The following is a 131,430-nucleotide window of genomic DNA, read 5'->3' on the forward strand; positions in this document are numbered from 1 at the left end:
GAAAATGAAGTGTAACTTAGTGAATACTAATCACAAAAAAATTAGACTTATGTCTAAAGAAACGTTGAAATGTCAGGTTTTAAATCGTGTCAAATCAAAAACAAAAACAAAAGCACCTGTATATCGTATTACCGAATATTGGCACGTCTACTCTACTCAGAAAATAGGCTTTGTCATAAACCGTTCTAAAAACCAAACTGACTTAAACACGTATCTGACTATGTAGCTTTATTTATATTCCTCTTCAGAATGTTTATTCTGTTAATATAAACTGATTCTGTGGCTTCTTGGAGGATTTTTATTAACTAATGCACTTTGCATGGTTAGAGAGAATGAAATTTACATGATCCTAGTGTTTGTTTGTTTTTGTTTTTTTAGTACACAACAGGGAATTGTAATGCACAAGTATAAATAAATATGATTAATACATGAAATGTTGTTGCATGAATATGTTTAAACTGTCTTTTATCTCAGGTTTGAAATCTCTGCAGCATGGCGTGTGCACAGCAATCTGCTATTGAATACCTCAAAAATGCCAGGAGAAACCTGGTGACTGATATGAAAAACATTCAACTGATCATTGAGAATCTTTATCAGCAGAATGTTTTCAATGACCATGATATTGATTCTCTCAAAGCCGAGAGGACAGAGTTTGATAAAGCCAGATGTATATTGGATTGGGTCACTAAAAAAGGGGATGAGGCCAGTTATGAATTACTCAGAATTTTGGATGTCACTAAGAAGAGAACATTAGATCCTGATTTACACTCCTGGGTCAGCTGTTTTCCCTTCAGATGGGAAGATACAGAGGTCAGCTATTCAGTTGGTGAGTAGATAAATGAAAGTTTTTGGCCAACAAATCAACAAATTTCCGATACAAATTGTTATGCTTTTGTTGCTATTTTAGGTACAAAGCCCTGTCAAAACTACCAGACAGCGCTCAAGAAAAAAGCAAAAAGTATGCTGAAGGACCAAAGGGAATGTTGCTGTAAAAATCTGGATGACAAGGCACAAGTAAACTTCCATTTTATACCTCTTGTTTTAGAGACAGACTCTGTGGTGAAAACTCCTCAATGCAAAATAAAATGGAAAAACAAAAAATACAAAAAGCTACGGCCCAAAAAGCTGAGAGCTTACATTCCTAATGAGGAACAAGCACTTTCACCTGATGATCTCCTGAGATGCCAAGATAAGAACATCCTCCTCATAGGAAAACCTGGAATAGGAAAGACTACAGTTGTCCGGGAAATAATGCGTCTGTGGGCAGAGAAAGATGACAGAGAGCTGGACTACATGTTTTACTTTGATGAAAGTGTTTTGGCCAGTTCTAGCAATGAAGATTTGGAATCTATTTTGTTTAAAGTGTATTTGAAACCAATGGATAAAGACAGGAAAGAAGTATTTCAAGATATTGAGGAAAACTCTGAGAATGTTGTTCTTGTATTGGATGGTGTGACATATTTGGAAAAAAAATCCACCTTATGGAAGATCATGAACCACGAGCTCCTGCCTGATGCCAAAATTATAATAACATGCAGATCAGAGGTGGAATATGATCCACTTTTCTCCAGCTGGCCGACACGGAAAGTGTATGTCCAAGGATTCAGTGAAGAGTCTATCAACACTTACTACCAGAGTATGTTGGGTCACGATCCTGTTCTTCTAGATGTTGTTTTAAAGAATCAAGAGCTGTTCAGTCTCAGCCATGTGCCAATGTATGCTTTCATGATTGTAGACTTGATTCAGTTTAAAAATGACAACATTTTCAACCATCCACTCACAGTCACAGAAATGTACATCCACATTTTCCGTGTTGCTGTGAAGAAAGAAATTGAGCAAATAGATAAATACTTGAACGACATCAAAGATCAGGTTTATTTCTTGATGGAAAATGCATTCAATGCAACTAAACAAAAAACTTTAAACCTTAGCTGTGAGAAGACAGATATTTTTTGTTGTGCTTTTCTTAAGATGATCACAATAAGAGACTCGCCTACATCTGCAACAACGTACTGCTCTTTTCTCCACAACACAATGCAGGAATTCTTCTCAGCTTTGTGGCTTCTTGGACATCCAGATGAAATTGAGAAAGTCCTCCAACTCTGTCAGACTGAAGAGAATAAACACATGAGACATGTTCTTCCTTTCTTATGTGGACTTCTGGGAGAACACAACATTTACCTCATCAAGTGTCTCTTCCCAGAGGATCAGATCAAGAAAACCTCTGATTGGTTCATTGAGAAGCTTTTGGACACTTTCCTTCAGCCTCAGAGTGAAAGTGAAGGGTTTGATCTTCACTATGTGTGTCAGTGCTTGTATGAGCTCCAGTCTCCTAAAGCATGTTTAATGTTCCTGGAGAAGATGGACCATCAGCTTGAGCCTGAAGGAGATCTTGACCCTCATCAGTGTTGTGCTTTGGCTTATGTGATCAGTCAGTCCAGAGATAAAGAGGTTTATCTGAATCTGGAGGACTGCTCCATGACTGACGTGGGAATGAGAATGATGCTCAGATGCTCACCAAAGATCAGGTACTAAGGGGGGTAAAATTATGTATCGTGCTATGATTTATCACAATATAAAAATGTGACAACATGTATCGTGGTGAACAATATAGTTAGTTTTCTTCAAAACTCAGCTTACTGTATTTATAAGTTATAGTTCACCCCAAAATTAAAATTCTTTCATCATGTACTCGCCCTCATGTCAATTCAGACCCATAAGATTTTTATTCACCATATTTTTTATGAAACCTGAGAGATTTCTGTCTCTCCATTTAAAGTCCATTCCCCTAAAACTTAAAAGATCCAAAAAGGTCATGAATGCATTGTAAAAAATAATCAATTGCGCAATTTAATACTGGTCTTCTGAAGAGACACAATCTCTTAAAGGGGTGGTTCATTGCGATTTCACTTTTTTAACTTTAGTTAGTGTGTAATGTTGCTGCTTGAGTATAAACAGTATCTGCAAAGTTACAGTGCTGAAAGTTCAATACAGAGATATTGGGTCTCATTCATGAAACACGAGCGGAACAAATTTTTGTGTAAATCGTGTGTAAAGTGGTTCTGGCGTAAATTTTTGGATTCATTAAAATATTAGTATTTTCCAAATGTTAGTTGGTACGAAAGAAATCTACACCTGCTCCCAGCCACGCGTAAATAGTGCGTTTAACATCCGAACGTTTTACTCATTAACAAGGCTGCATTTTAATTCACCTTAATAAGGTACATATTTACACAGCATTTTGAAAAAATATTATATATAGTAATTACATACGTTTTTTCTTTTTACTTTTATTGTGAGAGCCAGTAATAGCATCTGCAAACGGAGCACTTTAATCAAATAATTAATTGATTTCAATAGGGCTGGGCAAACTAATGGCCCCTTAATTGTTATGGAAATTGTTTCCTATAACATGGCCAAAATCCTTCGTTTGGTGTCATAATATGATGCACATATATAGTTGTCAGTCGGATTTAATGGGCGGGATTTATGGTAATTGAGAATGAGCGTGCACGCGCGTCCCATTTACGACTGGAATTCATTAACACACACACACACATTTCACTATCACTTCTGACGTTTACAAAGTATTTGTGAATCAGGAGAAGAGTTTTCGGGAAGGTCTCTGTTGAGTGCCTCGAAATAAAATCTTATCAAGCTCAGTGACTGGAACTCAGTATCTTTTATTATTCACTCACATCACATGCACTACTACGTCACTTCTTTTTTGAGTCCTTCTCGCTCTCACACAAGAGCTCCCTCTAGTGGCTTACTCAAGAACACCACATATCCCTCTCTCTTAAGAGCAAACATACCATATCAGTAAAAGGTAAAATTTTTAACATTTTCCTTTTTAGCCTTTTGATAATAGTACTCCCAACAGTACGATTTGGAATCAAAACCTTGTTGAGCAAATGTTAATGTTAATAATGCAATTATTAAACCCCCAATATAACCCCTCACAGACAATACTCACAGAATATTCACTGTTATGTTATTTTCCTTTAACTGCAGAAACACAAATGATGTATTATTAATGCGTTAAATCACATTTTACATCACATAATCCCGGGTCCATGCAGGCGCACGCCTACTCCGAACAGACCGTGCAACTGCAGCAGGTTGTTCACCCCCTGCCGATTCAGTGTTCCCAGAGTCAAACAATGACAAATCACTGGACTCCTCTGTTCCGCTTGGAGCAGGTGCCAGGTGAGATGCATTCCAGCATCGTCCATCTGACAGTTTATATGTGTACAGTCCTTTCTGACCCACAACCTTTAGGGGTTTCCCAAATTTAGACTGGGTCTTTGGCACAATTCCTGGTCTCTTTACACAGACATAGGATCCACACTGAAATGAGACATGCTTTGCGCTGTGTTTTCTGTCACTGTACTGTTTACTTTTTGCTTGTTTCTCTCTTACATGTGAAGCAAGCTGTTGAGGTGAGAGCGGTTTACCTGCAGATGGTAAGTGAAGACCCGAAATGTTAAGTTTGGTTAACATGGGTCTACCATGCAAGAGCTCAGCTGGTGTGCAATGTGTTGTGGCATGTGGCGTTGAACGGTATGCCTGCAGAAAGTCTTTAGTAAACTCCTTCCACCCTCTTCCTTCCAGTGATGCAGTATGTAAGCTATCCTTTAAGCTGCGATTGAAACGTTCGACTTCCCTGTTTGCTCTTGGGTAATAGACAGATGATGTCCTGTGTACGATTCCTCTGTTTTGCAAGAACAGCTTGAAGTCGTATGAAGTGAATTGTACTCCATTGTCAGAAATCAGCTCTTTCGGATTCCCCTCTCTACTAAACACAGTAGACAGGAACTGTATCACGGACTGGGTGGTAGGATGTGAGACAAACGCCATTTCAGGCCACTTACTGTAATAGTCCACCAGAGTGACTACAAAGCGACAGTCCACGGGTGCTGCATCAAAAGGACCCATGATGTCTATGGCTACTTTTTCCCAGGCGTCAGTAGGATATGGCACAGGTTGGAGTGGTGTTATGTGTGTGACAGCCGATTTGTCATGTAACTGACACGTGACACAAGATTTGACAGCTGTTTCCACTTGTGCGTCCATGCCAGGCCACCAGTAGAGTTCTCTCAGCCTCCTTTTCGTCCTCACAATGCCCTGATGTGTGTCGTGTGCCAGCGCAATGAACTTGGGCTGGAGACATTCTGGAACTAGGAGGCGGCTGGTCCCACGCACCACACAACTATCCTGGAGTGAAAGTTCATGGCGTACTTGAAAATATGTCTGTAAAGCACGATCCAGTGCTTTTGCACACTTTGGCCATTTTGAAGTGAGTAGTCTGCGTAGCTCGGCTTGAATACGACAAGAATCGCATGCTGCTTTGAACTCAGAGCTGGTTATTGCAGTGAGCGTAGAAGTGAGTGCTACAACTTCAACATCATGTTCTAGACTAGGTTCAGTACTAGGCAGTGGTAAGCGAGATAAACAGTCTGCAGTCACATTCTCACGCCCTGGCTTATACTGAATGTCGTACGTGAATGCCATCAGCCTAGCTGACCATCTGGCTATGCGCATACCGGCTCTGCCTTGACCCTTAGATGTCAAAAGAGTGGTCAGTGGGCTGTGATCTGTCTGCAGTATGAAGTGTCGTCCCCACAGGTAGGTCCTCCATCTCTCTGTGGCCCAAACACATGCTAGTGCTTCCTTTTCTACGGTGGAGTACTTCCTTTCTGCTGCTGTAAGGGTGCGTGAGGCAAATGCCACTGTTTTCTCTGTGTTGTCTGCATGCAGCTGGGTAAGAACACCTCCAATTCCATAGTCTGAGGCGTCTGTGGTCACGATAGTGGTTAGTTCTGGATTGAAAAGTGTGAGGGCAGCACTATTCACAATCAGTCTCTTTACTGTCTCAAAGCTCTCCTGAGCCTCAGGTGACCACATGAATGGAACAGAGCCCCGTAAAAGCATGCGCATTGGTTCCACCACGGTAGCATAGTTTGGTATGAACTTAGAATACCATGACGTAAGCCCCAGAAATGAACGAAGACTAACCTTGTCAGCTGGGGGCGGAGCATCTGCCACTGCAGAGACATGCGAAGCATCAGGCCGCAGTCCCTTCCCAGACAGCGTGTGGCCCAGAAATGACAGTTCTGGCTGTCTGAAGTGACACTTTGCTATGGTCATTTTCAGTCCTGCCTTGTCAATTCGCTACAGCACGGATTGCAGGTTTTCATCATGTTCCTCGAGTGTTGCTCCTGCGACCATGATGTCGTCTAAGTAGCAATGAACTCCAGACTGACCTTTAAGGATTTCAGACATCATTCTCTAGAAGCAGCTTGGAGCTGAGGCCAGTCCATACGGAACTCTTTAAAATGAAATAACCCATCATGCGTAATAAACGCAGTAATGTTTCGACTGTCCTCATGCAACACAACCTGATGGTGAGCACTTTGGAGGCCTAATGTGGAAAACATTCTAGCTCCACACAGGTTTGCGAACATCTCCTCCATATGCGGAAGAGGAAAACCATCCACTACGATAGCTTTGTTAGGCTCACATAAGTCGACACAGAGCCGAATCCCCCCGTCTTTTTTTCTGGTGACCACTATCGGGGAGACCCACTCAGAAGCATCCACAGGCTCGATTACATCCTGTTGTACAAGCTTCTTTAATTCCTTGGACACCTCCTCATGGATTGAGAAAGGTAAGTGCCTGAGTTTTTGTTGAATGGGCTGAACCTCAGGCCGAATCTTGACACGATGTACAAATCCTCTTGCACACCCCAGTCTGTTTTCAGAGTTTGCAGCTACAGATGAGACAGGATTCTATATCAGGGCATCCAGGAAAATTAGCTGCATGCTGCTCGGATCCACAGCGGTAGCAGGTAAGTGCACGGGTGGATTTGGGAGGTCCGCGCATCGTGCTGACTTTATTTTTGCTCCGTCGGGGCCTGTTGTGTTGTTGAACTGCTTGTACTGAGTTGTCTGATGACGTTATCATCGCTTTGGCCTCCGCTGTTGCAGTTTCTATTTGCCGCGCGACAGTCGCAGCTTTCTTAACACTCTGAGGTCTGAGGGTATCGCCGGTGATACCACCGCGGTTTTTTTCTTACCAGTGTGAAAGAGACTCAAAATACTCCGATAATGTTGCACATACAATTAAGAGTTATACACCATTTTAATCTGTGGAATGTCTTCTTTTATTTGTGTACACTCAGAGTAAAAACAAAATGTTGTGCTTTTTGTAAAATAAAGAAAACTAACATGATGCGTGATCTCTCGTCTCCCTCTGAACGAAGTCCAATCTGATAGTTCTCAGAAAATGAACTGTAACTTAGTGAATACTAATCACAAAAAAATTAGACTTATGTCTAAAAAACGTTGAAATGTCAGGTTTTAAATCGTGTAAGTCAAATCGAAAACAAACATTCTGTGTTTATGTAATCTGTATGAAAAGAGAGCCATGTCAGAAATCCGTGATTCAGCTCATTATCCGCTAATGCGCCCACGCCCACGGAGGGAGCGCTATTCAGACGCAAATTCTGAGTCAATACATGCATTCATTGTCTCAACTGTGTATTTATTGTCTTGAAAAGTGTTTTGAATAGCCATAGTTAGCGATCTCTGTCCTCTGTTAGTTCGGTTAGTTCCTGGATTGCCTATTCTTCTTTAGTGCTCAGGCATTTGTGGACTAAAGGTGTACAGAGCGCCCTCCGGCTGCAAGTATGAATTGACAGTATCCAGCACTCATAGTAATGACAATAAATCCTGAATAAATATTACTCTTCTGTATAGAAAATTGATAAACATATGAGAATCCATCAATATTTCTCCAAATGTGCATGCTTTTAAGCTAAAAGCCTATATGAAATGCCATAGAGGTAACATAATTGTTCAGACACTTTGCATCACAGAAATACATTATATTTTAAAGTATATAATAGAATACCATTATTTTATATTGTAATAATATTTCACAGTATTGCTGTTTTTTCTGTATGTTTGATTTACACCATGATGAGATTTGAATCATGATCACAGGGTTTTTTCACAGCCTACCTGACTGAAAGGCCTCATTAATATGCAAGTCATTTCAGGTCATTATTATGTGATTCTTTTGTCTTCTCAGGTGAGAATCACCCATTATACATGAGGATTCATGCCTCCACGCATACTGTGTTTCTTGACCAAATATGTTTTAGAAAATTTAAATCTCTCTATTGTTTTATATGAACAAGCAGGCAGCATAATTTTTTACCTCATTTTGAAGCAAAAACTCTAGTCTACAACCTCAAATACCCAGAAGTCTTGTGAACAAAGATTTAATATATATTTTTTGGCTTTATTTCAGTGACTTAAGTTTTTTGTTTTTTCAATAATCACGCATAAACTTTATTCCTTCAAAAACACAAACATGTACATACATGTTCCTCACATATTATTGTAGCCTAGTTTGTGCTGAATACAGTGTAATGACACTTTTTCCATTAATATGTTTATGAACAACTGAAAAAAGCACAAATGTCAGGGCATGTCAAAACTTCTCCAGGGTCCCAAAAATCCTCAGACCCCTGAGGGTAAAGGTCGAGTGGTACTTCCAGCAGCAGCCGTTCTCTGATGCGAGCTGAATTAGTCTTTTCAACCAGCTGGTCGCGGATCATCTCGTCCTCCATAGCGCCGCATTCGCAGGTGGCAGCGAGTTCACGCAGAGCAGCGACATATTGGTCTGTGGTCTAGCCCGCGCGTTGGCTTCGTTGGCGGAAGCGGTAACGTTCAGCAACCACATTCACTTTAGGGACAAAAAAGTCCTGGATTGCACTCAATGCAGAAGCGTACGTATCATCTCCCTGTTGACTCACATTCAGGGTGTAGAACAGTCTTTGCCCCTCGGCTCCGAGGCAGTGTATCAAAAGAGCATGCTTCCTAGCAGTAGATAGCTCCTCTCCCAGGGCCAGCAAGAAATTATCGAAAGTTTTAATCCATGCTTTGAATAGAATCGGCGGTTCTCCCGGTGTTTGCAGAAACGGGGTGGGTTGGCTCAAACTAAAAGCCATCCTCGTCGCCAATATGTTGAGTGCCTCAAAATAAAATCTTATCAAGCTCAGTGACTGGAACTCAGTATCTTTTATTATTCACTCACATCACATGCACTACTACTTCACTTCTTTTTTGCGTCCTTCTCGCTCTCACACAAGAGCTCCCTCTAGTGGCTTACTCAAGAACACCACAGTCTCTTTACGCGCAAATCACTCACATATTTACTCGTATATTTACCAATGTTTCATGAATGAGACCCAATGTCTTTTAAAGTTATGGCAGTTTAATTCCTACAATTACGACCGGTTTGGACTACAACAAGCTTCTTCCTGGGTTGCTGACATCATAAACCCTGCAATTAACATAAACACTGCCCCCGGGAACACGCAACAAAGTGGGCGAGGCCATGTCCCATGCATACAAGTCTTATGTGTTTGGGCTTCCTAGGGATGCTGGACTTCGAGAACAATGTTTAAAATTTATGTTTAAAGGATTAATCCAATTTTAATAAACTTTTCCTGATAATTTACTCACCCCCATGTCATCCAAGATGTTCATGTCTTTCTTTTGTCAGTCGAAAAGAAATTAAGGTTTTTGATGAAAACATTCCAGGATTATTCTCATTATAGTGGACTTCAATGGCCTCCAAACAGTTGAAGGTCAAAATTACAGTTTCATTGCAGCTTCAAAGGGCTTTAAACGATACCAGATGAGGAATAAGGGTCTTATCTAGCGAAACGATCAGTCATTTTCGAAAAAAATACAACTGTGTATATGCTTTATAAACACAAAATATAGTCTGGAACGTACTTCTGGTTTCTGCATTCTTCAAAACGCTTACACTGTATGTTCTACGCCTTCCCTATTCAACTTATGGAAAAAAACAAAACTGGCACTGCGTTCGTTCCATAAGTAGAATAGGAGTAGAATAGGCTATGGACTCTGGTGATGTGACTCTACTTCTGCTGTTAGATCTTAGTGGCGTTTGATACAATTGACCATCATATTTTGATCTCACGCTTGTGTAGGTATTCAAGGAAATGCCTTGAATTGGATTAAGTTTCTCTGTTCAGCACCTTTATCTTGTGGTATTCCACAAGGATCTATTTTAGCACCAGTCTTTTTTAACTTTATATTCTTCCGTTAGGTCAGATCATGAGTAAATATGGTGTGTCTTTTCACTGTTATGCAGATGACACCCAGTTGTATCTACCTTTGAAGCCAACTGCCTCTTTCGCTATAGAAAGACTGGTAGAATGCTTTGGGGAGATTAAGATGTGGATGTCTGTAATTTTCTGTGTCTAAATGCATCAAAGACTGAACTGATTTTATTTGGCCCTTCTGAGTCTGTTGACACATCCATAATTGATCTGGGTGTACTATCCCCTTTTTGGACACATCAAGTAAAAAGTCTAGGTATAGTATGTGATAGTGCACTGTAGGGGTGACCCTGAATAGTCGACAATTCGAATCTTCGATAGGAGGAGCCTGATTCGACTACCAATCTCACAGTCGAATCATCGCAGAGGTGTTATGAGAAGAGATATGGGGGCGCTCAATATCTTATTTTACATAGACATACCGGTTCTTTCCCAATAGGTTAATATACAGCCTATTATGTTAATACTATAAATAAAAATGTGAAAAGAAAGAAGCTTTTAATAAATATTTTTTAATGTGCGTGAATAAATCCAACCTGTGACTGATTTAAGTTTCACTTCCATGATCCGTGACCGGCAGATGAGCATCTTTATGGCAGGGATTAAATCTTCAACAATGTCTGGGATAAAGTGTACAATTGGATGCACTTTGAAATGGTAAAAGATGATCAAAAAACGTATGATGCAAGTTGTGCCAACAGCTCATGTCCTATACAACTCAACGACAAACACTGCGGCGCGCTTCTGCCGGCCTGTCATGGAGCTGACTATAACGCGCTATTTGAAAAGACTCAAACGGACTCAGGCAGATCGCGTGAAAGACTGGATTTTTGTCTCTCAATCAGGTAGGGTAGCTACAAGTGATTTCAAACTATTTCAGCCGGATGTAATTTGATTTTTGGATGCTGTTAATGTTTAGCTAAAAAGACTGCCACTCCAGTTTAGCGTTTATTGTCTCTGCAGTTAAAAAGACAAGTTGACAATTCTAGCTATACTTTCGTTGTTTTAATAATTTCTTGAATTTTAATTTATTTATTGATCACTCTGGGTTATTTAATTGAACTATTTCTGGCTTGTGTTTTGAATATATGTTTCCCTGCATTTTGCAGTTTGACTTGATCATATTTCATTTTTTTAATTAGGCTATTTTCATTTATTTGAACAGTATATTCTGTTCTAATTCAATTCTGTAAATTAATGTTTGATAAAAAAAAAATTTATAGGCTAATTTTTTTAAATTAATTTTTTTTTTTTTTTTGGTTTTTGGTGCATCAATGTTGCGCTGTAGATTAGTTAAAGCTTGCTCGCACAGACAATTTAGCCGATGTAATTTGATTTGCCGACATATGAAATGTATATCTATCTGCAGTGTGGCCTTTCTGCAGTTATTAATATATATATATAATATATATTTTAAAGTTTATTTATCCAAAATGTTTTTATTCCTTTTCTTCTCTATCTTTGAGAGTGTTCAGTACATCGTGGCTGTGAATGTTTATCCAGATTGCCTTTCATTTGTTTAAAAAATATAAAATCATTGTCAGTTTCACTTGACAGGCAGTTTGTTTGGTTTATAAGATGTTTCTCTGTGCTGTGTGTAAAAGAAAATAAAAGTTGTCTTAAGCCGCGGGAAGACTATAGCCAGGCCTACTTCATTTTCCGTGTCCCGCTCCATCTCGTGCACAGTTCAGCGCGCGAACATTTCAAAGTCCGTGCGCACACTCTAGCGGACTGCTGTTTTTCAAGACGCCGCCCCCAATATAGGCAATCTGATTCAAATCGGATTCGACTATTTAAATCCGTAGTCGAGGACACCCCTAGTGCACTGAAATTTGATAAACAGATAAATTAAGTCGTCAAAATTATTTTTTTCCAGTTGAGACTAATCTCTAAAATTAAGCCTTTTGTATCACTGAAGGATCTAGAAAAGGTTATTCATGCTTTAATTTTCTTAAGATTAGACTATGGTAATGCACTGTATTATGGTGTTCAACATAAAAGCTTAGTTAGCTTATAGCTGGTCCAAAATGGAGCCGCAAGACATCTGACAGGCACTCGGAAAAATGAGCATATTACCCACCCATTAGACACCCAGCCTAACACAGGTTCCACACTGCATATGAGTGTAGGCCTGGCGTCAGACGCTCCGCCTTGTCTGACTGCCAGGGGGTGATGGAGGAACTCACAGGGTTAGCCATTTCTGGGGAACTCTACCGGAAAATAGACGCATGTATCTGGCCCAGCGGGCGGGAGTGCCGCTGCAAGCCTACACTTAGAATGGGTCCTTCGCACTACTGGCCACTGGGGGCAAGTACACAGGAAGATACCTGGTCAACACGAAGGCTATAGAACCTAGTGAACGTGTTAGGTGTCGCCCAGCCCGCAGCTCTACAAATAGGGCTGGCTCATGGGCTTGAATTGATGTGTGTGCAGCCCACACACACCAAATGGATGTGGCCATAATGGCCAGTACTGCAGTCTCTGAGGGCTCAGGCGTGGCAGCCATCTCGGTTGAGGGCTCAGGCGTGGCAGCCATCTCGGCTGAGGAATCTGGAATAGACTCACTGGCTGAAGAGGCCTCTAGAGCGGCCTCAAGGGCTGGAGCAGGTTCTGGAGTGGACTCACGGGCTGGACTCATTGGCTAGAGTGGGCTCTGAAGTGGAATTTTGGACAGAAGCAGACTTGGTTAGAGTGGACTCTGGAGCGGACTCAAGGGCTGGAGCAGGCTCACGGGTTGGAGCGGACTTGTGGGCTGGATCGGGCGCTGGAGGTATCCAAACCTTCCCATTCTTGCGGAGGTACGGGTAGTTGGAGAAATTCCAGAAATTTAAAGTCCTTACCCACTCCATCTCTCACTGCGGCAGAGGGTCATCTAAACAATGATTGATAATGTCTGGCTTTCCTGAGCACCAGCAGATGGCTGGATTCTCCTGCTGCTGGATCTAAACATGATCAAGGTTTTTGTCACGGTGCTCTGAGACTTGAAAGTAAGATCCAATTGCGGCTTTTATTTAGGGATAACCAAAGAGTAGTACAATGCCAGGCAAAGGGTCAAACTCCATGAAAAACAGTTCACAAGAAACAAGAAAACAAACCAGAGAAAGTGCTCAGACGTGCAGGTAACATTAACCAAAACCTTGATAACAGACAGAAACAAACCAGGTATAGATAGGCAGAAACTAATGATATAAATCAAAACAGCTGTGTGCAATGAACAGAGATGATGAGTCCAGGACAAAGGCATCATGGGAAATTATGTTCTATAAATGTAACCATGGTACGGGGTAGAGTGCCCTCACGGTGACATGACAAAGAACGCTGATCCTGATTGGTTCTCGTGTGTGCATTCGAAGTGCTGATTGGCTCACACAGATAGAACCTTATAGAACCAAGTTAGAATGCGACTTTGTAGATAGAACCTTTTTGTTTTCTAAAAAAAAGTATCACATTATCACATAATGTAAATAAGTTGTCACAGAATATGAATATGTGAATAACTCAATGTAATATGTAACGATGTAGCGGTTCGTACAGTTATTACTCAATTTATGGATGAAATATGAATATAATAATTCATAAGGTTTTATGAATAAATTATGATTCATATATCAACCCAACGGGGAATTAAACATATATTGTGAATCAATTACAACGAATTATAATCAATTACATATATGATTAGTTCTGGTTTAATAATTATTTAGAGAAACTGTTCGTTTGTCCAGCAAACTAAGCCCCTCACAGAATATTATAAACGGAGTTATTCTCTGGCCAAGAGAATATTCCTATTATAGCATCAAAGCATAAAGCGATCGAAAAAACGTTAAAGTGACTTGGTCTTCAGTTGAAAGAACAAACAGAACAATCGAGCATGAATTAAGTGTTTAATATGTGCAGCTACGACTACAGAGATTATACGTCTAAAATATATACAGAAGTATACACATATATATACACAAGAGTGAAAATGAAGAAAAGACAGGAAAAGAAAGATGATCAAAGAATGGCAAATTACACAGTTAAACCTTTTTGAGAGAGCCAGCACAGAAATCAGTTTGAACAAATTTCAGATAAATCATAATACTTGCTATTAAATATTGGTTCAAGTCCGTGTGTAGCAGTTTCAATGCACCTGGCTGGGTTGGTCCTTTCCAAGAGGGTTTCTCCGGCGGGGTTTTCAAAAGAGGTTTAAACTTAAGTAACTTAACCGAAGAGAGAGAGAGAGCGAGAGAGTCCAAAGAAGTGGTCCCGAAGATGAGCGCGATGGCAGCGCGTGGTCACCGGCGGCGTCCAGGAGAGACGAGGTGCTCGTGAGACAATCGGGAGACAAAGGAGAAGGTGTGTGTGGTTGTTTTTATGGAAACCCAAGCTAACACACCTCCTGAATTGTAGCGGCCAATAGATGCGCAGCACTATTTGGCGGGCAAAGTTCCTTTGTTTGGTCTCCTAGATGAATTTGCATACTTAATGACTATCAGATCGGATTTCGAGATCGAATGCTTTTCTTCACAGTATCATTAAACACATAGAAAAATGCATATGTCAACTATGTGACATACCTCAGTGAATAGCTCGAGTCCGGAGCTTTACGGAGAGATCAAACTCGACAGATCAGAAAGGCATAGAAAAGAAGTTATGGTTTACAGACAGAATTCCACTATTAAAATGCACACTAGCACAAATACACTCATTTAAAAACTAGGAAACATGCATAGGCCCTAAAATACATGATGGATATATTTCAGCATAGTTGTAGTTTACATATACAGTTAAAAATGTATGTTTGTGTGTTTCTGTATGTGTCTGTGTGTGTGTTTTTGTGTGTGCTTGTGTGTGTGGGTGTTGGAATGTGGATCTGATCAGTCTCTGGGGGGGGTGCTCCTTTTGAAGTCACCAAAGTGAGGAAGTTGGAGTTTTCTGTTTACCCTCACAGGTCCACAAACCTGCCGAAAGTCACAGTCGTCCGGAGCCAAGTTAGTGATTAACAAACAAAGTTCATCAGGTTAAAAGTGTTCTGAAAACTCCAAAGTTTATTGACTCTGAACGGATCCATCCAGACGTTACAGTCCCCCTTTCGGCCAACGAAGTTCCTGTGCGGACTTCGTTGGACGTTAACCAAGTTTGATGGCACATGGATCCGGATGGTCACGCAGCAGGTGGTTCCTACTGGTCCTTGAGGAAGGGCGGATGGGCACTTGTCTGTGGACTCTTGCATCCCTTTGGTCCCTTTGGATAGGATGAAGGCCAGGCCCAGGGCGAGTGCGTACTTGATTGCCATGGAGAGGCAACGGATTGTGTTGGCAGCAGTCCAAGCTTGGGCTTTAGGTGAGCTGGTCAGGACAGGCAGTCGTGAGAGTGCTTGGAGGGCTGCATCGATGGGAGTACTGTCACTTAGCTGGGACCCCCCTTTGTCAATCCTCAGTTCCAGTCCTGGATCTAAGGTGTGATGGTGATTCCTGGAGGAGGATGGGATTTCCAGTTCTGACTGGTCCTCTTTGCTTGATTATTAATCATGTTTATTCTATCAAAAGAGTAATGAAACTATGGCTATTTTGCAAATTCTTTACCAACCTACACTTCACCCAAAAGGCCTGTAGGTGGCACAAAGACTTTAAAATTTAACCAACTATGATAACTTCGTTAGATGGTAAATCAATACAAAACATGGTTTTGGTGAGCGCTTTGTAATATGTATTCACATTAGATTTTAAAGCAACACAATTCGTTTGCAATAAGACAAACCAGATTCAAATTGCCCGGCAAGAAAAATCATTTCTAGCTGATCAACATTATGAAAACTGGTAAAACCTTTAGGAACTTCAAAAGATAAAACAGCGAAATTCCTAATATTACTTCCAATATTTCCAAATTATGTTCATTTTCATAGAGCGGGCCAATATCGTGACGATTATTTAAAATCAATCGAGAGAAGCAGATATCGTTATCGTGATAAAATACGATTAATCGTGCAGCCCTAATTTAATTTAATTTGACTTGACATTTGATATTCAACAGTATCCCTGACATTTATTCAACAGTGCTTTTGATCTGCCTGCATTGACACTATTCTTTAAAAGGAAAAATTATATACCAATTATCAATGTAAAGCTGCTTTGACACAATCTGCATTGTAAAAAGCGCTATATAAATAAGGGTGACTTGACTTGACTTGACTTGAGAGACAGTGCACTGCCAGATGGCTGCGGTGAAGGATGGAACCCAGGGGTACCTGGATCCACTTACTTGGATTGGGCAGGCTGACACGAGTGGCGGTGTTGTGCTGATTGTAGGTTAGGGTGGCAGCATGAGTGGGGGTGTGGACGAGCAGTCGATCACCCACAATCTCGGCTTGTGTTCCGATGACTGGGGTGTGAGGCTTGGCCGGGCAGCGTGTGTCGCTGGTCATGGGCTGCAGCCGGCCCATTCCTTCAGTGTGGTTTCTGAGGAAGAGCTGGTTTGGGCAGAAGTACTGAAAGTCTTTGGTGAAACTACACCTGCAAAAGTGGGGAGCCAGGCACAGCCGTGGGTTGCTGTTGTGGTAGGCTACCACAACTGAGGTGTGTTTCTTGGCATGGGTGTTACATTGCCACCACCTGACATTGACCTTGTCTTTGGGTCTGGAGATGTTATCTGGTTCACCGCTGGGTAGATTGAGAAGGACAGCCACCTCATTCTGCTCGGGGTCGACGTGCAGTAGGATGGCAGCACCCAGGGAGTCAGTGAGGTGGGCTGGAACAGTCTTGGTGGGTCTGCCAGTAGCAAAGTTCAGCACAGTTTGTGTAGGATACTGAGGGATCCTATTCATAGCCACTCTGTCCATAGAGAAGCTAACTTCTCGCAGCAGGTCTGTCAGCAGAGCTATAACCAGCTGATTTTGGGCAAAGTCATTCTGGAGGACTGTAAACAGTTGCTTCCTTGAGTTCGCCGTTTGGATCAGCAGGAAACTGTGAGTACAGAGAACCACCACAATACCTTTCCGGGATTTGCAGGTGGTTTGCAGGGTTTGGCTCTGTGTTGCGAGTGGTTCTCTCAGTTGTAGGCGGAGCTTGTTGCGATGCTGATGAGGGGAGCAGGCTGTGATGAGACTCAAGTCTCCTGGTTGGTACAGGTGCAACGGCAGTGGCACCTGCCGTGCCATCAGTAGTTCTGTGGGGAACACCTGAGTTGACTCCTGTATGGTGTCTGTGATGGCCATGAGCATCAGATGAGGTTTTACAGTCCAGTCTTTCTGGTCGACTGACCGTGGAAACGTGACTACTCTGTTTTGCAGTGGGGCTTGATGCTTTGCGTTTGCAGTCCGGACGTGACGGCAAACTTGACATCCTCTGGCATGCTCTGCCACATCTTGCTGCATGCTGGGCCAGTACGCCACTTGTTTTAATGTCTCATGAGTGATTCTGGTGCCATGGTGTTTGGCACATGGTGTGTTGTGGGCGTACATCAGTTCACCCCCCTTTTGGCCTTGTGGCAGTACAAGCTTTGGCGCTGTGAGGACATCAGGGACATATTTTAGAAAGTTCACTCCCACACGCAGCATGTGGTTGGTCTCATGTAGTCGTTTGTGGCCAGGGGCTGTCATGGGACCAGATGCCATGAACGGGAGGTTGGAGGGGTATGAGTGGTGGTGCAAAACCTTTCGCATGGAAGTGTTGGCAAGTTTGGTTGTCAGTGGCAGTGGCAGTAAGGCGGGAAATGTTGCAGGAACAGTCCGCTGGCTGCGGGTTGTTGTTGCCACACTAAGGGTGGGTGAATGGGGTGGGTGTGACCATAGCTTGTTATGCAGGGTGCCAGTCTTGGTAAGGGCATTAGTTTGGTCGTTCACGCCTTTGTCACGCCCTGGTTGCTTTAAGCGTCTTTTCACCTTTTCCCCGTAAGCGATCGTGTCGTGTGCTTGGGTGAGGTGATCACGTGTCTGGAACAGGTGTTGATGTTTCACCTGCTTGTTGCATTCAGTCTTGAAACCAGTTTGTTTCCAGCCCAGAAGATGGCATGTGAAACAAGGTCTGGCATAGTGTGAGTCTGTGCACCTGAGTTCTCTGATGTTATGGACAGAGGAGACTTGAAGATTTATGAGGGTAGCTGCTGCTTCACCATACTGACATGATTGGGGACCCCACCTGCCGTTCTGTGATTGGCAGGGTTGGTCGTTTAACCATCGTACCCCTGCACTTGCCTGTAGGATGCCCTCATGGATGTAGGAACGTCCATCGACGTAGGCAGTGGGCATTCCTTGGCACGCATTCTCTTTGAGGTACCTGTGACAGGTTGGTCGCTGTTGTTGGGGTACCATTATCTCAAGTGTTAATGCTGGTGGGCTGTTATAGCCGTTTTGGCAGGCAGCTGAATCTCCGCTCCGTGCAGACTTGTGCTTTCTGGCACGTCGTGGCAGTGGCACTTGCTGGTTCAGCTTCCTGAAGTCGCTGGTGGGTCGCCACTTGCTGTCTGGTTTGACAATGGGCCAGGTAGGGACTGAATAGGTGCTGTTGCATGGGCAGATAACACCTTTTCCTTCTGTTGAATGAACAAACTCCTGCACTGGTTCATGTGGGGCGATGTGACCTTCGTACTGCCTGATGAAGGTGGGAGGAGCATTTGGGTGTGTTGCACTATGCACTGTGTGAAGTTTAGTGAGACCACAGCATAAAAGGTCTTTGTCAAATGTCACTTTGAATTTGTGCAAGACGTTTCTGAGTCTTTGACAGTCTGCGTCATTCTTTAGGGCACTTGCATCTTTCTGGATCTGTTGGCCTTTAGGCTCAAACCTTGGGACCTCAAACCTCTGTTGTGGTGTTAGCTGTCAGATTGGCTATCAGAGGTGCAGCGCTTTCCTGAGTTTCCCAGGCAGGCTGTTTAGAGACTGTGGGTACTGCAAGGTGTTTGTCCTCCATCAGCTCCGTTCTGCGCACCTGTTCTGTGGGTATCAGTTTGACGGGAGTGATGGAGATGCTCTTGAAGGATGCTGTGAAACTTGTGTTGCTTAAGCTTTCTTCTGGGACCATGGCAGCTGGTATTAAGTTAATGACTGTTAACCTGAGTTCAAAGTCATAGGGGCCGTGGTCCATTATCCATTCTAGATGGTAGGCTTTGGGAATGCCGTTGTCTGTGACCATGCATTTGTTGAGCCAACTGTGAACTGCATAGGGTGGCACTTCAGTTAGGGGTGTGGCTTTTAGAGTGAGTCCAAGTTCCACGCCTTCAGGTGAAAGTGTGAAGGGGCCCAGCATGTGGCTTAGGGTTTGACCACATTGCTTGTTGAGCCAAACAGCACCCCCTTTGGTGTAAGGTGGTACTACAATTTCCTGTATGTTGATCCAAACAGCACCCCCTTTGGTGTAAGGTGGTACTACAGGTTCCTGTATGTTGATCAGGATGCAGACCTGTTGGATAGTCTGGCAGGAACAACAGGAAGCTGTACAGTCATCGGGGCCCACAACAACTCATTTGCACTGTCCGTATGAGCATTAGAGTGCATCAGGAGGTCTGGAAGGACCAGGAAGTGATGGGTTAAATGCCGGTTGTTCCATTTGAAATTCAAAACGCAGATGTCCTTGACAGTCATCATGGTTGGCAGACGAAAGTCTAGTGGAAAGTGTGTTTGCTTGTTGACAAATGGGAGGTCCGGTGTTCCTTCACTGAGAGCACTTAACAGCGTGTGGCTGAAGGCTGAGTTGTCTGCCCACAGTGTGAGAATAATGTCTGTTGTAGTTACATCATTCAGCTGTGAGTCTGTCGTGACCTTGGAGCAGAGGGAGTTACAGTCTATGGTGAGTTGAAGTACGCCGGGTAGCGAACTTGAACTGTGCTCTGAGACGGGGTTCCCGCGGTTAGCTGGGAGATTTCCCGCGACCTCTGTGACCTGACCGTCTGGCTCAGGGGGTCTGGGTGACTGGGAAGGCAGAAGTTCACACACTTGAGCCCAGATTTTCAGCGGTCTGGCGTTCAATAAGGGCTCAAAACAGTCTAGCAGGTCTTTGTGGATGAAACAGGGAAACGTGTCCATTTGCGCTACACACACCGGAGGTACCAGGCTCACTCGCCCAATGGTGTGGTGCATGGGAGCTGTGTGTTCAAGGTGGACCTCATTTGGACTGTGCGACTGCACATTCAGCACACATCTTTGTGACTTGAGAGTCTGATTTTGTCTTTCAGCTTCATTTCTCAGTCTTTCAAAAAGGTAAGGACAGGTTTCTGGGCAGTGATCGGAGACTGTGTAACTGGTTTGATTTTCTACAGTCTTTTCAGGAGCAGTGTTCTGCTTGGAGTGAGCTTCGTCGACCAAGTTTTGCAGCTGCTGAGTAGACATACTGCGTGAGCAGGCCAAGGCTGCCAGGTGATCACTCACCGCAGGGTGCAGCTCTCGGAGAAGCAGAGTGTTGAAGATGAAATCTTCCTCCATTGCTGGCTGACCACGTGCTCTGAAGTAGGCCATTTGCAGTCGGCTGTAGCAAGTGTATGGGTTTTTCAGTCTGCCCCGTTTTAGGTCCATGGCAGCAGGGAGCCCTTGATCTGATGCAGGGTCAGAAAGCTTTTGGATCAGAGCCTGTCGCAGGTGCTGGCAGTTGGATGTGACAGCTGCTGGTGAAGGTTCTTGGCCGCTGGACATTTTGGGCAGTGGACTTTTAACCCCATTTGGAATTAGGGCTTCTTGACTGGTTAGGGGAAACTCTGTGATGTGCGTTTCCCCTCCCATGCCACTTTTCAGTACTCTGTAACCAGTGTCAAGTTCATTCACATAGTCTCTTTGTTGTTTCGGAGCCATAACTCCTTTCTGGGCCTGTTTGAGATGATTTTCACAGGCCATGGCTTTAGTGTGTCTGTCTTTCGGCTTAGTCTCTGCTTTGGCTAGGGGAGCTTCGCTGTGTTGGAGTTTTTCAGTCAGTTCTCTACGCTCCACCTCCAGGTGGAGCTCTGCAAGGGCTTTTTGAAGTCTTTGCAGCTCCTCCTGCAGCTCGGGTTTGGATTCGTCCGCTGTCCAACGCTGGTCCTGGGTCTCGACGAGTCGCTGATCGTGGTGACGATGAATCTGGGCCTGATTCCTCCGGGCATCCTCCGCCTGGAGCTTGAGGTTGTGGGCGATGGCTCGGATGACTTTCGCCCATTCTTTGTAGCTCGGCGTCGGATCGTGGGCCATTAGTCGATTCAGGTTGTCGTCCAGCTGCTCATTGCTTAGGTGCTGGGGATCCACAGCGTCGTTGGGCAGGATCGTGCTGGTCAGGGAGCCCAACCCGGTCTTGAGTCCGTCCCCATGGGTGCTGGGGCTGGCTGCTCTGAACACGTTAGCTTGCTGTTGGCGAGAGAAAGACAGCACAAACAGAACCAATGCAAGCACGTGCAGGGCTAACGACTTATAATAATGCATGATTATATAATTCTTTGGTTTGGTTCCAGTTAACTGGTGCAGACAGTTAGTGGAATGTAGGCTGGACACTTAATTGTCGATAGCCAAAAGGACCACGCGGGTCAATTTGTGTGGGTGAGTGCCGGATTTGAATAAAGATTTCGACAGGCGGTAGCCCTAAGAGTCCTTTGATGACTCTCGCTGCTCGGTCGTCTATCTATTACTCAGTTTTCCGTGATGGCTCTCACAGGCTCTGCTTTTACATGAACTGAAAGAAACAAACACAGTAGAAAAGCAAAACAGAACAGGGTGGATGCAATTAAATGAGAAATAGAGCAGTAAACAAATAGAAAGGAATAAAAATAGAATAGCAGTAAACTAAAACAGAAGGGCTAGAGGGGAGAAGTGAAACTTAAACTTCCTATTCCAGCTGGGTTTATGACGGTGTCAGGCGAGTGCACTGTTGCGTCATAAAACCTAGAGGGATGGTATGGATCGAGAGCATAAGGGTTGGCCCGCACCTGAATAATCAAAGAATATGTAATATTCTGTGGCTTTCAATTAGGTGAAGTGACTGTATGTCACTAATTTAGGCCTGGGTGAATCGTGGGTGCTCAGATAAGAACTCAGTGGCAGGCAAGCTTTCCTAGACGTTTGGCAAGGTATTTGCGCCAACGGCCAGGGTGACCGGTCAAAATTGAGTTTTCCCTAAACTCAGAGTCTGTCCCCTTTACGGGCAGTTACTCCAAACGGGCGGTTCTGTCGTGCAGAAGCCTGAGCAGGGAAATTAAACAAAATTGCTGTTTGTTGTCAATCTGGGCTCGTTGCCTCCCTGTACCTGATACACAACTCGCTGATGTCCTTGCGTGTTGCCCGTGATGCGAGGTCAGAATGTCCCCGATTCACACACAGTTAGTGCAAGAACCGCCAGGCCAGGCAGCTCCACTCACTGGAACTCACTGGGGCGACCGTCAACTCACCACCAGGCGGTGAAGGGCCTTATCTGCAGATACACAAGTGGTCACACAAACACAGCTTAATTGTAAATTTAAATCTCAGTTTAAATCTTATTTAAACCAAATTTAAATAATTAAGTGTGTATGACAAAAGAAAATGAGCCTACAATGACAGTCAGAATGAATTAGTTAAACTAGAACTGAAATGAGCAAAAGGGGGTAAAGAAAACAAAATAGTTCAGATGCACTTGATTCAAATTTGCATTAAACGAGTGCGCAGAATAGCAGAATGGGAAAAGAGAGGAGAAAGCCTTCCCTATTTGTGAGTTTCCTTGAAGAGAATTGCTTCTTTATGAGCAAAATGCCAACCGATTGACACTACTTAATTTTAAATATTAAATGTTATTTAATTAAATTTAAAATAAGTGTATGAAATAAGGGAGGCTTGGGTGTGCGTGAATGTTATTGCCAGCCAATAACAAACAGGACCCAGTACTAAGAGTGAATAAAATAAAACATTAAGTAATAAAAAGGAATGAATTTCCAAAGTAAAAATAAAGAAATAACTGGAGAGAAAGAGAGAGAAAAGACAAAAAGGGAATAGATGAAATAAAACAAAGTAGAATAAAAATAAAATAAATAAAATAGACTAGAGTACCTCTGTGAATACAGGAAAAGAATACAAGGGAAAAGAGAATTGACTTATCTGGCAGTGTCCACCAGGGGGCGCACTCTCAGAAAGTGAATTCTATGGTTGGAAGGGAAACTTAATTTAAATTAAAAATTTAAACGTGTTTTAAATTAAATTTTAAATCAGTAAACCACATTCCAAAAACGATTGGGAAGCATTACCACCATAAGCAAATTACTTTTACAACTCCCCGCAGTATAGAGAAGCAACAAGATAATTTGGAGATAATTTCAGTTCAAAGCATGGAGAGCGGCTTTACCTCAGAACGTCCACACGGTGGCGTCAATGAGTCCACACAACCAATAAGTAGGGAGGGGTGCCCCACCTGGACAGACTGCCCTCTGGCGTCTGGTCAGAGTTACTGCATCCCCCTTCCTTAATTCGTGATCTAAAACGAGCGCGCTTGTGGGATTCTACGGCTGTTTTAACTGCGCGATCACGATTGCAACTATAGAACCTCAGCGGATTCTTTCATAAATATATATGTACCGTTTTACTCACGGGTACACAACTCTGGGAATCAGTCCCTTTGGTGCAAACTTTAATGCACGCGAATATGTAACTTTTGCGGGGTTCGCCGCTGTTACAGTTCACGCTGGATCAGGGCGTAAATGGCTCCAAATTCTCACACATCAATCGATAAAACAGATATAGACTGCTTTTCTGATTAGATCTGTAACAGTCACGTGGGTTGGGTAGCTAAACCAACGGAGTCACCAAGGAGCGAGACGCTATTTTTGAATTATTGGACGACACAAGTAATTCAATTAAAATAGCGGCAGATAAGGCCTTTTGCAGAGATTAAATAGGAAACTCGCTACAAAATCTCGTTTCAGAACACGCTTAATGACGATCAATTCGTTTCATTCAAGCGGAAATTAATATTAAAACTGTATTGCAAAAGACTGTCGCCCTTTTGCATACGAGTCTGAATATTAATGAACTGCAGTTATTTCACGGTCAACCAAGGCTAGGCCTGCAGTGTTTTTAGACACAAACAGCAGCTTGTTAACGGTGCGTAGAGTGAGGACCCGTGCGTCTTCTCACTGAATAAAGCGCGCATGTACATTAAATCACACACAAATTATTCTACATTGCTCTTTTACCAAAAACCAAGTTTAAAACGTTGCTCGTGAATTCTCCACCAAATACTGTAATAATGTAGCGATGTAGCGGTTCGTACAGTTATTACTCAATTTATGGATGAAATATGAATATAATAATTCATAAGGTTTAAATTATAAATTAATTATAAATAATTTATAATTTATAAATAAATTATGATTCATATATCGACCCAACGGGGAATTAAACATATATTGTGAATCAATTACAACGAATTATAATCAATTACATATATGATTAGTTCTGGTTTAATAATTATTTAGAGAAACTGTTCGTTTGTCCAGCAAACTAAGCCCCTCACAGAATATTATAAACGGAGTTATTCTCTGGCCAAGAGAATATTCCTATTATAGCATCAAAGCATAAAGCGATCGAAAAAACGTTAAAGTGACTTGGTCTTCAGTTGAAAGAACAAACAGAACAATCGAGCATGAATTAAGTGTTTAATATGTGCAGCTACGACTACAGAGATTATACGTCTAAAATATATACAGAAGTATACACATATATATACACAAGAGTGAAAATGAAGAAAAGACAGGAAAAGAAAGATGATCAAAGAATGGCAAATTACACAGTTAAACCTTTTTGAGAGAGCCAGCACAGAAATCAGTTTGAACAAATTTCAGATAAAACATAATACTTGCTTATTGGTTCAAGTCCGTGTGTAGCAGTTTCAATGCGCCTGGCTGGGTTGGTCCTTTCCGAGAGGGCTTCTCCGGCGGGGTTTTCAAAAGAGGTTTAAACTTAAGTAACTTAACCGAAGAGAGAGAGAGAGCGAGAGAGTCCAAAGAAGTGGTCCCGAAGATGAGCGCGATGGCAGCGTGTGGTCACCAGCGGCGTCCAGGAGAGACGTGCACGAGGTGCTCGTGAGACAATCGGGAGACAAAGGAGAAGGTGTGTGTCGTTGTTTTTATGGAAACCCAAGCTAACACACCTCCTGAATTGTAGCGGCCAATAGATGCGCAGCACTATTTGGCGGGCAAAGTTCCTTTGTTTGGTCTCCTAGATGAATTTGCATACTTAATGACTATCAGATCGGATTTCGAGATCGAGTGCTTTTCTTCACAGTATCATTAAACACATAGAAAAATGCATATGTCAACTATGTGACATACCTCAGTGAATAGCTCGAGTCCGGAGCTTTACGGAGAGATCAAACTCGACAGATCAGAAAGGCATAGAAAAGAAGTTATGGTTTACAGACAGAATTCCACTATTAAAATGCACACTAGCACAAATACACTCATTTAAAAACTAGGAAACATGCATAGGCCCTAAAATACATGATGGATATATTTCAGCATAGTTGTAGTTTACATATACAGTTAAAAATGTATGTTTGTGTGTTTCTGTATGTGTCTGTGTGTGTGTTTTTGTGTGTGCTTGTGTGTGTGGGTGTTGGAATGTGGATCTGATCAGTCTCTGGGGGGGGTGCTCCTTTTGAAGTCACCAAAGTGAGGAAGTTGGAGTTTTCTGTTTACCCTCACAGGTCCACAAACCTGCCGAAAGTCACAGTCGTCCGGAGCCGAGTTAGTGATTAACAAACAAAGTTCATCAGGTTAAAAGCGTTCTGAAAACTCCAAAGTTTATTGACTCTGAACGGATCCATCCAGACGATACATCAATTTTGACAAAAATGTCAGATAGAACCTTATAATTCCAAGGGGATGATTTGTTGTATTAATATGTGCTTTATAAATAAATTGAACCTTGAACATACACAAGTTCAATGCTGGATTTGCATAAAGGCTATTACTGAAAGATGAAGCAGTTCCCACTTTAAAAGCAGAAGCTGCTGTTTATGGGCCCCAACCTGTATGTTTTATTGTTTATAAAGTTATATAGTTTCTGGGACATAAACAAAGACCAACGCGGTTTGGCTTCGCTAGCCAGTTAGCTAAATTCTATTTCATACTTCTCCAACAAACACCAACAAACTTCTATGTAATCACACCAGCAAACTTCTGTTGGTGTCTGTTGACATTTCTGTTATCAGTGAACAGCATTGTTTCATTACGGCTTTTATGTTGTGTTTACCTACATGCTCATTCATGTTATAAATTAAACAATACCTCTACAAAATTGCTACTACTCAGTCATGTATTCAGCTACAGTAAAGCTTTAATCAGGCTAACACCGTATATCGAAAGCTAACATAAACAGCAATAACATTTACAAGGGACAGCATATCTAAACACTTTGACACATATACAAACAAAAATACTTACCATTCAGAAACGTCCTTTAAAAGCCTTGCTTGCAGAGGCTCTGCTTGACCCTCTTTATTACTGTTAACTGGATCTGATTCAGGCTCAAATTGATACAGCAATATTGACGCCATTATTTACTTTCCACCGAAGCACATGCAAATTTTGCCCATAATGGTTAGGGGTGTGGCGTTTCCAGACAATGTGAATCTTGACAATGTGTTTTAGGTGGTTTATTCGTATAATGTAAGTGTGTTTATAGAGGAAGAGACCGTAGGGATGTAGGGTAAAGCAGATCTTGCTTTACCTAGTAACAGAAGGGTTTGACATATGAAGAACCAATCATATTGTAGAATGCTTTACCATGCTCCTATCCTATATAAACTGTTGTATTCTTTTTGCTGGTGGGATTCTCTGTGATTGATACGAGGTATTCTGGCCGTGATTAAAGCATATTCTAGAACAACAACTGGAGTCTCTGGTTATTGTGCAGCGCTGCAACTTAGACACTTGAAATCTATATCCCAGGTTTAGTGTCGTAGGGGACGAGACGTCGTTCGACTCAGAGTGAGACTCTTAGGCGGGGTTCTGATTGCGGTCAGTTAACTATAACTCTTAGCCATCATATACAGTCAGAGCAGTTACACTTAGGCATCAACCTTTGCGAGCAGAGTGGGATTCACCTGAGGATAATTCTTGTAGCCGTCAGGGACACCAGGTTAATTTAGCTCAGGTGTGTAGGGGAAATCTACCACACTGCATATGAATTGGATTTTAATTATATTAACACAGACTGTTTAATGCAGTTTAGAAATGCTTTTTAATAATGCACTCATGGCAAAACCCCTATTGTTGTGAAAATATTTTACATTATTTTAAGAATAATAAAACAAATGTTCGGAAAGTGCATGTAGGGTTTTTCTATTGCATGCAGATTCCAAACATGAGGTAAATAATAGCGTTTCAGTCCACACTACAGCAGATTCATGGTTTATTATGGGCCTCTCGATTTAATATTCGATTTAATTTATAAACCATTTGTGTGCATTGGACAATTAAAAATTTGAATTTCCATGGGTCTAGTCTTTACACCTGTTTGTTTCAGGTTTGAATCGGGTCTTCTGTGAAATCAAACATAGTATTAGTTCTGGCAGGTGACATCAGTCAAGCTCACATCAGCTGACTCTCAGCTGATCCACGTCTACCTATAGGAATATGACACCTATAACAGCGTCCTGGTATAAAGACACCATTCAGTATTATCTTTTTTAATGGGGAAATATACTTTTGTTTCATGTAGTTACAGGTTAAGTATGACATTATGGGCCATAAATTAAAGTGGTGCTTATTACATTCTTGTTTCATGTAGTTACAGGGAAAGTAATTAAAAAAACGCAAATAATCTGTTATCATTGAAAAACTTGGTCCCACTTTATATTAAGTGGCCTTAACTACTATGTACTTACATCAAAAAATAAGTACAATGTACTTGTTGGGTTCATATTGAATTGCAAAACACTTTTGCTGCTATTGAGGTGGAATACGGGTAAGGTTAGGGAAAGCTTTGGTGGTATGGGTAGGTTTAAGGGTAGGGTAAGGTGTAAGAGATTGGTCAACTGTGTAATTATAAATGTAATTACAGAAAATAATTACAGATGTAATTACATGCAGGTGTTTTTAATATATAAGTACAATGTAAAAACATGTATGTACACAATAAGTGCATTGTATCAAATGATTAATTTAAATGTAAGTACATAGTAGTTAAGGCCACTTAATGTAAAGTGGGACCAAAAACTTTATTTGCAAAACAACTTATTTCTGAACAGATTTAAAGTTACAACACTTCTTATTCATTTCTCTTGCTTGGCTTTCTCCTCCTTGTTCCTCTTCTTTTTTTTCTTTCTTTCCACTGATGAATCTTAAGAGAGAAACCCATGTCATTTGCTATTCTGTATTAAAAGAAAGTACACCCGGAAATGTGCTCACCGTTTACTCATCTTTTACCCTCATGCCATCTGAGATGTATACGACTTTCCTTCTTAAGATGAACACAAACAAAGGTTTTTAAAAAAATAAATAATATCTGGGAAAGCTTTATAATGCAAGCTCATGCGTTCCTAAAAGTCGAAGCATCAAACAGCACATACAGCAATAACTACAGTAATCCATACGACCCCAATGGATGAATCAATGTCTTCTGAAGTGAAACGATACGTATTTGTAAGAAAAATACCAAATATTTTAAAAATTTAAACTTTCAACCAACTGTCACCTGCGTGTGCATGAGAGGGTTGAGAGTTCATGCCTGATGTAACCTGAAGCATGATGTAAGCGTGCCGAGAAACTCATGCGAAAAGTCATGCGGATGTCAGATGCCGTCAGTTTTTTTGGTAACACTTTACTTGAAGGGGTGTGCATAAGATTGACATGACACCTTCATAATCATGACATGACACGTCATGAATATGAAGGCGGTTTTATGCATGTTTATGACAACTGTCATTAAAGTCCCTGTAAAGTCAATTCTGAGAATTCTTTCTAAACGCTTTATAAATGTTACAAATGTATTGCTGAAACACATTACAAAGACTGTGAATTGTGTAATGCTTAATTGTGAAGTTAAAGTCAATTCTGAGAATTCTTTCTAAACGCTTTATAAATGTTACAAATGTATTGCTGAAACACATTACAAAGACTGTGAATTGTGTAATGCTTAATTGTGAAGTTAGAGCGTTAAACAGTTTTTCACCAAGTCTCTGCTCAGGATTTTTTGGGCGGAGCTAAAACGGGGGTCTGATGACGCACTTGGACCCCCGAGCATAGCCCCTCCCCTAACACTATATAACTGTCGATGACGCACCGAGCGTGGCGCCGCCTCTAACTCTACAGCGGTTCACTCGCTCAATCTTGAGTGTCATTACAGTCCACATTTAGCTAGTAATGCCTTCGTCACGCAAATGCATATTACATGGTTGTTATAATATACAATATGCTCGGTCTCCTTATTTAAATTTCCTAAAACGATGATATGAAGGATTCTAAAGTGATCGTTCTACACCGGATAGTTTTACAAACTTTAATCAGACAGCTGGGATTCACAGATAATCCGCAATTTTTGGTGAATTTGACTGAACAGACCTCGGCCCCCCCTCCCGCCTCGGCCTTCTTACCGTCCCGACGATAACCGATGATATATGGGGCCGTACAGAGTCTCTCCCGTCCCGGCCTTCATCCTCCCGTCTCGCGGCACCGTCATTTGTCGACTCGAAAACAGTCCGGCAGTACGTGCCCAATGAGTGTAAGTTGTCGTGTGTGCTTATGTTATAATTAGTAGGTAGTCCACAGTAACTCTACTAAAAAGTGCAACCCTCTAACGTGATTCTTTTGTTTATATGCATTAGTATGTTTGACTCATTGGACAAGTAAGTTGAGACTGCAGCTCTCGCGAGTGGGTGTGGTTTCAGCGCCAACAGCGGACACGCCCCCAGCGTTTGAGAGCAGAGAGCGCTGCCTATTTTTTCGAGATTTTGATAACTTATTTCATTTACTTGCAGATTTTTTTAATCATTCAAATTTGGCTGGGTGGTTAATAACACATTTTTCTGTGGTGTGACAAACTCAGAACACATACTTTAAAATGACTTTACAGGGACTTTAAGTGTCATTCGCTCAGTTTTGTCATTTTTAATGCAAAGATGACATTGTTTGAGATGTCATTGTTATGACAACTTGACATTACCAAGACAGCATAACTGGTCATAAACATGACATTGTAGTGAATGTGACAGACATAATTCACCTTTGTTATTAAGTGTAGTTTTGTACACTGTGTTTCTGCATAACTGTTCAGGGATTGCGGTCCCTTTAAATGTTCGGAATGCGTGATGACATAAAACGCTGGTCAGTGCCATCTTTCTGTTTTTGTTTTTCCTTGAAAAATAAACGACCCACGCATTTGTGTGCTCAAAGTGAGACATTGAGAAGTTGTCCCTTGCAAATTGCTGCAGTTTCCACACTGGTGACCCCAACATTAGTCTGCTGGACGTATTCAGAGACACGACGTGATCATGACCTCGAACGCTGTCACCCTCAAACTCCCCGAATTCGGGGAATCGTCAGCATCGACATGGTTCGCGCTTTTCACATTGCGTGAGATCACCGCGGATACAACAAAATATTACTACGTTGTGTCTGCCCTCGGAAATTAAACAGCATCCAGAGTGGTGAGCCTTCTTACAAATCCTCCCGAAAATGAGAAGTATACAGCACTTAAAGCCCACCTGTTGAAAACGTTTGAACTGTTGGACGCTGAGAGAGCCAGCAGGCTTTTCTCACTTCAAGGACTGGGTGACAGCAAACCGTCCGTTTTTAATGCCATCCATGGTCTCTCCCACCCAGGTGCGAAAGCTTCACAGAGGCTTGTTTCAGCAAAGTTTGTGTGGCACGGCCTCAAGAAGGACATTAGGGACTGGGCTAACACCTGTGTTGAGTGCCAACGGGCCAAAGTACACCGCCACACTAAAGCCCCATTAGAATCGTTCTTGCAAATTGCTGCACTTTCCACACTGGTGACCCCCACATTAGTCTGCTGGACGTATTCAGAGACACGACGTGATCATGACCGCGAACGCTGTCACCCTCAAACTCCCCAAATTCGGGGAATCGTCAGCATCGACATGGTTCGCGCTTTTCACATTGCGTGAGATCACCGTGGATACAACAAAATATTACTACGTTGTGTCTGCCCTCGGAAATTCAACAGCATCCAGAGTGGTGAGCCTTCTTACAAATCCTCCCGAAAATGAGAAGTATACAGCACTTAAAGCCCACCTGTTGAAAACGTTTGAACTGTCCAACACTGAGAGAGCCAGCAGGCTTTTCTCACTTCAAGGACTGGGTGACAGCAAACCGTCCGAGCTCATGGACTGTATGCTGGATCTTTTGGGCGAACACAGACCAGATTTTCTTTTCATCCAGCTTTTCCTGTGTCAGCTGCCTTCCCAAGTGAGAGCTGCATTAGCCAACAACGCAATCACTGACTGTCATAGACTAGCTGAAGAGGCTGATAATTTTTTCCTGGCGGGTCAGGGTCAGGGCCACGCTTTTTCCCACGCACATCTCTTCGGTGACGCGGGACGATCTGGAGCACCATCTTGCCACTACTGGTCCACCCATCTACGCCCGCGCTCGGCGCCTCGACCCGACCAAGCTTGATGTTGCAAAGGCTGAGTTTGCAAACATGGAACGCCTGGGCATAGTACGCCGATCTGACAGCCCGTGGGCATCACCCCTCCACATCGTCTCCAAACCTGGCGGTAGCTGGCACCCGTGTGGCGACTACCGGCGGCTTAATGAGGCAACGGCACCTGACCGATACCCAGTCCCGAACATAAAGGATTTTTCAGCACACCTGGCTGGCAAAGTGATTTTTTTCCAAGGTGGACCTCGTCCGGGGATATCATCAGGTGCCAGTACACCCACTGGACATTCCCAAAACGGCAGTGATCACGCCGTTTGGTCTGTTTAAGTTCCTGTGTATGCCATTCGACCTTAAAAATGCCACCCATTCTTTCCAGTGCCTCATGGACTCTGTTTTGCGGGACCTGCCTTTCCTTTTTGTGTACTTGGATGACATCCTGGTAGCGAGCACGTCCAAGTCTCAGCACCTGGCGCACCTCCGAACCCTTTTTGAGCGGCTTAGCCACCATGGACTAATTGTCAACCCCACCAAGTGCCAGTTCGGTCTCTCCACCATCGACTTCCTAGGACACAGAGTCACTAAGTATGGGGCAGTTCCTCTCCTATCAAAGGTGCAGGCAGTCATCCAGTTCCCACGCCCACTCACTGTCAAATCCCTGCAGGAGTTCCTCAGCATGGTGAATTTTTATCACTGCTTCATCCCTCGAGCCGCTCAGCTCATGGGGCCCTTGCACGAGGCCTTGAAAGGTAAACCCAAATACGCTGTGGACTGGACTGAGAGCAGAGTCAAGGCTTTTGATGCCACTAAAGCAGCATTAGCGAACGCCACCATGCTGGCGCATCCTTCTCCTACAGCCCCCATCGCCATCACCTTGGACAACTCTGATTATGCTGTTGGTGCTGTTTACAAGCAGTGGGTAGGTGGGGCCTGGCAGCCGCTGGCTTTCTTTAGCCGTCAGCTGCGCCCTTGTGAGCGGAAGTACAACACTTTCGACCGGGAGCTGCTGGGTCTCTACCTCGCCATTAGACACTTTCGTTCCCTGCTGGAAGGCCGACACTTCACTGCGTTTGTGGACCACAAGCCGCTGACTTTTGCCACGGCCAAGGTGGATGAGCCGTGGTCCGCCCGCCAGCAACGGCATCTGTCTTACATTTCAGAGTTCACCACAGACTTGTAGCACGTTGCCAGTAAGAGCAACCACGTGGTGGATTGCCTGTCACGGGCTGTGGCAGGGGCAGTCCATCTTGGTTTGGATTACAACCGCATGGCCGCAACTCAAATCACAGACCCAGACGTGCAACATCTGAAAACCTCGACTACAGGGCTGCAGATCGAGGACATGGTTTTTGGCAATGCCGGCACAACGCTCCTGTGTGACATCTCCATAGGTAGTCCTCGGCCTATTGTTCCCTCGGGGTGGAGGCGTCAAGTTTTTAATGCCATCCATGGTCTCTCCCACCCAGGTGCGAAAGCTTCACAGAAGTTTGTGTGGCACGGCTTCAAGAAGGACGTTAGGGACTGGGCTAACACCTGTGTTGAGTGCCAACGGGCCAAAGTACACCGCCACACTAAAGCCCCATTAGAATTGTTCCCAGTTCCAGAGAGGCGTTTTAACCAGGTTAACATGGACCTGGTTGGTCCTCTGCCCTCCTCTCAAGGTTTCACATATCTGTTAATCATGGTTGACAGGACCACCCACTGGCCTGAGGCTGTGCCACTGACATCGGTGGCATCTGTCGAGATGACACAGGCATTTATTGGCACCTGGATTGCCCGTTTCGGCACCCCTTCGGACATTTCCTCTGTCCAAGGCGCGCAGTTCACGTCCGAGCTTTGGGACGCTGTCGCACAGAGCCTCGTAGTGAGACTCCACCGCACGACTGCATATCACCTGCAGGCTAACAGACTATGTGAACGTTTTCATAGATCGACGAAGGCTGCCCTGCGTGCCAGCCTCAAAGACAGCAACTGGGTCAACAAGCTCCCGTGGGTGATGCTGGGTATCAGGACTGCACCAAAGGAGGACCTTCAGTCCTTGTCCGCGGACCTTGTTTACGGACAGTCGCTGCGAGTACCAGGGGATTTTGTCCCTAGCACCACGATTCCCTGGTCTGCTACTCTCCAGCGGTCTACTCTACTGGATAATGCAAGGCTTTTTGCACCTGTCCCTACGTCCTGTCATGGCCTCCCCCAGTTGCACATCCCCGCTGGACTTCAAACAGCCGACTATGTTTTCATTCGCCACGATGCCCACAGGGGACCGCTATGCCCGCCCTACGAGGGCCCATTCCGGGTTCTGGAGACAGGGGACAAACACTTTGTGGTGGACAGGGGTGGTAAACCGGAGCGAGACTCCATTGACCACCTTTAACCAGCTCATTTGGACGTGGCCAGGCACATTGACCTGGCCCAGCCCCCACGACGCGGACGGCCTCCTGCTCTGCCCCCACCCCGTGCTCCCATCCCACCCAAGCCTCCCACACCCTATGTCCCTCACTCGTGTACACGGTACACCGGCTGCAGTGGGGTCTCCTCGACCTCCGGTACAGCGCTGTATATAAATATAGTTAATTGTTAAGTTTAGGTATTGGGTAGGATTAAGAATCTAGAATAAGGTCATGCAGAATAAGGCATTAATATGTGCTTAATAAGTACTAATAAATAGCCAATATTCTAGTAATATGCATGCCAATAGTAATAAGCAACTAGTTAAAAGACACTAAAATAAAATGTTAGCATTATTTTATAGCAGTGTCATCTTTTTTAAGAAATTTGAAATTGTCTATTATCTGACCTTAAGGAAACTTAAAAAATTAAAAAAACAACAACAACAACCGTGTAACGAAGCGGGACTCAGGCAGAGATCCATTTTCAAGCTTTATTAAATAAGAGCGTGGTCGTACAGGCAGGGTCAAAGCAGGGGCAAACAGGAACAGCAAGGGATAGGCAGAATCGTGGTCAGGATACAGGCAATGGTCAGGACAGGCAGATATCACTCACAGGTCAGGAAACAATACACAGTCCAAAGGCAGGCAGCAGAGGGTCGTAAACGAAAGGCAAACAGGATCAGAAACAGGCAGACAATCAACACAGGGAAACGCTCAGAAATGCAACACAAGGGTAAACAAGACTTGCAATCAGGTGGTGTGTGAGTGAGTCTTAAATAGTCCAGATAATGTGCTTCAGCTGTATGTGGTAATTGATGATTTGGTGTGGAATGTGTGCATGTGACTGGCAGGGAGGATTATGGGAATTGACGTCCAGGAACTGACAGGAATCGTAACAACATGAAATGAAAAATATTCATGACACCTTTATAAAATTATTTGACAGAGTATTATCACTTAATGACATTTTAATGACAAGTTCAATTTGTTCCACTGTAGCTGAGGTCAAGAAAAATATTCATGACGCTGTTATAAAATTATTTGACAGAGTATTAACACTTACTGACATTTTAATGACAAGTTCAATTTGTACCACTGAAAAAAAGTGGTCAGAAAAATATTCATGACACTATTATAATGGCCTCATGACAGACAATGTCAAAACCAACCACATGACAGTTTAATGTAATGTTAACCCATAAAGCTAAATTATGTCAAGTTGTCATGACAAAGACACTGACAGGTTATGATATATTGGTTTATGTCAAGTTGTCATAACAAAGACATCTCAAACAATGTCATCTTTGCATTCAAAATGACATAATTGAGCGAATGACACTTAATGCATAAAACCTTCTTCATATTCATGAAATGTGTCATGTCATGATTATAAAGGTGTCATGTCATGAAAGCTTCATGTTACTCAAACCAGGTAGCTGCTGGAAGAGGTGTTAGTGAGGCCAGCAGGGGGTGCTCACCCTGTGGTCTGTGTGGGTCCTAACGCCCCAGTATAGTGACGGGGACACTGTACTGTAACAAGCACCGTCTTTCGGATGAGACGTTAAACCGAGGTCCTGACTCTCTGTGGTTGTTAAAAATCCCATGGCACTTCTCGTAAAGAGTAGGGGTGTAACCCCGGTGTCCTGGCCAAATTCCCTCCATAGGCCCTTACCAATCACGGCCTCCTAATAATCCCCATCCATTGAATTGGCTCTTTCACTCTCTCTCCTCTCCACCTACAGCTGGTGTGTGGTGAGCGTACTGGCGCCGTTGTACTGTGGCTGCCGTCGCATCATCCAAGTGGATGCTGCACACTGGTGGTGGATGAGGAGAGACCCCTGATATGATGGTGTAAAGCACTTTGGGTGTACAGTTGTACATAGGAAAGCGCTATATAAATGCCTCATTCATTCATTCATTCATTCATTCATTCAACCTTCTGCAATGAGAATCGTTTGTCAACTAAAGAGAAGCTTTAATGTCTCTCCACCAAAATGAAAGCTCTAGTTTAACATTTAAAAAGTAAAGAAATTTAGACAGTCATAAATAGTCATATTAAAATTTTACTCATGATCTGTAAAATAAAATGTTATTATTATTATTAAATACTTTTTTTATTCACTAAAGTTTAGTTGTCACATGTATGCTCGGTTTTGTTTAGTTTCTGTGTTTGCCTTAGTTCCCTTGTTAGTGTCCTTGGTTCTTAATTAGTTAACACCTGTTCTGTTTTTACCTTGATTACTCTCTCTGTGTATTTAAGCTCTTAGTTTCCTAATTTCTTTGTTTGGTCTCGTTTAGGTCTGTTATCTCCTGTTCCTTATTGTTGGATTCTTTGTTTGAGTTCTTCGTTGTGCGCTTTATTATTATAGCCACATGTTAAAATAGTAATGTATTTCTGGTAATTGATTTGTTTAATTGTTATAATTTAAATATGATTTTATTATTATTATTATTATTATTATTATTGTATAATCATACTGAATAGGAAAAACATCACTCTAAACTGACCATGTTTTAAATAGGTATTTAAAAGCATCATTAAAAAACAGATAAATGCATTTTTGTAATTTGACAGTTGACTGAAATCCTTTTAACTGCCTCAGATATTGTGACAACTAGCCCCTGTCTCCCCTAAACTAGACATCCTCAGACCTAAGTCAAAAGCTTGTCAGCAACCACAGGAAAACTGAGGCTCTAAATTCATCCTCTTGAATCTTTGCTGCTACAGCCATCAATCTACAGTCCATTTAAGATTTTTTTTTAACAGATAGATTATAATTCTAAACATGTAAAAGTCTGTGATTTTAATATTGTGTTTGATTTCTGTGTTGCAGATTAAAGATTTGTAAAGAACCACTGAAGCAAATCAAATTCTTTCTAGAATTCTTCCATAAAGTGTCTCAGTGCAGTTGCTCCTTTTTTGATCTGAGACCCAGAAACAACCCAGAACTGTGTGACACACTGCTGGATCTTTACTTACATGTGAAGAACTATGAGACTCAAACAGGCAGGAGCTTCCTTCCAGCATTACAGTCACTTTTCCAGTCACCTGATGTCTGGATCATAGATCTCTCACAGAGAAAGACCTCCGTCCTCCTGGAAGTGCTGAAACTCCAAACAGAGAAGAAACCATTAGATCTGAGAGGATGTTCAGAGGAAGAGAGTGAAATGAAGAGTTTCCTTCAGTGTCTGCCCTACATCTCACAGCTGAGGTAAGATATTGGACAACTTGTTGCACAATATGTTTAAAAAAGCTAGGTCTCTGTGTATTAAATGGATCATAAATTAAAAAATAATTTTTAAAAAGAATATACAATATAACTGAATAAATAAATGAAAACAGGAAGAGAAGGATTGTCATTAGTCAGTGTGTCACAGTTAGTGTCTCTGACCAACATTATCATCTGCGTTGTGTCATCTTGGAGTCATGAATATGTAGTGAAAACACCCTAGGAAGTAAAATTAGCTCAAATGAAATATTTATAGGGAATTATAAAGAGTTGTTTAGATTACGACCGAGCAACTGAGTCGTCCAGCGTTCATTTGCTCGAACCGTAATAAGCTCTTGTAGCGGATATAAATATCCAACAATTGTGAAAACACTGATTAAAGCCCGGTAACTTGATCACAGTTTAAGACATTAAATTTTAGAATCACATAATACAAGACACTTTCTTTTTAAATCTACAAGAGATTTATTTATTCTAACACAAACTAATCTAACACAAACACACGCCCATACACACATACATTCATACGCGTTGCAGTAAGAAGGAAAAGAGAGAGAAAGAGTTTTGAAAGAGAGAGAGAGAGAGAGAGAGAGATATGATTAACAGAATTCCTATCAATGCATTTCAAAGACCCGAACGAACCATGAATCATTAATTTAAATGCACCAGTTCAGTTTTCATCTGGAGGTACTTGCTTGCGTTGACTTAAAGGTGAATTTCCCTCGTCGTGCAGAGAAGGGTTTCCCAAGTCGATGATTGGTCCAGGTCAGGTCCGTGTGGAACAATGAAAGGAAGTCTCTGTGGAGTTGAAGCGGCAAAAGTCGTTGGTTGAACTTTGCGGCGAAACTTAGGACACAAGACTTTCAGCGGTAAAGGAAAATTAAGTAAAAGAAAAGAAAAGTGAGTGAAGGTTGGATGGCTTGAATGAGCGGCTTGTCTGTTCTTCTTGTTACTCCATTGTTCTTGGTACTTGTCTTGGCTTCTTTTCCCAGAACAGAACCAACTCCCTCCTCATTTACTAACCAACTTCCCGTTCACTATCTTGCAATATGATCACTTAAACTTAGTTGTTTGTCACACCTCAGAGGAGTTCTGGCCAATCAGACATTGACCTGTTTCAAGAGGGCCTTCCTCTGCCCCCAATAAAACATAAGTGTTACATCCCGGTCTGTCTCTGCTTTAGCAGAGTGCCATTTTAACATAATTTCTATTAACTGGAATATGATACATTTTAAACGGATTTCATTCAAGCCATAATTTAAGAAAGATGAAAAGAAATAGATCAAGTCCAAATAAGGCATACTTTCAGTCATTCAGTCAAGAGTTAACACATTTACATGAATTGTGAGTGTTCTAAAGCATAACTTTTTACAGGAAGTACTTGTGGACACATAATGCAAAATGTATGTAGTTAAAAGATGTTTGATAAGTCCATTAAAATTGTTGGAACAATTTTGATGCAGTTTTATTTGTTCAACAGTCTCTTTGGCTTTCCTGTGAAGTAAGGAAACAAAAGGGTCTGCATTGTCTCTCTGTTTCTTTGCTCTGATGATCAAAGAAACTTTGTCTTCTTGGGTGACCCTTTGGTATGTCGCTTCTCCTGCTATCAGGAAGCATGTGTCGTAAAAGTAATCAGCCTGGCTTTATCTGCAGACGGGCCAGAGCCGGAACCTTGATTCTAAATTAGAAATATGTTTTGAAAGAATCATCTGAATGATTCATTTGTCTGGTTCGTCCACAGTTCCTACAAATATAATAAGGCTGTAAACTTCCTCATCCTTTTCTACAAGAAGTTAATATAATTTGCATTTAATTTGCAATATTTTTTAACATTCAGAAATTTCATGAAAAGCACACAGGATAAAAAAATCTTCATTGTGGAACTTGATAAGTGTGTTGTTGTTTTTTTGTTTGTTGTTTTTTTTTTCATCCTAATACTTGTGTGTCTATAGCTGAGTTATGAAATCAACAGTGAAAATTTCAATACTTTTGAGGTCAGAATGTGCTCTTAATGAATGTGAAGTTTAACTACTTAAAATACTAGTTGTTTAACTACTTCACATAATATAAATATAAAACAAAAATAGGCATTTTTGCCCCATATCTTCAATTTTACAACATTGCAAAGTGGGCGATGTTGTGAATTAGCTCAAAGGAGAAATATTAATAATTATTCATAACTCATTATGATTATTAATTGATTAATTATTGATATTTGAATCAATTAATCAGATTAACTTGATGTAGCTTTACTATAATTAATTAATTAATTAATTACTATTACTATTAATTAATTAGCCAGTCTACAAACTACACCTAACATGCAGAAAATGTTAGGTGCTATGCAAAATTTAATAATTATTTGGAATTGATCAACCGGGACCCCTCTGCCCCAGAGTGCGATTTCACCCCTGCCCCAGCGGAGGTTTGTGCACACCACTGTCAAGATTAATAAAAATGTGACATGAAATACAGCGTTCAATTAACAGCCTTTTTTTTTTTTTAAGTTATATTTATGGGCTTTTTGTGCCTTTATTCAGATAGGACAGTAGAGAGCAGACAGGGGGCAGGATCGGCAAAGGACCTCAAGACGGGAATCAAACTCAGGTCGCTGTGAACTTAATTGCGCCATGGGTCAGCGCACTAACCACTAGGCTATCGGCGCCGACAATTAACAGTCTTTTTAAGATACTTTTTTCTGTGAGACTTCAAATTACCAGCATAATCCTAAATCTGTAAAAAATGTCTGTAACATTGTGTCTGACTTTTGTGTTGCAGATCAAATCTATGTGAAAAACCACTGAAACAAATCACATTCTTTCTAGACTTCTTCCATAAAGCAACACAGTGCTGTTGCAACCTTTTTGATCTGAGACCCAATAACAACCCAGAACTGTGTGATGTACTGCTGGATCTTTGCTCACATGTGAAGAACTATGAGACTCAAACAGGCAGGAGTTTCCTTCCAGCATTACAGTCAGTTTTCCAGTCACCTGATGTCTGGATCATAGATCTCTCACAGAGAAAGAGCTCTGTCCTCCTGGAAGTGCTAAAACTCCAAACGGTGAAGAAACCAGTAGATCTGAGAGGATGTTCAGAGGAAGAGAGTGAAATGATGAGTTTCCTTCAGTGTCTGCCCTACATCTCACAGCTGAGGTACCTGAACTTTGGGATATTCAATCAGAATCATTTTACAGTATTTTTGAATCGGTTTAGCTAATTTTTGTTATATTCAAATGGAATTTTTTTTTTATATTGATCAGTTTTATGTTGATCTTTATTCTTTCATGTGATGCACAAACTCTTGATAACAAAGGAAGATGCAATTCGCATACAAGCACACAAGAGGAATTTTTCTCTTTGTCAGAATTCTGTGATACTGTTCCCTTTCAAGTCTTTGACATTGTGGGAACACCTCTGCGTGATTGCGTCGTGAAGCACGTGTAAAATCAGTCCAATGACGTGACAGAACGTCATAGGCGGGTGACGTCATTGACCAGGAAACTGAAAAGCATACCCAGACCAAACAGTGTTAGCTTCTGTGTCTTCAGCAAGCGATCTGTGTGACTGTCAGTCTTATATTTATTGTTGTCTGTCTCATTGCAAAGCACTTATATAATGACGAGCAAGCAATTTAAATTTATATTATAAAAGATTTATGTGTTGTTTGTCCCACCGGTCACTTTTTGAGGGAAGTGACCTGGCAAGCGTTCCTCGCGGTTCTTGTCCCGCTGTCGCCGAGGCACAGCGGTGGCTACAATCGTGCGGATCGCAAATGGATCTAGTGGAGGGGTTAGAGACGGGTCCTGCCCTATCTCTGCCCTCACCCACTAGATCCAGTGCTTTTTCTTAGGATCTGGAGGCCCGCGCTGCAGTTTCTTCCATCCCATGGGTGCTTCTCCCGTCTGGGGAACTGGATGTGGTGAGCATGGATCCTGGGGATGTTGAGGATTCACCACCTCACACCCCAGCTTATGAGGAGCTCATGGAGTTTATAACTCACACTGTTGCCAAGTTAAAAATTGAATGGCCAGCCGACACACATGAAGTGCATTAGAGAAGCCTGCTCAATGAAAGATTTCTCCCTTCTCATGCACAACCTCAGTGCCGAGGCTTACCATTTTTTGGAATAAACCTGTCTCATACAGAGTATTTTCTCCTGCTACATCTATCTACTCCAGTATATTAGGAGGCAAGATTTATGGTTATGGGGTGATTCCCAAGGTTGAAGAGATGCTAGCCAGCTATCTCTCCCCTGAAACAGCATCGTCCCTTATAGCCCCAACGCTGCCCACCAAGCCACAGGAGCCACATCAGCGCTGGTGGGCAAGGCTTATTCGGCAGCAGGTCAGGCTGTGTCATGCTTGCATATGATGTCAGTGTTGCAAGCATAACAGGCTGACCTGCTCAGAGACATTGCTGAGGGTGGGGGAGTGGGCGCAGATGTAATTAAAGAGCTGCGCCGAGCCACTGATTTATACAGGGAGTGCAGAATTATTAGGCAAGTTGATTTTCTGATCATATTTTTTTCCCAAGCACATTTTACCAATTCCAATCCACATCAATCTTAATAACTACTATTAATATTGTTTTTAATCATTTATAAGTGATATATAATTGTTCATGAAGGCTGGAAATGAAAAATGCCTTATATTCAGGTGTGCAGAATTATTAGGCAAGTTTTCTTTTACAGGCAAAATGAGCCAAAAAAGAGATTTAACTCAGACTGAAAAGTCAAAAATTATTAAATACTCATGAGAAGGACGCAATACTAATGCAATACTAGAAATTGCAAAGTTAAAGCATGACCAAGGGACAGCAAAATGCTCATTGGGTCAGCGGGGTCAGACAAAAACAGGTGGAAAAGAAAAGACACGTTAACTGCAAAATAATTAAGAATTATGTATGAAACCATCAGGAACCCTTTAGTCTCCAGCGCCACCATTTTCCAGAACTGCAACCTACCTGGAGTCTCCAGAAGTGCAAGGTCTCAGGATCTCAGAGACTTAGGTTAGCTAAAGAATCCTAAAAAATGACCCGCACTTGATAAGAATCACAAGCTGAAGTGTTATAAAATACATGAAGACTGGGTTTTTATAGGCCTTATAAACAGACAGCTTGAGAGTGACTCCTGAAGGACCAGCACCACATCCTCTTGTACCACTGTTTGAAGAATTTATCTTCCAGAATCTGGCAGTAAGTTTTGGAAGATCATTTTTAGTCCATCTCTGCAAGACAGACATTTCAGGATAAGAGATGGACTAAAAGTGAACTCAAACACCTTACTGCCAGATTCTGGATAAATTCTTCAAACAGTGGTACAAGAGGATGTGGTGCTGGTCCATCAGGAGTCACTCTCAAGCTGTCTGTCTATAAGCCCTATTAAAACCCAGTCTTCATGTATTTTATAACACTTCAGCTTGTGATTCTTATCAAGTGCAGGTCATTTTTTAGGATTTTTTAGCTAACCTAAGTCTCTGAGATCCTAACACCTTGCACTTCTGGAGACTCCAGGTAGGTTGCAGCTCTGGAAAATGGTGGCGCTGGAGACTAAAGGGTTCCTGATGGTTTCACACTTAATTCTTCACCTTAATTCTTAATTATTTTGCAGTTAACATGTGTCTTTTCTTTTCCACCTGTTTTTGTCTGACCCCGCTGACCCAATGAGCATTTTGCTGTCCCTTGGTCATGCTTTAACTTTGCAATTTCTAGTATTGCATTAGTATTGCGTCCTTCTCATGAGTATTTAATAATTTTTGACTTTTCAGTCTGAGTTAAATCTCTTTTTTGGCTCATTTTGCCTGTAAAAGAAAACTTGCCTAATAATTCTGCACACCTGAATATAAGGCATTTTTCATTTCCAGCCTTCATGAACAATTATATATCACTTATAAATGATTAAAAACAATATTAATAGTAGTTATTAAGATTGATGTGGATTGGAATTGGTAAAATGTGCTTGGGAAAAAAATATGATCAGAAAATCAACTTGCCTAATAATTCTGCACTCCCTGTATCTCCGGGCCACCAAGGAGATGGCCAAATCCATCGGCCAGTTTATGGCAGCCCTGCTGGCCACAGAGAGGCATTTGTGGCTTAATCTGTCTGGCATCAAGGAGCGTTGTTAAGAGTTTTCTCCTTGATGCCCCCGTCTCACCCACGGGCCTCTTCGGCAACTCTGTAAGAACAGTCGTTGAGAGGTTTCAAGAGTCGAGGAAGCAAGCTGCAGTCTTATCAAAGTTTCTTCCGTTAAAAACCTCACATGTCTCTGCTGCTGCTGCTGGGTGGTGTTGTGGCCAGTCTGCAGTGTCCTAAGATGATTCTGTGTTCTTCTCAAAAAATCTCTCAGAGTCAGAAGTACCAGGTCTCCAAAAGATATTCTTTATTGCCAGGCAACAAAGCGAGATGTCAGCTTCTCATCAGGCATCACATCTGATCTAAACAGCATTAAACAGCCCGTTTTATATGTTTTTCTTATCGCTAGAGATCCAATAAGGATTCCTCTAGCTATCTTTTTTTTTAGCTCCACCCTGGCGTTTTGCCACCATTATCTATGAGTACCCCTCAGTTTTGGTTTTAATGGTGGCGGATCGTCAGCCGCTATATTTTTAAAAAAAGCATGTTTTAATGGTTTCTTTGGTACTTTCCACAACTTGCTATTGTAATTTGCATTGAATACACTTATATTTCATTTATGCTTGATGCTCTCTGTGCAGAAAACCCGGTGCTTTCCAGTGTTGTTCATACAAGCTATTCTCTACTGGTAATACGTTAATAATCAATGAATTTTCCCAACACATCCCCCCTTTGGGGCTCTCTTAGCCCCACCTCTATGCCCTTATCCCAGAGCATGTCCTCATAGGTCAGCCTGATTCCTTCTTCTTTCTTAGTGACCAAGAATAGTCACCCATCTTTCTCTATCAAGTGACCTTCCCATGGGGACACACTCCAGAGGAGAATGAGACCAAACATCTCCCCCCTTTGTTTGGCTAGAGAGGAGTAAAAGATCTCATCTCCCTACCTAAAACCTTCTTTTAGGGGGATACTTCTTCACATTTTACTTGATTCACAAGCTTTGGTTATATCAGTAGATTAATGCACTTCAGTGATTACATCATACAGTAATAGAATAATGGCAGTAGTAGAATGCACATATATATGTATATATAGTTCCACGATGCCAGAGGAACTCTCAGGCGCTTCCGGCGGCCTGGAGCGCTATCTGGGCTGCTCCACCGTTGCCAGAGGTACCTGGACCTGCCTAGGGTACTATCTGGAGTTGGGACAGACAGCGGGTTTTTAAACCACCAGTAGAGTCAGCCCTTGTTGCTAAGCACTGAGGTGCTCGCCGATCTTTCCTCTTTTCACCCGTGGAACGTGAGTGCACATTACATTCAACAGTGAATTTTCAATGATTAAATGAGAATAATAAAAATAGTAAAAATAATAAAACCCTCGTATTCTTTCCCTTTAATCGGGTTGCATCATCCCTCGGTGAAGTGCCGGATGATGGCCTGCTTCTGACCCTCATTCGTCCCCTCTCATTCTTAAAGTGATATTTAATAATGTGCAGGTATTTTATAATAATGGAAAAAACAAAAATGAAAATAAAAATCGGAAGTGGGTTTATGCCAAAATAACAAACAAAACATCCACTTACTAACTGCCTACTCTACCCATTGTCTGAAATGCTTACTTGAGTTTTTGCCCCAAAAGAAAATACATGTTCTTGACTACCTCCCTCTCTATAAAAAACAGCATTAAATTCAGGGTCAAAAATAAAAAATGGCACCCCTTCCATTTTTCCCAGTTAAGGGTTTCTTTATGGGAATTCGTCCAGTTCATCCAGACCTGGACCTATTGGATACACTCCAGTTGTTGTGGTGCATCCAATGTCAACCCCAGATTGTTTTACAGACACATTCACCATCTGCTTGGCTGCTGCACCTGCCATCATTGATCTAAGAAAAGGTAACACACAACAGAACAACAGCACAAAGATTCCAACAGCAATTGCTACTATTACTCCCACCTTTACCAGCCATTCTTTCCATGAGCCAAAAAGAGAGTCAAACCATTCTCCAATTTTTCTGTCTCTTCCAGCATTTTCAGTGACTTCTGTTCTCAGACTTTTTAGCTTCTTCATGGCTCTGGTAAAGGATCCATCAGGTGCTGTATTGTTTGGGATAAAGGTACAACAGTCAATTCCAAACATCACGCAAACCCCGCCTTTTTCCGCGAGTAACCAATTCAGCGCTTGTCTGTTCTGCCAGGTCATTTTACTGGTATATTTCAATTGTTCTCCCAGAGCCATCAGAGCATCATCTGTATAATTAATAAATCTTTGCTGATTATAGTAAATGTAGTTAATCCATTCAGCATTCTTATTTGGGGTTATCCAAACAAATATAGACTCAAATCCTGATTTCACTTCATCTCTTGCCTTGAATTCATGTGGTATGCCTCTAGGTTGGCCTATCGCATCTATTATCACATTAGGATCTGGTTTGTATGCTCTTTTGGCTCTATGTCTGGGAGTTACATGCTGGCTTGGTGTTTCATCATCTGGGTCCCAATCAATCATTGTTACTTCTTGAGCTAGTCTTACTCTAGCACATATCCCTTTCCACCCTTTTGGTAAGGTGGCTCTTAGTCGTTTGCCTCCACATATCCAAAAATGATCAGCAATTGCTTCATCTATTTCCTCAAATTGATCTATCAATGGAAAGGCCAGTGTGGCATTTTCACAAGCTTCCATAGTTGTGACTACTGGCATATCAATATTTACAGTAGCTGTAGCGTATATTACACTATATGTTTTATGTACACCTGATTTATAATACATGTCCCTATCCAAATGCCAAATTATTCCACACTGTCCTTGAAAGGTTCCATAATCTACGTCCCCTTTTGACTTGTTGAAGCATTCATATATCAAAGTTCGATCAAAAACATAGTTCTTGGGAGTTTCTCTTCGTCTTAGATCAATTCTTACATCTAATTTTTTACATTCATCTCCCCAATATTCTTGCTCATAGTACCTGTGATAGTATTTACTTCCTAGTAATGCCAGACACTCTGCAGGGCAATAAGGAGCGACTCGCCCTGATATATTTACACAGTGATTCGAGTAAAATCTGGCACAATGAGCAAAGCTATATTCATCAGGCACCACTGTTAATTTTTTCAAGGGAGATGGCGAGCACAACAAACAAGTCTGTCTCTTTGATTGTTTGGCAGTATATTCTGCCCACTTATACCATTCATTGTGACAGCTCGTTTCCTTATAGATCTATTTACAACAGTACCTTGAGTTGAGTTAATCATTTTGAGTTGGATCACTTCCGATGATGTCCTCAAGGTCTTGAAGATTGAGGGTGGGAAAGTCTCCTGCGAGGCTGAGACCTGGGAGGTCACTGGCTGGGGATCCGCTGTCTGCAGTGGGTAGGTCAATACCTTGGAGTTCGGTGAGGAATCCATTTGGCTGAGGTTGTTCACTGGTGGAAGGTCCTGCCTCAGGAGATTGGTCACCTGACGGCTCTGGATCAGTGGCAGCTGATTCAGCAGGTACATCAGCAGCAGGATCAATGTCAAGACCCTCCTCCCCAGCTTCACCTGCTTGTGGGGCGTCATCCTGTCCCCGCATCTCATATCGTGTCTCAGTTTGCTCAGCTTCCCTAGAAGAAGGTTCAGCAACAACATTACTAGGTCCCTCACCTGGATCCCCTGGCCCCTCCCCTTCTTGGGCATCTTGGTCTGCATCGTCTTCTGCATCCTCTGCCTCTTCTTCTCTCCGTCTCAGTCTTGGCACCCTAGTACAATGATTCAAATGATACCAAGTCGTTCTTCCTTCTACTTGGACTGCAGTTGGGGTTGCTCTTACTACAGTATAAGGTCCTTCTCGCCTTGGCTCATTCCATCTTCTCCTAAAAACTCTCAAATAGACCTGATCTCCAGGAAGCACTGGACAGGGTGCCTCTTCCTCCTCTCTTGGCCCCCTGTTTTGCTCCTGAGTATGTATGGCTTCATGTATGGAAGTCAATTGTCTCATATAGGCCCTTATTTCAGTCTCAAGCTGTTCTAGGGGTGGTCCTTCATACGGGCCTCTCAAATGGGGCGCAGGCATGAGTCTCCCTGTCAACATCTCATGGGGAGTCAGATTTGTCACTCTGTTAGTTTGCATGCGGTAACTCATAAGGGCAAGGGGTAACGCATCTACCCAGTTAAGTTTTGTATCTGCACAAATCTTGTTGAGTTTGGCCTTGAGGGTGCCATTGGCACGCTCAACAATACCCTGGGAGGAAGGGTGGTATATGCAGCCTAATCTCTGCTTGATTCGTAGCTGTTGTATTACTGTCTTTACTGTTCTTTGAATGAAGGCTGAGCCATTGTCAGAACTAATCTAGGATGGTATGCCAAATCTTGGGATAACCTCTCTGGTCAAGAATCTGATTACTGTCTTAGCTCCTTGATCTGCTGAGGGTTCTGCTTCCACCCATCTACTAAATCGATCTATTATCACTAGCATGTATCTTTTCCCCCTTACAGATTTAATCATGTCCACATAATCTAGTACTAGGTGTTTGAAGGGTCCCTCTGGAACTGGTATTGAGCCTAGTGGTGTTGCTGTTCCTCTTCTAACATTGTTTTGTGCACAGACTTCACATTCACTTAAGTACTCATCTACTCTTTGTTGCATATAGGGTGACCAGAATCCCTGTCTTTTTATTTTCTTTAAGATCTCCCCCCTTGCGCAATGGGCAAACCCATGCGCATCTGTAATTAAAATGTTCAACAGTGGGTTTGGAGCTATCATGAATCCTTCATGAGAGCGCCAAAGTCCATTAGCATCTCTTGTTGCCCCTCGTTGTTGCCATATTGCTACTTCATAAGGGGGTGCTCTGTTTTGCATTTCACTTATGTGCTCAAGAGTTGGAACCGGTTGAATTAAGACTGATGGTGCCATCACAGCCAGCTGACACCCTGAGGCCTGTTTTGCAAAAGAGTCTGCAGCATTATTTCCTTTTACAAAATCATTGCCTTTCTTATGTGCTTGGCACTTAATAATAGCCAATCTAGTTGGATACATCATAGCTGAGATTAATTTAGTAATTTGGTCTCCATGCTGGATTGGTGTTCCATCACTCTTTTTGAACCCTCTTTGTTTCCATACTGCTCCAAATAAATGGCATACACCATGTGCATATGCAGAGTCAGTATAGATGTTTGCTACTTGATCCTTTACCAATAGACATGCCTCAGTGAGTGCCCATCATTTTGGATAAACCTATTTTCTTCAATTTGTAAGGCTGCTCCCTTTGATCCCACTACTAAATACTCAGAGTTTAAGGGTATTTCCAGTTCTTTGGTCTGTTCTAACCACTGTTTTTCTAGCTCAGGGTTTCTGGTAGGGTCATATCTCATTGTGCAATGAAATTCAGTTTCAGGCATGACTGGATTCTTAAGTTGTTCTTTTATATATTTTCCCCATTTGTTAATAGTTTCTCCTACTTCTTTTTTTTTCAGATTTCCTAGCCAATATATATTTGCCTGTGGTTCTTGTGAGTTTTGTTCTTCTGTTACTACCATCTGTCTGATTCCCTTGTCATCTATGTATATCCCTTCTAGAGAGCACCATATTTGTAGTTTCAGTTTACATATTGCATCTCTTCCTAACAAGTTAACTGGTGTCTGTTCTGATATTAGGACTGGAATCTTTACTTCAGAGTCTTTGACTTTTATGGTGACAGGGGCCGTCATTTGGATTAGCTGCGTTTGTCCCGAGAATCCTACTGTCTTGACATACTTGCCAGACTTGGGGAGATGAGAGGCATATTTTGGGCTTAGGCAAGAAAACGTGGCCCCCGTATCAAGCATCATTGGCGTTATTCTGTCCTCTACTTTAACCTGCAGCATAGGTTCTTGATCAGCATCAGAAGATATCATTGGAAGCTGACTTCTCCCCGTAGGATTCTCTGGGCATCCCTAATAACCTTGATTCGGGCCTCGCCATGGATTGACAGGGCCTGACGTGGGGTTCTGAGGATTGTATTGCCATGGTTGCTGCATTTGTCCTGTAGGTGGCATATTCAATGGCCATGGGTTGGTTGGGCAATCCTTCTTGTTATGTCCGAATTGGTTGCATCCCCAGCACATTCCTGGAGGACCATTCTTCTGTTGACTGTTGAATTGTCTCCCTCTCCCTCTTCCTCTTTGCTGTTGTTCAGCTGGGTTCCTGTTGTTCTGCTGTTCAGGTAAGTAGATCACAATTGGTGCATGTGGTTGCTGTACGCCTCCTGCAGGTGCAGGCGTGTTCTGAGGGACTGGTGTTGGCACTGATGCTGGTGCTGCTGCCATTACTGGAGCCTGTGTTGGTGTCACAACTGAAGCTTGCATGGGTGGGCTTGACATGTTCACTGTGGCCATTACTGCAGTTTGATCTTCACCACTCTTCAGGGTAGCTTGAACTTTTTTCTTCTTGCTGGCCAGGTCTTCTAGCTGTAGTTGAGTCAATTTTCTTTGCAGTTCTCTTTCTTGGTTCTTCAGTTTTTGTTCATTCTTCCTATATTGTTCCACTGCATGGGCCACATGGTCACAGAACTCCTTTGTTGTCTTTGAGTTCAAGCCCAATACATCTTCCAATCTTGCTTTCACTGCTGAGGGCATGGCTTCCACTATGGCAGTTCTGAAGAGTGTTGTCATCACTATGTCTCCTTCTGGATCTTTTTCTAGTTCTTCTTTCCATCTTCTTAATTGTTTCTGGATGTAGGAGGTAGGGTTCTCCATTTCTCCCAGCTGTTCTCCTTTCAGTAGCTTGGGATCCATTTGTGTCGGGTAGTGTTTCCTCAGTACTCTCCATATCATGGATCGGTACTGATTAAAGGTGGTGGCATCCTTCCTTGTTCCTCCTACTGCAGACTTTAAACCTGCATCCTCAAGGATCTCGTTGGTCTTGGCTCCTCCCACACTCTTTGCCAGTAGGGCCTTAATGTCTCCAATGGCCAGTATCTTTCCCATTGTTTCTGCTTCCAATAGTCGAATCCATTTTCCAGCTCCTTCATGTATGTCTGGTAGACAAGCCACGAGTCCTTCTAAGTCTTGTCCCGCCCAGGGCACGTATTGCGCTTGTTCCCCCTTCAGAATGGGGAGCTGCTTGTTCTTCTTTTGTAGCATAGGTGCTTGGGATACGGAGGTCGTCAAGTCATGTGTGACCTCCGGTTGCAGCATTGAGTTGTATCCTCCTGGAGAGTATCTCCCTTGTGCTTGAAAGGGGTTTAGATCACCCCAATTCTCTGCCAGGTTTCCTGTTTGGTATGGTGTTAGGATTGGCATGGACTCTGCAGGGGATATGAGTTGTCTCTCTTCCCTGTTTCCCCACATTGGATCTTCTGGAGGTATTTTCTCAAGTCGAAGGGTTCCTGTGACCCTTCTATATCCCTCCTGTGAGCTATTTCTTCTGTGCCTTCCTAAAGGGCTGGCTGAGCGTGCTCTTCTTCTTTGCCAATGTTCATCCTCATCTTCCTCAAGGTTCCTTCTCAGGTGTCGAGCCCTTCTAGTCAGGCATCTTTGTTGTTTTTCCAGACTTAGCCTTTCAGCAGTTTCCCGAAGCTTGTTCAGCTCATGATCCAATGAATTCACACTGCTGCTTTCTTCCTGTTCTTGTGCCATGGGTTCATTGTCACCATCTCTTCCGGCTCTGTTTAGCTCCTGTATGGCTTTTCCCGTGTGGAGATAGGGATTGCTCAATAATGGATTTCTTTTTCCTCCTCCTTTTTGTTCTTCTTCTTGTCTTTTTTGTTTTACATAGGAGCAGTCCATCAGTGGGTTCCTTTGTTCTTCTTCCCTTTGTTCTTGTTGTTGTGTCTTTGTACTCGCTTTTAGCCTTTTCTTCATTGGTACAGGCTTGTCAGTTTTTTTCTGTCCATTGTTCTCTTGATAGCTTCCTTGCCCGTCATCTTCTTGGTGGGCGTACTCCTCTTCTCTTGTTCTTATTTGTTGTTCTTCATCATCCTCTTCATCAGTTTCATCAATACTTAAATGTCCATCCACCTCTAATGTACCTCTTACCATAGGCATTTGCTTTTTTATTTCCTGGTAGGGAGGTGCATAGGGAGGTGGGCGCTCCACCTTTTCTTCCATTTTCTTTTTCTATTCTTCCATTTGCTTCTTCTTGTGATCTTTTATTGCTTGCTGGATGAAGAGATCTAAAACCTCCTGCTCTTTTTGTCTCTTTTGTTCTCTTTTCTTAGTCTTGTCATGTGGTTTATGGTTCTTTATTAATGCTTTCATTTCTCTACACATTGCTACATCAAATGTTCCCTCTGCTGGCCATTTTTTTTTTGGTCCTTTTTTCCCACTTTTTTGATAATTTCTTAATAATATCTCTACATATGGGGTATTGTGTTATTATTCATTCTACTGGTATGTCTGTTTCTGGTGACTTCGAAGCCATTGTGTCTTGTGACCAATCTTTTACCTCTTTAACACCAGTTAAATCATTTTCCAATTTTATTTTAATTCTTCACCGGATTAGTCAGACGAGGACCACTAAAAGCATCCGACCCCTGACCTTCACCGGACTTGCACTGGGTTGAGGACTTTAAAACAATAGTTTGATGATCTTTCTCTTTCTCATGTATTTTAAAATTGCTCTTATTTGTACCTCAGTCAATGGCTTCGGAGTCACGTCTTCCAGATCCAGCCAACTGTAATTGTTGCGTTTCCAAATAATGTCTTCCCCCAAGCAGATCAATTCAAAACTCCAGAGCTCGTTCTCCTCAACTCTCCGCCCAATTGCTGTTATTCCTCCTGCCCAATATGAATAAGTGAGACATGGGGTTAAATTTGCATTAAATCCTCCTACTACTGTTATTGAAATTTGCAATTGTGTTTTGGGAAAGTTAATAAAATCCAATGGCTCAAACACTTAAATCAAACTTTCTCTCTCTCTAGTATTCAAAATCCTCCTCCCCTTCTTCCCCCTCTTTCGCTTCTGCTTCTCTGCTTGAAGGTCTGTCATCTTCCACAGTGACTGGCTGCTCCTCCACTTCTCTTTTGCCCCTCCTTATCTCCACCCACAAGTGATGTATGTGCTCTGGGTTGTTCCTCAGCACCACTGACACTGTCAGTTTTCCCAGCGTCCAATTAGTGGTTGTGACACTTTTAACTCCTTTTTTCCCTAATTTAAAAATCTTGTCACTTTCCCACTGTACTGGCCTTGTGCATGTACTTACAATGATGTAAATATTTTTCAGTATAGTTGCTCCTCCCAAATCCTGAGGCCAACGATACCCAACATTTCTTTTCAAATAGGGAATGAGAATTGGGTCTAATTCTATTTCTGCTGTTGTCAGCAATGTTTCCAGAAGTGTTGTTCTGGGACGGCAGAATTGAGCTAAGTATGGCCTTAGCTTTTCAAGTGTTATTTGTTTTTTAATTTCTTCACTCCAATTCACTAAAGGCCATTCTTTTTCAATCAATTTTGCATTGGTGACTTTTACCAAATCTCTCAGCAACTGTTCTTTTTTCTGCTCAGTGAGTTCCCCTCTCTGCCCATTAATATCTATATATTCAGTTTCAAGCCAAAAATGATTTCGTATCCCTTGGGACTCTTTTAATGCTTGTCTAAATTTGGTTTCTTCTCTATCCAGCCTCAAACACTCCCTCATTCTATCTTTCTCATACTCTGAGACAAATAATTCAAACATGGATCCTGGCCAACTGTTGCTTCTTAGAAAGGAATCTCCCTGTTTCTGCTCCACTACACACTCACACACGCACACACCTCTCTCCCCTCCTCAAGCTTACGGACACTTCAATGCACACTCACACACCCGGGATTTCACTCACACTTCATATACAATATACTTACAATACATTAACTTTTTTCTGATTTTTGTGACAGTGGGAAAACAATTCAGTCTTGTTTAATTATTTTATTTATCAATGGCTGTGTTTCTTTATTTGGATCACAGCGTCTGCAATCTGGAAAATGTCCAAATAATCTGCAACACAAAGTCTTTGGAGTGTTTTTTGTTCTCACATAAATTTTCTCACATTTTACATTTCCATTTTTATTTTGATTCTCATTATCCATTAATAAGCTTGTTCTCCCAATTCACAAAAACACCTTTAAATATTTTCATTAATCCTTAGCATGCTGTGTTCCTCAATGCAAATTATACAAAGCCAAAGAATTCTTTTATCAACCTTATTTCACTTTTTCCTTATTCTACACTTTATACACTATTATACAACACAATTACAGGGCTGCCCACTCTTCACAGGCTTTCCCTGACACACATCAAACAACAAGCGCACTTCTGCGTACACACATTCCTCTGTGCCTCCTTCAGGCAGACAGAGATGCACTTCTGCATAAAACACTTCTTGTATAGCCAACTTCTGGCAAAACGCACTTCTGCGTATCAAATACTTCTAAAGCCAACTTCTGGCACAACGCACTTCTGCGTGTTAAATACTACCAATCTACGCATGCGCTATCTTCAAAGACCTGGAAATTGTTCCTCATTTAATTATTCAAAATAAGTCATTTTAATCTTAATTATTTCATTTATTATTTCAATTTAAATTTAGGTTCGTTTGGCTGAGGTCTTATAGTTACCACCCAGGCATCAGCTCACAAGGGGCCATACAAAACAAATATAAGCAAAAGTGCTTACCTCTTTGTTTGGCGCCTTTTTGTTTTGTAGGGCCTCCTGCAGCAGTCCCGCCGTGGGGGTCCCCTCTGACCTCTCGCTGCTCCTGGCTGGGGCTCGCCAATTATGTTGTGGCCAGTCTGCAGTGTCCTAAGATGATTCTGTGTTCTTCTCAAAAAATCTCTCAGAGTCAGAAGTTCCAGGTCTCCAAAAGATATTCTTTATTGCCAGGCAACAAAGCGAGATGTCAGCTTCTCATCAGGCATCACATCTGATCTAAACAGCATTAAACAGCCCGTTTTATATGTTTTTCTTATCGCTAGAGATCCAATAAGGATTCCTCTAGCTATCTTTTCTTTTAGCTCCACCCTGGCGTTTTGCCACCATTATCTATGAGTACCCCTCAGCTTTGGTTTTAATGGTGGCGGATCGCCAGCCGCTATATTTTTAAAAAAAGCATGTTTTAATGGTTTCTTTAGTACTTTCCACAACTTGCTATTGTAATTTGCATTGAATACACTTATATTTCATTTACGCTTGATGCTCTCTGTGCAGAAAACCCGGTGCTTTCCAGTGTTGTTCATACAAGCTATTCTCTACTGGTAATACGTTATTAATCAATGAATTTTCCCAACAGTGGGAGCAGCAAAAGCTGTCAGCCAGCTCCTCATACAGGGGTCAACAGAAACAATGTGTCACCACCCGGGTGAGTGTCTTCAGGTACAGGGGATCTGACGACTGTTATTATCTCGAGAATTCTGGGGGCAGTCCCCTCCAGGGGGAAATGGATTACACCTCATTATATGTGCCCGTCTCCTTTTGGTGACCTCAGGAGGCCGTTCTGCCAACCCTGCCATCTCATGTGTTTTGGGGGGACAGAGGTTTCCAGCAAGCGCATGATCCTGTCATTGACGCTACGGGGTCATTCCCTCAATGCTGCGGCATCGGGGAGCTTGCATCCTCTCATGAGGAGTTCTCAGCAGTCAGCTCGTCTGTTCCCTGCCAGTTCACCACTTCAGGGCACAGAGTTGATTGCACAAATAAATCCAGAGGCCAGCCTCGAGTGGCTGGTTCCCTTAGTAGATTTTCTGGTAGCATGGAAACTTCTGGCAAATGTCTCTCAATGGGTCCTGCAGACTATAGAAAAGGGTTACAGAATTCAGTTTGGTTCTTGTCCACCCAGTTTCAATGGGGTCCTGCTTATAATAGTGGGCCCTGAGCAGGCTCTGGTAATGGAACAAGAAGTGAAAGCTTTGTTAGAGAAGGAGGACATAGAAGATGTTCCTCTTCCAAACAGAGAATCAAGGATTTACAGCCGGTATCCAAAGAAGGATGGGGGGTTTCGTTAGATTTTAGATCTATGTCCTCTAAATCATTCAGTGAGCAAACTAAAGTTCAAGATGCTGACACTCAAAAAAATCGTGTCTCATTTCAGGTCAGAGGACTGGTTTGTCATGATAGATCTGAAGGACGTAAGCGTACCAGTATCTGTTTTTTTTTTTGTATAACACTTTTCACAATGCATATTTAGGGCTGGGCGATATATCGCATGCGATTCTCACGCGCATTTCGTCAGTAAAGCCGGTTCCCTGATTACCGCTAAATCGCCATCACCTGCTTTCAAATGGAGCGCCATTTAACAGACAGAGCCGTAGTTCACTGATAAGCCATGCAATATCACGTTCATATCGCAGATGAATCGCCTTCGATAATGAACACGATATTTGCGTGGCTTATCAGTGAACTACGGCTCTGTCTGTTAAATGGCGCACCATTTGAAAGCAGGTGATGGCGATTTAGCGGTAATCAGGGAACCGGCTTCACTGACGAAATGCGCGTGAGAATCGCATGCGATATATCGCCCAGCCCTATGCATATTGTTTCAAAGCAGTTTTACAGGGAGTGCATGTCACCATTACAATTTAGAGTAAATTGTTCTTCCATTTGGCCTCGCATTGCCACCCCGCACATTCACAAAATGCGTGGATGCAGCTCTGGCTCAATTGCAACTCCAGGGCATTCGCTTGTTGAACTATATAAACGACTGGCTCATTCTGGCTCAGTCCGAACAGATGGTGGCTCGACATCGAGATTTTTTTAGGAGTAGTTTGGGACTCACAAGCAACATTTTCCCCTGATCATATCGAGTCGATACTAGTAGCCATAAACAAGCTAAAGCTAGGCCAATCCATCACTGTGAAACAGTTTCAGAGACTGTTAGGCCTCATGGCAGCAGTGTCCAACGTGATACCTTTTGTCCTGTTGTACATGAGACCTTTGCAGTGGTGGCTCAGGACCAGAGGGTTTTCCCTGAGGGGCAACCCATTTCGCATGATCAAGGTCACCCAGCGATGCCTTCGTGCCTTGAACATGTGGATGAATCATTGGTTCCTGTCCCAAAGCCTAGTGTTGGGGACTCCTTGTCGTTACCTAGTGCTAACGATGAATGCCTCTCTCACGGGTTTGGGAGCGATCCTGGATGGACGCTCAGTATGAGGTCTGTGGAGGGACCATCATCACACTTGGCATATAAATTGTTTAGAGATGATGGCAGTGGTTCTAGCACTGAAACACTTCCTCCTAGACCTCAGGGGCCACCATGTTCTAGTTCGGTCAGACAATACATCGGTGGTTGCCTATATAAATCATCAAGGGGGTCTGCGGTCATGCCCACTTTGCAAACTGGTACATCAGATCATCTTGTGGGCCCAGGGGAAGCTTCTATCATTTATGGCTATGTATATCCTGGGGTCAATGAATCAGGGGGCAGAAATCCTGTCGAGGCAGGGGCTGAGGCCCGGGGAATGGAGGCTTTGTCCCGAGGTGGTGAAGTCTCTATGGAAGAAGTTTGGTCAGGCGGAAGTGAGAGACTCGAGAGACTCACTGTTCGCTCTGGTTTTCCCTGACACAGCCAGCAGAGGCTAAGTCTATACGCTTTTTCTCCGATTGCACTGCTCCAAGGAGTTCTGGAAATAGTTCACAGGGATGGGGTCTTTTGCTAATATCCCCATTCTGGCCAGGCCGAGTTTAGTGTGTTACTCATTACACAGTATTCTTAAGTGTTACTGGTGTGTAGAGCAGGGCTCTGAACCGGTTCAAGGAATGAAAACGAAAACTGGAAACAAACTAAATTTTGACCGGAACGTAACCAGAAATCGAAACATAATCAAATGTAATTGTTCTGAACAGAAACGCTAATCTGAAATGGCCATTAACCAGTTAATAACGTTATTTTATCGTTCCGTTTAATATTTTGATTTGGCAGTTAACCAATCACGAATTCAAATAGTACAGCCCATGCAAATGTGATGCTGACGCATCCAACATGAGTGAAATGCCCACGCTCAGGCTCTACAGTGAGATGCCCGCGCTGATGCGCTCAGCCCAGCTGTCAAGTCATCATAGGTTAGGTAAGTCACAACGGCAATGCCCTAGCATTAGTTTTCCCGATGATATATGTCACCAACCGTCAAGCATTAGGCCTACATTTAAGTGAAAATGAATGTCAAGTAATATGCAGCTTGTTGTGCGTTTTGAAACCAACAAAAATGGCAGGATATCAATTTTCAACGTCACATCACGCATCTGCAGCGCTTCTGTGAACGGAGAAGACTATAGGCATAACACATCTAAAATAAAAGGGAATATTTAGGCCTATAGACTACGCAAAATATTTCACTTAAATAATTAGGTCTACAGATTAACAAAACGAAAGTGGTTTTTGTGGCACACTCCAAAGATCTAGAAAAGGAAACAGACATTCTGCTTGTTTTCTTTATTTGAGTGTCTTTTGTAAATGTATGAATTATGTCTTGCTTTTACCTGTATGACCATAAATTACAGAGACAGTACTGTCTTATAGAAGGAAAACAAATCCAGTGGTCATGCCGGCGCCTCACGCGTGCACACACAAATTCTTGCATTGCTTACTTGATATTGCAGCCTGTTAAATGTTAAAATAAAATACAATCAACCAAACGTTACACTGCTCACTGTGCTGTTATATGTAAAGGATGATGTTTCACGTTGATGATGCGAGTGAAGTACAAAGCTCATAATAAATAATAGTTTAGCATTCGTCTCGAGAATGAAAACAGTTGGATTCGTGCCGAATGAGAAAGGTAGGCTATAGATTCACTTTAAATTAATTCGTTTTGCATCTTATTTAATTTTATTTCCAATAAATAAACCTGTTTCTCACCTTGAATATAACAATAGAAGCTGGAATGGCGTTAAAAAAGAAAAGAGATTTTTTTATTCGTTTTGACTTGACGTTTATATAGCCTGAATAGTCCAACTGTTAATTTTAGAGGTTTTGTTGTGGAGTAGCTACATAAGTGGATAGGTAAAATAATATAGGGCAGTTTTGTTCATAATTTATGTTTACAAACATTATAAACAAAGCTATGTAGACTAGGCTACTTTTACATTTTACTTTATTTACCGATAACTTTATTATCTTTATTTCTGAATGTAGGCCTAATAATAAAATGCGACGTATATGCCTATGCGACTTATCTTTTTTCCTCTCAGGAATTGCATCAGTATTTTTAACCATGCAGCAAACATTAAAATATCTTGAAAAAATACTTTAATTTATAAACCATTGTTTTTCCTTTTGTTTAATAGGTTTACATTTGGACAGAATCTTGTTATAAAAGATAAGGCCTATTGGCTAAGATGGCAAATACACTCTTTGTTATTTAATAAATAAAATGCTGTACGTATTATTATTATTATTATTATTATTATTATTAAGTAGGCTACATGCAAAAAAATAAATAAAATAAAAATAACATTATTAACCGTTATTTTTTCTAATCAAGCTGGTTTCGGAACGTTTATAATACAGAAGGAATGCTGGAACAGAAATGTTAAAATAGAGATTCTGCTCGGAGTGGAAAAATTGATTTTTTTTTTTTTTTTTTAATTTTTAAGCTCTGGTGTAGAGTAGTCACATGCTCAGTCCAACGTAGAGTCTTTGTTGTTAGATTTAGCAACATTTCAGACCTCTTTAACGACTTTTTTTTTTTTTTTTTTTTTTTCAAAATGTGCATATCGACAAATTTAGCAACTTTTTGGTCAAACATGATCTATGTTCAAGAGTGTTGTTCTGTGTTCCCAGCGCAGGCACACCTCTCTCTGCATCTGTTCTGTTCAGTGAGTGTCAGAGAGGAGCAGCACTTTCAGTAACGGCTTTGCGCTGTATAAGAAAAAAAGTGAAAGGCATTCTGTTGCTTCTAACTTCCTCTCAAAGTGATCATTCAGATGTTCTAGACTTGTCCTGGTATCTCTCCTCAACAGCCCTCCACTGGAAATTCCGATCAGGAGGGACCTTCTGTCTCAGGCAATGGGATCAATCTTTCATCCACGCCCAGAACTATGGAAACTGTGGGCCTGGCCTCTGAGGGGGCCCAGCTCATAGATGCAGGTCTCTCAACTGAGGTTGTGGAGACCATCCTTCAATCCACAGCTCCTTCCACAAGGAAACTCTATGCTTTGAAATGGAAACTTTTCACTTCATGGTGTGGAAACCGTCAGCAAGACCCAGTTAACTACCCAGTTGGTACAATGCTGGAGTTTTTGCAGGAGCGGTTCTCTGCAGGGTTATCTCCGTCCACTTTAAAGATGTATGTGGCGACCATATCTGCCTACCATACTCCTTTGGGTGGGATGTCAGTTGGTAGAGACCCCTTAGTAGTTTGTTTCCTGTGTGGCACTTTGAAGCTGAGGCCTGCAGTTCATATGAGAGTACCATCATGGGAACTGGCTATTGTACTGGAAGGCCTTTTTATGGCTCCCTTTGAGCCCATTGAAGAGGTATCTGAGAAATATCTAACTCTGAAAGTTCTCATCCTCCTTGCTATTATGTCTCTCAAGAGAATTGGAGGCCCTCAAGACCTTTTCGGTTTCTCCTTCATGTTTAGACTTTGCTCCAGGAATGGTCAAACCCTTTCTTCACCCTAGACTGGGGTATATTCCTAAGGTTCCCACTAATGCGGCTAGAACTATCACACTGCAGGCCTTCTGTCCTCCCCCTTTCAGTACTCCAGACCAGAAAAAAATTAATCTGCTTTGCACTGTTAGGGCCCTAGATGCATACGTCCACAGAGCTGCTCTGTGGCGAAAGTCGGATCAACTCTTTGTCTGTTTTGGATCACCTAGAAAAGGGTGCCCTGCATCTAAGCAGAGGATGAGCAATTGGATAGTTGAGGCCATCTCTCTTGCATATGAGTCCGCCGGCCATCCTTCACCTTTGATGGTCCGAGCCCATTCAACCAGAAGTATGGCTGCTTCAAAAGCATTATTGTCAGGAGCAGAGGTGAGGGACTCGAGTCATATGACTTGACTCAAATCTGACTTAAGGTGCGCATTTTAGGACTTGAGACTTGCTTGACAAATATTAACAAAAGACTTGACTTGACATTCATGACTTGAGACTTGACTCGGACTTGAGCTAAATGACTCGAAATAACTTGTCTTTTGTTTAATAAATATCTGTTTTTGAACGCACCGCAACCTAACCATGTGATGCAGCAGGCAAGCAGGGAGAGCTATCATGAGCTTTCTCATGGACAGAGCATGCAGTCGTGACTGAACATGGAGGCGCTATGCCAAGAATAATTAAGTTAAAAAAAAAAAAAAAATGTTTTGGACATGTTAAGAGTTGACTTTGAATTGGTTTTGTGTTCATTAAACAGAAAATTGGGTTAAAATCAGTGCTGTCAACGTTTTCCAGTTTAACATCAAAAATATTTAACGCAAACGCAACATCCGTTTTTTCTGTCATCCTTTGGCTAGCATTACAAATATGATCTCACTCTTATTCCTGCAAATGCTTTTAAACCATTTAAGTGTGACAAAAGAGAAAAAGAGGACGCGCTGTCTGTGAATGTCCTGTCACACACAGGACGCACAGAAAGACGCGCGCCTGAATGTCACGCTTGAACGAACAATAACACATAATGCCAAAAATGTCCGTTTTGTTGAGGATCCTCATTAGAGCAGCCTTGAATTAGTTAAATAAAGTCTTAAACGAAAGTAAATAGTTGTGAGAAAGTGGGACGCGCGTGAGATCCGTGTCATGTGCGACAGATCTTAAAGTGACAGCAACCAATGCTGTCTGTCATTGAAGAACAAAGGTAACAGAGAAAATTATCACATTTGTTTTTTTTTGCAAGTGCAATGCATTGAAAATGGTTAGTCACTGTTTATAAGAAAATGTCAGCTTTTTTGCAATAGCACAGTATGTGTACAGTCTAATAATTGATCTTCAGCGTTAGACTTTGAGTAAAAAGCCTATGTTTATGAGGATGCACATAAATATATTGTACACACAAACACACACACACACACAGAAAAAAAAAAAATCATACAGGCTTGCGAACCCAACCATGCACATGCAAACAATACACTTTTCACTCACGCACACACATTCATTTATTCATTTTTATTTTAAAGGGGTGGTTCAGTGTTTTTTTTTCTAGGCTTGATTGCATTTTTGGGGCACAGTTTAACATGTCTTAATGCTTCGTTTTTTAAAAAAAAGCCGTATTTTTCATATATTTTACCTTTTATTCTACACCTCTGTTTCCATTGTCATTTGAACGGCTCGTTTTACTTTTTTTATTTATTTATTTAACCTTTATTTAACCAGGTGAGTCAGTTGAGAACCAGTTCTCATTTACAATGACGACCTGGCCAAGAGGCAGCATAAAAAGCCAGTACAATACGAAAAACATAAGAGATACAAATAACACAGCTATAAACAGTGACATATAAAATCAAACAAAAAACTAAAAACAAGTAAAATGATCCTGAATTATTGACTGAACTGAGTTTTTAAAGGAGGAAAGCGAAATAAATGAGCTAAGCTTTAGAGTATTACCACTCTAAAGAGTCCAGAAAACTGGAAAGAGCAACGACCAAAGGAGGTGCGGACTTTGGGTATGCAGAGAGTAAAGAAACTGCTAGAGCGCAGATTAGGACCTGTATTATAAACAGTTAAAAGGGACTGTAAGTATAATGGAGTTTTACCAATAAGAGTTTTATAAATATACAGAAGCCAGTGAATTTGTCTACGCAAATGGACAGAAGACCAATTCAGTAAAGAATACAGATGGCAATGGTGAGTGTTAAATGAGGCTTCAGTCACAAAGCGGATTGCAGCATGGTAAATAACATCTAATTTATGAAGGAGAGTTTTTGAAGCAGACCTGTAAACTATATCACCATAATCCGGAAGCACTGTCGTTTTAACCAAGAGCTGTTTAGAAGAATGTGTAAAAGAAGATTTATTACGATAAAGAAAACCAAAGCGAGATTTAACATTGCCAAGCAGTACATAATGTGCATTTCAAATGATAACTTACTGTCAAGCCAGATACCAAGGTATTTGTAGCAATCAACGTAATCAATTTCAGAACCATCCAATGAAAGGATTTTAGGCAGGTGTTCAACATTTGGTAAGTTTCTATGAAAAACCATACATTTTGTTTTATTTGTATTTAAGACTAGATGAAGACTAGAGAAAGCATGTTGGATGCGAGTAAAACTGGCCTGCAGTAAAGACAGTGCGATAGTCAAGGAAGAATTAAATAAATAAATAATAGTGTCATCAGCATATAAATGTACGTGACTTCCTGCTTCTATGAAGCCACTCCCTGCGAAATATGCAATGTGCTCAGATTGGGTAGCTGGCCCAGTGTATTGTGATTCGCTGAAGCATCCGGAAACACCATGCCCCTTACCATTAGTTATATGTGCTTTGGCGGAAATGTAAATAATGGCGTCTATATTGCTGTATCAAATTGAGCCAGAATCAGACCCAGATGAAGAGTGTCAAGCAGAAATTTCTTTTCTTTTTTTTGTGTCAAAGTGTTTTGATATGCCGTCACTGCTGTTTGTTAGCTTTCAATATCCAGTTTTAACCTGATAAAAGCTTTACTGTAGCCAAATAACTTACACGACTGAGTAGTAGCATTTTTGTAAAGGTAGCGTTTAATTTATAGCATGAACAACTGTTTGTCTATGAACATAGAAGTTTTGGTGTTTGTTGGAGAAGTATGCAATAGAATTTAGCTAACTGGCTAGCAAAGCAAAAACGCATTGGTCTTTGTTTACGTCCTTGATGCAACCAAAAAATAGCAACAACTATATATTTAAAAGACATGTACAAACAATAAAACATACTTACAGTTTAGGGCCGATAAACAGCTGCTTCTGCTTTTAAAGAACTGCTTCATCTTTCAGTAAAAGCCTTTGTGCAAACCCAGCATTGAACTTGTGTAGATTCTGGAAGTTGTCTTCCGCGGCGCATCCAGTGTAGAAAATATCACTGATTATTATTATAATGGGTTCTATTATCTTTTAACGCTCGCGTCAGGTGTACACAACTCTTCCGCTTCCACATGCTGCGCCACATGGCCTCGCCCACTTTGTTGCGTGTTCCCGGGGGCAGTGTTTTGCAGGGTTTATGATGTCACCAACCCGGGAAGAAGCTTGTTGTAGTCCAAACCGGTCGTTTTTATAGGCATTAAACTGCCATAACTTTAAAAGACAATATCTCCGTTTGCATTTAACTTTCAGCACTGTAATTTTGCAGATGTTGTTTATGCTCAAGCAGCAACATTACACACTAACTAAAGTTAAAAAAGTGAAATCGCAATGAACCACCCCTTTAAGATTTTTAATGTATTGACAGCTCAGCTGTGTGTGGACACATTTTGAGTAGAAATGCATATTGCTTTTTTTTGTTGCAAATAAAACTCCCATAGTCCATAAATACTATAGATTTACTTATTTTAATATAAATTCAGTTAAATCACCAAACATTTGTATGACTTGCCAGTGACTTGTTTGACCCAAGCTACGACTTGACTTGAATTGCTTGATATAAAGCAGTGACTTGACTTGAATTGACTTGACTTGATTTGACTTAATTCTCACAAAAATTGACTTGGACTTGCTTGAGACTTGAAGGTTAAGATTTGAGACTTACTTGTGACTTGCACATGTGTGACTTACTCCCACCTCTGGTCAGGAGTCTCTCTCCAAGAGGTATGTGCATCAAAGACTCTGACGCAGCACAAGTTCCCTTGAAAGGGAATGTCTCAGGTTACGCATGTAACCGTGGTTCCCTGAGAAAGGAACAAGACGCTGCGTCGCATTGCCATACTTCCTGCATGCCTGTGATCATCTTGCTTCAGCCTTTTTAGAAGCTAACACTGTTTGGTCTGGGTATTTATAATTTCCTGGTCAATGACGTCAATGGACTGATTTTACATGTGCTTCACGACGCAATCACGCAGAGGCGTTCCCACAGTGTCAAAGACTCTGACGCAGCAACTCGTTCCTTTCTCAGGGAACCATGGTTACATGTGTAACCTGATATGTTTGTCTGTTTATACTATTTTTTTCCCCCTTTGGGAAACAGGTTTGACTATTGGAATAGTAGTCATGCAGTGCAGTTTCTTCTGATACTCTTCATTAAAGCAGCAGAGACTGAGAAACAGACAGGAGAGGAGATGCTGAAACTGTTATCACCAGTCTGCAACTACAGATCTTTTCCTTATTGGTGGACTGACAGAAATAAACAGAGTGATTTCCTGCTGGATCTTTGCTCACATGTGAAGAACTATGAGACTCAAACAGGCAGAAGTTTTCTTCCAGCATTACAGTCAGTTTTCCAGTCACCTGATGTCTGGATCATAGATCTCTCACAGAGAAAGACCGCCGTCCTCCTGGAAGTGCTGAAACTCCAAACAGTGAAGAAACAAGTAGAGCTGAGAGGATGTTCAGAGGAAGAGAGTGAAATGATGAGTTTCCTTCAGTGTCTGCCCTACATCTCACAGCTGAGGTAAGATATTTTACAGCCTCTTGCTCAATATGTATTAAAAGCTGGAGTAGGTTTCTGTGTTTATGTCAAAGGAGTTTGATATATACAGTATAACTTATCAAAAAGCAGGAGGATTGTCATTAGTCAGCGTGTCACAGTCAGTGTCTCTATTCAACATCATCATCTGTGTTGTGTCATCTATATCTATAGTATGTTGTGAAATTACTAGAGAACATTTCAATACTTTTGAGGTCAGTATGTACTCTTAGTTAATGTGAAATCAAACTATTTATCTAATTTAATTTTTTTTTTTTTTTTCATTTATTTATTTGACCTTTGAAAAATTTGTAAAATAAGTTGAGAAAGCCTATAATTCTAAGGGTCATAAGAAGCTAGAAAATAGTCATGAAATTTGGACTGACTTTTATGTTTCAAGAAACGTCAACTAACATTATATGTGACTTCTGGTTATATGGTGTGCAGGTAAGAGTTTAGAATACCGTCATTAATTAATAACTACACAGGGTCAAATGAGTAACGCAATATTAACATTCAACTATTATTATCTAACAAGAAACTTGAATTAATGAATTAGTACGTAATAGTGATCAGTTGAATGTGGTAGTTCACTATTAGCATTTTTTTCATACCTCCCAGAGGACTACTGAGAACTATTATATACAGATTCATAATTAATGTGAATATTGCATAATGTATAATTAATTCTAAAGTAAAGGTAATGGTAACCCACTAGTAATGACACAATTATTACTAAATCCTTCAGAAGGAATTACATAATTGAGTGTGAAAATCTGGATAAACTCCATAATATTTACTGAAGTCATTGTAAAGTTTTAAGGTTTTTGTAAGGTTTTGGATAGTAATGGCTCAAGTGTTACTAAACATTCGGGGCTTAGCCCAAATCTATATTTGTCCAAAGACAATTTAATTTTCTATTAACAGCTTTACTGGCATGCGCCCCCGGAAGAAAATTGTGTACATTTTAAGGTTAAATGCATCAATCTGGTGCACTCTGGAAACTCAAAATTAAGAGCTTCAACCCATGTACAGTGTGCAAATTGAACAAAGAAACAGCATTGACTTGTACCTGGACATTAAAAAGGGTTCAAACATCTTTTTTTACAAAACTTTTGTACTTATTTCTTTATAAAAGATAAATCCTTTTTATTTTGATCACCAGCTGATCGTGTGCGCAAATGTGCGCACTTCTCTTTAAACACGCAGCACAGACGGACTGTATATATACTTAATCACTGTCTTTTGCTGTTTTATAAAGGCACAAAGCCATATCACGGTTTCGATTTTAGTTCGTTGACAAACGTAGTAAAAACGTAGTATGTTTTAAATTTTCAGTTCATTATGAAACAGTGGCGGCAGTAGAGGGTCATTAATGGGAAACACTGAATGAATGTATAGCTGATAAATGTGCTAAAGTTGTCATATCGGTTGTCATATAACAAAAACCCTTCTCTGTCATGCACAATTTTTTTTACAGTCTATGGTCATGCAGCAGTCATCATCAGAGAAAACACCCTCTCCACGAAGAGGAGTTTTTTGTTTGTTTTCCCGCTCTAGTTAGCCTAGAACCAATTATAACGGCTGCGCTGCGCATGTTCAGTGTTTTATTAAATTTTTTTAGAATTGTAATTTAAAGGACGATTAAATAAAATGATGCAGACAAAATTAAAATGCGGCACACTGCTTATGACTTGCGTGACGCGAGACAACAAAGCTTCATATTTCAAATCAAAAGCTTCAAATTTTAAAGCTTCCCGCAAAATGCGGGACAGGTCACAGGTGGTCCCCCTTTGGTAATATTAAGCAGGTTTTTGATTTACACACTGTTTAATGTTTGATGATGATCACGTTATTTTATATTTGAGTGAGTGAGCAATCTTCTATCACTTGTTTCAGCTTCTTCTCCTGTGTTTTTATCCGGAGGAGATTCGGTACTAGAAGATACATTTAAACAAATATGCCTACAGTGAAAGCCAGCCAGTCAACTTGTGATTTTGGGGGTTTACATAGGCTATTGTCCAGTTTCATATTTGCTCAGTGACAGTCATTACATTCGGGGCTTGACTCAAAACATTCGGGGCTGAAGCCCCGGCAAAATCGGCTGGCGCCGCCCCTGGTAACCCACTAGTAATAACTGAAGTGTTACTAAATCCTTCAGAAGGAATTACTGTCCAAAACCTTACAAAAACCTCAAAACTTTACAATGACTTCAGTTATTACTAGAGACTTATCATGATGTTCACTTTAGATTATTGATCCAAATATAGTAGCTCCTTCTGAAGAATTTGGTAATACTGGAGTCATTACTAGTGGGTTACCATGACCTTCACTTTAGAATTAATTATACATTATGCATTATTCACTTTAATTATGAACCTGTAGTTCTCTGGGAGGTATGAAAAAAAAAAAAAAATTATCGATTATCTAATAGTGAACCTCATGCAATAAGCACTATTACTTACTAATTTGTGAATTAGAGTTTATTGTTAGTTAATAGTATTTACTAGAGTGGTAATAGTGTGTTACTCGTTACACAGTATTTTTAAGTGTTACCAGTGTGTAGAGTAGTCACATGCTCAGTCCAACTTAGAGACTTTGTTGTTAGATTTAGCAACATTTAAGACTTCTTTAACGACTTTTTTAGTTTTTTCAAAATGTGCATATCGACAAATTTAGCAACTTTTTGGTCAAACCTGATCTATGTTCAGAGATTCTCTATCATTGCCCCATGAGGGTCTTGTTTTCCCAGCGCAGGCACACCTCTCTCTGTGTCTGTTCTGTTCAGTGAGAGTCAGAGAGGAGCAGCACTTTCAGTTACGGCTTTGAGCTTTGTTAGAAAAAAGGGGAAAGGCATTGTGTTGCTTCTAACTTCCTCTCAGAGTGATCACTCAGATGTTCTGGACTTGTCCTGCTCTGCATGTCTCTTTTCTGGGAGTCTGTTTTTAACTCACTTTTAGCTAACATGTCTGTTACTATCGATTCTTCTCCACTAGTCGACTTGTTTGGAGTCCTGCCTCCTGAATTCACGTTGCCGTCTCATTTTGTTGAGTTGGTTGCTTATCTCACACTACTAGCTGGAAGGGTCCTCACACTCACACTCAAACTTAGTGGATCAAAGAAGCCCTTGTTAAATTGTAAGAAGCTTAACACTGCCTTCGTGTTTTCATGGTTACATTATCAAGAATTTGGTTACTGTTTTTAGAGCTTGTTAAATCTCAGCGGCTGGATGCAGTCTCCATTGACTGATTGATTGTCTACTGCACAATTTTTGTTTTTCCCAACTGAACGCTTGTCTTGTCTTGTCATGTTAGTAGCACACTGTCACGGTTCATGAATCCGCTGTCTCATTCTGGTGTCTGTGTGTTCTGTAGTGTGTCACCTGATTGTTGGTGTGGGCGTCGCCGCTGATTATCTGATCAGCGGCAGCTGTTTGCAATTACACCTGCCTATATAACGCCTTGTCTTTCGTCTCATGTTTGTCAGATCGTTGTTTGGAGTCCTGGTGTTGTTGTCTCGTGTTTGCTCGTGTTGTTTGTTCCTTGGACTGGATTTCTCGTCATTGTTTCCTGTTTCCTGTTTCCCCGTTTGGATTGTTCTCTGGATTTCACCCACGGATTACACGGCACTGTTTCACGGACGCACTTCACCAGTCACCATTCATCTGGACTCTCATCGCCCATCGAGGTCCCTGCGTCACCACTCTCCTGCTGTGTTCGTTGTGTTATCTGTGACTGACCATCTGTGTGTGAAGCTCTTAATAAAAGAGATTAACTTGCTATTGCATCCGTCATTATTTACGTGACAGAACAATCTGACCAACTATGGATGCAGCAAGCTCAGCAGCTTTGACGGAGTTCATCAACCACAGCATTTCCCGCATGGACCAACAGCAGGAGAGTATCTCTTCCACCGGACGCGCTGTTCAAGCGCTGGTGACGCAGGTGTCTGAGCTCTCCCAGCAATTTCAACAGCTTCGAGCTCCCACTGCGCCACCCCCACCGCCGATTCCCCCCACGCCGCTGGAGCGGTGGGATCAGCCAGAACCACGCCTTCCTGTTCCTCAAACTTATGCCAGTGAGCCGAACTTTTGTAGAGCGTTCTTGAACAAGTGTTCCTTGCATTTCTCGTTGCAGCCACGCACCTTCGAGAGGGAGGAATCCAGTCCAAGGAACAAACAACACGAGCAAACACGAGACAACAACACCAGGACTCCAAACAACGATCTGACAAACATGAGACGAAAGACAAGGCGTTATATAGGCAGGTGTAATTGCAAACAGCTGCCGCTGATCAGATAATCAGCGGCGACGCCCACACCAACAATCAGGTGACACACTACAGAACACACAGACACCAGAATGAGACAGCGGATTCATGAACCGTGACACACACATTATTTACTACTCGTATAACTTTATTTATACGGTTCTGTTATAATATATTGTATACTAAACCTGTGTGGTGTTTTTTTTGTTGATGTGGATTTTTTATGTTTGTTTTTGTTGATTGTTTGTCTCTCTGTTTTGATGAAAATTAAGTAAATAAATCTTAAAAAAAAAACTAACATTATATGTGAATATATAAATATGTCATTAGATGCTCTCCTATAAAAATGTTATGTTATTATCAGAAACATTGTTTCTGTGTGCTGTATGTTTTCACAAATGAATTAGCTGTTTGGTTTTCTATATTTTTCAGGTTTTGGTCTGGTGTTGATGAAGAAATGAAGATTGCAGTAAAACTCCTGCTGAATCTCAGTGTTGCTGCAGTTGAAAATGACACAGTTACAGGAACAAGATTCTCTACATTGCTGTCATCTGTGTGCAGTTACAAAACCTTCCCTTTTGATCAAGAGTGGGATGATAATGACAATGTTTATCAGAGTGATTTCCTGCTAGATCTTTACTCACATGTGAAGAACTATGAGACTCAAACAGGCAGGAGTTTCCTTCCAGCATTACAGTCAGTTTTCCAGTCACCTGATGTCTGGATCATAGATCTCTCACAGAGAAAGACCTCCATCCTCCTGGAAGTGCTGAAACTCCAAACAGAGAAGAAACCAGTAGATCTGAGAGGATGTTCAGAGGAAGAGAGTGAAATGAAGAGTTTCCTTCAGTGTCTGCCCTACATCTCACAGCTGAGGTACCTGAAACTTTGGATATTAACTTACATACTTCTTGATTAGTATCACTCCACTGTATCTGAATCGGTTTATTGGGAAAAAAAAAACTTTTTTTATAATGATCAGAGTTTTAAATTGATCTTTATGCTTTCATTAGATGTTATAAAATGTTTATAACAAAGAAAGCTGAAAATTGCATTCTAGCACAGATAAAGAGTTTCTGAGTTTTTGTCTTTGTCAGAGTTCTGGGATAATATATGCCCTACATCTCACAGCTGAGGTACCTGAACTTTCATGCCTTTGACTGTTGATTTAATCCTCAGAGACCCAAGCATTGATATTCATGATGTATTATTTTTTCACCATTAAACATGTTTCTAGGAAGCCATTGATGCTAAAAATGATTTTGTTCACTTATCTTTTGATTGTGGTTTTGCTAATTTTGCTAATTGAAAAAAAAAAAAGCAAAACACAATTCAAAGCACGCATGTACAGCACGTGAAAAATAGTATATTACAGCCAGTATGTATTAATTTATAAAAAGTTAAGAAATTGGACTATTTCAGTCAGGACCACTTAAGTAAAAAATGACCATAGACAAACTTTTTTAGTCAATTTTTATTGAAATATTTTGCTGAAGTTACATTTGGCAGGATGGCTCTGTTCTAAATTCCCTGTGCTTTTCATGAGCTTCCTGAAAAGCTAAGACAGGGAACAGCAGCAGCTTCTGGGGACAACCTCCCATTTTTTAACTGAGAGAGCAGCAAAAAATCCCCCTATTGAGAACAGAGCATGCATCAATGACAACAGAATGACACTTATTAAGTTAAACACAAGTTTAAGGAGGAGCTGGGGGAGGAGGTGGGTTGCAAGCAGCATGCAGTGGAAGCAGGCAGACAGACGGAAGCTGCGTTTAAGTAATGAGCCCTATTTAAGAGTTGCCAATTGAGTCCATAGGAATCGAATCGGCTGATATGGGTGGGGTTGGAATTTGCCAATCAGCTGATAGCAAAGCTTGACTACGAGGCCTGCCTGAACTATCGCAGAATACTTGATTTCAGTCAGGACCACTTAAGTCAAAAAATTACCATAGAAAAACTTTTTAGTCAATTTTTATTTTCATAAGCAGCTGAAGACCATCGCCCCATGGCCTTCAATGTAAAGACAGGAGTAGAGGAAGCTGCAGTTGTAGCAGCACTTAGCACAGTGAATGGGATAAGCCACACACACAAGGAATACACTTATTCTCCACCAATAAGTTGGTGTGTGGTGGGCGTTCTGGTGCAATATGGCAATATGGCCATTGCATCATCCAGGTAGATGCTGTACATTGGTGGTGGTTGAGGAGATTCCCCTTTCCATATGTAAAGTGCTTTGAGTATCGATAAAAGCACTATATAAATGTAACAAATTATGGAATGAAGGAGCTTCCAGGCGAAAAGTCTGTATTCCACTCGTTTAATGGCAGGTACACAGGAACGCACTCCTCTCATACATGAGAGGTTGACTCTTTCTTACAGTTACAATTAAAAATAAAGCAAAATTATAACAAAATGGGAGAGCACATTTATCATCTACCATGGTTCTCATCACACAGTCACGTAGTTCTTCTACGTCATCACCGCATAGCATGCGTTGAGTGAAGTGATCATTCTCTTAAAGGGCACAACGCACCATAATGTGATGCATGTAAACACATAGTTTTGGCTGTTACAGATTCCACACCAGAAAGAAAAAGGCTGTCCCCAGCCGTACACAACATAAGGACAACATTTAAATCCAGCCCCATACATGGGAACTTGGAAATCCATCAACCCATATTATGTTTCACATACGGCATATGTTTCACATAAGGCAATAACTGGCATACATGTCAGTACAAGCTACACATTACAGTACGCTCTTCAAAGACACATCACATAGAAAACAAAAGCTTGTGTAACCAACCATACGTGTAAAATAACAATTTTCTTTTTGTTTTTCAACAGGATAACATGAAAACACTTGAACTTAGACCATACTTTACAGGTCCTATTCATATGCCAGAAAAGAACATCTCAGTAGTAACATTTAAACACATAAGACAGTCCTTTAAACACATTACTACTTCAGGTCCAATCAGTCAGTATGATTCTCGTTAGTCCATTTCTTATCTGACCACCCTGAGGTGATTCTAGGGACCAATCTAGGTCTGAGATTGAAGTGATGGCCCTGTAGGTCAATGTCAAAGTCAGGAAGTTGTGTATGTTGTGTAGATTTGTTAACGTTAGTGTCAGTGATGTGAGAACAACAACTTGTGTCATCCCTGGTCACGTCATGAGCATTGTCAGTGAAGTCTTTAGAATTAACAACAGCCTCATTAGGTGGAGAAACGCATGGGTCTTGAGGTTTATCCCCACTCATCTGTGGCCCTAGCTGACAGTCCTCCCACGCCTCATAGGGTGTTTCAGTCTCATACTGATGCACACTTTGCACACGGCTGCTCACAAGTTCCAAATGTGGAAAGGCTGCATATTCACCACATGAAAGACTCCAGCATCCTCTCCAGAGTCTAACTTTGCAAGTCTATAGTTTACACCAGACAAAACTTCAGTGACACGGTATGGGCCAGAGTATAGGGGTGCCAGTTTAGCTGTAAAATTGGCCAGAGCATCTGATTTAGGGTGGGGTTTCACTCTGACAAGGTCACCAATGGCATAAGAAACAGAGCGGCATCTTTTGTCATAGTGCAGCTTCCGTCTCTCATGACTAGTGTCCAGGGCTGCCCTTGCGTGATCATCCGCTTCTCGCAGTGACAACCTTAAGTGCTCAGAGTAGGGGACTTCAGGCTCCTCTATCCCTCTATCCCCCAGTAGGGGACTTCAGGCTTCTCTATCCATGTCACTCAGACAGGCTGAGTGACCAGGTCCAATGAAGTTTCCAACTCTCTCTCATACAACATCATGGATGGGGTTTGACCCGTGCTCTCATGTGGCGCTGTTCTTAGTGCAAAGCAGATTTGTGGGATATATCGGTCCCAGGTGGTGTGTTTATCATCCACATATCAGAGTCAGGTTCACCCTTCTGTGGCATTAGTCTGTGGGTGATATGCAGTTGTGAGGTGATGTTCAGTACCCAGGGCAGAGAGCACCCGTTCAAATAGGTCACTGACAAAAGGGGAACCCCTGTCTGAAATGAGGTAAGTGGGGGCCCCGTGACGGGAAAACTTTTCACTTAGCAGTTTGAGCTGAGACTTGAGCTGTAGCTTCTCTCACCGCCACGATCTCAACCCACTTTGAAAAATAATCGACAAATACTAAGATGTAAGCATTTCCACTGGAGGTACGTGGTAGAGGGCCAACGAAATCAACACCAACATACTCCCAAGGTTTCTGGGGCCGTATTGGGACCATTAGACAAGCAGGCTTTCTTTGACTTAGTTTTGTCAGTTGGCAAACTGTGCAAGAGATTACATATTTCTTCACCTCAGATGCCATTTTAGGCCAAAAAAACCTAAGTTTTAGTCAGGCCAAGGTCTTGGTTATCCCCAGGTGATAGTGATCGACTTGAGTGATCATGGTACTATCTTAGCAAGGTACTTCTGAGAGACGCAGGAGCATACAGCTTTAAAGATTTCAAGGGGTGGATGCCGCAAGCAGCCTTGGGATCTTGGAAGTACAACAGGCCATCCTGAATGGAACACTGAGAGCAATCATCAATTTCACTGTCCTGTTGGAATGCAGCCTCCATTTTACGGAGTAGATCACCTGTGATCGGATCAACAAGCTATAATTGTCTGACATGAGAGCGATCCGTAAGAGTCACTGAAGGTAGTGTACGGAGATCAAGACCACCAATCACAGCATAGTCAGGAAGGAGGTCCATTGGCGACTCATTGTCTGTTAGGGGATTTCTTGACAAAGGGCACTTTGTTTCGAGATCCAGGCTTGTGGACAATGTTAAAATCGAAGTCCTGAAGGCGGAGAGACTACCGAGCAAGGTGGCCTGTAGGGTTGGGACAGGACATCAACCACTTCAGCCCACTGTGGTCAGTGAATATAGTGACATGGAGACCCTCCATGTACGGCCGAATGTGCTCAAGGGCCCAGATGATGGCCAGACACTCTTTCTCGGGCATGGAATAAGGCTTCTCCGATTTATGCAGGGCCCGACTAGTGTATGCCACAGCTACATCTCTGCCATGCTGATCTCTCTGCATCGACGCAGCTAAAAGCCCTATTTCGCAGGAATCGCAATGAATAAAGAGAGGGAGAGTAAAGTCAGGAAAGCTTAGTACAGGTGCCGAAGTTAATTTTCCTTTCAAAAGGTCCATGGCATCCTGGCAGGCACTGTCCCAGACAAAAGGAACATAATTTTTTGTCAGCGCGAAGAGTGGTTCAGCATGGCGGGCGTAGTCCTGTATAAATCGGTGATAATAGCCTGTTAGGCCCAGGAACTGCCTCACTTGCTTCACATTGACATTGGGGTTTTAAAGTCTGTGACGACTTTTATTTTGTCATGTTCCGGCAGGATGCCACTTGGACAAACGTGGTACCTCAAGAAGCTAAGCTCACTACGACAAAACTGGCATTTGGCGAGTTTAATGGTCAAACCAGCAGACTTGAGCCTTGAAAGTACTTCCCTGAGGTCATCGAGATGTTGCTTGAAAGTGGGCGAAGCCACAACGATGTCATCCAGATAGAATGCACAGGACCTATTGATGAGACCTGCCAAGATACTGTTCATAAGTCTTTGAAAGTTCGCTGGTGCATTGCACAGACCAAATGGAAGCACACAAAACTGAAACAGCCCACAATGTGAGACAAAAGCGTCTTTGGTCTTAAGTCCTCTGCCATGGAGACTTGCCAGTCTCCTTGAGCAAGGTCGATTGTGGTCAGGAATTTTCCCCGGGAAAGGAAGTCAAGGGACTCATCGACTCTTGGTAATGGATAAGAGTCCTTTACGGTGAGCTGGTTTAGCTCACGATAGTCCACACAAAATCGTGGATCTCCACATGGTTTCTGAACTATCACATTGGGGGCAGCCCGTGGCTGGTTCATTGATGCCTTGGTTTAACATTTTCCCTATTCCCTATTTCAATTGCTTTTTAGTTCGGGAGACTTGATAAGGGGGAAGGTGGACTGGCTTGGCATTCAACGTGTCTATGGAGTGCTCTATTAGCGATGTGCGACCCAGGTGACCGTCGAAAAGGTCAGAAAAACTGTCAAGTAGCCCAGTTAGCTGCTCCTTTTCAGCATTACTCAGACATGCTTCCTCAGACATACAACTTTTTCTTGAAGTGCCGAAGATGGGACTTCCATACACAACAAACTGCCTTCCGACTCTTGCACTTCTCTCCCTTCCATCTCCTCCATGACTAAAGGATCATTGCCTATGACAACAGTTCTGGATGGGATGAACAGGAATGGTAAAGGAAGCACACAACATGAAGTCCATTCCCAAGACCAAGGTGGAGGGTAGGCATGGGACAACAGCAAAACGGTAATAAAAATGCTGTCCCATAAAGCCAAAAGTCAACCATGTAAGCCCTAAGGGTTGGCATGACCAACCGTCTGGTAGTTGGATTGGAGGAGCAGTCCATGGTTTAACATTAGCCTTTATTTTGGCTTGATTTTGAATGATGTCTGCTTGCACTGCAGAAAGTGATGCGCCAGTGTCAAGTGTAGCATCCAATACCTGGCCATGCAAGTTAATCTTGACTCTAAATGGAGTGTTCCAAAAGGATGGTGAAGTGGGATCTTCCACATGATGAAGAACAGGTGGTTCTGGAACAGCAGCATTAGTTGGTTGAGGCAAATTCATCTTCTGGAGGGAGGATTGCCTCTGTGAATCATCCTCCCCCCCTTGAAGTTTCCCTTCTGCCTGGCAAATGGATTTCTTTCCACTCCATTACTGCTTTCAGGTTTGTTTGTATCCCTGACATCAATAGTAGGCCCCAAATGTGCATCAGAGGACAGAGGACTGAGTTGCAATCTGGCCATGTACGAGAAGTAAAGCCAGGCCGTGAGCACCTGTAACAGTAGGTTTCTTTGCTAAGTTTAGCCTTACTCTGCACTGAAGATGGGAAACAGTTACTTGGTCCAAGAACCACATGGAGCTTGTGAGCCCTCAGAAGAAGATCTCTGACAGAGGAAACAGAAGTTCCATTGAGTGCAACTCTGTACTTTTCAAGAGCATGTTTAGAAATAAGGTTGATTTGTTCTTGCTCTGGTCGGAGAGTTTTCAGCTTCCTGAACTCACTTAACATGTGGGCCACAAAAGTAGGGAAGGGCTCTTCAGGGCTTTGTATATGGTCCAAGATACCTCTCATTATTTGTTCCTGGCTGTCAGAAGGAAGAAAGACTTTCCTGAAGAAATCACAGAATTGGGCCCATGTAACAACATGTGTATCAAGGATGGTGAACCATTTCTTTGGTTCCTTTGCCAAAAACCGTGGCAGCTCAAGAAGAATTTGGGCATCGGTCAAGTCAAGGGATGCTCTGTAAACATTGACCGATTGGAGCCAATCCTCAGGGCTTACATGTCCATCTCCCGCAAACACAGGTGACTCAAGCCTTCACTTGTACAGTACAGATGCAAGGATTACTCACTCAGATTAGTATTACTCACATCAGCAGAATTGGCCTGTGGTGAGCAAGTCACGTTTCTAAGGGAAACATTATCAGTGGTCATACCTTGTAATGGCACCTGGTCTGGTGGAACACAGCTGTATGGCGTCGAGCTGGCCATAGGAGGTAGCTGTGTATGTGGTGCTGCAGGGATGTCATCACCAGGGGGTCCAAAGCATCTTAGGATGCTTTGCTGCAACTTGAGAGAATCACTGAGGCACAGTTACAGCACTGATACTTCAGCTTGTAGAATTTCAACCTCCAGACTCACAGCAGCATGCTGTGATAACTTCTGTCTCTGTCTGGGAGCAGAATCTGCTCCCAGTCAGGTCACTCTTAAAGTCTGGGTGAGAATCCATCACAGTAAATGTGCATTAACATAGACAGCAGTATAGCAATTTAAAAAAAAAAAAAAATTCTGAATGTAACCAGAAATGTATAAAATGCTAATAACATCAATAAAATATTTAGCAAAATTCAATAATCTCACATCAACAACCCAAAACTTTGAATTTGTAATGGTATTAAAACCACACACCTTTTCACTCTCTTTGTGAGCTTATTATTATTATTATTTTCTCAATAGTCCCAGAGCAAGAGAACACATTAAATTGAATTTAAATTGAATAAAATGTTCTTGCAGACCATGTAAATGTGTCCAGATAGTAGAAATTACCCTTCAGTTCAACATATGCAAGTTCAGTTCATGATAGGAAAAAAAAACAGGATAAAGAAAATTGTTCTAACAGGTGTATCGTTAATTCAAAGTACTTGAAATACAGTTCAGATGCAAAAAAGAAAAAAGAAAAAGAAATACACGAATTGTCTTCGCTGTCCGCTTGAGTACACATAGAGTCAAGTTCAAAGCAAACACACAAAAAGTCTGTGTTGGAATATCCAAAAGAGTCTACAAACAAAATGTCACCAGTCCACGCTTGAAATACAGGTAGAAAAGTTAGTAGTTGGAATGCTACCGAAAAAAAAAAAAAAAAAAACTATTTAATAATTCTCCGTTCACGATAGAAAAAAAAAACGCCATCGATGACTTGCAATCAATATCAAAATGTCCGATGAAGCACAAAGAATAAAGGTTTAAGATTAATCCGTTGTCCTCGTCACATCAAAGAAAAATATTAGGTTGAATAATCCGCTCACACAGCAATACGTGCGGTCTTTGATCATGTGTGACCCAGAGTTAGCAAGCTAATCTCACCAGTCTCAGCAATGCAGGTTGAACACACTCACAATTCTCCTCAGCCTCATAATTTTTTTGGAGTTTTAATAAGTGCAGATTCCACGTAGATGACAGATCCAGCTTCAAGTTGTTCAGGTGCCAATTGTCACGCTTTGGCCCAGTTAAAGCTAGTTAAATCAATGGAAAGAGCTTGCAGGTGAAAAGTTTGTATTCCACCCGTTTAATGGCAGGTACACAGGAGGTTGACTACATGAGACACATGAGAGGTTGACTCTTTCTTAGCATTACAAATAAAAATAAAGCAAAATTATAACAAAATGGGAGAGCACATTTATCATCTACCGTGGTTCTCATCACACAGTCACGTAGTTCTTCTATGTCATCACCGCATAGCACGTGTTGAGTGAAGTGATCATTCTCTTAAAGGGCACAACGCACCATAATGTGATGCATGTAAACACATAGTTTTGGCTGTTACAAGGCGTAGATGGGAGGCAATCCAGGTCCTGGACATGAGCTTTCCCTCCTCCGTGGCAAATAATGTGTCCTGCTGACCAGCTTGTGGAGGGCTCCTCAGGTAGCCCAACATGGATGACAGAGGGATAAAAGCAGAGATTCAGAGATAAAAACGACTATTTCTTTGTTGTTCCTATTAGTTTTAGAGTGCTTTAGAAATATGGTGAAGTGGTGAGAATAAATTGATACATCAGAAATTGTCATGTGACAGATTAAAAGAATCTGTGCATGTGGAAAACTCGCCACATCTGAGAAAACCTTAGAAAGTTGTGAGCAATGCTCCCACGGACCCGCGGCACTCCGATGTCACCCGCCGATCGGTCCACGCTGCTCCGATGCATCTCGAACAAGCCTTTTATCAACAATGGTGAACGTTTCGCTACTATTGATGATCATGGCTTTGCAAACCTACATCGGCATCCAAACACGGCTTGCCATAATATGTATATAGGCGGAGATTACAGTCAAGCTGCTATTAGCTCGATTAGCTGCTATTTCAAAAATGCTGGTCACAAGTTTCTTGTTGGTCACGGTAACCCCGCCCCCAGCCCTTGATGCAAGCGGTTCTTACTTCTAGACCAGCAATGATTTGGTGCTACTTATGAACCACTTTTCCTGGTTCTGAGCTGGTGCTTTTGGTGTCGAAAGGCAAAGAACCGATTTGAAACTAGGCTCTGGCTCTGAACCAGCACTCAAACTGCCTTGGTGGAAAAGGGGTAAATAAGGCCCAAAGCAGCTGATCATTGACTTGAGGTTTCTCTCTTTAAAGGCCGTTAAGCAGGAAACGTATAGATGGATTTTCTAGTATGTTGATGGTGGATGGATCCAGGCAGCGCAGGTAGAATTGGATACCGGTGGCCATACTTTTGATGGTTGAAGGCATTACAGCTATGGAGAAGGTGGCACAGAAGAACTGAAGTGAGACCAAGCAGTCGTACATTTTTTGAATGTAGATTTGGCTAGACCACTACGCATGTAGTGAGCTGCAGAGTGCAAATAATATTGAAGGGTCATATCTAGTCTAGTATGGTTTGGCTGAAAGGGGGGCAGACCAGGCTGATGGCGCTACCTCTAGACACAGGAGGCGACAGAATGTAGGCATGTCAAGCAACGGGAGACACGCAACAAAAGTTCAGAAATTTCAGCTTTATACAAATGAGAAGCGAATACCGAGTGACAACCAATAGGAGTGAAGGCTCTCTGGGCACAAGAACTTTCAAACTGTCAACTCAATGCAAACAAACAAATGTGTTCTTTGACAAAGATTGGTTTAGTCACTCAGTATGTACTTTAAATAATGTTTAAATGGTGTAATATTTATGATTTTACTATGTACTTGCCCATTTCATTGTGTCTGTTGTCCTCTTGCCAAGAGAGCCCACCCACACTCTCTTCTGATTGGCTGTGGTTTTTTTATTGATTTATCACTTCTCATTGTCATGTCGCGTCTAGTGTGGAGTCAAATTGCTCGTCGCTAGAATCTTATCGCATCGCGTCTGGTTAGGACATGGTGTAACACCAGCCTGAAACACATATATGTATATATGGGTAAATGAAAATTTCAGCCCCTTGGTAAAAGGCGTTGAAAGTTGAGCAAGTGCCCTGGTTAAATGTCTATACATAAAAAAGCCAATCACCAGACATCTCTCATGTCCACTTTGCTTTGTCACAGTAATTTTCCGTAAATGGCTTGCTGCTGATACGTAGCACTACTGTTATATGCTTAGATTTTACTCCTACATCTATGCAAAACTGTAAACACCCTTCTTAAAACAAACAAGGCTAGTTTGATGATTCATAGATTAAAAGAAAAGTGTTAGACATGAATGCGAAGCCCGGTTCCAGAATCCAGAATTTTCCCCAAATTTAGTGAGGGTGCTCTATACTATTTAGCAAGCAACAGCTTCTGAAACTATAGTTTTAACGTGCCAAGTTCAACGGCTCATAAAAAAAAGAATTCTAGAGTAAAAAATGCTGAAAGAGTGGATTTCGTTAGAGGAGTAGCTCTACTATAATGTGCTAATGTCCACTTTAACGCACCCTGCTGAGAAATAGCACCGTGAAATGGGCAGAACATGCAGTAGGCGGCTGTGTGTGCACTATGTGCAAAGTTCAATGGTTTATAAAAAAGGAATTTTACAGTAAGAAATGCTGATAATTTGGATTTCAATATAGAAGTAGCTCTACTATAACGTGGTAATGTCCTCTTTAATGCACCCTCTGGGTCGGAGCATAAACAGCGCTGCGAAATTGGCAGAAATATAGGCGGCTCAGTGCATTGTGTCATGTTCAAGGGTTAAAAAAAAGAAAATTCCATAGTAAAAAGTGCTTAAAATTTGTATTTTAACGCACCCTCAGTGGCGGCCGAGAAATAGCATCGCGAAATGGGCAGAAAATGTAACTGGCGGCTCTATGAGCATTGTGTAGCTAATGTGTCAATTAAGTTCAACGGTTCATAAAAAAAAAAAAAAAAATTCTACAGTTAAAAATGTGGAGAATATGTATTTCGTTAGAGGAGTAGCTTAACTATAAGGGGTAATGTCCACTTTAACGCACCCTCTGTGGTGGCCGAGAAATAGCATGGCAAAAATGGATGATGGTGCAATAGGTGGCTCTGTATGTATTGTCCCATTTAAAATTTTAATGGTCAAATAAAAAAAAATATCATTACAGTAAAATGTTCCAAAATTTCATTTTGCACTAGATCAATACACACTCTAATAATCCACATAGTCGGATTTAACGCACCCTTAAATGTGACGGAGAAATCCTGAATTTCTCCATTAATTTCCAACAGTGCTCATTGTGAATAGCCATGCACGTAGTGTGCTTAAGGAAACATTACGTTATTTTATTTTTTTTATGTTTTTTTTTTATTATTATTCAGTTGATTCATTAATGCATTCCAAGGATGGCGTGCAATAATTAAAGAATGATGTAATTGTATTTTATATACCTTTGTAATTTTACAGTAATTTTCACTGATATTTAGTGTATTAGTGTATTTAGTGTGTTTAGACACAATAGTAACAGGGTCCCTAAAAAGTGTGAATAAGATAAAAACCACTAGGTCCCTTAAGTTGAGCTGATGACATGTTAAATAAACAAAGAATACTGTAATTATAATTTATGTGCCTTTATATTTTTGCATTCTATTTTCGCTGATATATCAGTGTTATTAGCATTTCAAATCAGTTTATTTCCTTCAATTATGAAAATAGACACAAAAAGCAACACAATCCCTTAAAAAAAGCATGAAAATGAGAAAAACCGCGGTCCCTAAGTTGAGCGTGAATAAGAAGCTAAAAACCCAGAAACGTCGTGTCTTTTAAGGTGGACAGTGTTGTGTAATATTCGGTTCCTGTGAAAAACAGTGAAAAACAGTTCCAGTGAGTGGAGTGTACGTGAATATTCATGAAATTTCCCCGGTTGTGGGCGTGGCCTTGAGACAATGCGCAGACGATTGGAACTGAAAATATTAGTGCTCAAATCGCAACTCACTTAATGGATTATTTCAAAACAACAATGCCTGATACAAACTTCTATGTATCTGTGCCCTTATAAAATGTATATAAGCTAGCCTGGTGTGAGTATTTGTGTAATTCTTAATTTATTTTATAGCCGGTGTTTCCCAGCCTCCACAGCTACGTCAGTAAGGCTCAAACTTCCTTTATCAACACCAAACTACACATTTTTCCTGTTTTCTCACATTATACTCGATATTATGTAAAATTGTAATTAAAGTAACACAATTGCACATTTACTTGTATCGGTCACGATTTTTATTTATTTGTTTATTTATTTATTTTTTAAACTTTCACAAAGCAACATCAAAATCTTTCCACACCTATTTGGAAATCACTCTACAAGTACTAATCGATTATAATAGATTAAAGGTATAGTCCATCTAAAAATGTCAAAAATTTTGTCATCATTTACTTACCTGTTTGAAAACAGTATGTTTACTTTTCTTCTGTGAAGAAGATATTCTGAAGAACATTGAACAGAATTTTTATTTTTAATGAACTATCCCTTTAACATGGACCCTCAGAGTACATCCTGTTTTCATTAACAAAAAGAGTAAAAGAGTAAAATAGAGAAATAACTACTACTAATAAATATTATATTACTAAATATTTCTTATACACACATACACTTTATATGTAAGAGTAAAATAGAGAAATAACTACTACTACTAAAATAGAGAAATAACTAACTAATAACTACTAGAAATAACTATATGTAAGAGTAAAATAGAGAAATAACTACTACTAATAAATATTATATTACTAAATATTTCTTATACACACATACACTTTATATATATATATATATATATATATATATATATATATATATATATATATATATATATATATATATATAAAGCATACATCGTGTATGTTCTTTGACTATACGTTGCACTAAAAACAACCTACTTTCATGTCATGTGTTTATAATGGAAGTGAAATCATCCAAAATTTAATAATCCATAATGTTGTGTCAATCGTATTTAAGATTTTAAAATATTATTCAAAAGTATTTCTTCTCATTTTACAAGTACATACAATTATACCATTTCTGATCTTCAACATTGTAGGGCAGGGATTCCCAAACGTTTTTGTCAGCCAAACTCTGTTAACCTAAAATATTTACTTGAAGTCCCCCTGAGATTAATAAAGTTAATATTTCAATAATTCAACAACACACTTTCATGTTCACTGTTCTCTGATGTTGGTTAATGGTGACGTGCATGTAAACAAATGAAATATGTCATCTTTTTTAGTGTTTTATTTGGATTGTTTTTACAGTTGTATGCTTTTCATCAACTCTAACAAAGCAAAGTGAATGTCTGGGGTCTGAGATAATTAAAACAGGGTCTTGGCACTCAATGAATCAATGAAACAGACACTAACTTTACATGATGATGATATGCATCACAAAAGCAAAATGAAGCTTCTGAAAAATAATAGAATAATATTCTTGTGGTAACTGCTGGCCTATATATAAAAGAAAAACTGGGCCATCAGAACAATGCTTTAAAGGTTTATGCACTGTATTATATAATAAAGTACAAATTGCAATGTTTATGATGACTACAAGATTAATAAAACATTGTCCTCAGGTATGTAGTTTATGTAGTTAACAGAAACACTGGCTATATGCGTAAATAAACAAGAAATTAAGGATGACTCACAACAGGCTAGCTTATAAATATTTTAATAGGGCACAAGTAATAAACTGTAATATCCCAGATTAAAGTAGGTTCGCTCATTGTTTGCTCTGCTGTGTCCTAATCAGGCAAAATAGCACAGACGATTTATCATATTACACAATATATTCATTGTTTTGAAAATGTCAACTGTTGCAGTAATGTTTAACATTGAAACTTCATTACCATTTCGAAATAATCTATTAAACAAGTTCGATTTGAGCACTAATATTTTCAGTTCCATTCATCTGTGAGTTGTCTCAAGGCCACGCCCACAACAGGGGAAAAATCATGAATATTCACGTAGGCTATACTCCACCCACTGGAACAGTTTTTCACAGGAACTGAATATTACACAACACCGGATAGCGTCAATAAGAAGCTGCGAATAAGAAGCTGGATTCAGCCTCATAGCTGAGCAGGCAGACAGACGGAAGCTGCATTGTAATGCGCCCTATTTGAGAATTGCCAATTGAGTCCATAGGAATCGAATCAGCTGATATGGGTGGGGTTGGAATTTGCCAATAAGCTGATAGCAAAGCTTGACTACGAGGACTGCCTGAACTAACGCAGAATGCTTGATTTAAAACCAAGAACTATTTAAAAACTGCAATAAAAATGTTTAGTTGTAGAAGTTGTTTTTTTTTTGTTTTTTTTTTCAGTGTCTGGGATAATGAAAATAATAGAAATCCCCTTCTCTGAATATAACTGTAGGCTATTTAATTTAGTTTTTGCCATCTAGTAGAAAAAAAAAAAAAAAAAACATTGAGACATTATTAACATGATATGAAATAGAAAATGTCTGAAAGTAATTTTGAATAGTTTATGATAAATTAAATAGGGTCGCTTGTGTGAGAACTACAGAAACAAGTTTGTCCACTAAATGTTGTGGAAGTTAATTTTTCCCCACAAAAAAATGTTGTTGTGATCAATTTCAGTGTCAGCTATACTGATTTTGAATCAGTTTACCCCTTTTTGATTAAAAGTATAATATAATAAGTATAATTTAATTACCTTATTCAAATGATTGTATTGAATACTCTTCTGTATTGCTGGGAATCATGAAGCTTCAACTTGTGCTGTACCTCTAAGAACTTTAAGAGTTGAGTTCAGTGTTATTCTGTGTTGTGTCTGGTTCCAATATTACGTTTGTACAGTTATCAGAGTTGTAAATTCATTATTGATGTTTCGTGTCTAATTTGATGCTCTGTCTCAAGTGTCTACAGCAATGTGAACTGAAAACAGGACACAACAGTGTTTATTATCAATTTTTAATGTAGTCACATCATACCAATAAGTTCTGTGATATCGTTATTTATTCACATTTCCCATTTGTATTTTGTTACAGATTCTTTCATCTGAATAAAAGTGTTCAAAACAAATTTCCTCTAAAACTCTTCATTAAAGCAGCAGAGACTGAGACACAGACAAGAGAGCAGATGCTGAAACTATTAACATCAGTCTGCACCTACAGCTCTTTTCCTTATGAATGGACTGACAGAATTAAACAGAGTGATTTCCTGCTGGATCTTTGCTCACATGTGAAGAACTATGAGACTCAAACAGGCAGGAGTTTCCTTCCAGCATTACAGTCAGTTTTTCAGTCACCTGATGACTGGATCATAGATCTCTCACAGAGAAGGACCTCCATCCTCCTGGAAGTGCTGAAACTCCAATCAGAGAAGAAACCAGTAGAGCTGAGAGGATGTTCAAAGGAAGAGAGTGAAATGAAGAGTTTCCTTCAGTGTCTGCCCTATATCTCACAGCTGAGGTACCTGAACTTTTGGATATTGACTTACCTACTTCTTAATCAATATTACATCATTGAATCTGTTAATGTAGCAGATTTGTGTTATATTTTTTATAATGATCAGAGTTTTTAATTGATCTTTATCCTTTGATTCGATGCACTTATTAAAATGTTTATAACAAAGAAAGCTGAAATTTGCATTCAAGCACAGAAACAGAGTTTCTGAGTTTCCCTTTCGAAAGGGAACTCTACATTGCGTTGAAACGCATTTGGGGAACGCCTCCGCGTGAACCAGTGTCTGAAAACAATATCAACTCACAACAATCCTATTGGCCGGCGACAGCCTATGACGTCATCATAGCGTGACCCGGAAGTATATAAGGAGCGCCTAGAGAACCAGTCAGTATCTTTTTATCTTCAGGGACTATTCTGTTTGAAACGATATTAAACCAATATTAAGGTAAGACAATTTATGTCTGACAAACATTTCAGGAAGTGTGTACATCCGTGTCCCATAGTGTTGACATCTGATCACACACATAACTTATAACATTGTCTTTTATGAGAACAAAAGAGCATGTACAGGCAGTTCTTGAGGGATCTGTCTGTTTGTTATTGGAGTGTGTTTTACTTGTAAAATGCTCCACTCTCTTCTGGTCTTTTCCTCGAGAGGAGAAGGACCGGCAGCTGCACCTAATGGTTCGGGTCTTACTCTTGCTGAGGCAGAGTAGAGACAGAGAGCTGTGTGATTATGATGATGTGTTGTCTATGATATAATTAGATTCAGCAGCAGTTGCTCTTCTTGTTCTAAGCCAAACAAGAGAGCAGGTGTAGTGAACAACAGACGTGATGGCACCAGAGCTTCACAACAGACATTCTTTTGTCCCACTTTGATTAATCAAAAGAATGTGATAGGACCCTCAACGACAAGTAAATGACTATTGTAATCAGGACTGCCAAAGGTGGGAGACAGGAAAGATGACATCAACGGCCCATTGATGATAGGCTAATCTCATCACGAGTAGCCTTTGTTCACCTCAGGCTTCCATGCCTGAGTTCAAGGTGCAAATGACCATGGACTCCTAGGGCTGCCAAACCGGTTCTGGCTAGAGCACAGCAAGAACAAAGAAATGCTCAGAAAGAAAGACATTTTCTAAACATATTGGCTTGAAATCACCAAAAATGGACAGGAATACTGTAAGGAACATGTCTTATGTGTCCTTGTACTCATCCAGGAAACTGTGCACACACAGTAGAAACCACACCTGGAATAAAACTACACCCACTTAGACAGAAGTGTGATACCTCAATCAATTCACATCAAGTTTGGACTCTACGAGTTCAGAACACTGCCACAAGGACTTTGAGAAAGGTTTAAAAAAGAAATACAGCATTTCCAAGGTCCTAAAGACATTGTCTTATTTAACTGTATTTTGGAACAATACAACAAGTTTCACAGGATGAAAGGTGGGCGTGTTAAGGGACGGACACCTGGAATGCTGTGACCCAATCACATCACCACATCAGGAAAGGTGGGATTAGTAATCCCCTCCCCAATGAGAAGGAATAAAAGTTTTCCCAAGTGAACAGACCCTTGTTCTGAGTTTCTGACCTGACGAGGGAAGAACAACAGCACGACCAAGGTGAGACTCTTGCAAGTAAACCTTTCACCGCACGGATCAAGCAGTCAAGTGCTTCTTGACTCCTGACCTGCATAACCCAAGTACCTCCAACCTACAGAAGATCCTATGGACCGACCACTATCTGACCTACAGTTCTCTGGATTACACAAAGACCTCCAGCACTCAGTGCAGCTCTGCAGCTGTTGGAAAGCAATCCAGTCTCCCACTGCACACGGAAGGATACCAGTGGACAACGTTTCCCATTCCCGGACTGATCACCCGACCAAGTGAAACGTAAATATAAGCTAACCAAACCTTTTCCAAAAGCCTTGGCATTAGGTTGTTGCTAAATGAGATTGCTATTTGTGTAGAGACTGTTTATCTAGGGTCAGTGTACACAGATAGATACATTAGACACGCTATCTGTATTCAGAGTAAATGCTTATTTACTTATTTTCAATACCAGCATCCAGAAAGACCACAATTGACTCCCTCATAGACTGCTAATTACCCATTCATTGCTTCGTCCAATCCGTTTCTCATCTACTTGGCATCCAGTTTTGTTAACATCCATTTGTGTTGTAGTTTGTAGTTTCTGTTTGATTATTGATTCAATTTTCTTAGTAGTTTAGTCATTTTTTCTTAGTAGTTTAGTCATTTTCCTTCGTCGTATTTAGTGAGTGTGATATTTTACTCTTGTATATCTTTTTGTTAATAAATTAATTTTATTGCAAACTGTGTCATTCTTGTGTTGATAATCAGAGGCTCTACAAGCTCGCCCGAATCTCACTAAATCCTTCAGATTGGTCAGATGATAAACTTTCTTCAATTTATAAAATATTAATTCAGTTAACAATCATTCATGATTGTTCTTTATTGTCAAGGTGAGAATCCTGACTGGTGCCCCGAAATATTGGAAGGAATCATCTGACTCAATATTAATATTAATACAAAATATTAATATTAATATTTAAGACCAAAAATCACTACATTTGTGGTGCCCTCATGTGAGGCTAATCCAAAAATCACTACATTTTTGGTGCCCCATGTGAGGCTAATCCAAAAATCACTACACAGGAGATGACTGATGAGGATGAAGATGGTGAGCCTCCTGAATCCTCAAAGCCACCCTGCCCCCGCATATGTACAGCTGTGTGAGATTATGGAACGCGCCTCTGGCAGAAAAAAAAAAAAAAGGTGCCATTGGAGCTGGTTAAGAATGAAACCACTTGCGGATTGTTCGTTGAACAGTTCCTTTTTTGCCAAAATCCTCCAGCCACTGTAAGCTTTCTGTTCCTTCTTGATCTTCATACTGAGATCGAGAAGGCATGGAAGGACCTGTATTCAACTCGCATTCATCAATATCAGCAGGTTAATTCGTTGGTGTTGATGGAGTGAGTATGAGTACGGATGCCTCCTACTGACAAGATGGGTGCAACTATCTCATGATATAGATAGGCTCCAATGCTCTATACACAGCAGCAGGTCATGCGGGTGTTGCTTTACACACAATGTCTGTTTGTAAGCATATCAGTTAGACCTGCTGAAATTGGCTTGGTAGGTTTCTTTATAGCTATAATCAGTTTCCTGTATAGGATGCGGACAAAGGGCCCTGAAGTTCCATTAGGTTGGCTGTAACAATATATTATAAGGGTAGTACTTGTTTGTCCTCTTTTTTGGATGTGTTGGCTTCAGATAATGAAGCCACTGTTCATATGTATTCAGATGTCGACTTTAACTAGCCGCACTGTTAGCCACCTTTTGGTTAATTAGCTTTCTCCTCTGGTAAATGCTAGAGATTTGAGATTAGCTTTCACTATCTTCAGATAGATCTATGATAAGCACCGGTCTTACAGGCCTCCTGACATTGTGTGCTTGGGTTGAGCTTTGTTCCTCTGAGCTTTACTTAGAAATTTAGTATTCTCAGAGTTTGCCTCCTCTCAGTTGAGAGTCGTTGGTAGAGGCTGTTGTTTCTTAGCCCCAGGCAGATCTATGCTTATGTGTTGGCCTTATAGGCCCACAGCTATAGTTGGCCTATGCTAGAACTAGGGTTTGGCAGTCTGCTAGTAGCATTTTACACCCTTTTTATACTACCCCTGTTGTGTGAGTGTAGTTCTGGCCTCCTCTTATCAGAGTTGTCAGGCCAAGGCCCATTGTCCCTTCGGTGTAGGTGCAAAATAGATAGCAGCTAAGGTAGCAGGCTATAGCTAAGTCTCCCTGGTGCCATTGTCTCAGGCGGTGTAGGCCCTTTTCACTATGTGAATAGAAACTTTGTTGCTGTGGCCCCACTCCCCCAGAACTATCTAGTGGTACTTTGACTTCAGTGTTTCCCCTGAACCCCTTGAACTATGTTCAAGCTTGAGTGATATTGTCACAGTTCCCTTCGTTCCGGACTCCATTTCCCATGATCCTCCTGTTTCCACACCTGCACACCCTTCCTCGTCATCTCCCCATCATCACTCATCACCTGCACCTGGACTTCATCATCTGCACACCCTTTATAATGGACTCACTCCCTGGACTCCTTGTCTGATTTATTGTTGTTTAAAGTGTGTTTTGGTTGTGTTTCTCTTCTTCGTTTAATAAAATTACCCTTTAATGTGGAAGTCCGTGTGTACCTCGTCTCTGCAGCAACCACACCCGTAACAGAAGATCAGACCCAACTGACTGGATTTCTGGTTGTAGCTTTTTATGAAAGCCCCTGTTTCCTAGAGTTCAGTACAGATTGTATCTGTTTTTGGTGAGAATTTCTGATGTGAAGTATCCACCCTTTATTTTTCAGGGTTGGATTAATAGTACTCCCTTGTTGTTCAAGGTTATTGTACTTTAATATGTTAGTTCTGGTTCCTGCCCTACACTTTGTGAGCTCAGTAACTCTAATACTGCCACAGGCTAACACTCGTGTGTTCTGGAGTCGTAGGCCTGACTTTGGCCTCCTTTAGAGTATGGTGAAGTAGTTTGTACTCCCCTTGCTGTAAGGGTAAAAAGTGTTTTTACTGAGTATATTGCGTGTTGGAATGTATAAGCTCAGGTTGAGTTTATTAAAGCTAACCTCACTACATAGTTTGGTTTTCATATGTGACCAATCACGGAAAGTAGGGACACAAGTCGGTTCTGGGGCATTTTGAGTAACACATGGAAATCTGATCATATTTGGAGAAGTTGTGGCCATTTGAAGGTAGGCACTCAAAAAAGCTCTAAAGAGAGAAAATGCCTCTAAAACTTGTGCAGTTCTCGCCTGTTCTCACCTGCTGGGAGTGACAATAGGGCTCATTTACATCTCATTTAGATAAGCCATACCCCCTGTAAAGCTCCCCCCTGTAAAGCTGCATGGTTGCATAGCAATGACAGACGCAACGGGAAAAATCGGACCGCATACTATTAATAATAAAGGATAATGTGCATTGTAAATGTCAGTAATTTATCTTTTAATTTATCTTTCCTGGTTTAGACCTCAGTTAGTGGTTAGACCTGGTTTGAGTCAAAGGATTAAAAAAATCCTGTACATTAAACTCTTCATACTTTTACCTTTGACTTAATAACGCACATTTTACGGCTACGGATACTTTATACTTTTACTTAAGTAGGAATTTAATCTGATACATTTACTATTACGTTAGTAAATCCTTGTTAACTCCCTGAGGTCCGAAAACGCGCCGGCGCGTTTTGCAGGATTTTTTTCACATTGCAGCAAAACAGACTTAAAATACTCCGTCATTTCTTGTCATAGAGACATAAGTAATATATCAATTGAAACTATAGAATGTCTTCTTTTATTTGTGTACACTCAGAGTAAAAACACAATGTTGTGCTTTTTGTAAAATAAAGAAAACTAACATGATGCGTGATCTCTCCTCTCCCTCTGAACGAAGTCCAATCTGATAGTTCTCAGAAAATGAACTGTAACTTATGAATACTAATGACAAAAAAATGACACTTATGTCTAAAGAAACGTTGAAATGTCAGGTTTTAAATCGTGCAAGTCAAATCGAAAACAAACATTCTGTGTTCTGTATGAAAAGAGAGCCATGTCAGAAGTCTGAGATTCAGCTCATTACCCGCTAATGCGGCCACGCCCACGGAGCCAGCGCTATTCAGATGCAAATTCAGAGGCAATACATGTATACATCGTCTCAATCGTGTATTTATTGTCTTGAAAAGTGTTTATTTGGATGTTAAAGCCATGGTTAGCGATCTCTAGAAGACATGCCGTTAGTTCCTAGTTCCTTTTCTTCTTTATATGAATTTGTGGCCTAAAGGTGTACAGAGCGCCCTCCGGCTGCAAGTATGAATTGAAAACACAGTATTCAGCACTCATAGTGATGACAATAAATATTACTTCTCAGTATAGAAAATTGACATAAATATATAAGAATCCATCAATATTTCTCCAAATGTGCATGCTTTTAAGCTAAAAGCCTATATGAAATGCCATAGAGGTAACATAATTGTTCAGACACTTTGCATCACAGAAATACATTATATTTTAAAGAATATAATAGAATACCATTATTTTAAATTGTAATAATATTTCACAGTATTGCTGTTTATGATGAGCTGAGACATTATTACAGAGGGTTTTTTTCACAGCCTACCTGACTGAAAGGCCTCATTAATATGCAAGTCATTTCAGGTCATTATTATGTGATTCTTTTGTCTTCTCATGTGTAAATGGCCCATTATTCATGATGATTCACGCCTCCACGCATACTGTGTTTCTTGACAAAAAGTGTCTTACAAAAACTAAATCAATATATTGTTTTATATGAAGGAGTAGGCAGCATAATTTTTACATAATTCTGAAGCAAAAACTCTAGTCTACAACCTCCAATACTCAGAAGTCTTGCGAACACAGATTTAATATACTTTTTTGGCCTTATTTCAGTGACTTAAGTTTTTTGTTTTTTCAATAACCACGCATAAACATTATTCCTTCAAAAATACAAACATGTACATACATGTTCCTCACATATTATTGTAGCCTAGTTTGTTCTGAATACAGTGTAATGACACTTTTGTCATTTATATGTTTATGAACAACTGAAAAAAGCACAAAAATCAGCCTCAGACTCCAGAGGGTTAAGAATATTAAGTAGCACTTTCTCCACCACGAGCTAAAATTATTAGCATCACATTCAATTCAAGAATGCTAACAGGCAGATGCATTAATAGCAGATGCTAACATTACCATCTAAAAGCACGTTATAGTAATTAAATTAAAACGACAGTCCTGAGCTAGCTAATAACAATAGACACATGAGAAAATGTGTACGTGTTCTTAGAATGAACACAAAACGACAAACTTTGATGTTTATGGAAACTCACCACATAAGAAACAGAAAAGTATTCTTGCAGATCTCGTTGCCTCCAATGAAATAAGTCGTTCGGGCACACTTTCTCTTTGTTGGGGTCTTCTTCATGGATGTAACCGTCTGTTTGCCTCTAAATGTCCAATAATCCGCCACTTTTTTCCGCAGCTAAAGAATCCAGCAGAGCCGGTGCTGCATACTAAGTAGCCACGCTTCCCTTGGAGGGCGGGGGCAATAACAAAAGAAACAAAAGCCGGCGTATCCGATTCCAGTAAGGAAATACAAACAGACAATGACACGCCCCTAGTGCGAGATAGAATCTCAGAAAAACAAGAAGGCTCAGTTTGGGCCTCCTTCAGAGCACAATAGCTTGTTGTATTACAAGGTTTGTTGGTAGATGTTTGCTCACTTGGAAACTGGCACTGCCACAGGTTGACGCCCGTGTCATTCTGAAGTCACGGGTCCTGTTTGGACCTCCCTCAGAGCATGATGGCGTAAGTTTGTACTCCTCTTGCTTAAAGAGTAAAAAGTGTTTTTACTGAGTACATTGCCTGGTGGAATGTGTGGATAAAATTAAGCTCAGGTTGAGTTAAACTAGTTAACCTCACTGGATGGTTTGCTTCTCAGATTTGGCTCCCTTAGGGCTTAGACACTGCCACTAGCTGACGCCACGTGTCTTTCTGGAGTTGCAGGCCCTGTTTGGACCTCCTTCAGAGCATGATGGCGTGAGTTTGTACTCCTCTTGCTTAAAGAGTAAAAAATGTTTTTTTACTGAGTACACTGCTTATTGGTATGTATGGAGAAGATTAGCTCAGGTTGAGTTAAACTAGTTAACCTCACTGGATAGTTTGGTTCTAAGATTTGGCTCCCTTAGAGTATAGACTGCCGCTGGCTGACGCCCATGTCAGAGGTCGCAGGTCCTGTTTGGACCTCCTTCAGAGCATGATGGTGTAAGTTTGTACTCCTCTTGCTTAAAGAGTAAAAAGTGTTTTTACTGAGTACACTGCTTGTTGGTATGTGTGGAGAAGATTAGCTCAGGTTGAGTTAAACTAGTTAACCTCACTGGATAGTTTGGTTCTAAGATTTGGCTCCCTTAGAGTTTAGACTGCCACTGGCTGACGCCCATGTCATTCTGAGGTTGCAGGTCCTGTTTGGACCTCCTTCAGAGCATGATGACGTTAAGTTGTACTCCTCTTGCTTAAAGAGTAAAAAGTGTTTTTTTTACTGAGTACACTGCTTGTTGGAATGTGTTGAGGTAGACTGTAATATGTGGGCACTCTACAGTCTTATCTACTAGTTAAACTTGGTTCATTCTGAGCAAGTTCCATGTTTGTGGGATCTTGCTTATCAGCAAGCAAGCTTTCTAGGTGTGTGGCCTTCACAGGCTGCCCTTTAAGCTTTCCCCACACATCTGGGTGTTCTTTAAGCAGATTTAGCATGTCATTTCACATGTTGGCCTTTCACAGGGCTGCTGTGAGGTATTTCTACACAATGTAGAATTTGCGTCATGTTGCAGGCCCCTCCAGGGCCTCCATGATTCTGTGCCTACAGTATGTTTTTTTTGTTAGGTTGAGCTCTGTACTCCCCTCGTTTGAGGGTTGTCCTGCATAGTACTTAGCTCCCTAAGCTGGTTAGTGGTTGAAGGCCTCTCTGAGGCCTCCCTATTGAGGATCAGCCCCCAGGCTAGTAAATTTACTCCCCTTGTTGGGTTCCTTTAGAGTGCACAGCCTCCTCGGTGCAAATAATCATGCGCTGAGTAGATCCTAGGATTGAGCAGAGTGTTACTCCCCTCATTGGTAAGGGTAAAAACCGCTAAGCTGATTCCTGCTCTCCGGGATGCCTGTCTCTACGCTCTGGTCTGAGTTGGTTACTGCCTTTTTGCAGTCACGCTTACTGGATATCTTCTATGAAGAATGTGATTTGAGACTCTGTGATCAGACAGGTTGTTGGCCAAGGCTAGGTTTCTGTAAGAGTAGACCAGGTCGGCCTCCCTAGTGGCAATCAGGGTCGAGTACGTTCCCCTGACAAGTGACTGGCTAGGGTTCCCTCGGGCCCCCTGGCCACATTCCCTTAAAGGTACCCTCTTTTCTTTGGAAAGAAGTTTGGTTCCAGAAGCCTTTGAGCGGCCTTGGTAGGCCTTATGCGAAAGGCCTCTTTGAGGCTTATAGCTTGGGCTGTTGGCCATAGGGAATGCTGTCACTGACAGCCTATGTATGACCCGTAGAGGGAGTGGTTCTGGCATTTCGGTTGAAGCTGCTAGTTCTGACGTTTGTCTAGCCATTTTTGGCATGCATTCCCCTCATGCATGGCGGAGTGGGTATATTGTTCCCCATATGCGTTTCAACACAGTGTAGAGTTCCCTTTCAAAAGGGAACGTCTCAGGTTACGTATGTAACCATGGTTCCCTGAGAACAGGGAACGAGACACTGGATTTCCTAGCCATGCATTGGGGCTGCCTGTTAAACAGTCCCTTCAGATGGTAAGGTACTTACTGGTTCTCTAGGCGCTCCTTATATACTTCCGGGTCCCACAATGATGACGTCATAGGCTGTCGCCAGCCAATAGGATTGTCGTGAGTTGACATTGTTTTCAGACACCGGTTCACGCGGAGGCGTTCCCCATATGCGTTTCAACGTAGTGTCTCGTTCCCTGTTCTCAGGGAACCATGGTTACATACGTAACCTGAGACATTTTGTTTTTGTCAGAGTTCTGGGATAATATATGTCTGTTTATAATGTTTTTTTTTTCTTTGGGAAACAGGATTCACTATTGGAATATCAGTTATGAAAAGCAGTTTCTTCTGAGTCTCTTCCTTAAAGCAGCAGATACTGAGACACAGACAGGAGAGCAGATGCTGAAACTGTTAACATCAGTCTGCACCTACAGATCTTTTCCTTATAAAGAGACTGACACAATTAAACAGAGTGATTTCCTGCTGGATCTTTACTCACATGTGAAGAACTATGAGACTCAAACAGGCAGGAGTTTCCTTCCAGCATTACAGTCAGTTTTCCAGTCACCTGATGTCTGGATCATATATCTCTCACAGAGAAAGACCTCCATCCTCCTGGAAGTGCTGAAACTCCAAACAGAGAAGAAACCAATATATCTGAGAGGATGTTCAGAGGAAGAAAGTGAAATGATGAGTTTCCTTCAGTGTCTGCCCTACATCTCATACCTGAGGTAAGATATTGTACAACTTGTTGCACAACATGTTTAAAAAGGAGTTTGATATATACAGTATAACTTATCAAAAAGCAGGAGGATTGTCATTAATCAGCATGTCATAGTCAGTGTCTCTGACCAACATCATCATCTGTGTTGTGCCATCTATATATCAGTTTGTTATGAAATTACTAGAGAACATTTCAATACTTTTGAGGTTAGTATATGCTCTTAATCCTTTGAGCGGTATGGTCCCACATATGGGATTTTTATTTCTGTGCCCCTGGGCATACGGTCCCACATATGGGATTTAGAACGTTCAGCGACGTCACATAACTGCCAGATTCAAACTGTGCTTTCGCACTTTGGCTGCGAGACAGATTGTCATATATCACAGGTATGCAGTGTTTTCAGCCACATAATGTTTCTTTTAAGGTTTCAGACATTTAAATATGCATAAGCACCATTAAAACAATACATTTAGAGTTTATAAAATACACACAGATGTCAGACATCAGTGGAAGCAGCAATAACAATCCATTCAAATATAATTTTGCTGACATTTATTCTTATCAGACACACATAATGGGCCTAAGTAACTAAAAAGTTTACTCTATTATTCTTCCAGTTCACCAGCCACTTACCTGCATATATTTCGGGAGAAACTGATGAATTCTCCTGTTATAAATCCGACTGACAGGACTCTGCGAACTGCGGGGTAAACTAAGATGGTGGCGCCCATCTCGCATTATAGATCAAGATAAAGATCATTTATAAAGGTTTTGAAATGGCAAAACACACTCACTTACACATATTTGAGAATTGGAATATCATATAGTTGATGACATGGTAAGCAATCGCTATAAAAACAAAATAGCGATCCATCTGTCATACAGTGTTATTGTGACGGCGTTCAGCGCTCGTGACATGCAAGATGCTTCGCCATGGAAACAATAAGGGCAAACGTTCTAAAATAACGGTCGCCTTAAAAAAAATCACTCTGAGGGGTCAGTTAGAATATTTTAAACTTAGGCTTGAAAAGGGTTAATTAATGTGAAATCAAACTATTTAGCTAATTTATTATTATTTTTTCCCCATTTGTTTATTTGACCTTGGGTGAAAAATATGCATAATTAGTTGAGAAAACCTATAATTCTAAGGGTCATAAAGAAGCTGGAAAATAGTCATGTAAATTGGACTGACTTCAAGACTTTCAAGAAACGTCAGCTAACATTATATGTGACTTCTGGTTATATGGTGTGCAGGTAAGAATTTAGAATACTGTCATTAATGAATAACTACACAAGATCAAATGAGTAATGCAATATTAACATTCTAGCAACTATTATTATCTAACAAGAAACAAGAATTAATGAATTAGTACGTAATAGTGATCAGTTGAATGTGGTAGTTCACTATTAGCATTTTTTCATACCTGCAAGAGGACTACTGAGTACTACTATATGTCAGGGTTATGTCTGTTTTGAGTTGATTTTTGATCTGTTTCACTGTTCTGTTCATGTATGAGTTTGTTTTTCATTAGTCACATGTTCTCCTTTGTTCTCAGTTTCCCACCACTTGTTTGTTTCCTAGGTTACTCATTTGATTAGTGTCCTCAGTTCAGTTGTGCCTTGTTAATTAATCTTGTTTAGTCCTTTGTTCACCTTGTATATAAGCCCTCAGTTTCTGTTTAGTCCTTGTCTTGCGTTGATGTGTTTATGGTGATTTTGGTTGTGATTATTCTCATTATTTTCATTTTATTAAAAATGTTCCAAAGAATCTCCTTTCGTTGTGTGCATCTTCATAACAGCCAAACCCTGACAGAACGCAAGACCAATTACAGAAGGTTGGATCTTATTGCAGCCATTAATGTCTAAACCACTGGCCATAAAAGTGAGTACACCCCTAAGTGAAAATGTCCAAAATGGGCCTAAAGTGTCAATATTTTGTGTGGCCACCATTATTTTCCAGCACTGCCTTAACCCTCTTGGGCATGGAGTTCACCAGAGCTTCACAGGTTGCCACTGGAGTCCTCTTCCACTCCCCCATGGAGTCCATCACGGAGCTGGTGGATGTTAGAGACTTTGCGCTCCTCCACCTTCCATTTGAGGATGCGCCACAGATGCTCAATAGGGTTTAGGTACCCTCAGCTTCTTCAGCAAGGCAGTGGTCATCTTGGAGGTGTGTTTGGGGTCGTTATCATGTTGGAATACTGCCCTGCGGCCCAGTCTTCAGTATGTCACAGTACATGTTGGCATTCATTGTTCCCTAAATGAACTGTAGCTCCCCAGTGCCGGCAGCACTCATGCAGCCCCAGACCATGACACTCCTCACCTGGTTGCCGCCACACACACTTGACACCATCTGAACCAAATAAGTTTATCTTGGTCTCATCAGACCACAGGACATGGTTCCAGCAATCCATGTCTTTAGTCTGATTGATTTTGCTCGATTGCTCCTGTCTGCCTTGCTGCCTCTGCCTCGCTGCTCCGAGTGGTTTGCGTCTCCGTATAGCTTTGTTTTCTCTTACTTTTATTGAATCTCGTACTTTTATTCATTGTTGCTCATATTATTATTACTCTATATATACTATTGCCTACCACATTAATCTGACGTCACTAGCTTGTAATCTTTGAATCTAAATCGCTGTTACAACGCGTTTGCATCTCGCTAGCTTGTTTTGTCATCAGTCTCTCGCGCGTTCCTTTTTCAAATCGTTCATTAAACAGCTGTGGTAACTCGGATCAGTCTACAAACACGGTGAGTCATGTCATCCTCTCCCAGGATTGTTTCCTGTTCCATTTGTCACATGTTCAGCATAGCTCTCTCTGTCAGCAACGAGGGATTTACATGTCATAAATGTAGGGAAATAGTCAGGCTGACAGAGAGAATCTCAGAATTAGAGACACGCATCCAAACTTTAATCGAGGATAGTAAGAATGCAGGGGCTTCAGATACTGTTTTGGATGCGACTAGCTTTGTGAACTCTGTACATTGTTTGATTCTGGCTGTAGAGCCCACGCAGCAGGGCACTTGGGTAACAGTGAGGCGGCCTAGCCACGGAAAACACCACTCTTCCATTCCAGTAAGAACATCAAACAGGTTCTGCCCACTCAGTGACACACCCACTGAGAATCCTGTTGAAAGTGCCCTAGTTATTGGCAATTCTATTACGCGGAACGTGAAAATAGAGACACCAGCCACCATAGTCACATGTTTGCCGGGAGCCAGAGCACCTGACATCAAAGCAAATTTAAAAGTGCTGGCTAATACTAATCGTAAATACTCTAAAATTATTATTCACGTCAGCACAAATGATGTTCGACTTCGCCAGTCGGAGATCACTAAAATTAACTTTTGAAGAGGTGTGTGAACTCACAAGTACACTGTCAGGAGAAGTAATTTGCTCAGGCCCTCTTCCTGTTCGTCAGAGTGATGAGATAGTTAGCAGATTATCATCACTCAATGACTGGCTGTCTAAGTGGTGTCCGCAGAATAATATAGGCTTCATAGACAATTGGAAAAGTTTTTGGGGCAGACCTGACCTGTTGAAAAGAGATGGTATTCATCCATCCCGGGATGGTGCTGCTCTTCTCTCTAGTAATATGGCACATAGTCTTAGAGCTGAAACATGACAAACTGGGGCCCAGGACAGGAAAAAGCAGCAGACAGACTGGCTAAACCGACCATCTGCTAGCTGCCTCACGTTACAGAAGTCAGATAATTCTCAACACATAGAAACTCTCACACCTAGATATTATCACATAGAGACTGTGTCTGTACCCCGAATTAGTAAAAACAAAAAACTTCCAAACCCATTTAATGGTAAAAATTTAATTGATGTTCAACAAATAAAAATAGAGATAATAATGATAAACAAATGATAAAGCTTGGGTTGTTAAATATTAGATCACTTTCTTCAAAAGCACTTATTGTAAATTATATTATCACAGACAATAATCTAGATGTGCTGTGTTTGACAGAAACCTGGCTAAAACCGGACGATTACATTACTTTAAATGAGTCTAGCCCTCAAGGTTATGATTATCGACATAATCCTCGACAGAAAGGCAAAGGGGGAGGTGTTGCTGTAATTTATAGTAATATTTACAGTATTAGTCAAAAGTCTTTCAAATATAATTCCTTTGAAGTGATGGTACTTTACATGACATTATGTAAGTTGACGTTTGTGCTGGCTACTGTATACAGGCCACCAGGACACCATACAGACTTTATTAAAGAATTTGCTGATTTTCTATCAGAGTTAGTACTAGCTGCAGATAAAGTCCTTGTTGTTGGTGATTTTAATATCCATGTAGATAATAAAAAAGACTCATTGGGATTGGCATTTACAGACATTCTAAACTCTATTGGTGTTAGACAACACGTGTCTCTCTGCCATAAATATGGTAGAACCATCACTTCTACCACTAAAGATCGCTTTATAAATAATCTTCCTGATCAGTTTCATCGCCTTAGCATACCAGACAGCTTAGAAGACCTCAATGTTGCAACAAAAACTATTGCCTCTGTCTTTTCCAGCACATTAGATTCAGTTGCTCCTTTGCATTTAAAAAAGATTAAGGAAATTAATACAATGCCATGGTACAATGAGCACACTCGGGCCCTAAAAACAGCAGCCAGAAAAATGGAGCACAGCTGGAAGAAAACAAAACTAGAAGTATATCGCATTTCATGGAGAGAGAGAATGATTGAGTACAGAAAGGCCTTAAAAACTGCTAGATCTGCCTATTTTTCAAAACTTTTAGAAGAAAATAAACACAACCCTAGGTATTTATTTGATACAGTGGCTAAATTAACAAGAAACAAAGCTTCAATTTCTGATATTTCCAAAGAGCACAGCAGTAATGACTTTATGAACTTCTTTACTTGCAAGATTGATAATATTAGAGAAAAAATTATAACCATGCAACCGTCTACTGCAGTATTGTCTCAGACAGTGCATTGTAGTATCCCTGAGGAAAAAATCTATTCATTTACTGCTTTAGGAGAGGAAGAATTGTCTAAACTTGTTAAATCATCAAAATCAACCACATCTATGTTAGACCCTGTACCGACTAAGCTATTGAAAGAGATGCTTCCAGAGGTCATAGATCCTCTTCTTAATATTGTTAATTCATCTTTATCACTAGGATACGTACCAAAAACTTTTAAGCTGGCTATTATTAAACCTCTTATTAAAAAACCACAACTTGATCCTAGAGAATTAGTCAATTACAGGCCGATCTCAAATCTTACTTTTCTGTCAAAAATACAAGAAAAGGCAGTTTCATCACAACTATGTTCCTTTTTAGAAAGAAATAGTATCTGTGAGGATTTCCAGTCAGGATTTAGACCGTACCATAGTACTGAGACTGCTCTCATTAGAGTTACTAATGATTTGCTCTTATCATCAGATCGTGGTTGTATCTCTCTATTAGTCTTACTGGATCTTAGTGCTGCATTTGACACTATTGATCACAATATTCTTCTAAATAGACTCGAAAACTATGTTGGCATTAGTGGAATTGCATTGTCATGGTTCAAATCATACTTATCTGACCGTTATCAGTTTGTAGTAGTAAACGAAGAGAGGTCATATCAATCACAAGTTCAATATTGAGTACCGCAAGGCTCAGTACTAGGACCGTTGCTTTTCACTCTGTACATGCTACCCTTGGGAGATATCATCAGGAAGCATGGCGTTAGTTTTCATTGTTACGCTGATGATACTCAGCTCTATATTTCTTCACGCCCTGACGAAACTTACCAATTCGCAAAATTAACAGAATTTATAACCGATATAAAAAACTGGATGACCAGTAATTTCCTACTACTAAATTCAGAAAAAACTGAGATTCTAATTTTTGGACCGAAAACTTCTTCACATAATAACCTAGAATACTGTCTAACACTTGATGGCTGCTCTGTTAAGTCTTCGTCATCAGCTAGGAACCTGGGTGTGCTCTTTGATACCAATCTTTCATTTGAAGGCCATGTTACTAGCACCTGTAAACCGCATTCTTCCATCTTAAAAAAATCCTTCTCCTATTTGGCACCTAAACTCTGGAACAATCTTCCTAGCATTGTTCGGGAAGCAGACACACTCTGTCAGTTTAAATCTAGACTAAAAACACATCTCTTTAGCCTGGCATACACATAACACATTATCAATTTATATTTTCAGATCCGTTAAAGGATTATTAGGCTGCATAAATTAGGTCAGCCGGAACCAGGAACACTTCCTATAACACCAGATGTACTCGTTACATCAGAAGAAGAATGGCATCTATGCTAATATTAGTCTTTCTGTTTATCCCGGGGTTTACCGTAGTCAACCGGATCCGGGCCGTATCCAGATGAGACCGAGGACCGGTGCCCTGTCATGACCACAACACAGCCCTGAAGTATCAGCAGAGATCGAGTCAACTAGATCATCCATTGTGAAGGCCTCATCGACACGACAGCCAGTGCCACAGTTCCACAACAGACCGTCCATAACGGCGTGATGAATACGATCCTCAACTAGACCACAACGCAGCCCTGAAGTTTCAGCAGAGATCGAGTCAGCTAGATCATCCATTGTGAAGGCCTCATCGACACGACAGCCAGTAGCACAGTTCCTCAACAAACCATCCATACCGGCATGATGAATACGATCCTCAACCGGATGGAACTGGAATAAATACTTTGAATGTTGCGATCCTATCAGACTTATGATAGCAACCTGAATCGTAACAAAGCACTGTACGCCAGAGGAGAACTGGCCCCCCAACTAAGCCTGGTTTCTCCCAAGGTTTTTTTCTCCATTTTAACACCTATTTGCCACCTGTTTGCCACCTGATGTCACCTGTTGGAGTTTGGGTTCCTTGCTGCTGTCGCCTTTGGCTTGCTTAGTTGGGGACACTTGACATTTGACTTGACATTCGATATACAGCCATGCAGACCAATTTGATGCAGTGTGCAGCGTATGGTCTGAGCACTGACAGGCTGACCCCCCACCCCTTCAACCTCTGCAGCAATGCTGGCAGCACTCATATGTCTATTTCCCAAACACAACCTCTGGATCTGACACTGAGCACGTCTACTCAACTTCTTTGGTCGTCCATGGCGAGGCCTGTTATAGCCATCTTTATGTAGAGCAACAATTCTTTTTTTCAGATCCTCAGAGAGTTCTTTGCCATGAGGTGCCATTATAAACTACCAGTGACCAGTATGAGAGAGTGAGAGCGATAACACCAAATTTAACACACCTGCTCCCCATTCATACCTGAGACCTTGTAACACTAACGAGTCACATGACACCGGGGAGAGAAAATGGCTAATTGGGCCCAATTTGGACATTTTTACTTAGGGGTGTACTCACTTTTGTGGCCAGCGGTTTAGACATTAATGGCTGTGTGTTGAGTTATTTCAAGGGGACAACGAATTTACACTGTTATACAAGCTGTACACTCACTACTTTACATTGTAGCAAAGTGTCATTTCTTCAGTGTTGTCACATGAAAAGATATAATAAAATATTTACAAAAATGTGAGGGGTGTACTCACTTCTGTGAGATACTGTACCTGTCCTCCCTGCAACAGAATGGATGTCCTCTGGAGTGGTACGTGGAGGAATTTTTGAATTATTCCCATCTGGTGAGTTGGACCGAGTCCTCGCTCAAGGCCTACTTTCGGATAGGACTGGATAGTGAGTTATATCAGTTCCTGTCTCCTGGTCATTATATTTTGCCTCTAGTCGATTTCATTAATTTCATCATCTGGCTATATAATTCTGATTTCATGGTTTGGACCATGGTTTTGGCCACTCCAACTCACCCCAATCCTGCAACCAAATCCTCCACATCCCTTAACATCAGGACCATTGTAGCTGCTCCAGAGTTCACTCCAGCCCCAGAGTCCATTCCAGACCCTTGTCACAAGATGGCTGCCTTTCTAGAGCCTTATCGCAAGATGCTGGCATTCCAGAACCATGTCACAAGATGGCGCCATTTCAGAGCCTTGTCGCAAGATGGCCGCCGCTCCCGAGCCTCATCCCAAGATGGCCACCACTCCTGAGCCCTCAGCCAAAATGGCCTCCATGCTTGAACCCTCTGCCATAATGGCCACACCTGGAAATTAGGTCTCTCCAGAACCTGAGGACCCATGGTTAATTGACTTTCGGTCGGAGCCCATACTAGCCCCTGACCAGAGTCCAGTGATGGCCTCAGCCCCTAACCAGAGTTCAGTGGTGGAGTCCCGCTCAAGAGTCCGTTCCAGCCCATGAGCCCACTCAGGAGACCACTCCAGCCCACAAATCCGCTCCAGCCCACGAGCCCGCTCCAAGGTTCATTCCAGCCCAGAATCCTATAGCTCCTCCCAAGGAAATTTTTTTTGGTAGAGGGCCATATCCCCTTGACCATAGCGGCCAACCCTGGGTTTCGGGCCAAGGCCACGGAGATTGCATCGGCATGGTGCCCTGAACTGCCTGACCCACTATGGCACCCTGAACTGCCTGATCCGCCATGGCCCCCTGAACTGTCGGCTCCGCCCTGCTCACCTGCATGGCCGGTATCACCCTGGAGGCCTCCTAGCCTGCCAGCACCTGCCCACGACCTCCAGAGTTAATTAATTATGTTAATTAATCTTGTTAAGTCCTTTGTTCACCTTGTATACAAGCCCTCAGTTTCTGTCTAGTCCTTGACTTGCATTGATGTGTTTATGGTGATTTTGGTTGTGTTTATTCTCCAAGTAATATGGCCTGTGTCTCTATTATAACATACGGTTCTAATATATTTTATACTAAACCTGTGTGTCACAAATATAGTCCACAAAGATGAAGATGAAGTGGAGAGAACTGAAGATCTTAAATACACAGGCAAATGAACCACATACAAAACAGGTGTGCTCTAGTTAGCAGTGATGGGAATAACGGCGTTATAAATAAACGGCATTACTAACGCCGTTACTTTTTTCAGTAACGAGTAATCAAACAAATTACTTTTTCTCCCGTTACAACGCTGTTACCGTTACTGGCAAAAAAAATGCCGCGTTACTATAATTGAGCTCACTGATGCAGTTTTCATCTGAGTAGCCCTCTCTCTCAGCCATATAGGACCTGCAAAGATTTTTCTCTGGTGTGTGCTGCGGTTAGTCATAGCCTACACAAATATAGGATAATTTTAAACTGATAATAATGAATGATGCTCTGTGTGTGTCTGTGAGCATGCGAGCTGAGCGCGAGCTCAAAGCAGAATACCCTTTGTGACATGCTGGATCGAAAATATGTGAAATAAGTTTTTCTAGTCGACTAGTAGCTATTCATTTAAGCCATTAGTTGACTAATCACATTTATATTAATTTAATTTCTTAAATACTTGAGAGAATAAACCATAATAATGAGCGTTTATGTAATATAGGCTATATAGCACTCAAGCACATGCATAACGTTTGCCATAAAGAACCGGCAAAAGTAATAATTATGAAAGTGACCAAAACAGCAAGGAGATTTTAATTGTTTATTAATAAAGTAATGTTTTCTTAATCAGTGTCGGCTGCGAAGATGAAGTTGACATTGCTGACTCTTCATCATCTCCGCATATACTGGACACGCCTAGAGTTGGCTACATAATCAGAGTAGCCTATTTCTTTTCGTTTTTAGATATTTCAAGCTTTCTATAGATATATTTCTCTTGTCTACAAGGCAAGCAGCCTATACGCTGAGTTTCGGTTCTCTAGCCTGTAAGTCGCGCTCCAGTTCACGCGCCAGTGATCGCGCCCGTGCCTGCCATGATTATATTGCCTGCTATATTTGCTTCTTATTTATTAAATCCAGGCAATTGGTTAATGAAACATTGATTAAAATTAAGATACAATTTTTACAAAACGAAATTCACTTTAAAGAAAGGCTTTCTACCAAACAAAACTTAATGAAGTGTTTAAAATAATGTCTGACCCTCTCCATGACTCCCGATATATTGCGCATCTTATGATGCATCTTACTCGTGCTGTTCACTTTTCATAATCAAGTAAATTAATTTAAAATATAACATAGGACTATTTAAACATAAATATGAAACTACATTTTCTTTAATGGCTACAAACACGTAGGCTATTGTAGCCTACAGTACAGAGAAATTTCATAAGCAAGAGCGGATCATGAGTCACGAGTCGGATCAAGAATAATTTATTCTTAGACTTATATTTATTATTGGGGGCATTCAAGTTATTTGACATATATATATATTTTTTTTTTAAAGTAACGCAATAGTTACTTTCCCTGGTAATTAGTTACTCTTATCATGATGTAACTCAGTTACTAACTCCGTTACTATTTGTGAGAAGTAACTAGTAACTATAACTAATTACTTTTTTAAAGTGCCCAACACTGCTAGTTAGTAACATACTTAGTAACCATAACAAGAAATAATGAGCAGGAACACAGGACAAAGGGAAACAGGAAAACAGAGAGAAACAAACTAAAAGTTCTTATATGAAACCAAGACCAAAATACAATGAAAACATGACAGTGTGGTGTATTTGTATTGACGTTTTTTATGTTTCTTTGTGTTTGTTGATTGTTTTTCTCTCTATTTTTGTGAAAATTCAGTAAATAAATCTTTAAAAAAACTAACATTATATGTGGACCTTAAAAATTGAAATATCATTAGATTATGTATAGAATCTTTGTATATATAAAGATTCATTTTAAATTGATCTTTACCCTTCATTCGATGCACTTATTAAACTGTTTATAACAAAGAAAGCTGAAATTTGCATTTGAGCACAGAAATACAATTTCTGAGTTTTTGTCTTTGTCAGAGTTCTGTGATGACATATGTCTGTTTATACTTTTTTCTTTGGGATTCAGGATTCACTATTGGAATATCAGTCAAGAAGAGCAGTTTCTTCTGAAACTCTTCATTAAAGCAGCAGAGACTGAGACACAGACAGGAGAGCAGATGCTGAAACTGTTAACATCAGTCTGTGCCTACAGATCTTTTCCTTATGAAGAGACTGACAGAATTAAACAGAGTGATTTCCTGCTGGATCTTTACTCACATGTGAAGAACTATGAGACTCAAACAGACAGGAGTTTCCTTCCAGCATTACAGTCAGTTTTCCAGTCACCTGATGACTGGATCATAGATCTGTCACAGAGAAAGACCTTCATCCTCCTGGAAGTGCTGAAACTCCAAACAGTGAAGAAACCAGTAGAGCTGAGAGGATGTTCAGAGGAAGAGAGTGAAATGATGAGTTTCCTTCAGTGTCTGCCTTACATCTCACAGCTGAGGTACCTGAACTTTTGGATATTCACTTACCTACTTTTTAATCAGTATCACATCACTGTATTTTGAATTGGTTAATGTAGCAGATTTGTGTTCAATTACAATAGAATGTATATTTGTGTTATACAGTATAATCAGAGTTTTAAATTGATCTTTATCCTTTCATCTCATGCACTTAGTTATTGTTTATAACAAAGAAAGCTGAAATTTGTATTCAAGCCCAGAAAAAGAAAGTTTTTGTCTTTGTCAGAGTTCTGGGATAATATATGTCTGTTTATACTATTTTTTTTCTTTGGGAAACAGGATTGACTATAGGAATATCAGTCATACAGAGCAGTTTCTTCTGAAACTCTTCATTAAAGCAGCAGAGACTGAGACACAGACAGGAGAGCAGATGCTGAAACTGTTAACATCAGTCTGTGCCTACAGATCTTTTCCTTATAAAATCACTGACATAATTAAACAGTGTGATTTCCTGCTGAATCTTTACTCACATGTGAAGAACTATGAGACTCAATCAGGCAGGAGTTTCCTTCCAGCATTGCAGTCAGTTTTCCAGTCACTTCATATCTGGATCATAGATCTCTCACAGAGAAAGACCTCCATTCTCCTGGAAGTGCTGAAACTCCAAACACAGAAGAAACCAGTAGATCTGACAGGATGTTCAGAGGAAGAGAGTGAAATGAAGAGTTTCCTTCAGTGTCTGCCCTACATCTCACAGCTGAGGTACCTGCACTTTTGGATATTCACTTACCTACTTCTTAATTGGTATCACTTCACTGTATCTGAATCTATTTATGGAAAGATATTCAGTAAATTAATATACAATCTTTTTTATAATGATCAGTTTTAAATTGATCTTTATCCTTTCATTCGATGCACTTATTAAAATGTTCATAACAAAGAAAGCTGAAATTTGCATTCAACCACAGAAAAAGATTTTCTGAGTTTTTGTCTTTGTCAGTGTTCCCTTTCAAAGGCTACACTCCAAGCTGCGCTTTATCAGCGCTATGGGAACGTCTTTAGTCGTGACCAGCTGTGAATATATGTGTAAAACAACATCAATGAAATTGACCTATATTTATAGCCTTACGTGACGTCATTGGAATGCGTCATAAGCAAGGCTATAATTAGATGTGCCACAGGTGCATCAGCAGGTCTTTTGTCATCAGAGACCATACTGTGAAGTGTGTGTGTGAAGCAGCTCTGTTCAAACTCTTTCCTTCCTTCATTACTTTGTTTGGAGTTAGATTTTACAGGCAGCGCGCAGAACTTTCTCTCCCTTTGTTCCTTTTTCAACTCTGTCTGACAAGTGAAAAGTGAACACACATATATTATATATTTGAGAGAAAGTCATGGCTGAACAAAGCGGTGTGTGTTTCTGTGTTCGCGTTCCATCTCCGAATCGGACACACTCCAGTATTGTTTTGTTTGTTTGGGGAAGAGCACGCTGCCCTTGCGTTGTAACAGGGCGAGTGCGAGCACTGTTAATGTTCACAGTTTAAGTGCTTTGCGTTCGCTTTGCTTATTTCAAAAGGGTAGCACTCACAATGATCGTGGGGCTCGCGTGGCGATCTGGCTGAGGATCGAGAGACGGGTTTATCCTTATTGTTCTCTCACTCTCTCTCCGGATGGCGATGTCCTTTTACCGAGACTGAAGCATGCCTCGGCGCTTCTTCGGCTCAGGCAGAGGACAATTAAGTGTTTTCCGTTGGAATGGAATGGAATATGATTTTGTCCGTCTCTGAGCGTTCCTCCCGTGATGATAACGCGAAAGGGAACTGCTCTGGGCTCAGACCCCAAACATTTATAATATAAATGTGTTTTGTACCCGTGACGTCGACCCGCTCGACTATCGTGGGTGCGAAGGCATGCGTTTATACGATGCTGCCTCAGATCGGAGAGACGCTATATATATATATATATATATATAATCGAATGATATATAAGATATATATAAGCAAAATAAATAGGTCCTCCATGACGTTAACTCGTTCATGGAGAAAACCTTATTTTTCGTGTGCCTTGTGCCCTCTATATCAACTTATTTGACTATCGTGGGTGCAAGGGCGTGTGATTTATACAATGATGCTCCAGTTCGAGACGCTTGCAAGCTATCTCTTCTCTGGAGCTCATAGTCACTTAAAGAGACAGCACTCCCCACCAAGCTATTCATAATAACATCCATACTGGTGGGAAGGCGTTTCGATCAGTGTGTCAGACTGGTACTGCTCTGCACACTATGGCAGTGTTGCAGGTGGACCAGGCTGACCTGCGAAGAAGACTCAAAAGCAGACTGTGGCGAGTTGTGCTTCCCCTCGTAAAACTGGGGACCAGCTCGTCACGTTCAGCAGCCTTATAATATCTAACACCCGCCCCTTCTCAATATCTTCACATAAACCCTCTTTCCCCACCACCTCTGGTGCTTCGGGGGGCAGCGGTTTTCAGTGAAATGTTAGGTGTTCCGTTGATTCCTGTAACACATCAGGACGTGGAACATCTAACATCCCCTCAAAGGGAAGTATCAAAATTAGTGCCCATTTCAGAGAACTTGGCAGCATGGAAACTACTGCCAGGGATTTCTGTGTGGGTTCTAAAGACAGTAGAAAAGGATACAGAATCCAATTTATTCGTCGTCTTCTGTGTTTCAATGGTGTGGTCTCCACTACCGTGAAGCCGGGTCAAGCGACTTTACTGTCACAAGAGCTGCAATCTCTTCTAAAGAAAGGGGCCATTGAGCATGTTTCCCCCTCTAGAGAGAGAGTCAGGTTACTACAGCAGATACTTTTTAGTTCCTAAAAGGATGAGGGGTTGCATCCAATCTTAGATCTTCGAGACTTAAACCATTCAGTCACAGCTCTCAAGTTCAAGGTGTTAACCGTAAAGATGATCGTGTCACAATCCAACATCACGATTGGTTTGTCGTGATCGATCTCAAGGACGCATATTTTCACATAGAAATATTGCCACAACACAGGAGGTTCCTTAGGTTCGCTTTTGGGGGCGAAGCTTACCAATATCGGGTTCTTCCTTTCGGCCTAGCCTTATTACCCCACACATACACAAAATGCATGGATGCAGCACTGGCTCCATTGTGACTCCAGGGCATTCACATTTTGAATTACATAGACGACTGGCTAATACTAGCACAGTCACGAGATGGCGTTACAACACAGATGTCGTACTAGCTCATCTATTTTCTTTAGGGTTGAGACTAAACGAGAAGAAAGTGTTCTCTGTCCTACCCAGAGAACGACATATTTAGGGGTCATATGGGATTCAACCATAATGCAATTGTCTCCCGCTCGAGTCGAGACCATTCTAACCACCCTGAACAATGACAGGCTAGGCCAAGATTGCACTGTTCCCCACGGCAAATAAGGGCAAGGGCACGTGCTGAGTGCTTCGTGCCCATTCTAAAATCCATGTTTATGGAAAGTCCCACGCTAATGCTTCGTGCACTTTCAAAAATCTATGTTTATGGTAAGGGTTACGCACTGCGGCTTCATTCCCTTTCTATGTGGCTCAGACCCCGGTTCTTCACCTTGGGTCCCACTCTATATGCGTTGATGTTGCAAGATGCCAACAACAGACGCTTCCCGTACAGGCTGGGTAGCGGCCTTAGGTGGCTGTCCAGTCCAAAGGGATATGATGAGGTCATCATCTCGAATTGGCACATCAATTGCCTCAAATTGATGGCTGTATTTCTGGCCCTGAATTACTTCCTCCACCAGTTAAGGGGTTACCATGTCCTAGTGCGGGTGGACATTACTGTGGTAGCCTCTAATAGAATCGCCAGGGTGGACTGCATTTGCGACGTCTAGATAGGCTAGTGCAGCGCATTCTGCTCTGGGCTCAGGACAAGTTCCTGTCTCTCAAGGCGATTTATATCCCCATATATCTGTCCAGACAGAGCATACCGACAGGGGAGTAGAAACTCCACCCAAGGTAGTCAAACAAATCTGGTAAAGATTTTATGAAACAGAGATGGACCTCTTCGCCCCCCAACAGGCAGTGCAATGTCCACTCTATTTCTTTCGGAGTCACCCAGCTCCCCCTGGGTCTGGATGTGATGCGCATACGTGGCCCAGAATGCGCCTGTATGCGTTTCCGCCGGTTTCTGTGCTCCCAGGAGTTCTAGCCAAAGTTCGCCAACAAGGGACTTGCCTCTTACAGATAGGATAAGACAATGGAATATTGTTCTCGGAGATAATATCTCTCCTCGACGGCTCGCCATTGGCAATACTGAAAAGGAGCGACCTTCTGTCTCAGGTGCAGGGGACAATATTTCATCCCCTGATGGAGATGTGGAAACCTTCATATTTGGTCCCTGAGGGGAACCAACTGAGGGACACAAGGCTTTCACCTGATGTTATTGAGACCATTTTAAATGCTAGGGCTCCCTCCACTAGATAAAGTTATGCCAGCAAATGGGGTGTCTTTGAAACATGGTATATTGTACATAATGCAGATCCAGTTAACTGCCAGATTGCTACAGTTCTGGATTTTCTGAAGGGAAAATTATCAACAGGGACATGCCTCGCAACTCTCAGGGTTTATGTGGCCACTCTTTTGGCTTGCCATGCTCTGATTGACGGGGTGCCTTGGGGCAAGCATGTCCTGCTCTCTCACTTCATTCGAGGAGCTAGGCGGCTTAAGCCTCCTTCTAGAACCAGGTTCCCTTCATGGGACCTAGCAATAGTCCTAGAGGGCCTGATTGAGACCCCCTTTGAACCGTTAGAGTCAGTTTCTGACAAGCTGTTAAGTCTGAAAATGGTTTTCCTAATGGCTATATCTTCTCTAAAGAGAATTGGGGAATTGCAGGCTCTGTCCATTGTGCCATCCTGCTTAGACTTTGCCCCAGTAATGGTGAAAGCTATTTTGCATCCTCACCCTGACTATCTGCCTAAGGTTCCTTTCTCGAACTTGCATCCGGTCACTCTTGAAGCTTTCTGTCCTCCGCCGTTTACTACGCCAGAGCAGGAGAGACTTCACAGACTGTGTCCAGTCTGTGCTCTTCAGGCTTACGTCCACCGCACTAGCCAGTGGCGTAAGTCAGAGCAACTGTTTGTCTGTCATGGTGGTCATAACAGAGGTGTGGCCGCCACTAAACAGACTGTCGCATTGGGTGAGAGATGCTATTGCCCTTGCCTATGAGGCACGTGGTCACACTTCGCCAAAGGCATCAGGGCTCATTCCACCAGGGTGGTTGCCTCTTCTGGAGCTTTGGCGGGGGGCGCCCCCTTACAAATGTTTGTGATGCGGCAAGCGGGTCCTCTCCGCACACATACATAAGGTTTTATAGTTTGGATGTTCATGTTTCTCCGGGCTCTCACGTTCTTGAGTCAACATCGCAAGCTAGTGTCTGAGACTCTCTGTGCTTGGTGACACACTTCACAGCCTGGGGGTCCGGACACACAGTGCGGCGGCGTCGGTATTCTCGTTCCCATAGCGCTGATACTCAGCTTGGAGTGAAGCCTTTGAAAGGGAACGCCCCGGGTTACTTCACTGTAACCCTGTTCCCTGAGAAGGCGGGAATGAGAAACTGCGCTTCATTGCTGCACTGAGATGTCCCAGGACTGCTCTTCAGACAAAATATCTGCTGATCCACCTGTGGCACATCTAATTATAGCCTCGCTTACGACGCATTCCAATGACGTCACGCAAGGCTATAAATATAGGTCAATTTCATTGACGTTGTTTTATACATATATTCACAGCTGGTCACGACTAAAGACGTTCCCATAGCACTGATAAAGCGCAGCTTCCTTCTCAGGGAACAGGGTTACAGTGAAGTAACCCGGGGAATTCTGTGAATACTATATGTCTGTTCATATATATATATTTTTTTTTTTGGGGGGGGGGACAGGATTCACAATTGGAATGACAGTCATGCAGAGCAGTTTGTTCTGAAACTCTTCATTAAAGCAGCAGAGACTGAGACACAGACAGGAGAGCAGATGCTGAAACTGTTAACATCAGTCTGCACCTATAGATCTTTTCTTTATGAAGAGACTGACAGAATTAAACAGAGTGATTTCCTGCTGGATCTTTACTCGCATGTGAAGAACTATGAGACTCAAACAGGCAGGAGTTTCCTTCCAGCATTACAGTCAGTTTTCCAGTCACCTGATGTCTGGATCATAGATCTCTCACAGAGAAAGACCTCCGTCCTCCTGGAAGTGCTGAAACTCCAAACAGAGAAGAAACCAGTAGAGCTGAGAGGATGTTCAGAGGAAGAGAGTGAAATGATGAGTTTTCTTCAGTGTCTGCCCTACATCTCACAGCTGAGGTAAGAGAATGTCCATCTAATGTTTAATGAGTTTTGGTTCTTTGAGATGTGGGTGTTGCACTCAAAAATGAAGGCAGATAAACGAGAGCTTTAAGGGACAGAGTTTAAGCAGACTAATGCTGCGTCCTGAACTCCAGATTCACCTACTTGTACTATTCCTTAAAAGTTTGTACTGTTCCTCATGTATTTGCATAACGATTTCTTTTAAAAGTTAATGACCATCTGTAGCTTTATAAAAATTTACAATGCTGTTACAGATGAAATATAATGTAGGTAACAATGAATAAATATCTTTTTGTCAGGTTAGATACTGATTATTAATACTCAAACCCCTTTATCTAAACTCCTCTACTTAACCGTTGGTCTCGTACATCCGCCATGTTTGTTGTTTTTTAACACGTTTTTTTCATGTTTGTAGTTCTAAACGAATCCTCGTCCAACACACAATGGCTTGTGTGCAACATTAGCCTATTTACATTTAGTGTAAATAGACATGCGTATAAGGCGACTACTGTATATAAAAATCTTAAAGGAGAATGTACAGCAAACATGCCCCAGACCCCCTAGAAATTTTGAAGTACTTTTGTAAAATTCTTGCATCCTGAGCAACTTTCTGAGATCTGACCTCGACTTGAACGTGACTGAAAACAAGAGTTTCTTTCTCTATTCATCCTTCTGTGTCTTCAGGAACCAGAAACACTCAGGTCTGACTGTAGGACAAATTGGCTTAACATTTACTGTATCATGACAAAAAATAAAATAAACTGTGTGTGTGTGTAGATCATCTAAAGAGAGTCTCCAGAAGCTGGTTGAATGTGTCTATGAAGCTCAGGAAGAGGAACTGACTCAGTACTTCTTGCAGAAAGTAGGCGGAGATCTGACTTCCTGTTCAGTGAGCTGGGAAGAGCTTCACTATTTCCTGCAGCACAGAATTCAACAAATCGCTGTGAATTTCAGAAAGAGCAACACTCAATGCAAAGTCAGAGAAATTCTGCCTTTTCTGAACAGGATTCAGTTTAAACGGTAAACCACTCCATAAATGAGTTCTTTCACAAAATCTGCATGTAAAAACACTTTAAACTTGATCGAAAACTTTAAAATGAATGGTGAGAATTGTTAAGATTTATTGCTTTATATTTTGTTACCCATATAAACCCAAATTATTATCATGAAGAAAAACAATAAAAAAATTTACAGTGATTAATAATGATTTGTATGATGTCTGTACAGGATGAGCTCCAGCTTCATGCTGTCTGTCATCAGAGAGATCTATGAGAGCGGCTCTGGTGGATTTGTGTCCAGTCTGTTGAGTTCAGTGAAGAACTACATCAACCTGCAGAGCAGAGAGCTGGACTCTGTCCACTGCGCCGCCCTGCGCTTCACACTGCAGCACTGCACTGCAGTTTCACTCAGCCTGCTGTGGACCTCCATAACAGAGGAAGAGCTGGAGAGCATTGTGCCTCTCTTCAGACATGTCTCCAGCCTCAGGTCTCACTGCTTTCCTCTATGAGTGCTTCTCAATTACATCCTTCCTTTACCTGAGGTGTCTAGACTAGAGTCCTCCTCAACATTGAACAATAGATTGAGGTCTACAAATGTGTATATGGCAACATCATAAATATTGTATTGCATTTATTGTGCCTCCAAAAAGTCAACTTTTTTAATTTGTTTAATTATCATCATCATTTGACAATGGAATTTTTTTTTCATATATTTCTTCCTCAAAAGTACTGGAAAAATACATTCATATTTAGTGTTTTAAGATGCTTTGACTCTCAGCTGGTACTGATGTTACCAGAATCTGTTGATTTGGTGTTTGTCTGTGTTCAGTGTTGACAGGCGGCTGTTACTGAAGATGCTTCACTGCTGCAGTGTCTCTGATGTCCAGCAGGAGGCAGCAGCAGTTCTGCTCTCCGTCCTGCAGCACAAGCTGGACTTCTGCTGCCATTCTGCTCTGGATCTGACAACAAACACAGACTCTGAGACTCTACATCTGACCACTGAGGACTGCCGTGTGATGAGCACAGTCATTCAGAGAGCTCACACACACACACAGCTGATTCTACAGGACTGTGAGATCAACACAGCTGGAATGGACCAGCTGTTCCCAGTGTTACATTCTGTCAAACTCTGGTGAGAAACACGAACACATTACATTCATACACAAACAGACTAAATGATCTATAATCATCTGTTGCTCTGTGTGTTTCAGCTGTGATAAATCTCTGCTGCTTCAGTTTCTGGCTCATGTGAGGCCTGAGGAAGCTGCGTCTCTTTCTCGAGCTCTGGGTGACGAGGTCGACCTCAGTCAGACTCATCTGGAGCCGCAGGTCTGTAGAGGTCTGGTGCTGATTCTGGAATATTCTGAAGGACTGACTGAACTGGATCTGAGTCAGTGTCGTCTCACTGATCACAGCCTGGATCTGCTGCTCCCAAACCTCCACAAAGCACAAAACATTGAGTGAGTGACTGAGACAAAGAAGAATAAAGTATAATCTGTAGTATAATGTAATATTTGTTGCATTTTGTCTGATTTGTTTGTTTGATCTGCAGTTTTAGTGGCAATAGCATCACTGACATTGGGGCTCAGAGAATCTACAGTATCGTCTCTGACAACAGTAACATAAAGACAGTAAGGTGTGTGTCTGAACGCCACAGAATCACATTCCCTTCTGAAGTTATTTGATCTGAAGTCTTTTTTTATGTTATAAAAAAAAAAACTTGACTCAAAAATAAAACTGAGAGCTCTGAGTTAAAGTGATTTCTCTTTGATACAAGGCCATTTTGTTACTGCTTTTTCTTCACTGTCTACTTCAGTTCATGTCTACAAATCTGATTTGTGTTCATGATTGTGTTTGTTTCAGTTGTCTGTTGCTAATATCAGTGTGTGTTTGTATCTCTGTAGGCTCTTCAACAACAGAATTGAATTCAGACAGCTCTTCCTCACAGACCCACGATTTGAGATCTGGTGAAGCCAATAAACTCTCTCTGGAATCAACAAGACGGTGAAACAACCAATGCAGATCTAGAGAGATGTTGAGGTAACAGGTGTGAACACTTTTGAAGAATCCGCCCATCAGAGTCCCAGAGATGAATCTGTCCAGCAGATTGTGAACCACATTCATGTTTTATCATCACCTTCAGTCATAATCAACACTGGGTTTCTGTTGCAATAACTGTGTTTTGTAAAATGACAAAATCCATCTAATTTGTAAACTCTTTCTTTTCTCCATCCCTTTATATTATATGTGTCATGCAAGGTTATTCATTTTGAATTCAGTTTTAATTTCTATTTCATTTTCCATTTGTCTAGTTAGTTCAGATTCCATTAATATTCACTATAATTATTGGTTTTAGTTCAGTTATTTTTATTTATTTTTAGAGTGACATTTTAATGAGTTTTTATTTTATTTTAGTCAGTTTTGGAGATGTATGTTAGATTATGAGTCTTTTCATTATGTTTTGATGATTTTTGTGTTCTTTCGTTGTTGTTTGTTGGTGTCTTCTGGGTGTTCAGCTGCCGGTTCTTTTAAACGCCTCTTCCTCTTAACAGAGATGAGCTGCTGTGACTCCAGGCCGGTCGCACTGATCCAGACTTCCTGTCAGCCGCCAGACCAACATGTTTCTGATGTTGTTCAATCCATTTAGACCGTAGCAGAAATGTAGGAGAAACGTCTCGGTTACGTATGTAACCCTCGTTCCCTGAAGGAGGGAACGGAGACGTACGTCAGTAGTGACCGACGAATTGGGATATCGCTTAGAGAGCCCTATCAGCTTCGTGTGAACTAAAACAAGCCAATGGAATTGGCGTGCGATATTTGCATAATGCGCACCGCCCCCGACAGGTGTATATAAATAGGAAGCGGATGCAATCGCACTCTGTTTTTCGCTGAGGAGACAGCTGGTGTCCGCACAACAGCGAGGGTACAGAAACTGTGGCGACGGGACGTACGTCTCCGTTCCCTCCTTCAGGGAACGAGGGTTACATACGTAACCGAGACGTTCCCTTTCAGTCGGTCACGTTCGACGTACGTCAGTAGTGACCGACGAATTGGGATCCCAACTAAAGCGCCACAGTTACGAAACCCCTTCCAGTGCCCAGCGCAAGCTCGGCTACCCATAGCACCAGCTGGAACGGTGAAGGGGCGAGCTTACGCCGAGAGAGTCTACTGCTGTCTTACCGAATACCCACTAGGTAAACTAGACTATACTGGGGAAGCGAACCCGAAGGGACGCTGCGGAGGCCACTACCTACCCAATGGGGGAGGAGTTTACGTGGAGAATACACATATGGACTGGCCCGGGGGGCAGTACACATATGGGGTCCCTGGGATGGCTCCACCTGGGTAGGGGGAGACTCATCTGACAGGTGACAGCAGAGCTGGCTCTGCTAAGGGAAAGACACGGGCTCGCCGTAGGGAGTTTAGACCCGTGGACAATTACACATATGGGACCGCTCACGTAGAGGGGTCACGACATATGGGCCCCAGCCAACAGACAGCGTCAGCGACGGATGTAGGCCTGGCATCAGACACTCCGCAATGTCCGAGCCGAAGGGGGAGGCGGAGGAACTCGACAGGGTTCACCAAGCGGGGAACACGACTGGAGTAAAAGTATGCACGTATCCGGCCAGGGGGCGGGAATGGCATTGCAAGCCGACACTTAGAGCGGGTACAACACGTCTACCGACTAGTAGATGCGAGTACACGTGAAGATACCGGCTCTACACGTAGGCTATAAAACCTAGCGAACGTGTTAGGTGTCGCCCAGCCCGCAGCTCTACAGATATCTTTCAGCGAGGCGCCATGAGCCAGCGCCCAGGAAGAGGCCACCCCTCTGGTGGAGTGGGCTCTCAACCCGAGCGGGCAAGGCACGCCCTGGGATTCATACGCCAAGGCGATGGCATCCACTATCCAGTGGGCCATCCTCTGCTTGGAGACAGCCTTTCCCTTCTGCTGGCCTCCGTAACAGACAAAGAGCTGATCTGAGGTCCTGAAGCTTCGCGTTCTGTCCACGTACACACAAGCTAGGGCTGGGTCTGCCTCCTCCGAGGGCAGCGCTTGCAGGTTCACTACCTGATCTCTGAAGGGAGTGGTAGGAACCTTGGGCACGTATCCAGGCCGGGGTCTCAGGATGATGTGAGAATCACCGGGCCCGAATTCTAGGCACGCTTCGTCGACCGAAAACGCATGCAGGTCCCCTACCCTCTTCAGGGAAGCCAATGCAACCAGAAGGACAGTTTTTAGGGACATAACCTTCAGGTCGACTGATCGCAAAGGCTCAAAGGGATGACCCCGGAGAGCTGAGAGAACCAGGGTCAGATCCCAAGAGGGTACGGAGGAAGGGCGAGGAGGATTCAGTCTCCTTGCCCCCCTCAGGAACCTGACGATCAGATCGTGTTTCCCCAGGGACTTACCCTCAACTGCGTGGTGATGTGCAGCGATAGCGGCAACATACACCTTCAGGGTGGAGGGAGACAGCCTTCGCTCCAACCCTTCTTGCAGGAAGGAAAGCACAGATCTGACCGTAGAGACTCCTAGTGGAAGGAGCTCTAGCGGAAGTGATGGTGTCTACGACCGCTTGCGGGAGATCACTCAGAACCTCCGCATCCCGTCCAGGGACCACACGTGGAGGTTCCACAGATCGGGACGCGGGTGCCACAGGGTGCCCCGTCTCTGAGTCAGGAGGTCCTTCCTCAGAGGAATCGGCCAGGGAGGGGCTGTCGCGAGGAGAATGAGGTCTGAGAACCAGGTCCGAGTGGGCCAGTACGGAGCCACTAACAGAACCTGCTCCCCGTCCTCCCTGACCTTGCACAGGAGTTGTGCGAGAAGGCTCACTGGGGGAAACGCATATTTGCGTAGACCCGGGGGCCAGCTGTGTGCCAGGGCATCCGTGCCGAGCGTGCCGCCGGTCAGGGAATAGAACCACTGGCAGTGGGCAGTTTCCGGGGAGGCAAACAGGTCTACCTGGGCCTCGCCGAAACGCTGCCAAATCAGCTGAACCGCCTGGGGGTGGAGCCGCCACTCGCCCGCAAGTGGAGGCTGCCGTGACAGCTCGTCGGCCGCACGGTTGAGCACACCTGGGACATGAGTGGCCCGAAGGGACCTCAGATGCTTCTGACTCCACAACAAGAGATGGCGGGCGAGTTGCGACATGCGACGGGAGCGTAGACCACCTTGATGGTTGATGTACGCAACGGCCGCAGTGCTGTCCGAACGGACCAGTACATGCTTGTCTGACAACAGCTCCTTGAAGCGGGCCAGAGCAAGACGTACTGCTAGCAACTCGAGGCAATTGATATGCCAATGCAGCTGAGGCCCCGTCCAAAGACCCGACACTGCATGCCCGTTGTACGTGGCCCCCCATCCCGTGGCAGAGGCATCTGTGGAGACCACAGCATGCCTGGACACTTGTTCCAGGGGTACTCCGGCCCGCAGGAACGAAGGGTCCGACCACCGGACAAGGGTGCGGCGGCAGCTCGGTGTCACGGGGACACGGAGCGTGCCGCACTGCCACGCCCATCTCGGGACCCGGCCGCGGAGCCAGTGTTGAAGCGGTCTCATATGGAGCAATCCGAGCGGCGTGACCGCGGCTACAGATGCCATATGCCCCAGGAGCCTCTGAAAATCTTTCAGTGGAGCCGCTGTCCTGCGCTTGAGCGAGCTCAGGCAGTTCAACACCGACTGGACGCGCGCCTCGGTGAGACGCGCAGTCCGTGCGACCGAGTCTAGCTCGAGACCGAGATAAGAGATCCTCTGCCCGGGGGCGAGTTTGCTCTTGTCCCAGTTGACCCGAAGACCCAACCGGCTGAGGTGAGCTAAAACCATGTCCCTGTGTTCGCACAACTGCTCTCGCGAGCTGGCCAGGATCAGCCAGTCGTCGAGATAGTTGAGGATACGAACGCCCTGTTCCTTGAGGGGAACAATGGCCGCCTCCGCAACCTTCGTAAAGACGCGGGGGGACAGGGCCAGCCCGAAGGGTAGGACTTTGTACTGATATGCCCGACCCTCGAACGCAAACCGCAGGAAGGGTCTGTGTCGAGGCAGAATCGAGACATGAAAGTACGCGTCCTTCAGGTCGATTGCTGCAAACCAATCCCGGGGACGGACGCATTCGAAAATGCGCTTCTGCGTGAGCATCTTGAACGGCATCTTGTGGAGATACCGGTTCAGGACGCGCAGATCCAGGATTGGCCGTAGCCCACCGCCCTTTTTCGGTACAATGAAGTAGGGGCTGTAAAACCCCGACTTCATATCGGCTGGAGGGACCGGCTCGATTGCATCCTTCGCCAGGAGGACAGCAATCTCCGCCCGGAGAACAGGTGCACTGTCCAACGACACCTGAGTGAAGTGGACACCCCTGAAGACCGGGGGACGCCGGGCGAACTGAATCGCATAGCCGAGTCTGATAGTGCGAATGAGCCAGCGGGACGGGCTGGGAAGCGTGATCCACGCCTCCAGACTCCGAGCCAGCGGGACCAAAGGCACCACAGACGCACCGGGGGTGGGGCAGCAAGGTAGAGTGGGACCCAACTCGGACGGCATGGGAGCGGCCCGGAGTGTGGTCAAACTCTGGGAGGCAGCAGTGCGTATGGGAGACGGCGCACGGGGCGCGGGCTGCACCATCACACTGCCACCTGCTGGCGAAATGGGAGGGGGCTGCGAGTGGCGAGGCGGGGCCTGGCACACTGGCAGGCGCACCCTGTTGTGACCTGGAGTTTGAGGAAACTGCTCTTTTTGTGATAAAGTGGGTACCGCTGGACTCCGGGGAGCCAGCGGCGGTAGATGGACAGACATCACAAATTCCCCCCGGCCCTCCTCCGGGGGTGGGAGAGAAGGTGGAAAACTCTCCCGAAGAGCAAGATCCTTCCCCTCCAGGTTGCCCGTCTCAGGGCCGTGACTTCCTTTTGCGTTTGCCACCTGGCTTGGCTGAGACGGGCTGGGCACCACGTCCGCGACCGGCACCCTGCTGCTTGGCTGGTGTAGGCTGCTGCTTTGCCGAACCAGCAGGGGCGGAGGACGACGCAGGCGGGCGCCCTCGGCGACGGGCGGGCTGAGGCTGAGCCACGGGCGGGTGGGTGGAGGCAGCAGCGGACCGCCGTGGCATGACGTGTTTGATAGCCTCAGCCTGCTTCTGTGCGGCGGAGAACTGTTGGGCGAAGCTCTCCACCGCGTCGCCGAAGAGGCCGACCGGGGACACGGGGGAATTCAGGAACCGCTGCTTGTCGGTTTCCCGCATGTCCGCCAAGGTCAGCCAGAGATGGCGTTGCTGGACTACCAGGGTAGACATCGCATGACCAACAGCGCGTGCTGTCACCTTCGTCGCCCGGAGGGCAAGGTCGGTGGCAGCGCGCAGCTCCCCAAGCAGTTGTTGGTCAGGCCCTTCCTGGGGCATCTCCGACAGCACTTTTGCCTGGTACACCTCAGGAAGGAGAGCCTAGACCTCAGCACCGCGATAGTCATATTCCCGCAATGGGAACATGAACCATCCACAAAAGCTGCTTCAGCGTGCTGAACGCCCAAACACGAGATGCAGCGATTGTGCCCATCAGCAGGGACCAGGGAACGACCGCACCCAGTAACGCACAGACGAAATGACATACTGTCAGGGTTCGTCTGTAAAGCTCTTTTAGAAGGGGAAAGATCAGCTCACTTGTGCTGAAGCACACAGGGAGTGACGCGATGCGCTCAGGTACACCACTCCCTGAACACACCGAGGAACCGGCCCAAATCGCAACACGCACACACACTTTTAGAGTGTTGCTGTTACAACAGCAGTTGAGAGCTTATAGCTCGGCTCCTCGGAAACTCGCGACCTCGCTGGGGTGCCTTCACTACCAACACGGACAGCTCGCTGTAAATCCTCTTCTGAGGCAGTTTTAGTTTTAAACAAAAAGTCTGAAGCAGGACACCAGTGTATGGCTCCGAAGCGAAAGACAGAGTGCGATTGCATCCGCTTCCTATTTATATACACCTGTCGGGGGCGGTGCGCATTATGCAAATATCGCACGCCAATTCCATTGGCTTGTTTTAGTTCACACGAAGCTGATAGGGCTCTCTAAGCGATATCCCAATTCGTCGGTCACTACTGACGTACGTCGAACGTGACCGACTGAAAGGGAACCGCTCTTTTGTTTGAAACTCTTTTTGGTAAGAGTAGACGAATCAAACCACTTTATTGTTACTTTGTTTTGTTTGGGTCGTGGGTCTCTCTAATATATTACATTACTTTATTGCTACTTCTATTTGGCATTTTCAGTAAATTTATACTCTAATTACTGTGCTTTTTTGGTCTGACGGCTTAAAGGGATAGTTCACCCAAAAATGAACATTTGATGTTTATCTGCTTACCCCCAGCGCATCCAAGATGTAGGTGGCTTTGTTTCTTCAGTCAAACACAAATGATGATTTTTAACTCCAACCGCTGCCGTCTGTCAGTCTTATAATAAGAGTGGACGGGAACTCGAACAATAAGAGTCTAAAACACTTCCATAGACAAATCCAAATTAAACCCTGCGGCTCGTGACGACACATTGATGTCCTAAGACACGAAACGATTGGTTTGTGCGAGAAACCGAACAGTATTTATATAATTTTTTACCTCTAAAACACCACTATGTCCAACAGCATTCATCACTCGTTTAGTGCGGTCTGATCGCTCTGACAACGACAGTGATGTCTCGCTCTCATTGAAGTATATGCGTGAGACATCACTGTCGTTGTAGAGGTAAAAAATGATATAAATACTGTTCGGTTTCTCGCACAAACCGATCGTTTCGTGTCTTAGGACATCAATGTGTCGTCACGAACCGCAGGGTTTAATTTGGATTTGTCTATGGAAGTGTTTTAGACTCTTATTGTTCGAGTTCCCGTCCACTGCCATTATAAAACTGACAGACAGCAGCGGTTGCAGTTAAAAATCATCATTTGTGTTCGACTGAAGAAACAAAGTCACCTACATCTTGGATGCGCTGGGGGTAAGCAGATACACATCAAATTTTCATTTTTGGGTGAACTATCCCTTTAATGGAAACCTTTATCTATTTTCTTTTATTTATTATATCTTGCTGTTTGCAGATATAATGTTTTTTAATTTAGTTTCAGCTTTGTTAATCTTTATCATTATCTAAAAGAAAAATTGTTTTCTTTTAGTTTTCTTGAACAGTAATAAGAACATACACTAATGCATTCACACCATTGATCACCTGATCTTCTCCTCATCATGAAGAAGAGTAGAAGCTGTTTCTTTGCCTGAACTCAGTGTTACTGCAGACACGATACAAGAGAGACATTATACTCAATCACACTTACCTCATTCCTCTGACTGAAATGATTGGTTAGTTAGACGAGGAGGTCAAACCTGCTTTTGTTTTTATGTATTACAAATGTTTACAGATGTTTGCCCCTTGTCATATTGTTACTGATGTTTGCCCCTTACCATATTGTTACTTGACTGTTTTCAGATGTCCGTTTAAAATAAAGTTTTGTGTACAATCATGTGTTGTACTCATGGGTTATCTTTATTACCTTTTATTATTTCCATGGATATTGTCATAAATTGTTACTGATTGAAACATAGCTTATTACACTTGACTTATTTTTTTTATTAAAATATTTAAATGATAATCATGATCGGTCCTACTTTATTTCATATTTTATTTTCTCCTTAAGTGCGATAGATTTTTTCAACACAGCTGTTCCCATGACGATTCCATTTCCACAGACATGTGGGAACAATGGCTCCAATCACTGAATCGATCTCCGTCTTATTCAGTTGAATATGTCTGAATGACAAGAGAATCAGACGACAGTGCTTACAGAACATACAAAACAAAAACAAAATATTACTTAAAGTGAACCTGGTAAAGCTTTTTATTGAGTTGTTTAATCATCCTCTGCTCAGATTTTGAGAAATTTAATTGAATTGTTTGCAGTTGATGTTTCAGTGGCTGACATCAGATCAATTATTATTTGCAGTAGAAATTAATTTGAATGTGAATGAAAGAGTTCTCAACCAAAACATGGCTGAATCATTTAAAATTAAAATAATCATTTACAATTGAAATAAAATAATTTATTTGGTTTAACTAAGAAAATAAGTCAAATTAGGTTAATTGAACATGAGCTGTAGCATTGAAAACATACAAAAAAGTAAGTTCACTTTACTTTTGTAAATGAAAATACTTAATATTCTAAGTTTAACAAAACTTAACCGAGTGCAAAATAACTCAAAAAGTAAAATGAACATGAACTTTGGTATTGTAAAGTTAACCTTACTTTCATAAAGTTATTCCAACTAAACTTAAGTTCAAATAACTACATTTGTCAAGTTGAAAATACTTAAAATTCTAAGTAAATACAACTTATCTGAGTCAATATAAAAAGAGAACTCAAAAAGTGAAGTTAAAGAAACTACTTTTTTTTTACAGTTAGTAAGCGAATCATGAAGAGATGGCATGATTGTGGTAAGATAAAGATGTATATTCAGCATAGCAATGAAACTGAAGTCACCATAAAGAAATAAAGTCCCCAAGTGGATGCATGCAGATAAAGAGAAATGGACCAAGAACTGAACCCTGAGGAACACCTTGTGTCAGAGGAGCAGTGGTGGATTTGTACCCTTAGTGAAAAAATACTTTCATCATTGAGCCAAAAGAGATGAAGTGATGCTGATTTCAGAAAGACAAGAGATGAAAAAATGACAGGCCGTGTCAACTGCAGAGCTTAGGTCAAGAAGCATTAGGATATTATAAACCCAGAATCCAGATGCCATTAACCACACAATAAAAGAGCTTCAGAGATGATATAGCAATCCAGAAAGGTTCAAAAAGACCATTAGCATTTATAATAAGACCGTATTGTTTGACTTTAATTATTTTTCACATTATGGTTTAATCAGAAATTGTCGCAACAACTTCTGTGTCGAATAGGTGAATCAGTTTGCTTTAATGCGTGTATTTCATATTTGTTCACGTATTAAATATAACTTCACAGACACTTGTAGCCTATATTGTTTGTATGCGTTAGCGACATTTCATTTAAAATAGCCTACAGCCCCTAATTAAAATAGACCTACTGTCATACATGTAACATTTGTGAAAGAAGTAAAATGATACAAACAAAATGTACATAAAAAAGGGATATTTAACATTAACAACAACACCAATAACCTGATAATAATAAATAGTAGGCCTAATTCAGATATTTAAGCTCGCAAAAAAAAATAATAATAATAATGTCCCAGCAGCTATGTAGGCTGTATGTAGATTTACATATTATTATTATTAATAATAAATGTGAGGGGCAGCACAAGCACATAAGCCTACAGAAAACTCACTATTAACAGTCAGTGTAAATAACTATTATTTAGAGACTATTTAGAGAGTATATAACTTATATAGATGTACAGTACATTAAGTTTGGGATATGTCTTTGCTTTCAAGACGGCACAAATACATTATTTTACTCAGGCACTATTTTAGGTGGCTTTCTTCCGTTGAGGTCCTTTCACGGTCGCGTCAGAGCGAGTTTAACCGCTGATCCGAGATCTGTGTTTGTATTTCTCCTCTAGTGGTGAATATCAGAGTTTGTGTCGATCAAGCAGATCTGAGACAAACTCATTTCATCCTCCTAAAGATGGCAGCCTCCGTCAGATATTTACTGAAACCTTGGACACCGAGGTACATTTGACTAGTTTTCTTTACTTATTTTTGCCAGGACTATCCAAACTGATGTATAAATTACACAAACGTTGTCACGTAATTCATAAGTGTCATTTTGTTTTTTTAGATTTACAGTTAGTGGTGTCCCTTTCAAACTGAACCATGTGCTTAAATCTGTTTGTAAAAACACGCCGTTGTTTGAACGGTAATATCTGTATATCGGGTGACGTTTGCCTTTTATTCTGCATCTTTTCTCAGTCTGTGTTTCGTGAGATGGAGTCGCTATAATCCATATTATCTGGATCCCGATCCCAGTAAAGATGCTGTTCCAGAGTCAGAGCTCAGTCCTGAACAGAAAGAGCTGCAGGAACTGAAAACAGTGAGGCCGATTAAAGCAGCTCTGTCAAGCGACACCAGCTCTCCTTTCAACGACCCTTTGATAAGGTAAAAACTAGAAGAGCTCAACAAGCTGCATTACACTTCAATACATCTCTATGACCACCTGTATATGAGCACACTCTTGAATAATCTAGGATTCAAAATAATAAACTCATAGGTTCTTCACTCAAATTGTTGTGCTTATACTATTATTTGTATTGTGTGGTGGTGCTTCTAAAAAACATTTTCGCTCGTGTTCCCAATTTTTTTTGGACCACACTGTATACTTATCCTTTATAACCTTTATTATTTGTTTACCTCTAACAGCAAGTTCATCAACATGATGATGGAAGATGGCAACAAAATCCTTGCTAGAGGAATCATGACACAGGTTTGACTGAAATCCCATTATGTACCACTAGAGGTCATATGCATAATAAAATGACCATTGCTGGATTGTCAGTGTCACATGATCCATCAGAAAACATTCTAATATGATGATTTGTGGAACCCATGATATATTACCATTTAAAGGTTTGGGGTAAGCAAGATTTAAAAAAAAATATTCATCAAGGAAACATTAAAATTGATCAAAAGTAGATAATTTATGATGTTACAAAATATTTCTATATCAAAAAATGCTGTTTTTTTTTTTACTTTCTATTCAAAGAATCCTGAAAAAAATGTGTGATTTTTAAAGCAGCAAAACATTGATGATAATAATGATATAAGAACCATTATTAATAATTAAGCATTATTATTATTCAGTTGAATAGCAAATCAACACATTGAATGATTCATAGAATGATTTCTGAAGCATCACGTGGCAGTGAAGACTGGAGTAATGATGCTGAAAACCACAGAAATGTCATTTTTAAATATATTCAAATCGAAAATAGTTATTTTAAATAGTAATAATATTTCACAATATTCCTGCTTTTCTTGTATTTTTAATAAATAAAAAATGCAGCCTTGGTCAGCATTTAATCTTTCAAAAACATAAAAAAAGTTAATTATTCTAAACTTTTGACCGCTTTTGTACACTTAAAATATCATATACACTCCCTCAAATGAGTCTGCACATAATTTCTGTTTGGATGTTTTGTGTCTGTTTAGACGCTGGAGACCATAAAGAGAAGACAGGTGGAGAAATACCACAAATCTCCTGCAGCTAAGAGAGAAGAGGTCGAGTGTAATCCGTACGCCATCTTCCATCAGGCTCTAGAGAACTGCAAACCCATCATCGGCCTGGCCAGTGTTCAGAAAGGAGGGAAATTTTACCAGGTCAGTGAACATCCTTTAATATTTCATTTATGACTTTAAGATGACATGACCAGGTGTTGTAAGTGTATACAATTCTCAGTTCAAATTCAAAATCAGTGATCAACTGATGGGTTTTTAAATTTTTAATATTTAATTTTTATATAAATATATTTTTATATTTAGTTTTTTTAAGAAAATTGTGGCAACAGAAATGCACAAAATTGTGATGAATAGATTGTACAACATGTTTTTGAATTTTTATGTTTAATATTTGAAACATGAAATGTATCATGAAACATTACATGGATTTTATGCAATTTTTTGGAGCTCTTTGAATAGAATAATATAGTTTTAAAGGGATCATCATTTACTCACCTTCATGTTGTTCCAAACCTGTATGACTTTTACTTCTGTGAAACATTAAAGTGGATGTTAAGCAGAATTTCCATTCTGATCCTTTCCATACAATGTACGATGTTGTCAAGCTCCAGGAATCACATTAAAGCACTATAAAATGAGATAAAATATTGAATCTTACGCTCAGTTATTATTGGTGTTGCAGGTGCCCGTCCCTCTCACGGATAATCGGCGGCGTTTTCTGGCCATGAAGTGGTTGATCACAGAATGCAGAGACAATAAACACCGTCGAACACACATGTACGAGAAACTCTCGCAGGAGCTGCTGGCTGCCTTCGCTAATGAAGGAAATGTAGTGAAACGCAAACACGACCTTCACAAGATGGCCGAAGCCAACAGGGCATATGCACACTACCGCTGGTGGTAGAGAGAGGAGATCTGGACTCTTTATTCACCCACAGATGGGATTTGTTTTGGACTGACGGCAGTTTGGATGAGCATCAGACAAAAAGGACATGAGAAAACCTGTCATCTTGACTCATAAATACAGATTGTCTTTGAATGAAAGTAAATAAAGCTAGCTATAAAATTCACTTTCCAAATTTGACCAAGAATTCTTCACAAGGGTTGAACAGTGTGAATGACTGTACAAAAGAAAACTTAGACACCTTTACTTGTTTATGAGGTTTCAGTAGTAACTTTGTGCACAAAAATGTTTCTTTATTTTAAACCATGTTTAAAATGGCATCCAGATGAATATACAAGTCATTGTCTGATCTGCAAGAGCCCGAGGAATCAATCGGATTAAAAACAGCTAAACAGGATCTTATTTTTATACTTTTAATACAAAACTTTGGCATATCACATGACTCCATTTTAACATTCAAATCCAGTAGATCTTCATCAGATCAAAAATTTGATTGTAACTGTACAAATGTACATATTTACACTTTATTCCTTCATCCCACGCCTGTTTAAAGGTGCTAAAGAGGATGTTTTGTTTTATAAATTTTTGCAATATTACTTGAAATTGTCTTTACTAACCGATAAAAGACTATTTATTAGGTGCACTGAAAGGAATAATATTAATATACATCAGCTGTGCACGAGGTAGGGCCTTAAAAACATCAGCCAATCACGTAAACGATTGGCCCTCTGGCTTGTCAATCACTGCCGTGACGTTCCTTGTGAGAGACGAGCGCGGCTGCGCGCTCCAGAAACTTTCTACACTCTACAGGCGCCGCATGCAATGTTTTTGTCAGGAGACAGGAGTAACAACAGCAGATTAGTTGAAAGTAGGAGGGTGTTTTTTGTTGTTTGTTTGTTTTGTTTGTTTTTTGGCTAAGTTTATAGGTTATAACTTTCATTAATACAGGCAATTACTGACATAGGCTACTACGTTACGGATCATTCCTGTACAATCAAACTTGTTCTAAATGTTCTAAACTTAATATTATGCTTTCTAGACAATTTCATAAGGTTTTTCTTTTCTAAGCTGAAGAAGCTTTTAGAGACAGATAGTGATTGAGGAAGACCTAAAAACTCGAAGTTATGACAAGCCCTCAGGCGAGTCATCAGTCAAACTTTTGTGCGTGCATCTGCTTTCTATGTTCATATCTCTGGTGTCTTATAAGCAAGTAAAGCTTGACAGGTGTGCCTCTGTTTAATGTTTGTCACTTTGCTTTGGATTCGCTGACTGATCTTCAGAAGTGATGGAGTAAGTCCCTACAGGACTCTCCTCTCTGTACTTCTCTCCAGGTAAGCTTAGAAAGTCCTACACATTTTGAAAACTTTTTTGCGAATTTTATACGTATAATTATAACTAGAAGGACTAACATTTGCTAAATCAGTCAATCGATAAATGGTTTCATTCCCCACAATCCTCAGTCAATTAATGGCCTACCTGGTTATCCATGTTAAAGTTTATCAGATGTCAACTCACTTTCTGTAAAGTGCCATGATGGCATTTGCTTGATAACTTTAATGTCATAAAGCAAGAGAGAGAAGGTGATGCCAAATATCTTTACAATCCTAAACCAAGGTATGATTTCTTTTAAAGTGGTCATATGCTGCTGCTTTAAAAGTTCATTATTTTGTTTATTGGGTTTACTAGAATGGGATAACATGCTTTAATGTAAAAAAACAAAAAAAAAAAACATTATTGTTCACATACTGTACATTATTGCAGCCCCTCTATGGCCAGTCTGTCTGAAACGTGCTTTTTACAAATTCCCTCCTTCCGAAAAGCTCAGTGTGCTCTGATTGGCCAGCTGACCCAGTACATTGTGATTGGCTGAACACCTTAAACGTGTGTCAGAAATGTAGCGGCTCTTACCATAATCGTGAGCGTCAGCTTCCAAGGATTAAAGCAAATGTAAACAGTTAATAATGTCGTCGGTTTTACTGTATCAGTTTGAGCATGAGTTGGATTCTAAAAATGCAACTCAAATGGTCGCAACCAACTACGGTCGCGAGTTCCGTTGTTATCAACATAGTTCAAGGATTTGGCGTTTCCCAAAGCATAATTCTAATGAACATTTGCAAACAGCATCACAAACTTATAGGAGGCTCAGCCTTCATTCACGTGGAACCCTTCTCTCTGACTTATTTCATTACTTGAGTTCGTTGAGGTAAGATCTCTGCTATATAAATAAACATGACGTGACTGGAGTGCTAATTTGAAGAGCTTGTGTTAACATACCAATTTCGTTATGATCAGATGCTTTTCTTACGCTTTCTATAAAAAATGCTTGCAGTTTTCTCATTTGTGTGGCGTTTCTTTTGTTACTGAGAAGAAAGTATACAGCACCTATTTACACAGGCTATTTATCTAACCGTCGCTCTCAGCAGTGTGGGGGCAGCGTCAGATGATCGATTACAGTATATCGGTGGTCACACATTTCAAACTTCATTTTACTTCTAAATGGTCAACGAAAAAGAACTTACTTAAGTATACCGGGGCCTTAACACACATCTCCACAACACAACGCCTCTTCTTCTTCTTGGGCATAATGCTAATATTTCACATTGTGACGTGGATGTTTGAGAAAGCAATTTCTTGATCTCATTCGAGGCGTTTTAAGCAGGTCTGGATCAGTCCCCGCTAACAGATTTTTGTTATAAGAACTGTTGAGGATGAATCTTGCGTTTAGAGGTGACGAGGACAACAGGTTTTCCGTTTGATGCCCAAAAATTTATTTAAAAAGTAGAAAAATAAATCCCACGATGCAGAAAAAATAAACCAAAAATAAACCAAAAAAATAAATAAAATTTATACAAAACACATCACCAAACAGACTTAAAAGTGGTGGTACTCCGACCACACCCACCACTGAACCTTGGGCCATCTTAACGTCATGGCCCCGCCTACGGAAGATCCCATGATGCAGACAACATACATTCACCTCAAATAATTACGTTTACACAACTCCAGATATTTTGCCCCCAACATCTCTCTTCCCAAAATCCCCAAAGTCAGTGTAAATGTATAATGTGTGTATGTACACGTAAAATGAGGGAACGTGCCCTATAGTCCGCACATGGTCACGGAGTATCTTCATGACAAGAACGTTCTCCAAATATTCAGTGTTGGTTCTGGTAATATAAAAATGTCCAGTTTTCTTGATGTTGGAGGAACGTGTTTTAAAAGTTATCATGTTCCTTAAATCGTTCTTTCAACTTAATTTTGCTTAACAATTGAACATTCTAAGAATGTTGATTTGTAACATTCCAAGAACATAAAAATGTTAGCAGAATGTTATTTAAAGGTTATGTTCCTGAGACATTTCAATCATTCAAACACCTGCTGTGAACAAGCACTGAAAGAAAGAGAAATAAGAACACAAACTATGACTTTCTTCAGCCACAGCCTTAG

At 41.6% G+C, this 131,430-nt stretch overlaps 3 protein-coding genes across 3 annotated transcripts; all 3 read left to right on the forward strand.

Moving 5' to 3' along the window:
* Positions 1-479: 479 nt before the first annotated feature.
* LOC125258877 lies at positions 480-64,958 on the forward strand. The gene is made up of 5 exons (XM_048176103.1): positions 480-826; positions 908-2,528; positions 36,907-37,284; positions 40,081-40,458; positions 64,396-64,958. The coding sequence occupies exons 1-5, from the start codon at positions 493-495 to the stop codon at positions 64,820-64,822; spliced, it is 3,138 nt and encodes a 1,045-aa protein (XP_048032060.1). The 5' UTR covers positions 480-492; the 3' UTR covers positions 64,823-64,958.
* A 4,582-nt stretch (positions 64,959-69,540) lies between these two features.
* Positions 69,541-116,562, forward strand: LOC125258941. The gene is made up of 12 exons (XM_048176228.1): positions 69,541-69,978; positions 84,838-85,260; positions 94,931-95,353; positions 106,188-106,610; positions 106,909-107,331; positions 112,475-112,897; positions 113,678-113,920; positions 114,128-114,385; positions 114,728-115,030; positions 115,110-115,358; positions 115,451-115,534; positions 115,803-116,562. Exons 1-12 carry the CDS (start codon positions 69,560-69,562, stop codon positions 115,867-115,869), a joined length of 3,738 nt encoding a protein of 1,245 aa, XP_048032185.1. The 5' UTR covers positions 69,541-69,559; the 3' UTR covers positions 115,870-116,562.
* Positions 116,563-125,408: 8,846 nt separating this feature from the next.
* On the forward strand, positions 125,409-128,149 carry mrps7 (mitochondrial ribosomal protein S7). Its single transcript, XM_048176484.1, has 5 exons — positions 125,409-125,576; positions 125,817-126,002; positions 126,264-126,327; positions 127,053-127,220; positions 127,762-128,149. The coding sequence occupies exons 1-5, from the start codon at positions 125,533-125,535 to the stop codon at positions 127,981-127,983; spliced, it is 684 nt and encodes a 227-aa protein (XP_048032441.1). The 5' UTR covers positions 125,409-125,532; the 3' UTR covers positions 127,984-128,149.
* The last annotated feature ends 3,281 nt before the right edge of the window (positions 128,150-131,430 follow it).

The sequence above is a fragment of the Megalobrama amblycephala genome, linkage group LG1 (genome assembly GCF_018812025.1).
Source record: "Megalobrama amblycephala isolate DHTTF-2021 linkage group LG1, ASM1881202v1, whole genome shotgun sequence".
Classification (NCBI taxonomy): Eukaryota; Metazoa; Chordata; class Actinopteri; order Cypriniformes; family Xenocyprididae; genus Megalobrama; species Megalobrama amblycephala.

Excerpts from the sequence above, each read along its gene's own strand:
- mrps7 (XM_048176484.1), top strand. The coding sequence starts at position 125,533 with ATGGCAGCCTCCGTCAGATATTTACTGAAACCTTGGACACCGAG. Across the intron at positions 125,577-125,816 it reads CTGAAACCTTGGACACCGAG|TCTGTGTTTCGTGAGATGGA; the intron begins GTACATTTGACT and ends ATCTTTTCTCAG. Across the intron at positions 126,328-127,052 it reads CTAGAGGAATCATGACACAG|ACGCTGGAGACCATAAAGAG; the intron begins GTTTGACTGAAA and ends GTGTCTGTTTAG.
- LOC125258877 (XM_048176103.1), top strand. The coding sequence starts at position 493 with ATGGCGTGTGCACAGCAATCTGCTATTGAATACCTCAAAAATGCCAGG. Across the intron at positions 827-907 it reads AGAGGTCAGCTATTCAGTTG|GTACAAAGCCCTGTCAAAAC; the intron begins GTGAGTAGATAA and ends TTGCTATTTTAG. Across the intron at positions 40,459-64,395 it reads CCCTACATCTCACAGCTGAG|GTTTGACTATTGGAATAGTA; the intron begins GTACCTGAACTT and ends TTTGGGAAACAG.
- LOC125258941 (XM_048176228.1), top strand. The coding sequence starts at position 69,560 with ATGAAGATTGCAGTAAAACTCCTGCTGAATCTCAGTGTTGCTGCAGTT. Across the intron at positions 106,611-106,908 it reads CCTTACATCTCACAGCTGAG|GATTGACTATAGGAATATCA; the intron begins GTACCTGAACTT and ends TTTGGGAAACAG. Across the intron at positions 114,386-114,727 it reads AGACATGTCTCCAGCCTCAG|TGTTGACAGGCGGCTGTTAC; the intron begins GTCTCACTGCTT and ends GTCTGTGTTCAG.